At 38.9% G+C, this 140909-nt stretch overlaps 5 protein-coding genes and 1 non-coding gene across 7 annotated transcripts; 1 reads left to right on the forward strand and 5 right to left on the reverse strand.

Moving 5' to 3' along the window:
• Positions 1–602: 602 nt before the first annotated feature.
• On the reverse strand, positions 603–25536 carry LOC122670383 (biotin carboxyl carrier protein of acetyl-CoA carboxylase 2, chloroplastic). The gene is made up of 7 exons (XM_043867233.1): positions 25317–25536; positions 22942–22974; positions 22519–22673; positions 22037–22364; positions 21841–21912; positions 779–844; positions 603–665 (listed from the first exon to the last, which is right to left on the reverse strand). The coding sequence occupies exons 1-7, from the start codon at positions 25479–25481 to the stop codon at positions 642–644; spliced, it is 843 nt and encodes a 280-aa protein (XP_043723168.1). The 5' UTR covers positions 25482–25536; the 3' UTR covers positions 603–641.
• Positions 25537–33292: 7756 nt separating this feature from the next.
• On the reverse strand, positions 33293–71681 carry LOC122671284 (probable mitochondrial-processing peptidase subunit beta, mitochondrial). The gene is made up of 9 exons (XM_043868412.1): positions 70873–71681; positions 65489–65653; positions 65190–65327; positions 64840–64991; positions 64635–64743; positions 52766–52864; positions 48989–49054; positions 33707–33814; positions 33293–33596 (listed from the first exon to the last, which is right to left on the reverse strand). The coding sequence occupies exons 1-9, from the start codon at positions 71551–71553 to the stop codon at positions 33510–33512; spliced, it is 1605 nt and encodes a 534-aa protein (XP_043724347.1). The 5' UTR covers positions 71554–71681; the 3' UTR covers positions 33293–33509.
• A 3026-nt stretch (positions 71682–74707) lies between these two features.
• Positions 74708–78660, reverse strand: LOC122670652. 2 transcript variants are annotated; one of them, XM_043867607.1, is made up of 9 exons: positions 77680–78660; positions 77518–77581; positions 77326–77418; positions 76753–76872; positions 75748–75846; positions 75326–75385; positions 75133–75227; positions 74859–74956; positions 74781–74817 (listed from the first exon to the last, which is right to left on the reverse strand). In XM_043867607.1, the coding sequence occupies exons 1-9, from the start codon at positions 78582–78584 to the stop codon at positions 74807–74809; spliced, it is 1545 nt and encodes a 514-aa protein (XP_043723542.1). In that variant the 5' UTR covers positions 78585–78660; the 3' UTR covers positions 74781–74806. The 2 variants fall into 2 exon arrangements, with proteins under 2 accessions (XP_043723541.1, XP_043723542.1); XM_043867606.1 differs by having other exon boundaries at positions 74708–74956; positions 77680–78659.
• A 16574-nt stretch (positions 78661–95234) lies between these two features.
• Positions 95235–97954, forward strand: LOC122671414 (UDP-glucose 6-dehydrogenase 1). Its single transcript, XM_043868609.1, has 2 exons — positions 95235–95282; positions 96229–97954. The coding sequence occupies exon 2, from the start codon at positions 96253–96255 to the stop codon at positions 97693–97695; it is 1443 nt and encodes a 480-aa protein (XP_043724544.1). The 5' UTR covers positions 95235–95282; positions 96229–96252; the 3' UTR covers positions 97696–97954.
• Positions 97955–111898: 13944 nt separating this feature from the next.
• LOC122672093 (B3 domain-containing protein REM16-like) lies at positions 111899–113791 on the reverse strand. The gene is made up of 4 exons (XM_043869593.1): positions 113672–113791; positions 113014–113518; positions 112744–112925; positions 111899–112219 (listed from the first exon to the last, which is right to left on the reverse strand). Exons 1-4 carry the CDS (start codon positions 113789–113791, stop codon positions 111899–111901), a joined length of 1128 nt encoding a protein of 375 aa, XP_043725528.1.
• A 4961-nt stretch (positions 113792–118752) lies between these two features.
• TRNAC-GCA lies at positions 118753–118824 on the reverse strand. The gene has a single exon. It is a non-coding gene; the product is annotated as a tRNA-Cys (tRNA).
• Between the last annotated feature and the right edge of the window lie 22085 nt (positions 118825–140909).

Here is a 140909-nt window from a genome sequence, read left to right on the forward strand (position 1 = left end):
ATAAGAGAGAGAATAGAAGTATAATAGGATCCGGCTCCTCACCAGCAAGCACCCCACCCAGTGAGTGCCTAGTGAGCCATCCAACGGCAGAGCTGCTTCACACATGCCAAGATGCACACTGGGTTGGGGCCTGGCACACACAGAGCAACTCCGCACTGGGCACTCACCGGACGAGGTGCTCGCAGGAAAGGAGCCGAATACGATGTAATAGTATTAGAAAACTACTTTTATGTTCCCAATAAATTAAAAAGGGAAAGCTTGGACCACCAATCCATTCTCCTCTCACCTCCATATCTCTCCACTCACTCCCTTGTATGCAATTAGTTTTTTTCTTCCCTAGGTCACATTTTTCTCTCTTCTCTTGTGCAGGAATTTAAACCTTGGGAGTGAGAGAGTCAATGATCATGTCATTGTTCGTGCAACCATTGTCAATGTGTTCGTTCCACATGATATTTTAATAAATAATGCCTTGTTATATTGAGGAAAATATTTTGTAATCATACTTGATCATTATTAACTGACCAAGTCAGATAAAAAATATAATTCTATCATGCAACCAGGAAAAATGAAAAAGAAAAAAAATTCAGGCAGAAATTACAAACTTAAACATAAACTCTAAACTCAACGAGGCTTCACCTAATTCAAGGAGCAATGACGAATAGAGGCTGCAAGGAGAAAAATAGGAAATATAAGGAATAGGAATTAAGTGAGTAGCTCAAAAAAAGTAATGCCCAGAAAACATTAGCAAATCACAAACACAGAAGTGAGAATAATTTACCGTATCCATACTAACTGGTTTTCCATCCTGGCCGAGTATCTCAACTATGGTTCCTGATTGATCAGCCTGGTGCAAGAAAAAGCAAAAGGAGAATAAAACTACAGATTGTGTGCATCCTGTAGCACCATTTTTGAGGCCCTTGCAGTCATTGGAAGGAATAACAAGGGCATTTCTACTTTACTAGACACAAATTAATAAAATTGAATAGCAGAACCCTAGTTGAAGCTTTTAATGGCTCAACCCATTCTTTGAAAATCTCTACAAATGATTTGAATAGATCAAGTTAGACATATGACTCATATCAGCACTCAACGCAGATGCAGGATTTGTCTTGACTGGAACCTGATCCTTTAGTGTTTCGGCCACACTACTGTGTCTGGTGAATGGTAAAATGTGTAAAATAAAATATTTAAGAAAAAGTGTAGCATAATAGACACAAGTAAAATTTTAGGTAGTAGTTGTTAAGTACGATTCCAAGTAATTTAGTTGAAATTTTGGTTACCAAATTTAGTATGTGTTTTAGCACAATCATTGTTGGTTTTAGCTGAAGAAAAAAAAGATTCCATTTTTTTTTTTTTTGTTAGAACACTTTAAATCCAACCAGACAATTTTACAAACATGATTTAGTTGGGCTGAACATGCTGGAAAGACAGGTTTGGGCTGGTTTATGGCAGGCCTCATAGAGAAGAATCAATCCTCAAGTCCCAAACTAAACAAGAAAACAGATCACGTCAAGAATTGGGCTCCTAGTTCACTTGCAGACTAGTGAAATGCATATATCCGATTGAGGTTTCATTCAGTCATTCTCCAGAAGAAAGTTACACTGTCAAATCACTCAATGATTTTTACACACGAACTGATTCACCAGCCCAAAAGTCTCAACACGCTCTTCATGTTAAACCTTCCACACGGCCCTAGTCTAACAAAGAGAGCCATTTTCAAGCCTTAGTCATCTAGGGGGGTAATTTCCCTTGTGAAGAAAAGTTACATTTTCCTTTCCATGTCCCATTAGTTAAGATTACAACATCCAGGGGGGAAAAAATTAGGTTTAGTACAGGTTGACTTAATCCACTAGGCGGGTGGAAATCTGTCAAGTGGAGACTTGGTTGGCAGCCAGAGAAGTCCACATCATGCAAACCACTATCTACTAATGCATTTTTTTTCAACCAAAAACACACTATGCGTACACAGATAAAAGAAGTCATACCCTAAAAAAAGAAAAATCAAAGTTTTGGTGGCTAAAAAACAAATAGGAAGTAAAAGACATGACAAGGTAAACAGTTGAATAGGGTCAAAAACTTGACAGCTAAAAAAAGGGTGTACCAGTGCACGAGGCTCCTGCCACTGCAGGATCTGGGGAGGGTCATAATGTACACAGCCTTACCCCCACTCACGGAGAGGCTGTTTCCTAACTCGAACTCATGACCATTAGGTCACAATAGAGCAACCTTACCATTGCGCTGAGGCCCGCATTGGTTCACCCAGAATGACCCCTTAATTTGAACCACCTGGAGAACAGTTGGGCCAATAAGGAAGCCTCTGGAAAGTGGGAACATTAAAGTTTGGGACCAACCATGTGTTACAGCATATATCTAACTTCTTCAGCCATCAAAATATTGACTTTCAAGGTCAACAGACCTAAGAGAGAGAAATCATGGCTGGACCGCTATGAGCCAATATGAAAACCCAGATCGAGAAAAACTGGGTCCAAACCCGGTTTTTGGTTCCATAGGGATACTAAGGAAATTTCATTCTTGTTTGGGTTATTCTAGTAGTTTTTTATTTTATTTTATGGAGTTAGAGAACATAGGAGATGAGTCCAAGCTAATTTACAATTGGTTTTCAGTTTCAGAATATGGTTAGGATTGCTTGAAGTCTTTTTATATGCAATCGTATTCATCAATTAATCAGATACTGAATATGGAATGAAACTTGATATTTTCCCTCCCGGTTGTGAGTGGTGCGTGATGCTGTTTTCTCTCCTCTCTCTCATTCTCCCTGGCTCAATTTAGAACCTTCCCCCCCCCCCCCCAACCGGTAAGTTCTATCTAAACTCTTTTTCTTCTTCCTGTTTCTCCTTCTGTCCTTTCTTTACTTTCTAATTTCTTCTCCATTACTTCTTGTTAACCTTCTTCCTATTGGCGTACCCTGTTCTAGGCGGTAGTTGCATCTGGTTACAAGGAAAATGTTTGGTACAAGATCATACCTATGACATTGACCAATGTGTTGCTTGGAAGACCATGGATGTATGACAACAATGTGCTAGTAGCCAGTAGGAGGCATGAAGAATCAGTGCTTCTTGACTTCAACGGCAAACCCATGATTTAAATCCCATCAATGTAACAGCTGAGAAAGCAAAACTGCATGCTGTCTGGCAAAGAGAAAACAGATTCTACAGTCCTTGAACAAGGACCAGCAAGCAAAGAAGAGTGCCACCGGCAAAGGACCGCAAGAAAGCAAGAAGTTTAGCAAAGGACAGCATACAGACAAGAAGCTGTTGGCCCTACCACAACAGGAATTCCTCAAAACTATCAAGGAGGTTGCGTTGATATTGGCTTTGGTGACTAAGTTGATCCTATAACTGAACCTAAGTTTCTTAAGCCTATTCTGGATTTAATTTCTGATTTTGCAGACCTAGTACCGAAAGACTTTCTGGATGAGCTCCCACCTATGACAGACATTCAACACGCTATCGACCTAGTGCCAGGGTCGGTGTTGCCAAATCTACCCACTTATCATCTCAGACCTACTGAGCATGCTGAAATCAAGAGACAAGGGATGAGTTGCTGAAGAAAGGATTTATCCAAGAGAGCATGAGTTTGTGTGTTGTACCAGCCCTACTCACACCTAAGGAAGGTAGATCATGGCGCATGAGTATCAATAGTCAGGCAATTAACAAGATTGTTGTCAAGTACAGATTTCCTATTCCTCGACTTAAATGACATGCTTGACATGTTGACAGGAGCCAGAAATTTATCTAAGATAGATCTCAAGAGTGGCTACCACTAGATTCGCATTCGTCCCAGTGACGAATGGAAAACAACATTCAAGACAAAGGATGGACTGTATGAATGGAAAGTCATGCCCTTTGGCGTAACCTATGCCCCTAGCAACTTCATGAGGGTTATGACGCAAGTACTTTGCCCCTTCATTGACAATTTTCTTGTTAGCAAGGCAAAAGAGGATCACCTTAACCACTTGAGGCATGTGATGAGAATCCTACGAGTTGAAAAACTCTACATCAACCTAAAGAAGTGCTCATTTTTGTTGTTATCTTCATTGGTTTCATTAAGCTGATCCGGAGAAGATCCAAAGCATCGTCAATTGGCCACTACCTAAAACTCTCACCAAGGTTCGGAGTTTTCATGGCCTACCATCTTTCTACGATGGTTCATTAGAGGATTCAGCGCTATCATGCCACCCATCACCGAGTGCATGAAGCAATGCAAATGCAAGTTCAAATGGACCCAAGTTGTTACAAAAGCCTTAGACTCATCAAGAGGAAGATGACGGAGCCCCAATGTTGCAGCTACCAAATTTTGATCATATGTTCGAAGTGGCTACGGATGCTTCTCATGTTGGCATTAGTGGTGTCCTTATGCAAGGAAGCCGCCTTATCTCTTTCTATAGTGAAAGTAGAACAATGTAAAGAAGAATTACTCATACCTATGATCTTGAGGTACATGCTACAATACAAGTACTCAAACATTGAAGATACTACTTAATTGGCAAGGAGTTCATACTCTTTTCCGACCATGAAGCACTCAAGCAATTACACTCTCAAAGAACGGGGAGTCATAGGCACGCCAAGTGGGTATCATACCTCCAAGAATTCACCTTGACCTTGAGATTAAGGCTAAAACTAAGCGGCTGATGTATTGAGCAGAAAACTGTTTACCTTAAACACCTTTACAGCCCAAGGCATGAGAATCGATTATTTCAAAGATGAGTACCCTTCCGATGCTGATTTTGCCATTGTTTATTACTTTATTAGACCTTACAACAACGGGGTATTGATGCAAAATATTCATTATAAGATGGCTTTCTTTCTTTGGGAATTCGCTTATGCATTCCCCACACTTGAGAAAGTACCTCATTCAGGAGCTACATGGAGGACACTTTGGCAAGGATAAAACCTATTCTCAAGTGGCTGATCTTTACTACTAGCCACATCTTCAAAGGGACGTCCAGAATGTGATAAAGAAGTGCCGTACGTGCCATTTAGCTAAAGGAGCGAAGCAAAATACAGGACTATACTCCCGTTGCCTACCTCATGCACCATGGCTGCAAATCTGCATAGACTTCGTGCTTGGACTGCCCACTACTAGGGAAAAGCACAACTCTATCTACGTGGTGGTGGACATGTTCTCAAAAATGGCTCCCTTCGTACCTTGTCCAAAGACTTATAATGCCAGCCATATTTTTTAAAGAAGTGGTGCAACTACATGGACTGCCGGAATTGATTGTTTTGAATTAATTTTGAAAGACTTTATGGTTAAGGACAAACTCAAAGTTGTAACTTTCTACTGCTTTTCACCCACAAACGGATGGCTAAATGGAAGTAGTGAATCGAAGTTTAGGCAACTTTCTACGGTGTCTTGTACGAGATTACGAAAAGACTTGATTGTCAATTCTCGACATTGCTGAATTTGCCCATAATAGTTCCGTCAACCGCACCACAGGACACACACTTTTTGAGATAGTACTTGGCCTTCAGCCCAAAAGGCCCATCGATTTGGTACCTCTACCTCCTCATGTACAAGTTAGTGTCAAGGCCGATGAGTTCATATGACATCACTGATGTTCAGACCGATGTACACCGACACATTGCAACCAACAATGATGCGCACAACAAGGCTGTAGCCAATTGTTATCGCCATTTCGTGAAGTTTCAGTTGGGCGACATAGTCATGGTGGATTGCTCCGGGGAGAGGTTTACACCTAGTACCAACACAAAGCTGCACCCTCAAAAGATGAGTTACCACCAAATATGTCCATTACCAAATTTTAATGTTGTTGACATTACTCTATATGAGAGACATTACATTGATGAGGATGATAGCGAGCATACCCTTCGGTTGCTACAATTGCTTCAACAGATCAAGACAAGATTGAAGATATCGTCGGCAACAAGTTCACCATGATGCAAAAAGGAGACACTTATCACTATTTCCGTGTCAAGTGGATAAGTCAACCAACGCATGACTGTACATGGATTCATGGAGATGATTTTAAGTGCATCAACCCGAAACTTTATGAGCATTATATGTCCTTTTAACATTCATAGGAGTCAAATGCTTTTAAGTGGGGATGATGCAGCCTCACCTAGGCTACTTGAACAAAGGATCGGTAGAGTGAGCACAACTCAACTACAAAGAGGCTAAACAGGACAGATTCGAACCCCGTCAGTGAAATGGTGATAGCTCTCAACTCACAACTTGTTTTGAGGTGATTCAAATTGGAGATTCGAGATAAGAAAAAGGGCTAAAAATTTTATCAAGAAAGTTTCTTCAGATTTTTAGTGTAGGTTATCCGAAATTGTGTTACAAGTGAAGACAATTGCAAGGATAAAAGAAAAGGTAATTTGGATGGAGTGAAGGGTAGAGTGACTTATTTCTCTTCTAGGATGCAAATCAACTCTAATGGTGGCATACAACTCTTCTAGGATGTAGGTGAAGAATAAAACTCCTACTCTTCTAGAAAGGAGAGAAATTTCTTCAAAGTTTCTTGGTTGAACTCTTCAAGGTTCACAAGGGAGAACTCATCATGGTTATAACACATGCTCAAAGCAATTTCCATTCAAAACTCAAGCTGTTACAAATGACAATAGTGAAGCCTTTTATAGGCAAATACAAGAAATCCTAAAAGTTACTGCAACTTCTCAACCATTGATTCTAATTGAGATCCTAGTGATGCAGGACAAACCCAGTCGATCCGTTGATCCATGGGTTGGGACCCGAACCAGACCCGGACCCATTTTAATTTAGGCAATTACTTAACCGGGCCAATTTCTGTTGCACTTTTGTTCAGTTTTTGGTTCAGTTTTCATGAGTCTTATGTAATTTTAGTCCAAGCCCAGGCCCAAGCCCACTTGGACCAGTTCTTTAAGTTCTTTGAGTCAAAGACTATTGGGCTTTGTAATTTTGGTCCAGGCCCAGGCCCACTTGGACCAGCCCTTTAAGTTGTTTGAGTCAAAGACTAGTGGACTTCTTGGAACTTGTGCTCCATTAGTTTTAGGAAACAGCTCAGTTATTGGGTGAGTTTCCCTATGTGTTGGTCTCCTAAGGGGAGATCAATAATTTTCTATTGTTTGTTTCTTTATTCAAACTGTGTACAGGCCATTCGGCCATGTTAGGTGGAATGAAAATGAAAACTTTTTTGGGACTCTTGAAAGCTCCTCTTCCTTCTTGCATGAAGCAGTCTTCCCCCCACCCCTCCTTTTCTTCTTCTTTCTTCCCCATGGTTTCTTTCTTCTTTCTCCCTGCTATTCTGAAATTCTGATTTCTTTCTAATCCCCCCCTTCTTCTATTTCTTCTCAAGGTTTATTCTCTGCACCCCCTACAATACTGATTTCTTTCTATCATCTCCTCTCTCCTGATTCTGTCCTCCATTATGCCATCTATTTTCATTGTTCAACTCTTTGACAACATAACATGAAAAAACCAAAAGCTCTGTCCTCCCTCTCTATCTATCCAAGGGATGGAAGGGCAGAGGCCTTTGGTGTCCCCTCAAGTCAAGAATTGGGGCCTCACAATCACTAGCCAATATGCTTTTCTCTCATGCCTTTCTTCGTTCATGGTTCGATATTCTAGTGTCCTAGGCGTAGAGGAACCACACCAATCCATCCCGAACTTGGTGGTTAAACTCTACTGCGGTCTCTATAATGGAGGACAGAATCAGCAGAGAGGAGATGATAGAAAGAAATCAGTACTGCAGGGGGTGCAGAGAATAAACCTTGAGAAGAAATAGAAGAAGGGGGGGATTAGAAAGAAATCAGAATTTCAGAATAGCAGGGGGGAAAGAAGAAAGAAACCATGGGGAAGAAAGAAGAAGAAAAGGAGGGGGGGCGGAAGACTGCTTCACGCAAGAAGGAAGAGGAGCTTTCAAGAGTCCCAAAAAAATTTTCATTTTCATTCCACCTAACATGGTCGAATAGCCTGTACACAACTTAAATAAAGAAACAAACAATAGAAAATTATTGACCTACCCTTGGGAAGACCAACACATAGGGAAACACACCCAACAGCTGAGCTGTTTCCTAAAACTAATGGAGCACAAGTTCCAAGAAGTCCACTAGTCTTTGACTCAAACAACTTAAAGGGCTGGTCCAAGTGGGCCTGGGCCTGGACCAAAATTACAAAGCCCAATAGTCTTTGACTCAAAGAACTTAAAGAACTAGTCCAAGTGGGCCTGGGCCTGGGCCTGGGCTTGGACTAAAATTACATAAGACTCATGAAAACTGAACCGAAAACTGAACAAAAGTGCAACAGAAATTGGCCCGGCTAAGTAATTGCCTAAATTAAAATGGGTCCGGGTCTGGTTCGGGTCCCAACTCGTGGATCGACGGATCGAACCGGGTTTGTCTTGCATCAACTCTCCCGTGGTTAAGAAAAACTCGACCACAAGTTTTAAAGAAGGAAAGGATCAGCACCATTTGGTCAGCGTCCATGAACAACAACTTTGATGGAGCAATGATCCAGGGCAAGTCACGAACATCAACAATCAGTATAGGGAGAAAAGGATCGGCCGCTATGATCTGCTGAAGATCATCCATCAACTGTATTTCGTCGATTGGAATCTCGTCATGAGGGTTTAAACTGTCATTCGGACCGTCTATCTGTTCTTCGGGTTTGACCTCGATCTGACCATTGAGTTTATTCTTGATCGCGAAGTCATCCTCGGGCTCTTCGACAACCTGTGGGGGAATTGGTTCTTCATGCGACTGCGGTGTGGTTACCTTTGGCTTTAATCCTCTCAAATATGACCCTTGGTCAAATGTAATGGCCTTAGAATACAAGCGTTGTTGAGAAGGTCAACGTTGCCACAACGCTCATTCACCCAATCACGGCCCACATTGATGATGCGCCTTGAAGATGGAAATATCTGACACCAAGCCCCATCAAAGTATGTGGTATGAGCAAATTCGACGAAGTATTGATCAACAAGCTCGTCATAACATATCTCGCCGGTCTTCGACAACATCTCTACTACGGGTTGCAAGACGAAATTGCTACTTTGCTCATTATCAACAAGGAATATGACACCTTTTCCATTGGGCAATCCCAATCGAGTTCGAAAAATATGGGTTTCTATTGGGCAATCTCACGTATAAGGTGAAGGGCAAACTAGGAAAGGTACTGTCAAAACAAGTGAAAACAGTAGGCTATAACAGTGTTCCAGCAATAGAAAATAGGTAACAGTCCCAATATTAAGTTACTGGACTAGTGCTATTAGGACTGATGTAACCTCAGGTTTTAGACAAAGATACAACCACTGGAATACCTTACTACAGATGACAAATAGAAAGTGAAAACACTGCTCTCGGAAACTGATAAGCCTTCTTTAGATGAGGCTGAGTTCTGAAGAGGGCTTGAATAATAGAAACTAGTCTTCAAAATAGAAGGTCAGTGAGGAACTCAATCTGGCCAGCAGCTGGGGAAGCCAAGCAGGGTCGATTGAAGGACGGGATGTACTCCAAAAATGCTTCAAATCTAGCCTCAATAGGCTCAGTGGTTGATGAGTTCTGGAACCCTAAAGTTGCAGCAGAATCTGGGCAGAGAAACTGAGCCGCAGGTGTGCAGCAGCTCTCCAATTGGTGGTGTGAACAGCAGCAGGTCTATGTGAGGATTAGGAGCCGAATCAGGTCTTCAAAAAGTACTATTGTAGAGGATTGTTACAGTCTCACAGTAGCAGCAACAGCAGCAGCAATCAACTGGAGGGAGATGAAAAAGATAGAGAGATAAACAGAGTGAGGAAGAGAGATCACAAGGGAAGGAAGATGGGATCCTTCGGTCAGGCTTCGGCTCTGATACCAGATAATGGAGGACAAAATCAGGAGAGAGGAGATGATAGAAAGAAATCAATATTGCAGGGGGTGCAGAGAATAAACCTTGAGAAGAAATAGAAGAAGGGGGGTGGGGATTAGAAAGAAATCAGAATTTCAGAATAGCAAGGAGGAAAGAAGAAAGAAACCATGGGGAAGAAAGAAGAAGAAAAGGAGGGGGGGGGGGGAAGACTGCTTCACGCAAAAAGGAAGAGGAGCTTTCAAGAGTCCCAAAAAAGTTTTCATTTTCATTCCACCTAACATGGCCAAATGGCCTGTACACAGCTTAAATAAAGAAACAAACAATAGAAAATTATTGACCTCCCCTTGGGAAGACCAACACATAGGGAAACACACCCAATAGCTGAGCTGTTTCCTAAAACTAATGGAGCACAAGTTCCAAGAAGTCCACTAGTCTTTGACTCAAACAACTTAAAGGGCTGGTCCAAGTGGGCCTGGGCCTGGACCAAAATTACAAAGCCCAATAGTCTTTGACTCAAAGAACTTAAAGAACTAGTCCAAGTGGGCCTGGGCCTGGGCTTGGACTAAAATTACATAAGACTCATGAAAACTGAACCGAAAACTGAACAAAAGTGCAACAGAAATTGGCCCGGTTAAGTAATTGCCTAAATAAAAATGGGTCCAGGTCTGGTTCGGGTCCCAACCCGTGGATCGACGGATCGAACCAGGTTTGTCCTGCATCACCTAAGGTTGAGATTAATTCTTGAAAGAAGAAAAGAGAAAAAATTAAATGCCTACTACATTGGTCTACTTAAAGTATTAAAATTCCTATGCATGTATCCTTCCTTCAAAGTAATATCATAAATTCCCTAAAGATATGAGTTCAGTATCTTCAATTCCCATGTGTTGGGGTCTTCAAGAGAAGAAGATTAATTGCTTTGGTGAGACCTTCCAAATCTCTACTTTGAAAGGACAAGAGCAAGAAGCAAATTCGGATTCCCCACTCAGCTTTGACACACTTTACCAAGACGGCCATGACTTCTTGTAGAAAATAGTAAATCATGCACCGTTTTTTTTTGTTGGAAAGTAGACTTCCAGATCTTTCCATAAATATAAGGCTCATGGTCTGATTCCTTCACAATTGGTACAAGTGTCATCGTAAAGTTAACCCAAAATTGTTGACTAGAATTGTTGTTGATTAATAGCATGGGCTCCAGTTGCATGTGCTCCACTTGCATGAGACTTAAGATGGACTTGGACCAGTTTTGGTTTAAAGTATTTTGTATCTTATAAGAGTATGGCTATGGTCCATTTGAGTAGAGAGAGCTGGTTAGGGTCGACCACATGGGTGCGGGTGTGGCTTGCATCATTCTCCCCTTATTCAAAAGAATTCATCATCGAATTCTAGTTCCACCCAAAAGTACTCGAACTCCACCAAGATCAAATGGAAATTTAAGATCTCCATTTATGGCTTGTATTAGAATCAAAAGATGTTTCAGTATAGCTTTTGATTTGTTAATGAAAATATAATCAAAAGTTGTAATCAAATCTGATTTCTTGATGAGGTCCATAGCTTGCACGCGTATATGATGAGATGAGTGAAAAACATCTCCAAATACGGATCGTCAAACACCTTCTTCAAACTCTTGTATCCTGCAAAAGCAATATAAAAATTCCAAAAGAAATTGGAATCAAATATGTTGTAAGAGCTGATTCAAGCATGTTGAAGTCACCATGTTCATGGGGTTCTTCCGAATATTCATTGAACACCAATGGTTTACTCAAATCCAGAACTGATTCAAGTTCCTCAATACAACCACGTGTATCGATGGACATCTAGTTATTCATCAAAAATAGGATGTGGATTCAACTCAAGTTTCTTGGTGACAACATAAACGGTCGACTCATCTTTCATTGAAGAAGATAAAGCACATACCTCCTTTACCATCTCTAGTGGTCGTGGATGGCAAAAGGCTATTCGCAATCTCTTGATCTTGCAAGCTAACTTGGGAATTTTTAATGATGCAGGCCACGCCCGCACCCATGTGGTCGACCCTAACCAGCTCTCTCTACTCAAATGGATCATATCCATACTTTTATAAGATACAAAAGTGTTGGCAGAATCGTGGGTTAGAAAGAGAGAATGAGAGAAAATAATGTGTTGTATTCGTTGATAGGTAAGCCCCTCTATTTATAATAGAGGGGAAATTACAAAGAGATTAAACTAGGCGGTGGGACTAAAACCCACATAGTCCACTTACACTTAGTAACATAAGAAGAATAAAACTACCCCAAAAAGACCAGAATACCCCTACGGTATTTTGGATTATATATTCCAGCACTCCCCCTCAAGCTGGATTATACAAATAAGCAAAGAAAGAAGATCCAGCTTTAACTAAAGAAAAAATAACTCCTAATAATGCTAACACTCCCCCTCAAGTTTGCGCATACAAGGTACTAATGTCCAACTTGAATAAAAAAAGGGAAAAAACTAAGTTGTAGCAGAATCCAGCTTGACAGATGAATGCAGCTCCCAAATAAACCTTCAAGAACTTGAAAAAATAGGTCTTCAAAACCTAGGCAGACTTGAGCAGCAAACTTTCACCAATCTTTAACAGCTGTCCAGTGATGAATCTCTGACTGATAATCTTGAAGATAAGCAACTAGAGCAGCAAGCAGAGGAATCAAGCAGCAGAAAAGATCAAGCAGTGGAAAAAATCAACCCGACTATAGAAACTCATATAGGCAGGCAGTAACCAAACATCTTCAATACTTTAATACTTCAATCTCCCCCTTACGGCAAACTCAACCCAATAACAAAGGAGATACCCAATGGCAATGGTGGAAACTCCGATCTTCTATGTTTTGCACCAAGTGTTCCTGCAAGTTTTGCTTCTACAATGTCTGTAGATGTACTGTACATAATCTCCCCCTCACGTGTAGTACACATGGACATAGCAGAGATGATATAAGAGAAAGGCAAAAACATAATATTCCAGAATTTTCCAAGAGGTGCGAAGGGTAATGGAAAAGGAAGAAATGGCAAATTAGAGAATATCATTATCGTCCAAAATGGTTACGGGTATATGCCAAAGGTATGTTTTGGGAGGTGATGAAGTGAAAAGAGCAGCGGGATAATGAACCATGGACAAAAACAATGCAACAAAGTAATCTTCAATCTTATTCAATCGATCAAACTAATTCCAAAACACCAATCTCCAATGATCAGATCTGAATTATAAAAAAATAGGTCTGATTTTTAGAAGGAGAAGGCATTATTCTTCAAAAACTTGATCGATCTTTACACAAGGAAGAACAAGTGTGCAAAACTCCAATTTATAAACTCCCACATGCTAAATAGAATTGACGAAGATATTTGGACAGCAATGGATGCAAGAAGCTTAAACAAAAAACTTGGATCAGATCTGAATTTGCGAACAATGCTAGGATCAAACTCTCAAAGTAAGCCGGATATGAACCAGAAAAGATTCACATAACTGAATAGGTTCGTAGTTGCAACCAATAACCTTGGAACACACTGTTGCAATCCCAAATAAGCTGATCTCCAGGGTAGTAGATTTAAGTCTTCAATAATGAAAGAAATTCGATCTCCAATAGTAGGATACTCAGTCTCAATAATAGGGCAGCAGTAGTCCACATAAAGGCAGCAGTAACATGTCAACCAGTCATGCTTACAGAAGCCAATCAATAGAACCAGCAAGGTAGGTAGTAAAGCTCAATAGAACCAACAAATATAAGATAATCACTCAGTAGATCCAATAGGTAGTTGAAGCAGCCAGCCACATAAGAACAAGGAAAATAGGTTGATAATTGGAAAAATCGAGCCATAAGAATGAACCTGAATTTTTTCCAAAAATAACTGATGAATGATGCTGAAATATGGGTTGAATACTCCTCTGATATGTATAAGACTCTCCTCAAAATATGAGCTTGATAGGAAAACCCTAACCCTAAAATCGATTGTTGTCAGGGTTTTAGAAAACCCTGAAATTGAGATCGATTTAGGGAAAGGGGGTTGTAATTACTGATGTAGACATGTAATAGATGCTGACCAAGGCTGCTAGAATGGAACCTCCAAGGTGAACAATCAATCTCCAATAAGAGTGAGACCTGATCTTCAAAGGGGAGAGACTCCAAAAAATCGCAGAAGTAGAGCAGGGCAGAATTACAGCACTACACCAGCATAAAGGACCTTCTTCAAGCCTTGAACTGATGAAGGAGAGTTCTCTTTTAATGTTAGAACCACCTCCAAAGCACTCGAACAGCAGCAAACATCCCTAGCCCAAATCAATTTTTATCAGGGTTTTGGAAAACCCTGAAAAGAAGAGATCGATTGGGGTAGGGGTCTTCAAAAAACTTGGATAGGTGCAATATTGAGGTCGATTGGTCCTTGAAGTGGGAGTAATTAGCCCTCCAAAAATTAGCAAAAACTGAAACCTGAAAGTTAGGGTTTTTGGCAGGCAACCAAATTAGCAGGTTAAGGTGCTGTAGAAACAAATCCAGCCATCAGAAAGGGTCTAAACTTAGGTCGAGTAGGGCTTGTAGTAATAGGGAATCACCCCCAAAAGATCAGCTGCATCTGAAAAAGGAAACACCAAAATCGATTGGAGTCAGGGTTTTGAAAAACCTTGACAAGTTGAAATCGATTAAGGTATGGTGGCTGGAATTAATTAAAGCTCGGAGAAAAAGGAAATAGGGGATGAGGATAATGGAATAGGGTAGAAAAGGGCTGGAGAAGGGTGCATAGGGAGCTCCAATGGTGGAAGGTCAGCCTTCAATAGTAATAGGAAGTTGATCTCTAAAAAATTCTGAAAAATCCCAAATCGCAAAGATGATTCCAGTAGTATTTTACTATAAAAAAGTAGATAGAATGGAGGAGGGCAGCAACTAAATCATTGGTCAGGGATTTTACCTCATTAGTGCTGCCCCCTTACAAGGAGAAGAAGAAGAAAACCAGAAAAAGAGAAGCCGAGAGAGAGAGAGAGAAGAAGGAGAGGTCGATTGGAGAGATGGAGTAGGGTTTTTTCTCTTTTTCTAACCAAGATCAGACCAGCTTTGATACCATGTTGGCAGAATCGTGGGTTAGAAAGAGAGAATGAGAGAAAATAATGTGTTGTATTCATTGATAGGTAATCCCCTCTATTTATAATAGAGGGGAAATTACAATGAGACTAAACTAGGCGATGTGGGACTAAAACCCATATAGCCCACTTACACTTAGTAACATAAGAAGAATAAAACTACCCCAAAAAGACCAGAATACCCCCACGGTATTCTGGATTACATATTCCAACAAAATGACTTTAAGCAAAACTGGTCCAAGTCCATCTTAGTCTCATGCAAGTCGAGCCCATGCAATCAACAACAATTGCAATCAATAGTTTTGGACTAACTTCACGATGACACCTGTACCAACTGTGAAAGAATTAGACCATGAACCTTATATTTATGGAAAGATCTGTGAAAGAATTAGACCATGAGCCTTATATTTATGGAAAGATCTAGAAGTCTACTTTCCAACCAAAAAAAAAAACTGTGCATGATTAGCTATTTTCTACAAGAAGTTATGGCCTTTTTGGTAAAGTGTGTCAAAGCTGAGTGGGAAATCTGAATTTGCTTCTTGTTCTTGTCCTTTCAACGTGGAGATATGGAAAGTCTCATCAAAGCAATGAATCTTCTTCTCTTGAAGACCCCAACACATGGGAATTGAAGATACATGAACTCATATCTCTAGGGAATTTATGATATTACTTTGAAGGAAGGATACATGCATAGGAACTTTAATACTTTAAGTAGACCAATGTAGTAGGTATTTAATTGTTTCTCTTTTTTTCTTTCAAGGATCAATCTCAGTCCTAGGATCTCAATTAGAATCAAGAAAATGCCTCACTATTGTCATTTGTAACAGCTTGAGTTTTAAATGGAAATTGCTTTGAGCATGTGTTAGAACCATGATGTTCTCCCTTGTGAACCTTGAAGAATTCAACCAACAAACCTTGAAGAAATTTTTCTCCTTCCTAGAAGAGTAGGAGTTTTATTCTTCACCTACATCCTAGAAGAGTTGTAGGCCATCATTAGAGTTGATTTGCAGGAGTTTTATTCTTCTCTCCTTTAATTGTCTCTCTTTTTTTCTTTCAAGAATCAATCTCAGTCCTAGGATCTCAATTAGAATCAAGAAAAGGCCTCACTATTGTCATTTGTAACGGCTTGAGTTTTGAATGGAAACTGCTTTGAGCATGTGTTAGAACCATGATGTTCTCCCTTGTGAACCTTGAAGAGTTCAACCAAGAAACCTTGAAGAAATTTCTCTCCTTCCTAGAAGAGTAGGAGTTTTATTCTTCACCTATATCCTAGAAGAGTTGTAGGTCACCATTAGAGTTGATTGGCATTCTAGAAGAGAAGTCGCTCACTCTACCATTCACTCCATCCAAATTACCTTTTCTTTTATCCTTGCAATTGTCTTCACTTGGAACACAACTTCGGATAACCTAAACTAAGAATCTGAAGAAACTTTCTTGATAAAATTTGTAGCCCTTTCTCTTATCTCGAATCTCCAATTTGAATCACCTCAAAATGAGTTGTAAGTTGAGAGTTATCACCATTTTACTGACAGGGTGCGAATTTGTCCTGTTTAGCTTCTTTATAATTAAGTTGTGCTCACTCTCCTGATCCGTTGTTCAAGTAGCCTAGGTGAGGCTACATCAAGGGAGGTATTACGTAGATCTACAGAGGTTCTAGCACAAGTATTCATGCCAAAATAAACCCAAATCCAAGTCTAAGGGATTAAATAAGTAGCTTAGTAGGCTATATGGGTCATTGATGCAGCTCCAAGTAGGAAGAAGAAGAAGAAGTCCTGAACTCAGGGCTTAATTAGGGAGCCATAGATTAGGTTTATTTGCTAGTATTCTCCATACTTAGTTTAATTTTCTGTTTTTAGATTGAACCGGTTTAGAATTGGTTGTATCCAATTGGTTCAAGTGGTCCAATTTAAGTTATTTACCTAGTTAGTTCTTAACTTAAGTTAGTATGGGTATCTTGGTCATTTTCTGTTTTAATTAATTAGTTTAGATTTAAACCTCTCCTTTCCACGATTTTGTGAAGGAGAAGTCATTAAGTTGTATTAGGATTTGGCATAAAGCCATATTATAAATAAAGTAAATTGCGGAGGCTCCCCCACATTTGAATATTTGACAAAAACAAAGAAATTGTTGGCTAGCTGATTGCTGCTGCTGCTCCTCCTTTGGAGTGTTGCCTTGTGGTTCTATCAAGGAAGAAGGACAGGTGGATCTCCTATGACTCCTTACGCCGTGACGGCTGGGAGGTTCTCTCTCTCTAAAGATGGTTCTATCCTTCAACCCTTGTTCAGACTCGCTGCCAGTGGAGTTCTACCATAAGTTTGAATTTTAATTTCTGTTTCCATTCATTCTCCTTCCCCAATCAATTCCCCCTTTATTTTCTGTTTTAATTTCATAAACCCTAGAACATCTAAGTTCTGTCCAGCCCTACCCTTTCACCCAAATCCCCTCAAATTTCAGGCATAATATCCTTGCCATAACCCTCACACTTGATCCAGCTTTGAGCCCAATCTGATTAGTCAATCCCTAATTCCCCTCATCTCCCACAAAACCCAAAAAACCCTAAGATAGTCTAAATTCTGTCCAGACTATTCTAACCATCAGAATTGGCCAATATTTTGATCGAACCTTCCCCCCACTGCCAGTAAAACTCGACCAGAAACCCAGCCCAAAAATCCCATCCTAAACCCTAGTTTTCAACCTAGATTCTAAAACCTAAAACCCAAACCTTAACCCTAAAATTCTGGAATTCGAATTTTGATTCAAAGCTGATTCAAACCTGTTTTAGTAGCTTCCCCTAGGCCTGCCTATTAAAACCAGATATAAATTACCCCATTCCCCCATACCTAACCCTAGGAATTGACCAAAATTCAATTCTGTCCATTCGGACCAGCAGCCCCCCTTTTAGTTGATCATGTTGCTTGGCTCCTAGTAGGTTTCCTACCTATCTAGGACTACATTAGTCATGGGCTGGGAATTGTTATGTTTAATATTGTAATGAGCCTATTTTGAAAGCCCATTTATGAAGGATGAGTAGCCCATACAAATTTAACTAGTTAATTGTATCTAGTCCACTAAAGTTGTGAAGTCTTGGGATATCAATAGGTTCTTGGGGATGTCAATAGGTTGGTTTCATTATTGGTTGTGAAAGACCTTGAAATGTAAGGTTCATTAAATATCTTGAAAAAAGTCCCAATGTAAGTCCTTAGAAATGTACATGCCATCAACTCTAGGATGAAGTTCCAACAAAGGACTAGAACCCTCCCAACCTCTCTATAAAAAGAGTTGCTTGTAAGCATTTGAAATCAAAATTTTAATGGAATTGAGTTTATACAATTCTTCTGTGAGAAACAGAGTTACAATGAGACTTTTTTTCCTGGTGAGAGGCTGGGGTGATTGGTAAGATATTAGCCTAGGCTTGGGGTGAGAATCTTCAAGTTATATCCTTCTTCTTCTATCTTATTTCCTCTATTTTGTCCATGTGATATTGTAGAAAACCTAGGACCTGTAACCAGTAACTTGAGAGAGAAGAAAAGATGAGGAAGAGGAGAGAACTGTTAAACTTATCAGTCTCCCTCATAATGCTTGTATTTATAATCTCAAATTACAATAGAAATGGAACTCCTAATCAGATTAGGAATTCCTAATCATGATAGGATTCCAAGTTACAATAGGAAAAGAATTAGAACTAACAACTCAAACTGAAACTAAGACTAACAACTCACAGTAGAATTAGGACTCGACATAATTAGAAACTAGGACTCCAACTAGGACTAGGAAAATAGAAGATACACATATCAACCAAATCACTGTTCACGTGAACAGTATCACATGAACAGTACTTCAACACTCCCCCTCAAGCTGGATTATACAAATAAGTAAAAAAAGAAGATCCAACTTGAACTAAAAGGAAAAAAAAGAACTCCATAATAATGCAAGCACTCCCCCTCAAGTTGGCGCATACAAAATATTAATGCCCAACTTGAACAAAATGAGAAGAAACTAAGTTGCAGCAGAATCCAACTTGACAAATGAATGTAGCTCCCAAATAAACCTTTAAGAACTTGAAATAATTGATCTTCAAAACCTAGACAGACATGATCAGCAAACCGGGACTAGAATTTCTTCCAAAAAAAGGCAGTTTTTAACGATCTTCAATAGCTAACCAGTGATAAATCTCAGATTGTCATAATGACATAAAATCTTGAAGTCAATAACTAGAGCAGCAAGTAACGGAAACGAGCTGAATTAGGCAGCGGAAAAACATTGTATCAACCCAACTGAAAGTCCTCAAATAGGCAACAACCAAATATCTTCAATACTCTTCAATACTTCAATCTCCCCCTTACGCCAATAACAAGGATACCCAATAGCAATGGTGGAAAACACTGATCTTCTATGTTTTGCACCAATGTTCCAACAAGTTCTGCGTTCTGCAATGTCTGCAGGTGTACTGTACATAATCCCCCCCCTCACGTGTAGTACACGTGGACATAACAGAGATGATGTAAGAGATAGGGCAAAAACATAATATTCCAGATTTTTCCAAGAGGTGCTACGGGTAATGGAAAAGGAAGAAATGGCAAATTAGAAAATACCATGAACTTCCAAAGGGGTTATGGGTATATGCCAAAGGTATGTTTTGGGATATGAATTAGAATTATTGAAAGGGAACGGTGTTGGAAAAAAGGATGGCATGACTATAATTTGGTGGAAATCCACTTTTAAATACAATCCAAGCCAAAGGGTAAACTGGTAATAAACCAGAATTTTCAAGGGTCAATTGGGTAGTCAAATAGGAGAATGTATTAAAAAGGTAATGGCAGTTCCGTAAATAACTAGAATTTTGCAAGGGTAATGGCAAAATTCCAAATAACACAGTTGAAAAAGGGATGGCATAGCTGTAATTAACCAACCAGAGGAGGGTCTCTTGATAGATTAAAGAAAAGGATACAAAAGGAATTACCAATTAATAACTAGGGATAGACTTGAAAGGGGAAATAAAATAAGGACCAAAGTGAATGAAAGAAGCAGCAGAACTGGAGATAAGGAATTAACCAACAGTACCGTCTTCAACCTCATGACTCAATTGCATCAGAGAAAGTAGCGAAGAAATCGATCACATTAGAGGAAGCAATGAAGAATTCTTTTACTATTCCAACAGAAATACCATGATTCCAAGAAGACACCTTCAAGTCCATCAATTGAGCCAATCGAACCACACAGCAGAAGCGACAATGACGAGTTCGATCAGCATATAATCCCAAGATAAAAAAAAAAAATAACAAAGAAGGTTGCGTCTTCAACCTTGCAACCGAGAAATCTGGGAAAGAACGGCTTCAACCTTGCAACCGAGAAACCAGGGAAAGGAGGCATCAGAGACCAGATTCGAGACCGGCGGAGATCAGAAACCTCTAACAACCAGCGAACGAGAACAGTGAAGAAGATTTCGTCTTCCTCACGACAAGCAAAGAGAAACCGAGCAAAAATTGGGCAGGTCGTGAACTTCAGCCCCTCGATCACCGTCAAATCGAGAGAAAAAACAAAAGGGTTTGTAACTTCAACGAATGCAGGTTCTTCAAAAGCAACTACAGCCCAGAACCAGGTTCCTCATTAATCGATCAACAAATCAGTATGTAGTCTGCAACGCATTTCAGCAGAAGAGCAGAAATCAGATTCTAAATCTGATGTAGAGTTTTCATAATCGAATAAATCTTCAACAGAGATATTCAAACATCAACGATGGAACCAGCAGTAGCAAATCAATGATGGAACCAGCAGTAGCAAACCAAAGTAAAATCAAATAATTCAGCACCAGCAGTATACGAAAGTCATACGAACTCAGTACATGAAACCCTAGTTCTTCTTCTTCTTTGAACTAGGGGTTTCTTCTTCAAACCAGAAACCCAAACCGACTCTCAAAGCGGCAATCTTGGAGAGAATCAGTCACTGGTTGCCTAGCTCTGATACCATGTAGAAAACCTAGGACCTGTAACCAGTAACTTGAGAGAGAAGAAAAGATGAGGAAGAGGAGAGAACTGTTAAACTTATCAGTCTCCCTCATAATGCTTGTATTTATAATCTCAAATTACAATAGAAAGGGGAACTCCTAATCAGATTAGGAATTCCTAATCATGATAGGATTCCAAGTTACAATAGGAAAAGAACTAAAACTAACAACTCAAACTGAAACTAAGACTAACAACTCACAGTAGAATTAGGACTTGACATAATTAGAAACTAGGACTCCAACTAGGACTAGGAAAATAGAAGATACACATATCAACCAAATCACTGTTCACGTGAACAGTGTCACATGAACAGGACTTCAACAGATGTCAAATAAGTTTGAGGTTGTTCAGTTGTTCTATTATTTATCTAAAGTTTGTTGAAGATATTCCCTGTTGTGCATCATCTCTTAAACTAGTTCTGAAACTTATTGTAAGGCTAGACCAGTCTCCATTAGTCCTTGAATCTATTTTTTCTTCACTCATTGGTCTTGAACTTCAAAAAAATTGCAGAATTGCGACTACTCTATTGTATTTACATTTTTTAGCAGTTGAGTGGGCCTATAGCGACTCAAAAGCAGGGTTTTGTAACCAGAGGTTGCATAAGAAAGCTTAAGTTTCTTTAACCAAACAAGAATGTCATGTTCTTTATATTTACCTTCAAATTTGTCTACAAACTGTACATAGTGCAGCTAGTATCACCTTATTACTTTCATCTACTGGCACACACATGCATGCATGTTTTTGTGCACATATACATGATTAATATGCATTTCTATGACACAATATTATGAAGAGATCCCTAGAAAGCTATTAGTTAGTAGTTGTAGAATAGCAGTTATATACCATAAAACTGAATTGTCTCTTTAAAATATCATTAGATGAAATTTTTTTATAAGAGCAGATCCAGTAGAATTTACTTGAGAGAGAGATGGTTAGAGAAGAGAGACTTACTTCAATCTCATTCATCAGTTTCATGGCCTCAATAATGCAGACAACCTGGCCTTTCTTGACCTTATCTCCAACCTGAAGAACAGAGTGAAAGATATATGGACAAATTATCTAAAGACAAAAAGCTCATCCATGAATGTGCAAATGTACATAACAAAGTTAATTGAAGTAAATAGACACAAGAAATAAACCAATTTACCTTCACAAATGATGGTTCACCAGGTGCAGGAGACCGATAGAAGGTTCCAGCCATGGGGCATTTCATAGGTGGGTGCAACGGCTTGCTCAGCTTTGCAGGAGAAGGTAGGGCTGGGGCTGCCAAAGCTGGAGCTACTGGAGCAGGAGAGGTGGGGACAGAAGACTGAGCTGCTGGAAGTTGAGATGGCATATATTGAGGTGAAGCTGGTTGTGTCATGACAACAGCAGGTGCAGCTGGAGGCTGTGGAAAAGCTTCTTTTTTCCTTATTATGAGCTCGCAATCCTGTTGCTTCAGATGAAGCTCCATAATATCTCGTGAATCAACAAGCCTGCCCAAAAGGAAATGATATCAGTTTGGAATAAAAAATAAAAAACACTGCTGCATGTCACCTATGAAGTGAGCGTACTAAAAGAGTAACTGTAGCAGTTAACTAATAAACAGCAACAATTATTATGTTGACAAAGAAGTTATTTTCCACTCACTTCACAAGGTCAGAAACTTGAGTCATGAATGCTGAAATGAATGATGCATCTGGGACTGCGTTTTGGGTAGCAGATTCTCCTGGTTCATCTGTTGCCCCAGATGATGGAACTTCCAACTTGGTCTCGAGTACTGGAGCTGAATTTGATATGGCAACCTTGGATGCAGAAGTAGATTTAGCAGAGAGAAGAGATAGCACTTCATAAAGCAATAAAGGAAAAAGGAAGTGATTTGAGCACACCCTCCTTGATTTGAAAAAACAAAAAAAAGACACCCCTAGGGAAAATTCAAAAGAACCCATCTTCAAAGTGATTGAAATTATTCCATAGACAGCAAATTGTCATTTAATTAGGGGGAGTTCCTATTAATCAAAAACAGGGTAGACTCAGATCACTACCAAATTCCTCATTGAGCTGGAACTGTACCTTGCAAACAGCTGATCGTCTCCGCCAAGGCCCCTGTGGAAGACATAACCATATCATTAAAAATTTTAATTTTAAAATCCAAATTCAAAATGGGGAGGGGGGAAGCTGCGAGCTTATCTTTCTACACATTCCACAAACATATGGAGCAGAACATTGGACAATCAAGAAACTACTTGTCCGTAGAAGGAGCAAAGCTGATGGGGTTTTTGAGATGGATGAGTGGCAAGTCAAACAGCTAATCATATATGAGTCTATCTACATTTTTTAGAACATTTTTTTAACTGAAATATAAAAGTTGAAAAGTTTAATGGAAGAGCACTTTGGACTGACCGCCACCTGGTTCATCAATGTTTTAGCTGTACAACACAAGGATAGTTTACCAAGATGGCAAGTTTCACAACTCCAAACTTCTTGATATTTTGGTCACCTCAAAAAATAATAAACTATGACGATTATAATAGTTGCCATAATCTATGGATATTTGGCTGGGCAAATAGGCTAGCAATAAGTTCTTCTATACAAAGTCTTTGCTTTTGTATTTTTCCACATTGTTAAGGGAGGGTTATCAACTAAAAAAAGAACATTTTGAACTCTTATAACCATTTTCCTATATGTGTGAAATGCAAGTAGGAGATACATTGTGTAAAAGAATTATAGGACGGTTCTAAAAATGAAATTATGCAGGTGCAAAGCTCCACTTTTAGGCTCCAATTGGTTGCACTCCTCAGGAGTGATTCCTCTGATCTTCTCTGTGGGAGCAGATTGGGAGTAGAATTTTGTTCAGAAAATCTGATTTGATCTTATGTTCCCGCAGATCGGACCCGATGTAAAAAACCTTTGGGAGCAAATCCTTAGAAATTTAAAACAAAAAAAAAAAACATTCAAGACGGAAACCCTTCTTCTTCCCCGTTCCTTCTTCTCAAGACCAAAACCCTTTTTCATCCTCTGTCTCTCTGTAACCCTCCCTTTCACACTCTCTAACCTTCTCTCCCTCTCAGAAAACTAATATGATATTTATTTTAACATGCAAAAATATTATATCTAACAAACGACAATACAAAATGAACTCATAAGACAGATAGTCTTAGTTTTTCTTTTTCTTCTGGAAATACTAGAGACCTGCTTGACAAGATTACTAATCAAAATTGATTCACAATTTTGATTCAACCCAGTGCAAGCCCTACATAAAATAAGGAGGGAGAGGAACTAATACCACGTAAACCTAAAAACATGAATCACAAGTTTTGGCCCATTGTAAATTGTCATGAACTACCTCAAGTTAACATGGTCAACTAAAGCAGCGAAAATTCACAATACCCATAGACATAGACAATCGTAATATAACAGCAACAGATGCAAGCATCATCTACTGTCATGCAAAATTTACAACTTTTCAACGTTCACATAAAAGCTATCGCGTTTGATATTCCAATTAGAACTGAAGCTTTAGTAACCCACCCCACTCCCCCCAAAAGAAACTTTTACAATGTAGATGCTCCGCTTTTGCTAATAAAATGAAGAGTAAAGACAAATGGTCTCTTGTGCCTAGAGAGCACAACGGCACTATCATAACAAAACCCTGTTTATTGGTATTTGGCAACCAATAACCGCTGCCGTTACATCCTCACATAAGAGAGGTCTGTAGTGCATGCACTGTCATCCCTGGCATTTTTATGTCATCCAAAAACAGGAAGCATGCTGTTTGGTCTGGTTACAATTAAAGGGAAATGAAGGCAAGTAAAATTAATTGTTTTTAAAAAAATAGAAAATTTTGTAATCATTATTATGTAGCAAGCTTAATCTTACCAATATGGTAAAATTACACTTACAAAATGATTCATTACCCTATCATGTTATCCTAATTCAAATTCAAAAAATTTAATTTAAAGTTGAAGTAGATTTACTTACTATCTTTAGTAGGTTTCTGAGTTAGTTATGAAATCAATAGAAAAGTAAACCCCCCCCCCTCCTTTTTTTTAAGCTTCATTTCATTCCCTTTACTTAACTTACAACAGACGAGCCTAGGGGATTTCTTAAGTTCAAACTTGTTAAAGGAAGTCATCATATGGCGTCCAAACACTTTGACGAAGTTAAGTTGTCTAAGTCCACTAAATTTTCCATCAATCAAGAAGAACTACTTACAGAGCTTAAAATGTTACTTGTCATATCGATTAGAAAATGGTTAGTATGGTCCAACGAAGCATAATATCCTCCAACGAAAATTGGAGTTTGAAAGAAGACAAGTTCTGAAGCATAATCCAATACTTTAGGCGATCAAGACAGTATTCGACGATTAAAAGTGTAAAACATCATCAGCTGCACCACTGCAACTTAGTTAAGACTAGTAGCTCACAGAGAATGCTAGATAAACCAACCTGACGTCTCAGAGTCACCGAAGATCCAGCTAGCAATGACGACGATGGTGGACTTGATGTTGAAGCAGGAAGGAACGAGATCTTTGACTGCTGTGTTTTCTGCAGTTGCGATCCGCATACAGCAAATGCAGAAGACTTGGGGCAAGATACAGAGAAGGATGCCATTCTCGAACACACCAGAACCGCAATGAATGAGCAACAGCAATTTATAAATACAAGCTTCGATCAAGATGATCTCTGTATCTACTCTCAGGTCAAAGCACAAAGCATTCAGGAAAATGGCTGAGGGAGAGAGAGGGCGATGTTATCGAGAAGAGAAGATCTGACGAATCTGAATCTGAACAAATGAAGATCTCTTTAAAATTCCTATATGTCGTTTCGATACCTACAACGAACCTAATTGACTCCTACAACTAAAACCGAAACAAATCATCTCAGGTGTTCCTAACTGTAGTACCCTTCGGATACGATCTCTCTCTCTCTCTCTCTCGGAGTAAATACGGAATTCGTCTCTCACTTGAGAGTTCCTCTTTTTTTGAGTTTACTTATAGTTATATCCTCGGACTTCCTAAATGTGTAATTAAAACTTGAAATCGTTAAGTTAGAAATAGAAAGAGTTCAATAATTGTAAATAATTTAAACTTAGTTTATCATTATATTATGTACCGAGTTTTCCTCCACCCATGCTGAATGGGATCCCATTCACGGGAGGGTATTTTGAAACATACCAAAACCCTATGAGGGCTTTGTGAACCCTAGGAATGTGGTTGAACTGTCTTCCATGGGTGGAAGAAAACTTTGTCCTTATATTAAAAGTTGAAATTATTTTATAGGAGAAAAAGCATTATCTGGTGTTGTGCCTCGGCATGTACCTGCGCCCAAATACAGTCCAATGTGAAAAGACCGGTGCACCCCTAGTCCTTTCTGCCTTTCCAAGGGGTGCACCGATCTTTTTACATTGAGTTCTGTCTTGGCGCAAGTACACACCACACCGAGCAACTAGTTACCGTTCCTTTTCCCTTATTTAATTCTTTTTTTTTTTTTGCAAGAGATTGCTACCTAGTCATGTAGCCCTTGCACAAGCACAGGGCCAATGAGAGCAGGTGTAGGAACATCAATATGGATGGGTTTTTTTTATTTCATAGAGGGCGGGATGGTAAATTTGCACACTCATGTATCTAGACGTAGGAACCACACGAACAGGTAGTGTTCTTTCCCCTTTTTATAGTAACAAGTTAAATGATACTATTTGCCCTCATTTAAAAAAAAAAAAAAAAAAAAAAAAAGGATTTTGTTTTCTATAAGAGAGAATAGGGTACACTAATGCTTCTTGTCTCTCTATCTCTCTCCCTTCTCCCACAACAAAGGGTAAATATGTCATTTCATAGGAGGACAGAGAGAGGAGGGATGCACTAATGTATACTAATGCATGCCAAGAAAACATTATCCCAAAATAAGATTACAAATTATTTGACACATTATTAGGACATGCCCATCATGCTCCAGAGGTTAACTAAAGTTGCCGTCAGTTGAATCTTAAAATTATTCCTCAGCTTTATGTCCATATGAGAGAATCATATTGTTTTTTTTTTTATTTTTATAGATGATAAAGAATCATATTGTATTGAAGTTTGTTAAACTAGATTTTTTTTTTTTTTTTTTTTTTTTTGAAAATAAAAACAAGTTTAAATTAAAACTTATATAATATCCAACACCTCCTCAATATAAAATACCCTAATTCTATTAGATCTAGACTTCTCAGCAAGAGCTTTCACAAAATTTATGCGTAAGAGAAAGCAACACACAAGTGTTCCTTAAGAGCTTTTGTTTTATCAATTCCCTTTGGCAAAAGTTTTCATGTACGATCGTGTATGTACACGACCTGCATTAAATGCAGTTAGATTGGCATTTATGCCAATCTGAAATATCATAAAAACCTTTACACCCCCTATTTGATGGACTTGATGGGAGAATCTCTCGTGTATGAATACCTTCCCTATTCCCTTTTAAAGTTTATTTCAAGTCAAGACAACGAGAATCTCTTCGATCACTCCCCCTCTCTATGCCTCATCAGAATATTAGCTTTCCTTTCCTTGTCCTTGTATGGTAATTTCTCTATTTGGCTATTGTCTCACTCCATCTCCTCTCTTCACCTTTTTCCTTTCTCTTGGGTTCTTATGTCAGAAATCTATCCTCACTTCTATGTATTTACTCCCCAATACTATTACTTCTTTGAAGCCTTGGAGCAGTCTCCTTGCCTTTGTCTCCACCCTATCTCCTCCACCACCAAAGTTCATGCCCAAAAAAGCAAACTGGTAATGAAACAAAATGAGAGAGGCCCACCCAGCTTCACAAGCAATTTGATCATCCCTTCAAGCATTAACACAACATGATCCTCAACTGGGTTATTGGTAAGATTCACAGATGATTCTAATAACTTTGGGTTAAGAACTAGATTAGGACCAGAATCAAGAGCTACAGACAAGCCATTCAAGAAACCACTACATCATTTAATATATTACTTGAAGGGATGTACCTAGCTCTTAACACCAAAGCCCAAACATAACAAGGATTAGTGAACAACTGCCAAGCTAACTTGGTCAATAGAAGAGAGTTGTGGCAACTAACTGATCTTAATCCTAGGCCCCAAACTTTTTTGGACAATACAATTTTTCCCAAGCAATCAGGTGAGCCTTTTTCAACGAGATGATCTACACCAAAACTTAAAAGAAATTGAGTAACTTATGACAGACACTCAAAAGATTTAGAACAAAATTGATGTTGATGAGGACAACATGTCTAAAATTTTTGAACCCCAACAAAATTGTCATGTCCCAATTGCCGAACTGCGTAGACACAGCAAGTCGTGAAATGACCGTCTTACCCCTACTCAGGCAAGGCATCGGATAAGGGTAAGGTGGTCATTGTGCGCCTTATTGTGTCTGCACAGTATGGCGCAGGACGGACAGCTCGGCAGTGGAGGATCCAAATTGTTCAAGAAACCACGAGATACTAAATCAACAAAAGTTCGTGTACCTTCTAATATGCTTCTAATATGTAATACCATAGGTAATTGCTATCATTTTTCCTTTTCTTGTTTTATTTTTAATAATCAAGTGGCAACTTTGGATGGACTTTTACATCGGTGATGGTTCCTTTAATTAGGATGTTAAGAGGGCCAAACCAAAAGTATCTCACTTGAGTATTTAATCATCTTATCTTTTGGAGGTAGAACTTTTAATCATATAAATTGTACATGCATGTCCTCTTGATTTGCACCGTGAGATTCTGAATTGTAATTTCTTTTAATTGGACAAAGGGAAATCCCTCAAATTTTATTAGGGGTGTCAAATAATTGCTTTTGTCCTGTTTTTTTTTTTTTTTTCCTTTTTTTGTAGAAATAAAAAATCCAAAAACTGCAAAGAAAGAAAAGTCTACATCATCTACTACATTGCACTTGAAGCTAGATTATGGACTAAGGATGTAATACTATGGTTGTGTTTTACGATAGACACAATCGAGAATTCATTCATAACATTCTTAATATCAACGAGAAAAGTAAAATCTCCCAAGGCCAACATCCCAAGTTTTGTTGTAATAGATCCACCAAACTCTGACAATCAATCCAAACGCTTATGGAAGTGGCTCCCAATTGTCTTGCTTGTTGCATTCCCCATGGCTTCGATCTCCAATGCACTTCTTGTATAGCCAAAATTCATAGAAACACCAACAACTTTTTTGGCAAAAGCCACCGCAGATGCACATCCTCCTTCAGAACCATCAACAGAGAAACTCCCATCACAAATAAATATGAAAGATTCAAGTAAGAGTAGCTCATAGTAATCGGGTAGGGCCATCAATTGATTGAGCCGGAGATGGATCAAGAATAAGTGAGAATTGAAGCAAACCTAAATCCATTATCCTCCTATCAATATTTTTCGTAATGTTCATGGGTTTAGGTCGGTATTTTGTGTTTCTAGCCATCTATAGGAAATAAAAAGTAATAGAAAAGACTCAAATTACAAAAAACAAGTTTTTTCTAGAAAAAATGAAAGACAATAGATTTTCAAACAAAAGGGATAACTGAAGGGGATCTTTCTCCCTAGCAATTCCCTACCTGATCCAGTTCCCCTAGTGCCCCTAACAAGGGGGGCGCAATGACCGCTCCACCCCTGCCCAAACACTCTGTCCTGGTGGGGTCCATCCCCCCCCCCCTCCTTCCCCTCTTATTACAGGCACTAGGGAATTGGATCGGACAGAAAATTGCAAGAGATAATTTTCCTAACTGAAGGTTCTTGAAGATACTCTAATTTCAACCTCAAAATTCTTGCTACCCAAATCCTTTTTGAAAAATTACAGTACAAAAAAAGATGCCAGTCAGATTCTTTCACAAGTACAAGAAGTACATCTATCATCACTAGTCAGAAAATGACTCAAAGAGGCTTTTGTAATGACTCCCTTGTGAAGTATCTTTCATATAAAGAGTATAAACTTCGGATGGACCTTAGATTTCTAAAGAAGAGTCCAAATGACTTTATTATTCCTTTGTCAATTTGGAAGACCGAAGGTGTTGCCCTCAGCATATGTGCAGATAAAACTTGTTGCTGCTTTAATTGTCAAAATCCCATGTTTTTGTGAAAGGTGAAAAAAAAAATCTTCATGAACTGCAGTCAATGCAACATGAAGAAGGAAAAAGGAATTTATAACAGGAAAATTCCAACTCCTTCCAATTATTAAATCAGAATCTTGGGTCCAATTTTAGTTGATTTAGTTTGATTTTATGCATGCATTGGGTCACCAAACAGTTAAGGTATTGTTCGATTTTGATTAGTTGTACTTTCGATCCGATCGGTTTTGGGTTCTTATCGATTTTTCTTTACAGATTCTTATCAGTCTACTATGAGTTTGTTTATCGGTTCAGTTTCGATTTTTTAAATATATAGAAGAAATAGTGTAATAGGAAGATCTTAATGGTTGGTCTCTTTGTTTTGCCATGTTTAAAATGATGTTTTGTTTTTTAAAACACATTTATTTCCCAAAGTATTTCCATCTTATACGCAATTAAAACACGTTTCCTTTTTTTAGAGTTTTTAAGACCTTGAACGTATTGAACAAATGCATTTACATGTTATCCTTTTTTTGGCGTTTTTTAAGACCTTGGACTTGTTGAACACAATAGCTTACTAAGGGAACTCGTCACCTTAGATGCGTCAATGGCTCCACAAGTCTAAACTCGTGCGGATGTCTCCTTCATACGATGTGATGGTTGGAGACTAGTTTTGACTTTTCTCTGTTGTCTCGAGACAGGTCTATAATATTTCTTCTCCCCGGTTGGATCTGCAACAAAGCAAAGCTTGTGTTGTGCCGTCATTTTGGGTTCTCAGAGCAAAAACAGAAGTCGTCCATATGAAGTGATATGTGAATTGCTCAATAGTGCTTTGCCACTACCGAAGCTGGCGGAAGTAGCTTAATGGAAGTTGTGTATTCCTGAATAATCTAATTTTTAAATTATTCAACCATTTCATTTTTCAACTTCGCCAGATTAGTCAACATTTATATGTTTTAATGCTTAACTGACCATATCTTTCTCTCCTGAACTCTGATCAACCTGATTCTTTTGCCGATGTTATGCTGACTCGAAAGGCTACATTTCTTAAGATATCACTTTCAACTCAAGTTCAATGCACAAACCCCAAAATTGAGCTACAAACTGATGCATTTGTTGAAAAGTTTTTCTAAAGCGATGACTCCCAATACTAACTGAACATGCATCACTTTGGGAGTGCATTGACTATGTTGACAACAATGAACACCACTATAGCCACGCCACATTGCTCAAGGACATGTTTTTTTTATTATGGTGTATGAATTTGGAATGGATGTTGGATGATACGTCTTGAAACTTATAATGGGTTGTTGAATATATGTGCATTAATGTTAGTTGTTATAGTTGTAGGTATTTAGATAATAATTCCTTGATTTATATGAGTTTTGCCTAGCGTTTTTGGCTTTTTTTACGGTTCTCTTTTTTCTTCTTTTTCTTTTTCTTTTTTGACATTTTTTTATGGGCTCATGTTCTCTGTGCCGCAAAGCAGGCTGCGCCCAGATACATGGGCCTACCATTCAGAGGGCAAGGTGGTCATTGCACCCACCCTCATGTGTCTAGGCGCAGCCGACGCTCCCGGCGCAGAGAACATTCTCCCTTTTTTATTGTACCATACTCAAAACTTTACTCCATTTAAAACCCACATCGTCCGTTCCCTTTTTTTGCCAATTATGATCAGTTTCGATTTTCTGTCAGTTTCTGCCCCCAAACTGGAACGGATCCAGATCTCCTACGGCCTAGCTGCCCGTAGCAGCCTGTGCAACGTGACAGGGCTGCGTGCGCAATGACCGCCTTACCCCCGCTCGGGCAAGGCACTGGGTAGGGGGTAAGGCTGTCATTGCGCACGTGGCTCAATCTATGCCACACAGGCTGCTACGGGCAGCTGAGCCATAGACGATCTGTATTGCAAACTGAACACGACCAATAAAGAATTTGATCTGGTTCATTGAATTTTATTTTTTTTCAGACAGTTTCAATCGGTCCAACCATTTCGGTCTGATTTCTACCACCCGCTAGAATTGATGGTGAATACCTAGTGATCACCCTCTCTTTTATGGTTTTCCATTTCATATCTGTTTAGGATCAATGCAGTGCAACTACATTGCGTAGGATTAATTCCTGCTGCACCAATGAGAAAAAAGGCCAGAGCATCCTACCAGGTTCATGGTTTGATTTGGAGTTCAATTCATTTATATTAATTTGTATTTTCATCGTTTAATGCTTAGACTTCTTGGATTTATTTAGTTGAATATCATCTCATAAAAATTAATTCATAAGTTTGGAGAACAATCAACTCATTACGTATATGACCTTGACTCTGTAAGTTTACATTAGATTAGTTCTCTATGTATAATGATTACTGATTTCTATTAAAACGAGAACATATTAATCAGTTCCGCATAAACTAAACAATTGTGAAATTGATATTTCAGTTTAGTTTAATTAATTTGCAGTTCATCAAAAAGTATGATGAGTCCATTCTGCCCATTTAAGGGAGAGTATCCTGCGTCGATGAATACTTCTTTGGAATAGGGTACTACATCTTGTAGATGCTTTCCTTTTCTACCAGTTTTTCTTTCTTGTTTTTTGGGTACAAAGTTCCAAATCACATATTAGACCCCCGAAAAATAAATGAAAGAAGCCTCGATCCAAAACCAAATTCTATTTGAGATATATGAGAGATGACAGGGATACCGAAAACCACCAGACCACATACCATACACTACGCAAATTCTATTTTTTTTTTTTTTTTCCCTTTGGGATCACTACCATAGACTACATTTGGTTGCAAGGGAAATTAAAGAAAAGGAAAAGAAAAATTTTTAAACCTAAAAAAGAAAAAAAAATTATAATTATTACCGCATGAGATTGTTTAAACTACTTAAATGTCTTACTATATTTAATAATAATACATTTTATATATAACTTTTGTTTTATATTTTAAACCAAAAGGAATTGGATGCAAAGTAAAATGGAATTTAACAACCAAATATGTTATGATATGGAGTCAGTGATATCGTCATATAGAGAAATGATTATAAGTATGAAATTTTCATTTCCCAACCAAACGAAACCAATAAGAACTTCCTTTGTTGGGATATTCCATATTTTAACCAATGGAGCACTACCATAGTCCAAAATCGATATAAGATCCCAAACAGCCGTAGGCGGTGAATCGGGTTGAAACTGAAAGTCGCCATAGGAATACAGTTGAACTACCTGTCCATTTCAGCTCTTGCATTAAATTATGTTAGAAACTCAGAACTTCAGTGTCGGCACAGGTTCCTCCTCCCAAAGTTCAAATTACAGTGAGAGAGAGAAGGGAGGGGGGGGAGGGGGGGCTTTAAAGTGAGCAGTGAAACTTTAACCGTTTGTGTCCGGCAATGCAATACTGTTATTGGAAGACTACACAATTATTTTCTTCTCTTCCATCGAATTTAGAGATGTTACAAAAAGCAATATCTCAAAATACATAGAACCCAACAAGGGAGAAAGAACAAAAACCAGGCCCTGGAAGCTTGGGTTTATCAGACATTTGACAATGGCAGAAAAATGGATAACTTCATCACCGAAAACCAATAAAGTACCTAATACCGCAGCCAGTAAGTCCTGCGCCTGAACCAGTTGTAGTCAGGTAAACTTTGGATGGGTCCCATTGCCGCAATGGCGACGTCCTGTGCAGAACCAAAAGATATCAATTAAAGCAAATGGTGATAACTGAGAAAAAAACATATAGTCATATGCTCCAGTCCCTCCACCTACTGGCATGCAACAGAGTACTTACCCTGTCGAAGATAAATCTGTTTGCAACACGTTTGACTGTGCTTGCATCCACAGCATCAATCCTTGCAAACAACTCAGCATTTGGGATTCTCCGGCCATATGTTAGTAACTGCATACATGCAGACCAAGTGTGAAAGTTAAAGAGAGCATTCATGTAAGTGTCAGAACTCATTGTTGATGATGCTTGCAAATTTAAACATATGTTGGTCAATTTACGCTGACATAATTCCATATAAGAGTCAGGAATAGATTCAACGGTAATATAACAGCACTACATGCACACAATTATAACTGTTAATTCCATATATAGACTCAACCTCTTATCTGATTCAGATATCCAGACCAAACAGCCAATTGAGCTATTTTAACCCGAAAAGGCCACCTTTCCTATATGTTTGGACGCTTGTGAAAACAGGACATTTAAAGCACCAACCAGAACCAGAATGGTTTCCTTCTCAATATCTGGTATGAGTTTAAATTATGGTATGATGCATTGGACCAATAGAAGAACCCATCAGTAACCCCCCCCCCTGCAATAAAAAATCCAGACCATGTTGATGCCCCTGTGCGCGCTCTCATTGGCCTCTGCGCTGGTGCAGGGACCAAGCAGCGATCTCTTGAACTGTATCCACCCCCCTCCACCCATTTTACAAAGGAAATAGTAATGGCCAGACAAAGGAGGGCTGTTTGCTCGTATGTTGCCATGATATCAACTAAGGATGAGAGATGCATTCAACAAGCGTCTTTTAGAGAAAGTCTAAAACCCCTCAAGCAAGCCAGTCGGACCGAATGGCTAGAATGATCCAGTCAAATATTGATACTCAGGCTATAATATACTTGTTAGCATATATATTACACAGCCTGAATGACTTCACCATTGAGAACAAACAGGCAAAAGGCCCCTCACTGCTAATGGCCCATATTGTGCATGGCAAATGCTCGCCTTCTTTTTCTTAATGAGCACTGCTAGGAGGACTGAGTTGCAACTTAAAAGTAGTTGAAGACGACAAGAGAAGGGGGGAGAAGATGAGGATGAGAGATAGAAGGAGAAGAAGAAGAAGAGAAGGTTGGTGGTAATGACTGGGGGAGAGAAAATGACCGATCTCCCCTATATTCATTCACTTGCTGATATTATATGAGAAATTACATATACCCCCATGCTAAAATAAGGTAGCCTAGAGAGGTCAAAGGGACAAAGGAAAATACAAGAAAATAAAGAAATACCTAAAGTACCCTTATTACATAAACTCTGCCACTCACCCTCAAGCTAGAGAATAAATATACATTCCCAGCTGGCAAGGGTACTGAACTGGTAAGAGATGAGCCCTTTGGTGATATCAGCCAAATGGTCGCCTGTCTTCACAAAAGGAGTTGCATATGTGGCCAAAGTCAATTTTCTCCTTAATGAAATGACGATCCACCCCAATATGCTTTGTCTGGTCATGTTGCGCAGGATTATGGGCTATACTGATAGCAGCCTTGTTATCACAATAGAGCCACATATGCCCCTCGGTGTCAACCGCAACTTTTGGACCAACCTTTTCAACCATAAAGTTCACATACCCCATAAAATTTTGCCTCTGTACTTGATCTAGCCACAAAAGGCTGTTTTTTGCTTCTCCATGTAACCAAGTTACCACCCACAAATGTGCAATATCCTGATGTAGACAGCATCGGTGTGGCCTTCAATCTTCAAATGGTTGTCTAGTCAACAATAGTCCTTTCTCTGGGGTAGACATCAAATACCTTAGCATGCAATACACAGCATCCAAGTGCCCACTCTTGGGAGCATGAATAAACTGACTCACTACCCCAACCGCACAGGTGACATCTGGGCGAGTCAAGGAGAGGTAGATCAGCTTCCCCACTAGCCTCTGATACTTCCATACATCAACAAGGGACGGTCCACGGTCTTTTCCTAACTTGTAATTTTACCCAATGGGAGAGTTTGCTGGTTTACAGCCCAACATCACTTTTTATTTCAACAAATTCAGCACAATCTTCCTTCGACAAATATTTATTCCCTTCTGAGACCTTGACACTTCAATACCCAAGAAATATTTCAAGGGTCCAAGGTCCTTGATCTCAAATTGTTGAGCTAATTACAATTCGGTCTTTTTATATCCTCCATGTCATTTCTTGTCACCACAATATCCACATAGACAATTAGAGCTATGTACCCTGACCTCATAGGGTAAACAGAGTATGGTCAACATAACTCTGGGTTTATCCATTCTTTATAATAGCTTGTATAAACCTCTCGAACCAAGCCTATGGAGACTATTTGAGGCCATATAGAGCTTTCTTAAGAAGACACTTTCCCTTCAGTTGAGGGAAACTCACAGCCAGATGGAGTTTGCATATACATTTCCTCTTCCAAATCACCATGGAGGAATGCATTCTTCACATCTAGCTGATACAATGGCAAGTCTCTATTGGCCGCCAATGATAAGAGAACTCTTATCAAATTGTATTTAGCCAAAAGAGCAAAGGTCTCTTGATAGTCAATTCCATACATCTGACTGTATCCTTTGGAAACCAATCCGGCATTGTACTTCTCAATAATGCCATCTGATCGGTACTTGATTAAGTAGACACATCTACATCCAACCGAAACTCTCCCCTTGGGAAGATCAACCAGCTTCCAAGTACAATTCTTCTCAAGAGCCATCATTTCCTTACACATAGCTTCCTTCCACTTTAGGTCAGACATGACCTCAATGACATTCTTAGGAATGGGAGTAGAGGAAAGAGAAACAAAGAAAGTAACAGTTGTAGGAGAGAAAGCATCATAGGAAACAAACTTGAGGTACAAGCTCAACAAACTATAGAATTAGTACAAGCTCTCATTCCCTTTCGAATAGCAATCAGAAGATCTAACTCAGAAAGAGGGGAATGAGTATTATCAGATACAAGAAGGTGGAGCTCAAGATGTGGATCCAAAGAGGACTCTTGGCAGGTTCCCTTTCTTTTGTAAACAAATAACTCCTTCTCATTACCAGTTCCCCCTGAATGATCTAGAACATCAACAACATCCACCTTCTTGTGTTTCCCACAAAAAGCAAAAATGGGGGAAGAAAGGGGGTAACAACAGCAACCTCTTCACTTCCACTATTCTCCCCCTGAAGAGGGTGCAGATGGGAAGTAAAGAAAGGCATAGATTCAAAAAAATGACATCCTTGGAGAGAAGCCACTTTCAGGAACAGGGGTGATAGCACCACTTATAGTCCTTGGCAAAAGGGACATACCCCAAGGAAAAGACATTTGAGGGCCTTAAGATCAAATTTAGTTCGAGCAGAATTATTAACATAAACATAATACACACACCCAAACACCTTGGGATGAGGAGAGAAAGCAAAAACTTGAGGGGACAGAATTTCTAAAGGGGATTTGGATCACTTCTATCAAGTTTAGTTCAAGCAGACTTATTAACATGAACATAGTATGATTATGAGACATAGAGAGTGAGCTTCTTCTCCAGCAATGAGCCCTCTTGGCCTTCGGCCCTTCTAATTATTCTGCTTGCATTTCTTTCTCTCGCTTGTCTAGGGGTATGCTGCCATCCCCTAGAACCTCCCACTCCCCTCCATCATCGTCACCTCCCTCACCTCACCTCCTCCTCCTCCTCCTCCCCCTGCTTCATTATCAACCATCCCTAACCCGCCACCTCCTCCTCCTCCCAAATGGAGTGCTCTGTTCAATCCTGTTGCTAACTCGTATGATGGACTCCCCCTTCACTTTGTCGCCCCATCCACTATTGGTTCCTCCAAAGTTGCGCTTTGCCCTCCTGGCTTTCTTCAAAACAAAACCAAACTCTGGGAAAATTGTTTGGTAGGAAACTTGCTTCGTTCCAGGCCTCCCTTCCACACTGTCAAACTCTCGCTCTCTAAGCAATGGCGTCCTCGGGGGAATCTCGAGATTTCTCTACTGGATAATGGGTTTTTCATCTTCAAATTTTCTGTGGAGCTTGACAAGATTCATGCCCTTAAGGGCGGCCCCTGGTAAGTGGGAAAAAAGCCCATCTTCCTTCGGCAATGGCATCGTCAGCTCTAGCTACGACGAGTCGATCTTTCTTTGATTCCTCTTTGGGTCTCTCTCCCGGGTCTTCCTCTCCACTACTGGTGCACCGATAGTCTAAGCAATGTGGGCTCTATTTTGGGTACCCCTCTCTTTTCTAATCTCAGAACCTCCAGGAAAGATCGTTTAGCGTTTGCAAGAATCCATTTTGAAGTCCCAGCTGCTGATCCTCTTCCTTCCTTCATCTTGTTGCATGAAGGCGATGACTATTCCTTCGATTAAGAGGTTCATTACGACTAAAAACCCCCTCACTGCCATAGTACTAAAACTCGTTTCGTTGCGGTGTTTCGGTCAGATCGAAATTTTTGAGCTACCGAAATTTCGTTGTCGAAATATGGTATTTTTTCTGTGGGTGTAAAATACCAAAAATGACCGAGATTTCCGAAATTTCCAAAACGAGATGACCGAAATTACTGAGATTTCCGAAATTTCCGAAACGAGATGACCGAAATTTCTGAAATATTGCATTTTAATTCGATGTTGCATTTCGTTTCGACTCGACCGAGATACTTGAAATTCTCGAAATCTCGACCGAGATACTTGAAATTCTCGAAATCTCGACCGAGACGAAACGAATATTAGTACTATGCTCACTGCCTTGTATGCAAATCTTTCGGCCATGACTCAAGCCTCTGTACCCCAAAGAACTTAAACTCTAGTCCCAACTCCTCTGTTGATAACCATGAGAACCAGCCTCCTCTGTCTTTAGCTCTTCTCGATGAGGACCTCTCCCCTTCCCATGGTAAGTTAAGAACCAGGATTAAACGTTGGATCCATCACCGGAAAACTTCTCTTGCCGCTGCTTCTCCAAAGGACGCTGCTCACAAACAAAGGTCTTTACTCCCTGGAAACAACATATTTTCTGTCCTTTCCTCTACTGAAGATTCAGATGCTTTTGCCTGCCCCGAGGTGCTCCAGTTCCAAATCTCTCATCGCAGTCGATCGCACATGTCGACAAATCCTCCTTGTGAATCTTCCCTTACCAGCTTCTCTGGCGAAGGATCTCCTACTCCCAGACCTGTTCCGCTACTCTTGTCGCTAAACCAGCAGAGTTCCTTCTCTTGCACTGACGGCCATCTCCTCGAAATGCCCCCTCTCTAGGACCTTCTCTCTCGTTTGTGACTCCTAAAGGTTATATGTCTTTTTCTCTTTTGGAGTCTGATTCTCTTAACCTCATATCCTAGCCTAACTCTTCTCTCACCTCCACCTGTCCCCCTGTGGCCCCCACAATTATGCAAACCACTTCGCTTCTTGGTCCCATACCATGCGATACTTGGCATCAGAGCCCCTCTCAAACCACCTCTTTTGTTTTACCAGGTTTTTGGGTCGTATTTGCTGGCTGTCAGATTACCCGTGGCACTCTTAACCCTCCTAACCCAAAAACCAATCTCTCCTCTCTTCACCCATCTCCGCAATCTCCACTAATTCCAGCCAACTCTCCTTCTGACCCTGTGATCTCTTTCCCTGCCCCTCTATCTAGCCCTTCCCTTGCTTGCTTTTACCATCGCCGGCACCGAAGCTCCTCTCAGCCCAGGTCATTTATTTCTCGGCTCCATGGGGCTTTGCTGTCTCTCCACCCCGCTGTCCAAATGAATCAAGGTATCTTCTAGAACACAAGGGGCCTCAATTCCCCTTCTAAGCAAGCTGTTGTTAGATCCCGGATTAAGCTATTTCATGCAAGCTTTTGTTGTCTATTAGAAACTCACATTAAAGAGTAACTCCTCCCGTATCTTGTCTTCCATTGCCCCTGGTCGGTCCCTTCTCTCCAATTACTCCCACCACCCAAATGGCCGAATCTGGGTCTTATGGGACCCATGTAAATAAAATATCTCTCTCATTTCCTCTTCCCCCCAGTTCATGCACCTTAACTTCTTTGACAGCCTTACTCAATCTAATTTTCTATTCACTGTGGTTTATGCCTTAAATTGTCCTACTCAAAGGCTCTCTCTTTGGACTGATTTACGTTCCATTGCAATTCAGATCGGAACTGCCCCTTGGGGGCTTCGTGGGGACTTTAATGTCATAAGATACAGCCATGAGAAGCCAGGGGGGGGGGAGATCATTTAGACATGGATGCTATGAACTCTTTCAATGATTGTATTGAGGATATTGGTAATGTAGCTCTAGATAGGAGAAAAATCCCACTAGAGGCCAAGCAATAGGATCTAAAAAAAGGCTACTGGTTTGATCGGGCAGAATTAGGGTTTTTAGATTAAATTCTAGGGTTAGGTATGGGGGAATGGGGTAATGTATATTTGATTTTAATATGCAGGCTTTGGGGAAGCTATTAAAACAGATTTTAACAAGTTTTGAAACAAAATTCAATTTCCAGAATTTTTAGGGTTAGGGTTTGGGTTTAGAATCTAGGCTGAAACTAGGGTTTGGACTGATCAGAATGGGCTGCAGGTCTGGTTGAGTAGAGGGATTGGTATGGGGAGGCTGTGATTTGATTTTGGTGAAAAACAGATGTAGAATGAAGGCTGGACAGGTTCTAGGGTTTCACAGAGACAATGTCAGATTAGGGTTTATGGGGAAAATCAAATAAAAATAAAGGGGGATCGATTGGGGGGAAGGAAAAGGAATGAAAACAGAATTTAAAAATTCAAACTTACAGCAGGAATCCACCGGCAGCAGCTTGAACAAAGAAGGATGGAACCACCTTTAGTGAGAGATCCTCCCAGCCGTCACGGCGTAAGGAGTCAACCGATCCCTTTCCACCTTGAGATCCACAAGGATGCACACTCACAAGGAGCAACAGCAGCAACAAAGGCAGCAAGCATAAAGCTGAGCTTTTATTAATCAAAATTCGTATTCAATGCTGGCCTCCTTTACAAACTTACATAGAAGACTCAAAAATAGACTTAGACACTAAAAAAGAAAGGCCTAACCCTATCCCTAACCTATTAGGTAACTTAAACTGACTAGGAAACTAGAATACTAAAGGAAATAGACTCAAAACATGGCTGGACTTATAGAGTCTTAATCCAGCCCAACTTACATCACATGACTACTTAACCAAGTCACATGATCACTTAAATTGAACCAATTGGATGCAACCAATTTGAACCGGTTCAATTAAAAAACATAAAAATAAACTAAGTATTGGGCTAATCCTGTATGCAACCTATATACCCCTAGTTTAGGCTCATTAAAGTGGCCTATTACATAAAAAAACCCTTGGGAACAAAGGCCCAACATGTATATAACCCAACCCTAGGCCTATTTCTAAAGAAATAAGCCAATTGCTATGATGAACCTGGATCAATTGGGGTAAATGACCTTAGATGGACTGGCCCATCCTACACTTGGAACAACAAAAGAGCTGGCAGCGCTCGCATTACTTGCAAGTTGGACAGAATATTGGTAAATGAAGTCTGGCTTTCTTCTTTCCCATCCTCTCATGCCACCTTTGACATGCCAGGAATTTTGATCATTGTCCTATCACTCTAGCCATCCAACCCTACATTTCTTTTGGCCCAAAGCCCTTCAAATACATTGACATGTGGTCATCCCATCCTACCTTTTTACCCACTGTCCGGGAAGATTGGGAAAAGCCTGTCCATGTTTTCTCCTCGCCTCTTGTTGCTTTTTCCATGAAGCTCCGCAATGTAAGGATGCCGTCAAATATTGGAACTCCAACTCTTTTGGTAATATCACTCAGCAGGTTTTGAATTGTAAGGACAAGCTTTCTGTTATTCAGTTGCAGCTTCAATCTGATATCCTTAATGCCCCCTTGGCTGAAGAAGAAAAAGTGGTTTCCCTTGAGCTCTCTTCCCTGCTCTCCCAAGAAGAAAGCTTTCTCAAGCAGAAGTCTAGGATCAAGTGGCTGGAATTAGGTGACTCTAATACAGCCTATTTTCATCGCTCCATGAAAGCTAGGACAAATGTAAATTTCATTCTCCTGCTAAGGGCTCTTGATGGCTCTACTGTTACTAGAGTCAAAGACATTAAAGACATGGCTGTAAATCACTTCAAGGATATTTTCAATGGCTCTCTAGATGATCCTGGCCCTTTCCCTAGCAACTTTCTCAACAAGTTCATCCCCGCTGAGCTGCCCCCCCCCCCTCTTAGGGCTATTCTTGATGAAGCTGAAATTGAGGTTGTTAAGTGAATGGCGCTCCTGGCCCAGATGGCTTCAGCATGGGTTTCTTTTTAGCTGCCTGGGATATAATAAAGAATGACCTTATTAAAGCCATTCAGAGCTTCTTCTTCAACCCCCGTCAAATAAAAAGGGTAAACCACACTTTCCTTTGCCTTATCCCTAAAAAGGAAGGTGCTTCTATGATGTCAAACTTCAGGCACATTGCTCTTTGCAATCTGATTTTTACAAGTTCATTGCCAAAACCCTTGCCATCAGGCTCAAGGGTGTTGTCGAGCTCCTCGTCAGTGAAAAGTCAGCCTTCATCCCTAGGAGAAGTATCTCAGACAAAATTCTTCTTTGCAACAATATTGTCTGAGGTTTTGCTCGAACAAGCCATTCCCCCACTGCTCTTATAAAGATTGATATTCACAAGGCTTTTGATTCTCTGAGATGGGATTTTATTATAAATGTGATAACTAAAATGGGATTCACTCCTGTTTTTGTCTATTGGATCCACGATTGCATCTCTACCATAGTTGTCATGGCGTCTAGGTGACCCAAAGCGCCAGAGAGGGTCCAAAATCAAAGCGATACCAATTAGGCGATCAAGACGTCCAAGGCGCCCGCCTAGGCGACGACTAGGCGACGCCTTGACAACTATGATCTCCACTCCAAGATTCTCTGTTCTAGTAAATGGCAGCCCAGCAAGATACTTCTCTTCGGCCCACGGGAATCATACAAGGATGTCCCCTTTCTCCATATATCTTTATTTTGGCTTTGGAAGTTCTATCTAGGGATATCCAAATTTGCACGAATTAGAAGCTTAATTCCCCTATCCCCAAGTGTAAAACGCTCAAGCTTTCCCACTTGGCTTTTGCAGATGACCACATCATCTTCTCCAAGGCGTCCATCAGCTCCTTCGAGACTATTATATCTTGTTTACAGTGCTTCCAAAAGATTTCGGGTGTCTGTATCAATCCAACAAAGCTTCTCCTCTTTCTTGTTGGAGTTTCAGATGTGGATTAAGCTGCTCTTATTGCGATATTGGGTTTTTCCGTTGGCCAGTTCCTGGTCAAATATTTAGGTCTGCCGCTGATTCCAGCTAGGCTCTCTGCGCACCACTGCACACCAATGCTGGGTAAAGGCTGTACCCAGTGCACAAGCCTATGTACCTAGTGCATAGGCTGCACACCTATGCTGGATCTCATCAGGAAAAGGCTTCAACTCTAGAAAGGCAAGCTTCTTTCTTATGCAAGGCGCTTGGTTCTTATCAAATCAGTGTTGGAATCCTCCTACATTTACTGGTCGGGAATTTATGGGCTGCCCCAATCTACTATCAAGGCTCTGGAATCCATAATGGCCTCTTTTCTCTAGAAAGGCAGTGACTCTTCTAGATTCCTCCACCCCGCTAGCTTGGCTTCAGTCTATCTTCCAAAAACGGAAGGTGGTTTGGGTATTCGAAGAATCAAAGAGGTTAACTTGGCAAGAATCATCAAGTTGATCTGGAAGATTGTCTCCAGAAAGAGAAGTATCTGGGTTGATTGGATCTACTCAAGGCACCTTCAGCATGATTCATTCGGACAGTATCTTCGACTCCTAATGCTTCTTGGGTCTGGCGCCAGATTTTAGCTACTTGCTCTCTAGTTCAGGGAGCAATATGCTCTCGCATTGGGGACGGCAGTTCTACTTCCCTCTGGCTGGATCATTGGCACCCTATGGGCATCCTCCTCCACCTAGTCAGCCCCAGAATCATCTATAGATTGGGCCTTCTCAGGAATTCCCAGGTTGTTGATATCTTATATTCCCTTGGTTGGTTTCCGCCGCCTTCCCTCCACCAGACTCTTATCAACATTTGGGCTGCTCTTCCTTCCATCTCTAGAAGTCCCGCTGGGAGAGGTGATTGCGTTATTCGGTCGTCGTGCTCATCAGGTTCCTTTAGTACAAAAGTTGTCTAGGATCATATTCGCTTCAAGAGCCCTTTGGCCCCCTGAAGGAATCTTCTTTGGTTCAGGCATCATATCCCCCTTATTGCTTCACAGCCTAAAGAGCTCTCTCCAACTGTCTTCCAACGCAGTCCTTTCTTTGCCACTGCCAAATTGTTGTTCCTCCTTCATGTTGCCTTTGTTGGAACAATGCAGAAGATACTGAGCACCTATTCTTTGCTTGCCCTTTCTCCTCGACCATTTGGAAAGGTGTCTTAGCAAAATGTTGGCCTAGAAGTCGAAGAATTCTTCCCTTCAGTAGAGATTGGCTTTGGATTGATATGACTTTTGCTAGTTCTACTATATGCAACATAGTTGGCAAATTGGCTTTTTGTGCAGTTATCAATCATATCTGGATGGAGTGTAACATTAGGAAATGGACCTCCAAATCTCGGTCTCATCAGCAGATTTGGGACTCCATTCCCTTTGAAATCGAAGATAGGCTCTCTTCGGATGCTCCCTCTTTTTGTAATGACACCCTAAGAAATAGATTTATTGTTGCTTCCTGGGGCCTCTCTTCCATCTCCTTCCAAGCCTCTCCCGTTTGAGGCTTAGGTAGTTCCTTTTCTTTTTCCTCTTTCGTCCCTTAAGGGGGCTGTTGTAGTTCTCTCTCTTTGGTAATGATTTTTTTCATTCACCCAAAAAAAAAATGAACATAGTACATACCCAAACACCTTGGGACGAAGAAGGAAGTAATGAGAAGGGCATCAGATCAAAAGGTTTTAGGAACATGCATACCAAACAGTAGAATTCTAGTGACTTTCATTAAATGACGATTCTTCCGTTCAGCTACATCATTCTATTGGGGGGTGTCAACACAAGCAAACCGATGAACAATGCCATTATCGGTAGAAAAGATTAGGAGTACAAATTGAGTACAAATCATTTGATAGAAATTTTTGAAAACATTATAGACGTCACTTTTGTTTTATCAAAAACATCCAGGTGGTGGGGGAGCAATCATCAACAAATGAGACAAAATAGCGATAACCAAATAAAAAAGTGGTGGGAGTAGGTCCCCAAAAATTAAAATGCACAATATGAAAAGGAACAGTATATCTATTACCATGGTAAGGATAAGAGGAACATTAATGTTAAGCAAACAAACATGATTCACACTGACATACATGGGAAGTAGAAATAGAAAAAAACAAGTGTGGCAACTATTTTTCCATAACACCAAAAGAGGGGTGGCCTAAGCGTTGATGCCAAAGCATCACAGAATCAACAATGTTGTTGTCCCTACGCCCACACACATACGACTGAGAGGTAGTCAAAAAGGATGTTCTAGGTTCAAGGAGGAAAAGCACTTTCCCCACATTCACTACCAATAATCCTCTTCATCACCAAATCCTAAAAAAGAAAATGAGAAAGAAAGAAAGTGACACAACAATTCAAGGATTTGGCTAGGTGACTCACAAATAAGAGGTCAGTAGCTATTTAGAACACAAAGATCGGAATCAATGGAAATAGAAGAGGTAACATAAACGTTACCCCTACCAGAAATAGAGGAAAGAGAACCATCAGCAAATCTAACTTTATTCCCACTAGAGCAGACAGAAATACCAGTCATGTGATCGATAGCGCCAGAGTCAACAACCCAAGAAGAAACAATGGAAGCGGCAGATATAGAGACCTACAAGGCAGGGGCCGAAGAATCTGGCACTATGGTCGTACAAAAAGAGCTACCCAACTGTGACATACCCATCGAAAGGCTGCAAGATCTTCTGAAGTGAGGGAGCTGTGATCTGCATTTAGTCCAAAATGCCACACGGGTTCAGTTTCACCCGTCATGGAGTAAGTCTGGAAGGGTAGGTGTGCTCTAAGTCCCCCTCTCCTACCACCACGCATACTAGCAGGTGCAAGTCTAGAGGGACGCCTACTAAGCACCCAACACCTCTAAATAGTTTGCCCAGGTTTCCCACAATGATCACATTTGAGTCTTTATCTTTGTCATCCCCGTGGTATGGCACTGTGGCCCTTAGTGTCTTCCTCCATTGTGCCAATCTCCATGGGACTTGGAGGAAAGAGTAGATCTCTCAAGTGATGGTACACTTTCTATAGCCACTCTTCGGTTCTCCTCACTTTGCATGTAGCTACATACTTCATCTAAAGATGGAAGAGGTGACTGGCCCAAAATTTGCATCCGAATATTGATTCATATTCCGAGTGTAACCCGCCAAGGAGAATCAAAACACATTCCTTCTCAAGTGTTCTATATACCTTTGCTTCATCCTCAGGGTTGGATAGTTGGAGGTCCTTTAGTGATTATACTCCTCCCAGAGACCAATAATAATTGTGTTATAATACTCAAAGATAGTCCTATCTCCATACTTTATTATGGATAACCTTCTGGAAGAGTTGGTAGACCTTAGCCTAATCACCCACTCGCTCAAAGTCTTAGAGACACTATCCAAAATATTATTGGCAGTCTCCTTTCTCATTAACCTCCGATCGATCTCGAGATTCATAGAGAAAATCAACCAAGTCATAACCGAGGAACAAAAACTCGGAACTGGACCCTGGGAAAAACCAAGTTGTCTCGAGATATGTCGAGATCTCAGTCGAGTTGGTGCATTTTTTTTTCAACTCGAAACCTGGTTTCGGTGGGTTTTAGACCTAGTTTGGATCTGAAACTTGATACTCAGCCTATTTTAGGCCATTTAAACACAATGGCACTATCAGATTTTGCAAAAACAAAGTCCAAATAGGAGTTTCACTTTGGAACCTAGGTTGGTAGGAGACGATGTACTAAAATACCCTACTCTACACATAATTAGTAATAGAAAGCAATCAAAGCATTCAATTAATGTAAAACAACTTAGGGTTGTCATCAACATATGTCAAGTCCCCTATCTTAGGGTATACAAGAACCGGACCAGCCGGTTACCATGAGGCATGAGATCCACTGCTACTGGCATACTGAGGCATGTATGTTGTGGCTGGTTTGGGACTGGGAATATGTCCACAAAACCTGACCCAGTGCTTTGATTGTCGAACTCAAGTGTTGGCTGCCCAAACTCACCATAGCCACTATATTCGAAACCGGTGTTCTCCTGGCCATAATCATAGTCATGATGAGGGTGAGATGAATGCCACGACTGACACTCACTAGTAGTTTCTATACTCAAAAGTTCTTCAAAATTGATGAAAAGAACCGCAAATCATGCACTAATCTTGCTTTGGAGTAGCTGAATGTTACCGAAAAAATCCAGCCCAAAAAATGGTGAAAACCAGATGCAGCAGGAGTAGAGCAACCTCTCGGTCGAGATAACTCGAGATATCTCGAGTTATGGCACTTTTATAACCAAAGTTGGGTCGAGATCTGGGTCGACCCAAGATCTCAACCAGATATTGTAATTTTACAACTCGTATCCCATCTCGTCTCGAGGTCCAAAATTACCGAGATCTCGCAAGATTTAGTTCCTAGGTCATAACGATTGAGTTCTCAGTTCCCATTACAGATACGTTGGATCACCTAAATTAGGAGCATCAATTGTACCAATAATGTACCCTAACTTCCCCCCAACTTCACAGGAACAGCTTCACTGAGTCAGCATAGTCCAAATAGTTGGTGTTGTCCAACTTCACAATGGACATCTGGGTGTTGGGGTTCTCAAAGGCAATCAGACTGGGGTTGTTACTATTCGAACCACCAACCAAAGCTCTCATAGGTCCACTGACCTCCGACATAATGTATGAACACACTTAGAAAGTTGGTTGGCTATCCAAACCAAATGAGCAGTACACATTCTACATAGAAACTCCTTCCTAATACTCGGGAAAAAAATTCTAGCAAGAAGACAAACCATAAAACTTGGAGAAACCGAAATTAAATACATCTTTCAAAGTGTAGCTTCATCCCATGGCAACTCATTAGACCCACATAATGTAACTCACCAACACACATTATGTTAGAGTCTATGTAATAAGGGTAGTTTGGGCAGTAGTTTAGTATCTTGTTGTCTTATGCTGTAATTTTCCTTTTTTACCTTTTACCTCCCTAGGGAGGTGTTTGTAATACTTCATGTTAATAAATCAAATAGGGGAGAGGAATCTTTAGTCTCTCACATTCGGTTGCGGTTGCAAATCTCTTTCTCTCTTCGTCTCCTCTCTTCTCTTGCCCTCATCTTCTCTTCTTTTCTCAACTCCTACTTTCTCCTCTCCTCTCTTGAATCGATCCTTACATCATTTCCAACTCACCAACCGGAAGCATCTCAAATAGCATTTCAGATCAAAGAAAGGGCAAAAACATCAAGCTGTCAGTCCATGGAAAAATGAGTTGTGCTCCAACTACTCCTACTACATTCAGTAACCAAGGCCACCGGGGGTTGAAAAGAGACCCTTGGGTGATTTTAACAAGCCCAGTCCCACCTCCAACAGATGCCGGATGAGAGAAAGAATGGAACTGAAGCTCAGAGCTGGAGGTAACTTCCGCTACTCTGTCCCTCTTTCATTTGAACTCCCAACAGCCAAATCTTCATATGAGACCTCTCTTGATGTTTCTACAGTCTTCATCAAGGTTCATATCATGGTTATCTTCAAAGTTTGCAGACGGCAGCCTCTTCCTTGGAATCCCTTCGTAACCTAGGATTCCAAAGAGAGGAGAAAGGAAGCGGAGTAGTGTGACTCTCAAACCAGAACCGGAGGCTCTGATATCAAGTTGAAACTTAAAAGTAGTTGAAGATGACGAGAGAAGAAGGGAGAAGATGAGAATGAGAGGTAGAAAGAGAAGAAAAAGAGGATAAGGTAGGCGGTAATGACTTGGGGAGGGAAAATGATCCTTCTCCCCTTCATTCACTCGCTAATATTATATAAGAAAGTACATATATACCCCCATGCTAACATAAGGTAGCCTAGGGAGGTAAAAGGGACAAAGCACAATACAAGAAAAATAAGGAAATAACAAATACCTAAAGTACTCGTATTACATAAACTCTAACAGAATGGCAGGTCAAGTAGGGATTGGTCCACTTCATTATTTGGACAAGGCTAACTATTTAGCATAATCTTTTACTAGAAAATAAAAATAAAAGAAAAAGTACCAAGTGTCACTATTCAATTCAGAAGCCAGATACCATCCTCTAGAAGTTTCCCTTTATTAATTTATATTACTAGTAGTTTGAAAAGAAACAAATTATACCTGACGACCAATATCTTCTGCTGCTGGGCTGGTCCCATCCATGTGGAGTAGAAGAGAAGATTTTAACTGTAAAATAGCACCTTTGTCAGTGCTGATGTCTATAATTTACTGCAAATGATTGCACAACTAAATCAAAAGGAAAGACATTGATTTGTCAGCAACGGAAGTTATTACTATGCTCATTACAACATTAATTGGGAACAACAAAATACCCACAGGTACATAAGAAGCAACATAAAGTACACACTAGGAGATACTTGAATGGTTAAGATACTGAAATTTATAGACCAAACCAGCTAGTTCACCATATGTATATTAAGCATTTGTATGACACAAACAGACTGATGCAATTTCATCTCTCATCCATTAATCAGTGTCATAAATTTTACAGTAGCCAGTGACCATTCATTTGATCCTTGAATGATACAAAAAGCATTAATCTCTCTCATAATTTTCCTGATATTAAAATAATATAATGGTTCTGCAGTTAAATTTCAACGCATATTTAGCCATTTCAGCAAGCCAAGTTTTATCAAATTACCTTTAATTGATGATATCATAACCATATGTGATGAGACCTACTGAGTAATGCAAAAGTCGACCTCGAACCAGGGAAACCAGCGGGAGATCAATTGCAGCAGGATTGATACAATTAAAAGAACAAAAATAAAAACTGCAACTCTTTTTTTTTATTGCTACTTTTCTGTTACATATGAAGAAGAACATAAAAAGGATACGAAGAAAGGGATATAGAAGAGAAGGGGGGTAGGGGAATGGGCTTCTCACCCTGGGTCTTTCACCACAGCTATCCCAGCTGTTGAAACATGGAATTTCTCCCATAACTGATGGCAAGCTTGGCCACAAATTCTGTTCTCCAATTCTGTTTTTTCATTATAATGCGATGCCTATTAATAGCTTAGGCAAGCTTACAATGAAATAGAAATTTTCCAAAATAGAAACTAAACTAAAATAGAAACTTAAGAAAATAGAAACTACTAAATCCTAACTAAAATTAGAAACTACTAGGCTTTATAGTTCAGCCTTCTAAACAAGCAAGGAAACAAAAATAGAAACTACCTAATATACTTCTAATACTGAAAAAAGAAACTAAACTATGGCAGCTTTAGGATAGAATCTTTCTCCGCTTGATGGGCCCACAAAATCTTCAAAAAAACATCTCCACACACAGAAAATATGGGCTGTGACACTGTTCACGTGAACAGTGCCATGAATAGTGTTTTGATCTTTTATTTTCTTCATGCTTCACTCTGGGCTGGGGCCGCCTTAAGTGATGCTCCATCGAACCAACGAAAACTTGCCACATCATCAGACCAGGCTGCTTCTCACAGCAGTCAAATCCACAACCTTGCTGTGCTGGTTTTGGGGCTTGTTTCTTGCAGGTACATATGGACTTGTGATCTACATCACCGAGGCTACCTTTATTTGGAAGGTTCAATCTAAAATCTACTACTCATGAATCATGATAACAAATAACAAAATAAGAAGAGTACAAAATTATTTGTGTTTGCATAAAAGAAATAACTTAAGTCCTGCGTTTCGGTATGAGTTCCAACTTCTAACAAAAATCAAGACCAAGTCTCAAGGCCTTTTGTTAAGACCCAGAAACACAAAACTAGAAATGAGATCCAACGGAGCCAATAAGCAACTAGAGTAATTATACAAGGACAATCAACTGAGATTATGCAAGACAACTACTCGCAGCAGTGGCGTGAGGATTGTTGCACAAGTTAATGGATCTAAAAAGGTCGGGAAGAAGACCAAACAGATGGAATTATCTGCTGATCAAAGAAATAGGAAACATATATTTCTGTAGAAAATAGGGCCACAAAGTTAAGAGGGGATGTGTGGAGCAGCTAAACCACATATTGTAGAATTTAAGGCTTCAATGTTGCAGGATCAAAACTTCGAAACAGCCTCTCCGCCAAGCGGGGGTAATGTTGCGTACATTTGCCCCTCCCAGACCCTACATCCGCGGGAGCCTCGGGCACTGGGACGTTCTTTTTTTTAAGGCTTCAATGTTGATGGGATGATGAAAACTAGCTAAATCCAAATAATACCAAATCAAGCTCCACTTGCAGTAAAAAGCTTATCAATCTTCAAATCTTTCCAGCAAATATCACAATAAGAACCAGGAATGCAATAAGAAGTAGACGTAACAAAGAAGTCAAACTGTCAAAGTTGCTGAGGGAGACGAAAATGTTCAAGAGAGTGAGGAAGCTAGGTGATGAGTAAGCTAGGCTGAAACAAAGCAAACACTAGCAAACCTACAAGATGATGGCTAAACTCTCAGAAATTGCAGATATCACCTGAAAAGAATCCATGACAAAGAGGAATAGGTGCTGGAAACCTGCTGGGCAGAGATGAGAGAAAGAGGGAAAACAAGGAAAAGAAGAAGAGAGGAAGAAGTGAATATGACCAATAGGCTTCACCAGTCACCATCTATGGACTGCGGGAAAGGCTTCACCACCAGTCCAAAACCAAGGAGGATTCACCCCAATTAATAATGGGGGTAAACTAGGTCCCAAAGTTCCATGTCCAAGTAACACTTTATGTTTCATTCCTTGTTCACATTTTTATTTGTCCTTAAGTCCTCTTAACAGTCCATATAATGTTAAATCAGCACCTTGAACATCACATTTTCCTTTGGTATTTGTCCACTTTCATGTTGACAGGTCCTGCATCTCCTACCTTGCAATTGACCGACCCAGCATCTCTTTTTTTCAATAATGCCAGAGCTGATACACTACTGGTTGAAAAAGACACTACACTTGGGAGTAAACGAGTGCTGCGGTAAGGAGCCGTAAGAAAGAAGGGCATTCCTTCCGCCGTCATTGATTTGGTGAGATACATAGACGTCCAATCCTGCAGCAGCGTCTTGCTCGGTATGTCTGATCTCACACTTCACTCAAACGTCCCCTCTTGAACCGGCCAGTGGCAGCCACACCAACCCTTCTAATCAATCACCACCTTGGCTTGCCACTTGCTTCACCATGAGGGCTGCGACTGATTCACCACAATACACACACTCACATAGAGCATAATTTTATCTAACATCAAAATCCTAGTGTGCCCTTTGCTCTTAATTTATAATAACCACAGTTGATTACAAGAATAGAAACTCTCCTTGCTACTTGGCTTCCAAGCAAACACTATAAAAGAATCCTTCTAGAAAGGATCCTTATCAATTACAAGGAAAATAGAAAGCAAATAAAATAGAAACTAGGATGGAATCCTTCTAGAGGATCCATTGCTATTACAAAAATAGATAGTAACAAAATTAGAAACTTCTATTTAATATCTATCTCAACCACTAAGTAACTCAATACACAGAATTAGAAACGACCTACTTAATCTCATATAGGCCTTAAATACCTAATATTTGGGCTTACAGAATGGGCTCATAACAATAGAAAACTCAAAATTACTTAGCTCATGACCCATATAACCCATTGGGGAATTTGGACCTAACATATTGAATTGCAGGTTTAATTTGACCCAAAAAACTGAGCCAAACCCTGGACTGAAAATTCTTCTACACGGGATATGATATGTGTTACGAGGAAGTTAAGCATATCCCTGCTTTCTAACAAATTTATGTACACAAAAAACTTATTTCACACACCTACAGAACATAGCAATCATATAGAGCAACACTGACTTGTTCCTCAAGGACATGTATGACAAGCTTCATTTTGAATGAGTAGTTCAATCAAGGCCCAAATATAAGCAATCAAATAACAATGGAAGTATAACTACCTGATTACGAGCACGTGTAACATCAGCTTCTGAAACTCGATAAGATAGCTTGCTTATCTCGTACATAATTGCATATGCCAAATCATCCAAGCAATCAGGCTGAAAGCAAATGCAGGAGTCAATTTATTATTTAAAGAAGAGGTAAAATGAGGATAAACATTGCATAAATAGCAGACTATACTATTGAGGAGACCGCAGCAGAGCAAAAACAATCATTGCCTGAATTTTTTTTTCCCTTTTTTTTTTTTATTTGAGATAACGTCCCCTGAATAGTTGAATTTCACACAACAACAAAAAAAAACATATTAACAATACAGACATACTGTTAAGGGGTCAGTGGCAAACCAACCATGTAAATTAAAAAAAAAAAACCCATTTGGACAAGCTAGGTATGAAGCTAGAAGTGATCTAAAATAGTGTGAGAGGATGCAAGTAAATGACATGTAATGGACATCACAGGCATGTTTTGCACCCCGTTTCATATCACAGTATATGATATACAACAACATTTTTCATGTTTGTGTACAAGCAATTTGTTTAGTCAAAACTCAGTTTGAATATTTATTTCATAATATATTATTATTCATTATGATGCAACCCGCCGATCCTAATCCCAGATTAAGAACCAATGATTTGATTGGCTGGCACACAGGCCCAGGTTTAGGCTATTGTCATGACAAACCAGGGTCGGCGAAGCTTGCTGGTTTGAACATTCCAGCAGCCTGTGATGGAAGAAAAGGGGAATATGGTAGAAATTAAGGGAGAGAGAAGGGAAGAGAAACTGTCTAGGGGGGCAAAGAACAGTAACCTGAAGACAGAGAAAGACAGAGAAAAGAAGAAGCCTTCATGGCTACACAATTCAAATCCCAATTTCTTTGTTCCTTTTTATTATATATAAATATAAATACATTGCTCACGGTAGGGCTAGACTACCTAATAATGTAGTCCTAGGTAGGAGAAGTCCCACTAGGAGCCAGGGGAATAGGGTTACCTAACAAGGCTGGCCGATTAGGACAGATTAGGCTAATTAGGGCAGAAAATAGGGTTAGGGTTAAATAATGGTATTGGGGTTTATAGGGTTTTAATATGCAGGTTTAGGAGGCCTTAATCGCATAAGAATATTAGGGTTTGGAAGAGTTCTAAAATTCTGCAGTTGGGCAGAATCGAGTTGCAGGTTTTTTAGGTTTAACGGAGTGGGGGAGTGGAGGGGTTACAGTGGAGACTAAGGGCTAGGGTTAAGATCGAGTATGGGGAATGATGTGGGGAACGTAGGCTGGAAGTAGGGTTTGAAAGTGAAGGCTAAATCTGGAGTTATGGGGGAATCCTAGTGGAGGTAGGAATGCAGGTTTAATGGAGAATTAGGGTTTGATGGATGGAGGGGACTGTGGATTAGGTCTAAGGGAAGATAAAGGGTGATAGAAGAAGGTTTAAAATAAGAAAACAGGTTCAAACTCATGTATTGCAGGACAATGGCAGCAGCTTGATGATTTGAAAGAGCCTCCCGATCTTCACAATGCAAGGAGTCGCAGGAGTCCACCTACCCTTTACCACCTTGAGATCCACAAGGATATACACTCACAAAGAGCAGCAGCAATGGCAGCAAGCATAAAGCTAATTTTTATTAATCAAATTCGTATTCCCTACTTGGCCCCCTTACAACCTTATATAAAAGACTCAAAATTAGACTTAGACACTAAAAAGGAATGGCCTAACCCAATCCTTAACCTATTAGCTAACTTAAACTGACTAGGAAACTGAAATAGACTCAAAATAGAGTCCTAATCCAGCCCAACTAAACAATTAAAAGAAAAACTAATAAAATCACTTAAATTGAACCATTGGTTGAACCGGTTCAATTTAAAACCCCAAATAAAAAGCTAAGTATGGGAGCTAATCCCATATGCAACCTATTTACCCATATTTTAGGCCCATAAAAGTGGTCTATTACATTAGAAACCCATGGGATCAAAGGCCCAACATGTATGTAACCCAACCCTAGACTTAATCCTAATAAAAGAAGCCCAATTTGGTGATAAATCTGCATCACCTAACCGTGAGCTCTCTCTCTCTCTCTCTCCCTCCCTCCCTCTCCTTCTTCTTCTTCTTCCTCTTCCTTGCACAGGTGCTGGTTCTAGTGTTTTTGGAATTGCAACATGGTATCAGAGCACTAAGATCCAGTGTCTGTGATATTGTTTCTGCTCTAAGAGTCCATTTAGAGTTTCAGTTTGTGATTCACAGCAACCTATGTTGTATTTGTTTGTTCTGAAACCCTCGCTGACGAACTATGAAAAATTAAGATTCCCTACAGTGTTGAATAATATTTCTTTGGATGCATTGCTGCTGATGTCGTATGGTTATTGGTGCCCTATTGGTGGATGTTGACTATCTGCGTCTACTTACTGACGACTGGCTGGCTCTCTTCTTCCATATCTGCATATGGTGTTGCGATGATTATGTGAAGATGTTTTGGTGCCCCTTTGGTGATCAGATCATCTTTATACTCATCTTCCTGCAAAGTTCTTGGTAAATTAGGGTTTTTCAAGAAAACCACTTTTGCTAGACTGATCATCTTGCAATGTTACAGTAGTGTTCTCTACATACACATCAGTTCACAAACAAAATTTTCAGGATATTCTGAGGCTCCCTTCTCTATGCGGTTTCAATTCTCTGTTTTCTCAAACCGCAGGCTGTTGCTTTCTCCTGTTGAAAGACTGGTTGTCTGGTATTGGTGCAATAGTTGATACTGTTTGTGCAGTTTATTGGTATTTGTTGATTTTCTGATGTGATATCCTCCTGCGGTTCAGCCCTGTCATCTATAACTGACTCTGCTACTGCCTTGTGGCCTTCTGAGTTGCTCTTGGTTTGACATATTGTTGTTGCATCTAGTTTTCACCTGCTGGTTATTTTATCTTCATCAGTATGGCTCATCCTAAGCCCTCTGTAGACAATGTTAATGACTAATGTCCAAACCAATTCTATCAAACCAAGTGGTGCTTCAAATTATCTTCTTTGGGCACAGGCAGTTAAGGTATACATCAATGCAAAAAAAAAAAGACTGTTTATTTGATTTCTCCTCCACCATCTGCAGACTCGAAGGACTATATAGAACCAATGAATGAGAATGATACATTGCTAGTCTGGCTCTGGAATAGTATGGAACCTTTTGTGATTGTCAATGTCATGTTTCACAATACTGCCAAGGATGTTTAAGATGATCTGAAGGAGAGTTATTCTTAAGATACGAATATGTGCAGAATGTACGATCTCTATCAAAGATTATTCTCCTTAAAGCAGAATGGCAAATCTATTGATGATTACTATAGTGCACTCAAGGGCATGTGGGAGCCTAGGAGGAACTTATGTGTTTACCAGCCCTTTTATACTGATATTAAAGTTACTTAAATCACAGTATGCTGATTGCGTAATTTTAATCTAGATTACACTCTGATCTGCAGCCTGTCAAGAGTAAAATTCCTTTTAGCAAGAAAAATCCCTATATGAAAGATGCATGTTGTCAGATTCAACAGACTGCATCTCCCTCCCTTTCTAAACCTGAATCCATTTCTTCCAATGACAAATCTGCCTTCGTTGTGAGCAGTGGCAGACGTGGTCGCGGCTCTGGTTTTCTAGGCAGAAGTAGTGGTTCAGGGGAGGACGAGGACGTGGTATGGGTGGTCGTGGCAGACAGCAAACCGATCAGTCCATCTGATAGTGCACACATTGTGGCCGCACTAATCACACAGTGAGAAGTGTTGGGTGAAGCATCAGTGGGCACAACAGTTTGTTCATACATCAGTGACTGACGGGAGTGCTGAAGTAGCATCGGCTCTTCATATGAAAGTGGCACATCTTCTTATGTGTCTCGTGATGAGTTGGTTAATCAACTACTAAAACGTGCCCAGCAGCTTGAGACATTCCCTTCCACATCTATGGCTACATTGGCTCACTCAAGTATACACGCATGTTTAACTTCCTCATCTCCCACTCCCTTGGTCATTGATTCTAGTACTTCCTCTCACATGACTGGTAAGTCGAATGTATTTTCTTCCTTTCAAAAGTCTAATTGTCCATCTCAAGTTATTCTTATAGATGGATCTTCTACTCATGTTTCTGGTCATGGTGTCATTCCTCTTTCTTCCTCCCTTTTATTATCTCATGCGCTTCATGTTCCTCAATTACCAGTTAACCTTTTTAAGTCAATTTACACAGCATTTTAATTGTTCTATCACTTTTTAATCCTTCCTATTGTGTATTTCAGAATCTCAAGACAAAGACAGTGATTGGTAGAGGGCATGAGAGGGATGCCATGTATTACTTTGACGTTGCTCCTTCATCTACGGCCGTGTCTGTTACTTCTAATGGTGCTTCTCCACTCCATTAGCATTACAGGCTAAGGCATTTATCTCTTTCCAAGCTGCAGCATATAGTCCCTTGTTGCAAGTCTATCTCTCAAAGTACAGTTTGGTGTTTGTTTTTGCGTTCTGATAATGCTCTTGATATTATTCAACGTGAAATTTCATCTTTCTGTTATGAGAATGGGATTATCCATCATTCTAGTTGTTCATATACACCTCAACAGAATGGTGTGGCATAAAGGAAAAACCGACATTTGTTAGAAATTGCAATACTTAATGTTTCAGATCCTATTTAGACTGCTTGGTATTTGATTATCTTATGCCCATAGTTATTAAGGCGTCGCCAAGGCGATTGGACGCCTTATGGTATGTTAGTAAAGCAAGCGCTTTGGTCTCTAAGGCATCACCTAGGCGTAGCCTTAGGCGCCTTAGGACTCCTAATTCTCTGAGCGGTCGCCCTAGTGTCTTTTTTTTTAGAACTCTGTTTTTTACTTTTTTTTATGTTGTTTAAGTTATTCTAATTGCCATACTGTTATTGGTTGTATGGTTTGGCTCCATGCTCTGAGAAGCATGGAATCATATGTTAAAAAAAACCAAAAGAAAACAAAACCTAAATCGATTTCAACTCACCGTCTCACTCTCACTCACCCATAACCCATTTGACCGAAAAGAGAAAAAAAAAGAGAACAAGAGAAAGAAGCAGCGGCGACTCACGAGTCACAACTCACGACCTCACTCCTCGATCCCTCTCAGTCCCAGAAGGTATCACCGACATCCGACGACTCTGGCGAGGCAGCAACATCTCCAGCCTTGTAAGCATTGTGCTTTTTTTTCCTTTTTTCCTTCTAAACCAAAATCCCTTCTAACCTCTCCAGTCTCCATCCTCCATCGACGTCTCCATCTCCAGCCGTCCAGCCTTAACCGACAACTTCAACCTCCACCGACGTCCGGCGAGGCGGCGACATCTCCAGCCTTGTAACTTGTAAGTATTGTGCTTTTTTTTCTTTTTTTCCTTCTAATTTCTAAACCTAAACCCCTTCTAACCTCTCCACTCTCCAATCTCCATCGACGTCTCCATCTCCAGCGGTCCAGCCTCAACCTCTACCGACGACATCTTCAACGTCCATTGGCGACATCTCCAGCCTCAACCTCTACCGGCGACATCTCCAGCCTTGTAAGTACTGTGTTTTTTTTTTCTTTTTTCCTTCTAACCTCTCCACAGTCCACAGTCCACAGTCCACAGTCCACTCTCCACCGACATCTCCAGCCTTATATGTTCTTTTGTTTGTTTCTGAAGAGGATTGTGGAGTTTGTTACCACTTACCAGTTCCTTTAACTTCATTGAGTTCATTCGATCTTGTCTTTCTTTCTTTTCCTCCTTTTTTTCACAGAATTGAATGATTTCTTTATTGGACTAAAATTAAGTGATCACAAGACCAGAACTTGTAAATATTTCATATTTATGAGGTTTTGTAGTTTTGTTGCATGATTGGAAATTGGAATACTATTCTAGTATTCTTTACTTCTATTAGTTTCTATTTTTAATATATTCTTTACCAGCCCTTTATTCTTTATATTTAATAATTTATAATGTTGTTTCATATTTATATGCTATATTGCTATGATAATATGATGAACTTAGTTTGTTAATTTGTTTTGTTGATGAATATCTTGCATTGATTTGACTCTTTAATATTTATTTGGCAAAGAAGTAGAAATATATAATTTTTAATATGCTATTTGTGCTAAATAAAATGGTTATATAAAAAATTAGAACACTTGAACGCCTTGCGGTCGCCCTATCGCCAAGACGCTTAGGAAGGCCCTCAAACGCCGCGGTCGCCTTGCCGCCTTGATAACTATGCTTATACCCTCTTCTGTCCTTCACAATCAATCCCTCTTTTTTGTTGTTTATTCAAACAGCTCTTTATTTTCTCTACCACCACGTATTTTTAGGTGCCGCGTTTTGTTCATAATCTTTGCATTCGCATTGACAAAATTGTCTCCACATGGTGTTTTCCTTGTGTATTCTCACACCCAAAAAGGATATCGATGTTATGACTATGTCACTTGTCAACATTTTGTCAATGTTGATGTTAGATTTTTTTTTAAATACTCCATACTTGGGACTGCAATTACTGACATAAGACCTGCCTCTCCTATTCCAAAGTTAATTCCTCTTGGGAATCCGACTCCTATATCCAAAGGAGTGCCATTACAATTAGACAAGCTCCGTCCCAAGCCCTCACCACCAATTGCAGCCACTCCTTCATTGCCTTCCTTACAGTCAAACTCTTTGCCTGGAGGAAAGGTATTCGTTCATGTACTCAAAAATCTTTGGTTACCTATTCTATTGTTTAATATATTTCTATTTCCCATCTTCCCACTTTTCTTCACAATTTTGTTTTATCATTGACTTCTCACTCTATTCCTAATAAGTATCAAGATGTTTTATCTAATCCTGGGTGAAAATCAGCTATGATGTGGAGATAATGTAGTCCTAGATAGGTAGGAGACCTATTAGGAGCCAAACAACAGGATCAAATAACAAAAGGGGCTGCTGGTTCAAATGGACAGCACTAGGATTTAGGTCAATTCTTAGGGTTAGGGTAGGATAATGGGAATATAGTTTATACGATTAAACTAGGCAGGTTTTGGGGATTTTAGAAAGCTAGATTTGGTTAGGTTTAGATGAGAATTCAAAATTCCAGAAATTAGGGTCAGGGTTTCAGGTTTTGGGTTTTAGAAATTAGGTCAAATTTAGGGTTTTGAAAGACAACTAGGGGCAGCAGCTTGGGTCAAGTGTAGGGGGTGTTAAGGAGAGGCTGTGGTTTGAATTTGAAATAATTCTAATGGTTAGATATGGCTGGGCAGCAAGATCTATGGTTTAATGGAGTTAGGGTTTATGGAATTCAAGCAAAAATAAAGGGGGATCAATTGGGGAAGGGAGTAGAGGATTAGAAGAAGAAATTAATAAACAAGTTGCAGCAGAAATCCACTAGCAGCAGCTTGGACAAAAGTGAAGGGTAGAACCACCTTCGAATTGGGATCCTCCCGGCCGTCACGGCGCAAGGAGTCGATCGGATTCCACCAATCCCTTTCCACCTTGATAAAACCACAAGGATGCACACTCACAAGGAGCACAGGAGCAACAACAATGGCAGCCAACAAGCAAAAGCTTTTTTCATTAATCAAATTCGTATTCAAGGCTTTGCCCCCTTACAACCTTATATAAAAGACTCAAAAATAAACTTCTACTCTAAAAAGGAAAGGCCTAACCCAATCCTTAACCTATTAGGTAATTTAAACTGACTAGGAAACTAAAATACTAAAGGAAATAGACTCAAAACATGGCTGGACTTATAGAGTCCTAATCCAGCCCAACTTACATCACATGACCACTTAACCAAGTCACATGATCACTTAAATTAAACCAATTGGATGCAACCAATTTGAACCGGTTCAATTAAAAAACATAAAAATAAACTAAGTTTGGGCTAATCCCGTATGCAACCTATATACCCCTAGTTTAGGCTCATTAAAGTGGCCCATTACATAGAAAACCCTTGGGATCAAAGGCCCAACATATATATATCCCAACCCTAGACTTATTCCTAATAAAAGAAGCCCAGTTTGGTGATAATTCTGCATCAGGAGATGGATGCCTTGCTTTCTCCCAAGACTTGGACTTTGGTTGACCTACCTCTCAGTAAGGGCATTGTGCGATGTCGTTGGGTGAACACCATCAACTATAATAACCCTGATGGATCTGTTGGGCACCTAAAGGCTCACTTGGTTGCTAAAGGATATACTCAAACCTATAGTATCGATTATTTTGAGACCTACCTCCTGTTGCTCGTCTGAATTCTGTGAGAGTTTTGATTTCCTTGGTTGTTAATCTGATTGGCCTCTATTTCAGCTAGATATCAAGAATGCTTTTCGGTATGGCGATTTGCATAAGGAGGTACACATGGAGCAACCTCCTGGGTATGTTGCTCAGGGAGGAATGCACAGAAAGCTTCTAAGCTAAAAAAAAGCCTATTTATTGGTTGATAAGTCCCCCAAAGCCTGGTTCGGTAAATTTAGCAAGTTGTCAATAGATATGGCTTCTCCCAACATTATTCTTAACATTCAATTCTTGCTCGTCATCAAGGCTCTAAGGTAGTGATGTTTTTTGTGTATGTTGATGATATTATTGTTTTCGGTAATGACTTGTCTGGAATTGAACATGTTATCTTGTTTACAGCAACACTTCCAAATGAAAGATTTGGTAGTTCTCAGGTATTTTTGGGAATTGAAGTTAATTGCAGCAGTAAAGGTGTTAGTTTGTCTCAGAGGAAGTATGTTCATGATCTTTCTACTAAGACTGGAATGAGAAGCTATAAACCTGTAGATACTCATATGGATCCTCATGTAAAGCTTGGAGTTTCTGATGATAGAGTTTACAGACAAATATTAGTATAGGATGTTAGTCGGCAAGCTCATTTACCTTACTGTTACTAGGCCTGACATTTCTTTTTTTGCTGACGTGATTAGTCAATTTAGGGCAACACCCAAGCAACCTCATTGGGAGGGAGCATGTCGTATCTTAAAGTACCGCAAGGGTTCTCCCAGAGAAGGACTTATTTATCGTCGTCATGGACTCATGGTCACAATGATAACAAACAAACAAACAAACAACTCAGCCTTATCCCAACTAAATGGGGTCAGCTACATGGATCCTTGCGAAGACAAAATATTAATAATACAAGTAAAAGAAAAGGAACACAACAACTCCAAATCAGTCTAACACAAACTAACTGGGGTCGGCTAATCGGCTATACGAATCGTTGCCCTCCAATCAGCTCTATTCGACGCCATACTTGAAACAAGACCTAAACTATGCATGTCCTTCCTCACTACTTCTCCTACGGTCATTTTAGGCCTGCCCCTAGCTCTATTATTACCTTCAATCTGAATCCACTGCTCCGAACTGCAGCATCTGAAGCCCTTCGTTGAACATGGCCATGCCACTTCAGATAACTTTCTCGTAGCTTATCTTGAATTGGGGCTACTCCCAAACCACCTCCCATCATTCCTTATTTTATCCATCCTAGTTTTGCCACTCATCCATCTCAACATCCTCATCTCCGCAACACTCAGCTTATCTATATACCGCTTCTTAACTGCCCAATACTCCGTGCCATACATCATATCCAGTCTTATGACTATCCTGTAAAATTTTCCTTTTTAAGTTTTAAAGGAATCCGTCAATCAAAAAACACTCCTGATGGTTAGCAGAGATCTATTACTAGCTACTGTACGTTTGATGGTGGTGGAAATCTTATTACATGGCGAAGTAAGAAACAGACTATGATCTAATGCTGAAGTTGAGTATAGAATCATGGCTAATAATGCAATTGAGTTGATGTGGCCGAAGTCTTTCGTTCAAGAACTTGATTTTTCAGTTGATATCAGTTGATAAACTCAAGAATATGTATTGGGATAACAAGGCGGCTCTCTACATTGCAAGTAATCTTGTATTCGATGAGCAAACTAAACAAATTGAGGTTGACTGTCATTTAGTGCATGATGTTGTCATGAAGAAAGTGATTTCTACTCTATTTGTTAGCTCTGGGAATCAATTTGGTGACATGTTCACCAAAGCTGTTTAGACCTGCCTTTCTTGGTGGTTGTTCCAAGCCGGGCATGGGTAATATATATGCTCCAGCTTTAGGGGGAATGTTAAGAATATCATGTCTATAAACTACCGATAAACTACCGGTAGAGGTAGTTTGGGAATTCTTTCTTTCATGTATTGTATGTGTAGGGGTATATCTGTAATGGTTCCTTATAACCAGGCGGCGTATATTTGTCTCTTTGTTCATTTTTATTATATATATATATACACATTGCTCACAGTAGGGCTAGAGTACCTATCCATGAGCTCTCCTCTCTTCCTCTCTTCTTTCTCTCTCTCTCCTTGTTCTTCTTCTTCTTCCTTGCACAGGTGCTGCTTCTAGTGTTTTTGATATTGCAACGACTACGATTAGATAAATCCTAAAGTAATCTCTAATGGGCCACTTGATGCAGGAGAGCTTGCTTGGACTGGCACAAACACATTTAGAAGTCCAGACGGAGATGAGATGAACCAGGGTCCAAATTGGGCTTTGGGTCTAGTACGATATTTAGGGATTTGTTTGCTAATTTGAGATAATCTTGTAATATTTATTTTATGGAAAGTAGGATAACATAGGAGATTGGTCTTGGTTTGAGGTAGTTACTTAGTTTACTACAGTTTCTATTTTAGAATACGTGTAGGAGTCTTTTTGTTCTTATTTGTATAAATGTAATAGATAGAGGTTATAAGAGAAGTTGAATGGCATGAAATATTGAGCTTTTTGGTACGAGTGTGCCTGCATGGCCGAGGCAGCTTGGCTGTCATCCCTTCCTCCTCATCCCTTCTTAATTCTCCATCCTTTTTCCCACTAGTACGATTCCTTCCCTTCTCTAGTTTCGTTCTGTTTCTTCCTGTAGTCTCTTGTTCCTTATTTCATCTTCTATTATTCCTCCCCACCCTGTTTCTGATGACTGGATGGTCACTCTCGGTTGGTAGCTGTTCTCCTTCACATCTTCTTTTCCCCTCCTGTTCTGAGGGTAAGATCATCACCCTAGGGCGAGCTGAACCTTAAGTTTCCTGCCCTAAAGTTTCATCCCTGTTGTAAGATATCCATCTGGATCCATACCTGAACCTGCCACTCCCACTGGTTCCTGTTTCAGCAAAGCTCTATATTAGTCTTCAAGTTCTTGAATCAATTTACTGCCTGATGGAAATCATAGTGCTGTGTCTCAGAAGCCTTGTCCTGAAGTTTCGAATCCATAGGTTCTGAATCGAGTGAGTTCTTCACTCAATATCAAATCTGGTTTCCGCCTTAGTATTCTGGTTTCTCTTCCTATCGTAAGGTTGAAGGAGACTTGTGAAGTGAATTTAAACACCATAACCCTAGTCTTCCCATATTATCCCTCCTTTCTTCCTTTAATCTATTTAGTCCTTATTTTTATCTTCATTCCAAGTCTATTGTTATCCAATAAATCAACTTCCCTTGGATCCCTACCTACATATATCTTCCCAAGTAACCCTTCAAGATTCTGCTTATTTACGGTTCTGCCACTCCCCCTTGTACACTTGAGGTAAATTACAGAAATGCCATTATTATTACACAGTGATCTCTTTAGCACTTGGAGGCTCATAAGTGATTTGAACCACATTTTTTGGATCCCCGGATTGCAATACCACCACTAATTAAAATATTTATTTTCGTAACCCCTTTAGACCCCCCCCCCAAACTTTTGGGCCTAATAACTCAGCCCATTACAAATAAAATCCAAAGAACTAAAAGCCTGTAGTCAATGGATATTAAAATAGGACCAATTTTTTTACCAGTTCTGCATTAAAGTAAAGAAGAAAATGGGAAGGCATTGAAAGCAGCCTGTGTTAAAAAATAACCAATAGGCAAGATCTGAGTGACCCTCACCTTGGCGATAGCATAAACACCAAACAGTCCTGTGTCCTTATAGTTGGTGTTGAAAGCCATCACGCTCTCCGCTATTTCATTAATACCAACCCTCTGAGCAAGCTCTGAACTGTTCACAGATTGACAAAACCAGTGAGCAGCTTCCCCTTTGGGAAGTGAAGGGGTTACACAAGAACACACAATAATATTAACCATAGACACATACCCCATATGCTTTCCCCCGCCTGCACTTTTATTCCATGAACCCAGCATAGATTGCATGACCATCAATGCAATTGAATCTGGGTCCGTCCAAGATGCACCATTAAATGCAACAGCAATTTGTGCAAGAGGAACATCATCATCAATTATACGGACCTGTTCAACGATGGAACACAAATACACAATTACCACAAGGACAAAATTGGCTCCAGATGAAAACACCTCTTATAAACAAAAGAAATAGAAAAAATGCATCCAGTTGACTTTCTTTCATTCTTTTTTTCTTTTTTTTTTTTTTTTTTTGGGGGGGGGGGACAAATACATTAGATTGAACATAAAACTGTTTTAGCATACCTCAGAACCAGTAAAAATTGCTGGCTCTTTTGCAACCAACTGAGTAGCAGTGGTTGGATCTGAAGATAGCTTTGTAAAAAGTTTCTTCACTTGATCAACAATATCCTCATGCTTGACAGCTCCAGAAGCAGAAATAACCTGACATAGAGCTCCCATAGAATAACAGTGGAAATAAATTTAAACACTCCAATTCATCCAGCTCAGCATATGAAGAGATAGCATCATAAGGTTTTTTTTTTTTTTTTTTTTGGGGGGGGGTTGGGTTGAGGGATGTTCCCTCACTGAATATAGGCAATTACCATTCTTGGAGCAGTGTAATGAGTTGAAATGTAATTCTGAAGATGATCTTTTGTGATTGTCTTAATATTCTGAGCAGGTCCCAGAATGGTTCTACCCAAAGGGGTGTATTGGAATGCAGTAGCATGCAAATGGTCAAAAATAACCTCCTCGGCTTGCCCCTCCACCTACAAAGTAGAACAAGAAGAAGAAATTTTCTGATTTAATTATGACATGGTAACCAACTACAATAGTTATTTGTTATTTAAAAGAAGTGAAAAGGTAACAACTTCCTTGATTTGAAATATAAAGAAGTAAAATGCCATTTTTCCTTACAAAAACAATTACAAGCAACTGATGCTGTAACCTTCCTCAAAAAAAGGGAAGAGAGAGAAAATTACAAATGTCATTGCCTGCCAGTAACCACTACATTTAGACATTCATAACACAAATTAATGCAAACTAGGAAACTCAAATATGAGTTCCTTGCTGGAGCATAGGATCCACTTGGGACTCTGAGCAGCAAAAACAATGAGGGAGCTAGGTCAAATTGTTTTTTTTTTTTAACTTTGACTATTTTTTATTTCTCGTGTTTTGGGATAACAAACGTGTTTTCGTAATCTGGGCTTTGTAGGTTGGGTGAATATAGTTAATTTTTAGAGATGTCACCCTAAGCGCAATCGTAGCTTTTAATCGTTTTATTTTTCAGAAGTTGAAATTAAGTCTTTGTACCATAGTTGTCATGGCATCGCCATATCAACGCCATGGCGCCGCCATGGCATCATATCGCTGGAGAAGTGGGCATATCGACCACCAATATGGATGATGTAAGAATATCGACCAATATGGCCTCCATGTCATCGCCATGGCGCCGTCATGGACGCCATACCACGACATATGGCCATATCGGGCGACATGGTTCTTTCAAATTATAAAATTTACTTTTTTAACAATAATTTCTTTTAACCATTTTTTATTTTAATGCTTTTTCCTTAACATAAAAAAAATTAAAAAAACATCAAACAGAAAACACTAATACTCTATTGACTAATACACAATCACATATTCACATCAGCAAAAAAAATTTTATTTAGATGGGTTGTTTATTAGCTTTATTCACTCAATCTAAATTACGTTCTTGTAATTGTTTTTTTGTTTTGTTACTTTTGTAGTCACTTTCACATGAATCATATCTCAACTCTCATGATTTTTCAACTTTATTATCAGCAAGACTATTGCTATCAATTATTTGATAATCCATGATTTCATATACACTAATGGATATTACACTTTCATGAATTAAACCATAATAGATTAGTAGTACACTTTCATGTTAATTTTTATGTTATAAGGTATATATTATAGCATACTAAATGACATTAAAAATAGAGAAAATAAAACATAAAACATGGTTGATATGATCGCCATGGCAGGCGACATGTCAATATGTCGACATGACACCCCTCCACCGACTTGGATCGCTGTGATGACATGACAACTATGCTTTGTACTATTACTATCACTTTTGTTTAGGGTAATCTTGGCCAAAACTTTGTTTAATTTGTATGATCCAAGCCTCTTTTTAAAGGGGTTCCATCACCTTTCCAACATCTTGCAAATTAAATTCCATGCTCCTCTTTTTTTCTGGGTGGGGGGGGGAGATTTCAGCATATCTCCAAATTTCCACATGGAGTTCTCCTCATGGTGAAGAGATTCCTTCCTCTCTTTCTCTTCTTCTAGTTAATGATTTTATCTTACTTCTGTATCCATGATTCTGGATCTGGAACAACAGATCTCAATCTGTTCAGAATTAATCTGAAATTTGAAACATGATTCTTCTTAGAAATGGACAATCAGATCGTCTTCTAGGGCCCATCACCTGCAGGTTTTGAAACCCTCCAGCATCAGGGTTTCTTGAGAATTCTTGGTGGATTCCATGAGCTCAAAATATTGATTTCTGCAGGGACCTACTCTTTCTCCTTTCTCATATCCTAATAATTTTCTATTTAATTGTTTCAGAAGATTTGGATATCTTTGCCCAATTTGATGTTGTCATGTTGTTTTACTTGAAATCCTAAACTCTTATTCCATCACGAGGCTCTGGCATCAACATGGATCTAATTCATCCCATCATTTCCACAGGAAAATTGAAAGCAAAAAAGATAAAATAAGAAAGTAACACAATAAAAGTGATTTAGGAGTGGCCATGATAGGTGAAAAGCTGAAGAAGAACCATTTGAGGTGGTTAGGGCTTGTACAAAGGAGGCCACCGAATGTACCGATAAGGAGTGACAGTTTGCAGATTAGCAATGCTAAAAGAACAAGAGGTAGGCTGAAGTTTACTACAGAGAAGAGGTGAATATAGTCATAAGGATGTAAATGGATCGAATTCAGTCGGATAGTGGCATTATCATATTTGAATCTGATTATTTTCTGATGGATTCGGATAATATCCTATTAGTTTTCGGACGGATTCAGATAATCCTATCCGTTGACATCTTTACCGTTTTGTTGATAAGGGTTAGAGTTGAGACTTCAGCAAATACCCTTTCTTCTACTCTTCTTAGTCTTTGATTTTCTTACGTTTTCAACTTTTGATTATATCTTGTATTTATGTTAATAGATATGTGATTCCATGTATCCCAATGCATAAAACAATATATAAAAACCAATAGAAAATCTAGAAAAAGAATCACATTATCTTAACTTATAAAATTATAAAAATAAAAAAACTTAATCAGATAGACAGACACAAAGATATATTTCAGAGATTTTATTACCGTCGGATTGTTAAATGAATCGGATAATAATAGGTCGGATAGGAGGATTATCATATTCGTATCCGATTAGTTTTCGGAAGGATTCGGATTCTCCTAAACGGATACGAACACGGATCGAATACGGATTTCCAAATATCCGTTGACATCCTTAAAAATAGATAAGCATGCCTTAGGTTTAACAATAAAAAGGTCTTTAAAGTTTAAACTAGGTCGAACAGTGACAAGTATTCATGTATCCCACCCCCATTTAATTGAGAAAAGCTTAGTTGAGTTGACATGCAAAGTGGCTAAAAATAAGATACCTATCAGATTTATGTTTTTGGAGGCCAAAATTAAAAAAATAATTACAGGGACAGGAGAGATATTTTTCTGAATCTGTGAGGGAATTCAGGAATGTAGCATTTTTTCTCTTTTGTATTTGATTCAAACTGGTAGTTTACATGTTATTATTGACCAGTTTTAAATTTTGGTTTGTTATACTCAAGCTTCAAGTGGTCTATACCTTATTTTGAGAAAACTAAATCCAACCCCAAATCTAATTCACACTTCTCCTTACATCACTTTTTTCGGGTTTTATTGGGGGGAGGAGAATGGGTAGGGATTGCCCATTTTGCAATATTTTTTGGTTCTCAGAAGCTATCGAGCAAACCCAAAATAGCACAAATCTGATACAGCTTGTGAGACTAATGGAAAAAAAAAATGGTGGCAGTGTATTCATCTATGATGGAATTTACACATTTTGAAGTTCAAGAAAAAGAAGGTCCCATGAAGTCAATGTAAATTACTGCTTCATTATTCCATCAAAATCCCTACATGGTATGATGGTTAGAGATCTATTCTATCGGTGTAACTCCAATATAACCAGCCACTCCTCACCCTAAAACACCATAAACCCCCACTAGTAAATTCAAACATTTGCCTACATACTGGTAGTGATCAACCAAGCTTTAGACATTGATTTCCTCAACCCATCTCTTCAATCAACAGCCATAGATCCTCCACCGATACAATGTCCCCTCTAACCCTACCATTTACCTAATTGGTTCATCATATTTCTCACTAACAAAGACACGGCATCAGAGAATTTAGTACAATTGGTAGACTTGAGATTGGTCTTTTAAGACCCCGATTTGATCCATCTGAGTTGCTCAATCACTAGGTCAGTAGGTTGGACAATATAAGGATAAACTTGACCAATCAAAAGGACGAGGTGAGTCAATCAGAACCTTAACCAATTTAACCAACCTAATTTATCATTGTGGTTGCATCAAACTAGGAGTACAAATAATTTTCTAATCCTCCGACAGAGCCATAAGCCTACCGTCCCCCAAAACCCAATAACAGAGCCCACACTCCAACCTACAAGTATTACTCATATTGCACTCAGATTATCTACCAAATAACCACTTAGATTCTTCCTGATCGTAATTCTTTTTTTTTTTTGGTGTGTTGTGTGTGTGTTTTGTAGGATAAGTCATAAATATAATTCACTTGTCAATATAATCATATAAACATAACCAATCCTGGCTCATTGCTTTCTGGGGCTGAATAATGGGTTTGTATTGAAAATAGACGAAACAAGAACAAGATGTGGATGAGACAACATCATTGGGATCCAATATTATAGAGGGGGGGAAAATAAAAATACATAATTCCACTGCCAATAAACTCAACCCTTCACAGCAACCTAAACAATATAGACAATCGAAACACCATTATCACAATGAAAAACACACACACAATTAGCACCCAAAAAAATCAGTATGTTGTCTATATAGACAATCGAAACACCATTATCACAATGAAAAACACACACACAATTAGCACCCAAAAAAATCAGTATGTTGTCTAAACAAATTGGAAGGTACTACACTGACAAGTGTAAGGGCACATAATTCATTGGGATCAAATATGCTGATAAATCAATCCCATGCCAAATCAAAAGGCATCTTCACAATGCTCGTAACACTCAAAGCGATGTTTCTATTCACCCAAAAAAAAAAACACTCAAAGCGATGGCATTTTTTAGCATTCTACTATTTTTAGAGCCCCTATTGTCCTCGTCTATTGGATATCCATCTTCAGCCACTCAATTTTGTGCTTTTGCCTACCAGTTTCGGGAGTAAGTTCAACTCATCTCCAATCATGTCTTTCCTCGTTTTTCCACATCCATATAAACTTCCTCACCATGCAATTCATTCTGTGCTTCATTAAACCTATTTTCAATAGGCGAAATTAAGAGAAACATCTCAAAAATGCAACAAATGTTATATCAAAAGCAAGCTCAATGCAAATCATGATTGAAATGCCAAGAAACAACCTTCAGGAAACAACGCTTCAACTTTTTTGCTCTCTATTCCCCCTCCCCTCTTTTCTTTTCTTTTTTTTTTCTTTTTTTTTTTTTTTTTTTTTTTGGCAAACAGCCAAAACACCAAATTGATCACGAAAAAAATCATCCAATATATGAGGAAAAAAAAAAGTAACAATCACAATAAAATTCCCGCACCTATTCACACCCCCCCCCCCCTTTAATTGGCAAACAGCCAAAACACCAAATTGATCACGAAAAGCATCATCCAATGTATGGGGAGACAAAAAAAAGTAACAAGCACAGTATAATTTCGCACCTCTTCCATCTCACGGAGAATGACGTTACGCTCGCGGTTGATCCGATCCTCACTAAAGCACGAATTTTGTAATATATCCGCGAGAATGTCAAGTGCCTTGGGCACATCGTTCTCCATGGCCTTAGCGTAATACGTGGTCTGTTCTCTCGAGGTATATGCATTTAAGTGTCCTCCCATGTTCTCGATCTCCTCCTCCAAAACTCTGACAGACCTTTTCTCCGTACCTTTGAAGATCATATGTTCAAGGAAATGCGCAGTACCGTTCGTCTCATCGGTCTCAAACCTACTCCCCGCATCGATCCAGACACCAACCGTGGCCGTCTGACACGCTAGGTTCGACTCCGTTGCAACACGGAGACCATTGGGTAGAGTCGTCACGCGAGTTTCAGGGGCCGATAGGATCTTCGTGTGATCTACGAGCACGGGGTGAGGCGAAGCGTACTTGAGAAATCGAGGATCTGAGTTCTCTAATCGCTTGAGCTTCGATTTAACAGCTTCTGCAAGTCTATCGTAGATCATGACATTGGGAGGTGGAGGTGATGGAGGATATGTTGGAGATGGTGAAGTCTCAACCGCCGGAGAATTGGAGGAAGATCGAACGGATTGCAGGAAAGAGCGACTAGATAAGGATGATGGTTTATGAGACCTGCGAGCTAGGGTAAGAAGCTGCTTAATCGCCATGGCTAAAGCTTCTGACGATTCTAGGTTTAGGGTCAGATATCCCCTTTCGGGCTCCGGTGAAGCAGGTGGTGGAGAATAGTCGATGGGAGGTAGAGAGGAAGCCCTGATAGGAGTCGAACTGTACAAAGAGAACGCGATGAGAAAATTAAGGGCGATGAATCTCGAGTTAGTAAAGTCTAGAGATTACTTGAGTGTGCCAGGTGTGACGTACGCACTCTACCTCTACCTTGTACGTGCTACAATTGGGAAATTTACTTTTTTTGTTAGCTACAATTGGGAAATTTACATGATTACACAATGTAAGGTTTGCTCTTACAAAACTACCCAAAACAATGTTCCTCCCTCAACTAAAGACCTTTTTTGACAGTTTTACCCCCACCTCTGCTTCTCTGTAAAATCACGGTTCTTCCGATGATGTAAGACCATTTATGTGGCTTTTGAGTTGCTTATTTATTAATTGGTTTATTATTTACACTCATTGTAAGACCATGTTTACGAGTATATTCTGTTTGGAAAGTAATTTTCTATCCGGGAGTGTGGCCTACACCAATACTCTCATATGTCTATCTCTCTCCTCCTTAAAACAAAGGGCAAAAATTATCTTTTCATCTAAAGAGGAGAGAGATAGACTCATGGGAGTGCTGGTATAAGCCACACTCCTGGACAGAGTTCTCTTTCCCATTCTATTTTTAATGGTATATTTTCTCTTGTTCCATACTTTTGTCGATGACAAAGGGGGAGACAAATCTATGAGCTAAAAAAAGCTACAATGAGCAATGTGTGAGCTGAAAAGCTATATTTGTGTAAGAATATTTGTGGATAAAATGGCATTATTTGGTATAAATTTGTGGCTATTAAAAGAGCCAAGTTTGTGTAAGCTAATGAAACTATTTTAGTAATATTCAACCATCTCAACTCCCAAGCAATCACACCAAAGACTTGAGTTCCTTCTGGATTTACTTCTTGATCAATGACAATTGTTGCATTGTCATTATATCGTATTATCATACCTTTGTCACATTTGAATTCTTTCTAAATATGATGGCAAATCATGTGTACATATTCTTAGGGGGATTAGGGGGAATGTTTATTTATAAATATGTCTCATGTGTGAATGTTATGTTTGCCCTTAAGAAAAACAAAGTGGGAGAAGCTCTTAAATGGAATATGTATAGGTAGAAAGAACGCTACATGGTCGTGTGAAATTCCTGTTGTACCCCATGGAAAGGCGGACATTCTTGAGGGTGCGACGGTCATTTCATGCGGTCCTGTGTTTAGACATAGAGGCCATATGCCGCATGCAACGAAGCAACGTTCTCTTTCCCATATTTATTTCTGCAGTATCTATTAGCATACACATTTTTTCCCATACTTGGGCACTTGTACATTGTCTGAGTGAGAGTTATATGATTGAATGATATATTGTGGTGTTTTTTCAATAATAGCTTATCATCACCAAAAAGGGGGAGATTGTTGAGGTAAAGGATGTCATGAGTAAAATTTGTGCTTTTTAATAGCTTTTACGTTTTGGTGATTACATTATGTTTGTGTATGAAAAAAATCTTGCTCTTCCAAGTGCTTTGACAAGTATATAGGTTCTAAGCATTGTGAATTGTGTCCTTGAATCTAAGTATAAAACTAGAAGATATCACGTTGCTCAAAAGATTTTATCATGAAATAGTAGAGACAAATGTGAAGATTAAGTCAAGCCATCCATAAGGATTCAAGCAACTCGAGCCAAGATTGAAAGAATTATTTTTGTTTGCTTAAATGTAATCATATGCTATGGTTTTCATCTTATATTTATCTAGATTATCCTAAGATGTATGATCCCATGTGCTTAGGCTCAGCTTATCACCTATGACCGTAAACTGAAAAACCTAAGTTAGCTAGTCATAGTATAGACTGACTAAGCCAAACTGGACCTAAATGGTTGACATTAATCATAAACCTTGACTTACCCCTTTTGGTAACCTAAATGAACCTTATATTGGTTCATTTAGCGTGGCATAAGAACCAACCAGAAAATATGTCTAAGTGATATGATTTAAAATTGATGAAGGTCATTGACAATATTGGCTGTCTATTGAGTAGCCAACCGGTTTTGAGTGGAGTCGTCCATCGATGAGTATCATAGCGGTCAACGACTACATGATCTGTTGGTTACCAGGAGCATCTATAAGCAAACTGACATTGAAATGATCGACCGGTTCATCCACCAGTGGAATTCGAAGAGGTGCTTCTTTGTAATCTACAAGGTGGCAACTGACCGACTTTGTATAGCGGTCGACCGAAGTTTAAAAGTTAGATTTGTTGGAAAACATAACGGCTAGTACTTTGACCATTGGAATTTGCTCTATAAATAGAAGAATAGTCCGAGTTTCAAAATGTTGACGAGGGACAAAATTGTGTGAAAAGTCGGTTGGGCTAAAACTTGAAAATCCCATTACCGACCTATGTGCTTAAACTTGTAAATCAAGCAGCCATTAGTATATGAGCTTTCAGCGTGCTTATTTGTCTGTAAAAGATGTAACTTGTGTTTTGGCCTTTGAGCCATTGTGTATCACTTTCATAGTGATTGTGTGGTGAAGGGTATTGAGGCCCTGATCCTTGTGTGTGAGTTGTTTCTCTACCTTGCAAGGATACTGTGTTTGATCTTGGGGAGATCATTGTGCGCATGTGTTGTTTCTCCTACCCTTCAAGGAGATTGTGTTAGTGGAATTCCAAGGGGCTTTGGAATGGACGTAGAACAGTATTGAGGTCATGCTGAACCACTATAAATTATGTGTGCCCTCTTCTCTTCTTTCTTATCTCCTCCATTTACTTTATTGAGTATTTGTTTAACTAACGAATCATTGGAGTTTTGAGAAAGCGCAAAAATAAATCAAATTGAATTAAGATTCCGCATTACCCAATTCACCCCCTCTTAGGTTGCCTACATGATCAATAAGAAAAAATAAGATGATTGAGAATGAAAAATACTATATAGGTGACACATGCATGCATGTTGTCTTAGATTTTTTGCAGCTTGTAAGTCTTTACTTGAACTAATTTCCCACTCCCCCCTTATGCCATTTTTTATAACTCGTACCATTTTATAGGTGAACATGTTTCAATTTCTTGTCTCATGTTGCAATACATCTAACTGTTTCAACAAATGCAATTACATTCATTGCTTACGAATGGTCAAGGATAGAAAAGAATCAATATTCTTTTTGAAGGGGAGGGGGAAGCTGAACATCTACGGCCTTTTCTAATGTTTGGTGTTCACCTTTTTCTCACTTGTAGCTCTCAGTGTTGGTGGGCATAGATGCTAATGTCATTCCATGACATACATTTGATTTTCTTGTGCTGAGGAATGTGGAACTTCGGCTCTCTAGGAACAGTTGGATGTTTCAGAGACCTTCAAAACAAAACCACCAAAAAAGCAACAAAAACATAAGAATGAGAACTTTTTTCTTCGAAGTTTGTGAGTAGGCAGAGCAATAGCCCTCCTGGTTTGAAACATGAAAACAACCACGTAACATCTTAAATGGTATGGAACATCACCCCATATAACATTTGTGGTTAACTACTTACCTTTTCGGGATGAAAGGCCTATCAAAGTAGGGCATGGGTTGAGCTTTTGGAACAAGCTCTCTTCTCAGCCTCCTGATCTCTTCTTCTTCTGCCAACTACAGGTCACAAAAACAATGTTGGATGATTATACATAAAATGAAACCAAATGATGCTGTTATCATGATTCAGTTTTATCTTTATTATTTCCACTTACCTTCTGCTGTCTTTCTCTTTCTAGTCTATACTGCTCAATAAAGTTCAGTTTCTCGGAAACCTGAAGATTGAACATTTTCTGTGAGTGTTAGGGGAAAGTCATATATTCAAGTACAACAAAATAGAGGAATAAGCTAAAAAGTTTAAGACTGAGAGTTAGAGGAAATTCATATATTCAAGTATAAAGTTTTGGTGCAGATCCAGTCATTTCCTTATCATTGGGAGTTTGATAGAACCATAAATGGATAACAGAGAGTTTCAAACATAAGAAATAAAGGATAAGTCTCCAAAACTTCCTTTGTCATAAGAGCAGAAGAAACTTATTGTTGCGATCATGTCTACCTATTTGTCTACTGTACTGGACTCATCTTGCAGCACTACTTAAAAAAAATTACAATTCCATGTTTATCATCAGAAACTTACATGATGATCAAATCCAGCACGTTCCACTGCCCTCAGATCACTATGAAGCTTCAAGTCCATTGGATTCGTGCTTTCTTTTACTGGAGGCTTCACTAAGCACTGTGATTTCAATAAATCAGAAAATGGAGATATCAGTAAACACAAATATTAGGACATAGAACTTACATTCAGTAAACATCAAAATTTTATATTTCCCACTCTTTTTGATAAGTAAGAGTTATTTTTGAGCACCAAAGAAATCCCAAACTTGATTACTTAAAATTCTTTGATATCCATACCAGGATTGACCTTAGCGGTACACAAAAATTCCTCCCCCCCCCCCCCCTCTTTGATAAGCAACAATCATTCAGTGGACAAGACATCCCCAACCTTGATTACATAAAACTACATGACTAAGGTCATTTCCATACCAAGATTGACCTTAGTGGTAAATACAAATAGTTCCCTGTCCAAATGATTCTGGACTAATCACTAAATTTACAAAAGTTTTAAGACTTTTTTTCTAAAGAAAAAAAAAGGAGAAAACTCTAAAATATAAACAAAAAACATATAAGTATAGGACTGCGTGTGGTATATGAGATAAGATGCTGGATACATGATCTCTGCCAAAAAAAAAAAAAAAAAAAAAGGGAAACAGCAGAAAGCAAATCTGAAATATCATCGTCAAGAGACTTGAAAAGAATGATGATTTTTAATCATTTTGACGGAACTGTGAACACAGATTTTTGACTTTCCTCATCATATCTATGACCTGTTTTTCAATTTCTGGAAGAAGATCCCACTAAAACAGATTTTACCTCTAGAGGAAAATTTTAGTAAAAGGAATATAGCAGCAGTTTTCCTATCTAAAGAATTCTGTCAATTAGAATGTGTCTTGCCATCATAAAAACCAGAGAGTATAAGAAACTGAAGATGCCAAAGCATTCCATAATGTTTTGTTGATAGTCTATCGCAGAAATAGATTGAGGAAATATTTTGGGGGTGCATCTGAACAGAAAACCTCACCTCTGGTTCATCTGTTGTCCAAGGGAGGCCTTGTGCGATTGGAATCCGCTGTCTTTCCTCCTCCATAATCATATCTTGCACCTTCTTGAGAAACTCTTCTTCTTTAGACCTCCCTCTTTGCTGAAATGTGATACCCACATTTATATAATTTCATGTTAGATGGAGCCATGATCGAACCAATTGTAATATGTCCTACTCAACAGAACTAAGATGCCATTCACACCTTTGAGAATACAATAATAATATTAATTTCAAGGTCACCGAATTTTTCAATGTCAGACTACCAAGTCTAGAGTAATTATTTTTCTTTTTCAGCAACAAAAATGAAATCATCAAATAAATTTTAAAGATGAAAAGTTGGGGGAAATAGAAAATCAGACTAATTGAACAGGTGGTTGTATATTTCAGAAATGATGAGATTGCTATTTACAGTTAGGGCAGTTATTATCTATGAAGCTTTCATTACATATCAGTGCAATTTGAAGTCCCATTTCTTGGAAATCACAGAAATCAAATTTGATCAATTTAAAACCAACTTTCTTTGGCTTTTGGGTCATTCATGACGATGGGTACCTCTGTTTTTAGTTGAAATGGTTGTAGACTGGTCACTTTGAGCTGCTGCTTCTTCCACTTTCTTCCACCAAGTGATGTTAACGACTCAGAGCTCTGAAAATGCATAAATGTTTAGCTCTCGAAAGATAAAAAGCTGATAAGATTAACGATTACAGACTGAAATTGTTAATTCAGGGGCAGTGAATTTCTTACATTCCGCCTGCTCCTACTCCTTCGGCCTTCCCCTTCCCCAGATGTCCTGCTTGTGAAAGTAAAGCTTAACAACAGAAGGGAAACGCATAAGAGTCAGTAATAATCAAATAAAAGTGGACCAAAAGATATCGCTTTTATGCCTAGGATTAGGTCCTAACTAACCTTCCTTGGCTACTGTCCAATGAAGAAGAAACCCTAGAATCCAAACGGGAATTCTCTGCAGTGAATAACAGCTCTGATAGATGGAAAGAAGATGAAGAAGCTTCTGTTTCAGGGGCCTTAGGTTGCAATCCTGGTAATGCCCACTTCGATGGTTTCTTAGCACTTTCATTCCCTGCGTCTTCATTCTCCTTCGAATCCTTGGAACTCGGAATTGACAGAATCCTCTCAAATGCTTGTACCAAATGCAAAACTCTTCCAGAACCCGCTTCGGGAATACTGTTCCTGGCTTCCTCGAGCAATCTGTTCCTCCTCCTCTTGATCTTTAAACTAACCTTTTCATTTGACAATTCCTCCTGATCGTAGTTAATTGACTCATTCGGTGAAGACCCATTACCTTCCATAGATTTTTCATCTGAAACTCCAGGAGTTTCGAAGTTCTGAATAATCGGGTTCTTATGCTCATGTTCGGTATCAGCTATCTTGCAGTTCTGCAACTCATCCAAATCAGGATCCCGTTCGACGCTGCCCCTATTCTTGAAGAAGTCTTCTTGAGACGCTCGGAGATTCTCGTAAGCAACACAGGGGCATTTCTTGAGATTGCCACCCACCTTGTCTTTGCATTTGCAGGTGACGGTTGAAGCAGTCGTCTTCGATTTCTTCTTGGCCACTACAAATTTCCTTTCTTGAATCTTGGTACGGGGAGAAACGATCTGAAAAGAATGTTTCGGGCCAGATTTCTTCGATTTCTCTGATTTGACAACCGGAGACTCTGCTTGTTTCTGCAGAGGACTTCTGCTTGAGCGATTGGGATTCGAATTTTCAATCTCTGAAGCTTTGACCCGAGATCTGTGTTTATCTTTTGCAGGAGTCGTCATGGTCGCGCAGTTCTTTCCGCCCAAATCCATCAGAAGTGATGGTCGGAAATCGCTGAATCAGATTCTTTAATGGTACGAAGAGGGTTTAGAGTGAGCTTTTGGATTCCTGATCGAGTTTTTGTGTTTTCGTTGAAGGTGTGAGGAAGATGACGAGGCCGCTGGCTGAAAGTATACGTTAGGTCCGACACTCTTGTAACGGCTAGTTTTGTGGGGAGTTGTTTGCCAGCGTTGGATGTTTATTTAAAATTTTGTTTCATTAGGAACCGTTGGATTCGAGTGATAATAAGGCTTAGAGTGGTGATTTATATAATTGTTAACCGTTATGGTTCCTTAATTTGTCTGGGGAGATTATGGAATAATGGAAATACTCACGTTTTGATTGGATGAATTATGAAATAAAACAACTCATCGACAATTGTCTGGTGTCTCGTTACCTATGATTCTCTGTTTATAAATCTTTGATATTAGCCGTTGATTACTAATGAGGGACAGATCCACACCCTCGGCTGTGGGTCCTATAGCCCAGATGTGGGTTTCGATCTCTCCCACTCGTCCCAATGTGGGGACAGGATCCAAACTCAAACAAAAGAAAAAGGGTGCATACCCATGCGGCCATGCTCACTAGAAGGTACCTTACCCCTTCCCTCTTCCATCCCAAATTTTTATCGTATGCGGTTCCCGATTGGTGCGGTTTTCTAGTGCCTCTCACAAGAGGAGGGTGGACCCCACCCGGGCGGAGTGTTCGGTCAGGTTCCCCGGGTGGTTCCCACCCCCTCTTGTGAGAGGCACTAGGGAACCGCACCGGTCAGAGAACCGTAGACGATAACGATTCATTCCCCCCCCCCCCCAAAAAAAGTAAAAAATATATGGGCTCATGTTCTCTGTCCCGCAGCGCAAGCTATGCCCAGACACATGGACCGGCCACTCAGGGGGCAGGGTGGTCATTGCACCCACCCCCATGTGTTGGGTGCAACCTGCGCCCCCGGCACAAAGAACATTCTCCTAAAATATATATAAAAGTTCCCAATTCCTAAAAAAGAAAAAGGGTGCATGTTTACATGGTTGTACCCCCTCTCACAATAGCGGGTATCATTTTGAAACAAAAACCGAAAATCGATCTCATAGAACCATACCAAATCGTACCATTACAAATTCGGTACAATATGATATGAAAAAATGGTATCGACCACGGTATGGTATCGGTTTCTAAACTGGAACCGTTTGATATGTACCAATACCGTACCGTATTACTGTATGGAAAATGATCACCCCCAGTACTGGGGACGCTGCTGTGCGCATCGTACGGTGCAGCAGCACCCATGTGTGCACAGTGGGCCACACCGTGCACACATGGGCGCTGCTGCGCCACACAATGCGCAGAGCAACGCCCCCACTACTGGAGGAGATAAAGATCCATTACCGTATATGAAAAAGAGTTGGAAAACAACACCTTCTGCTTCGCAATCTTTCTCTGGCGTTTTCATGGTTTTGTCACAGAGTTCAGTGAACTCCGATTCTTTTGGTGGCGGTGGCATCAGCGTAAGAAATGATTATGGTAGGGTAGAATCACTTATTAACCCAATGGAAAATTTTACCGTCATTTGGAAATTCTTGACTATGCATTAAACCTTGCACCATGGACATCTTCTCTTCCTCCTCCACCTCTTCTTAACCTCCTCTGCCGTCAATTTAAGGTAATTACGGAGCTCTTCAAATAAGTTGTTTGCTATTCTTCATGGCCTCCTTCCTCAATATGGATCCTCTACTGTCGAGCTGCTCGGCACGACCGTGCTGCCTAGACACAGTGAGGTGTGCAATGACCGCCTTACCCCTGCTCGAGTGGGGGTAAGGTGGTCATTGCGCGCCTCACTGTATCTAGGTAGCTTGGCAGCAGAGGATCTGGATCCCTCCTTCCTCCGTACGAAATGCTTTTTTCTCCTGGCCACCCCATTTGCTAAATCTGTGGCGAGCTCAGCATCACTGATGCCTTTGGCGCGAGAAATCACGATCTTCCCTCGTGTAACAGTCATTGAGAAGCATTATTGAAGGAAAGAGGAAGAACATGATTGGTAATTTGTGAGGTTGGGGGAAGATTTGGGGCGAAAAGAAAGGAGCTTAAAGTCTATCGGAGGTGGTGTTGATCGATTTGGATTTGATTTTGATGAGCTTTGAGTGAGGGAATCAATCAGGTCTTATTTGCTCTGAAGAGGTGTTTCGACCTTCCAGCCAAGCAAGAAGACTAGTGAGATCAAAGATGAATGAGATCTTTCTGCAATGACATTGAGCATACTTTTTTGAATACTGGTTTCAATATCGAATTTATATTGTTTTATGGGAAAAAGATCTCTGTTCGGGAGTGTGGCCTACGCCAGCACTCCCATGAGTCTATCTCTTTCCTCCCCATGTGAAAAGACACCTCTGCCCCCTTGTTTTAAGGAGGAGAGAGATAGACACATGGGAGTGCTGGCGTAGGCCACACTCCTGGACAGAAAACTGCTTCTCTTGTTTTATATACCATATATATATCGTACCGTAACCGTACTGAATTGATACGGTATTTTTCTGCAACGACAATAAGCATATTTTTCTGAATACCGTTTTCAATATCGAATTTATATTGTTTCATATACCGTATATATATCGTACCGAAACCGTACTGAATTGATATAGTGCTAGTATTAGATATGTAGACATTATGCGATACAATATGATATTGGTATCTAATACATGTTTTCTGTACCGTACCAAAAGCGTACCGATTGACATCTTTTTTTGGGGGTAAATTACACGTCACCCCTGGTTTTCAAACGAAACTCAAATCACCCCCTGGTTTTTGAAAAAACTCAAATCACCCCTTTACAGTAACGGTGTTAGTCTGTTGTTAGTTATTGGTGTGAAAGGACTATTTTACCCTTGTACTAAACCATTAGAATTAAATTTACAATACTACCCTTCCTTCATCTTCAACATTGGTCAAGGATAGTTTAGGGATTTAAATTTATTTAACTGGCTGACATCATCACTTAACAGCATAAAACTAACAGTGGGGACTAATTGTCATATTGGGGTCAAAATCAGGGGGTGATTTGAGTTTTTTCAAAAACCAGGGGGTGATCTGAGTTTCGTTTAAAAACTAGGGTTGATGTGTAATTTACCCTTTTTTTTGTGGTAGGAACCGATTGACACCCTAGCCGCCCTTTTGGGCTGTCACCCCTATTGGCCTATGCGCCCTCAGTAAGATGTTATCAAAAAACAAACAAAAAAAATCAACGGCATAGAGCATCCATAACATCAAAGTTACTCCTACAAAAAAAAAATTTGGGGGGTAAAAACTCCTCCAAATTTTTTTTGGTAAAAGACAGACTTATTTATTAAAGCGTGTCTAGCGCCAGGAATCCGAATTACAGAGATCCGAAATTCAAGGAGTGGAGATAAGCCAAATTGTCTCACACGCTAAAGACAGAGCCTTCCAAGCAAGAGAATCAGCCACACTGTTAATCTCTCTTGGGATATGATGAAAAGAGCAAACATTAACATACCCTACAAGAGCCTTAATATCTTGGACATTAATGCTGAAAACCTCAATAGGGGGGGGGGGGGCTTGGAATCATTGAGAGCGGTGATGATGGTCAAGCAGTTCGACCCCACTTCCACCCCCTCGATGCACTCCGATATACAGTATAGCAAGCCATCATGAATGCCCAAAGCTTCCCCTTGCAGAATGGAAGAGAAGGTCACTGGCTTAGAGACAGCTGTGACGAGCTCCAATGAGTGGGAGCAAATCACCAAACCAAGACCCCCTTTAGTCGCATCACCCGCTGCGTCCGTGTTAAGCTTGAAAGCAGGGAGGGAGGGAGGTGACCATACAATACTAGCAGGAGAGGGAGAAGGCGAGCGAGAGACAACTCCTTTGAGACCTCCAATCGAAGAGATGAACTCAAAAGAAAGGTTCTCGGCATGCCTGATGACTTCTTCAGGGGATCTATTAATACCATTAAATCAGATCATTCCTAGAGCACCAAATGCCCCAATAGAGAAAAGAGCTAATGTAGGAAGTCTCCCTGATTGCTTGCTTGCCAGTGATACCCCATTCTACCCAATGATTTATAAACCCAGACAGACTAAGATCTCGTCTTGGAGGAGAAAAGGACAGTGAGGAGCCAAACCAGATTGCTCTGGCATAGGGGCAGTCCAAGAGGATATGATTGAGTGATTCCAAGAGGGCTCCACATCTGTGGCAAGCAGGATCAGTAGGAGAGTGACGACGCACAAGAGTCTCACCAATAGCAAGGGCATCATTTGTAGTTCTCCAGAGGAAGTTCCTGATCTTTGGCAAGGTGTGGCATGACCAAATTTTTTTCCTCCTACAAATTAAAGTACAGAAAGACATGAAATCCCTATCCCAATCATACCATTATTACTACTAAATGTTACATTCAGTGTATGCACGCATCTTGTAAGAGACCCGAAACCATTAAATAGAACTCCAAACATACTAACTATTCTAGCCGGTTCATAGAGACTGTTGTTCTGTTTGTTTTTTTTCTATGTCATAATGATGATGTGTCCAGCGAATAATTATCACCTCCAATTCACGGGTACCTCCAATTCCTCTAATAGGGGGAGTGGACCCCACCTTGGGTAGTGTTTTCAGGCAAGGGCTAGGATGGTCATTTCTACCCCCATGTTAGGAATTGGAGGAATTGGAGGGGGTAGCGAATTGGAAGGGACAACGATTCAAGTCCAACTGTCGTCTGAGATCTTTATTATTGGGGAAAATTACGTTTACCACCTCTGTATTTTGAATCTATTACGTTTATCACCCCTATAAATTAATCTATTTCAAAAATCTCCCTGTATTTTGAAAAAACCTTACAACTGTACCCTTACCGTTAGATTAGAATAGTCAAGTGATGATGTCATTACCCAATTTTAATCTAATTGCCCATACCACCCTTAATAAATTCTCATTCCTTATTTACCCCCACTTGGAATAAGTAATATCATTTTTTTACCCCTAAAACATCATCTTCTCTAAATGAAACAAAAAAAAAAAGAAACCGAGAGAGGACCTTCATCGCCTTTGAACCTTCATCCCATCTTCGATCAACCGACGCCACCATCGCCAACCGTTCCCAACAACGACGTCGCCATCACCATCGTTGAGGACCGCCACCGTTTTTCCCCTTACACTGCGCCATGGCTACTCTTCCTCTGCTGATTTGAAGTGCTCACTTACCTAAGTCGCCATAGCTCAACTTCCTCAACTCTCCTGAAACTGTAAACAATTGTTTTAATATTTGGGAAAAAGATCCTCTTTTCATTATGCAAATTTCCATTCTCCATGTAATCATAGATTGCGATTCTCTGATCTCCAGCTAAACAATATCCTGTCAAGGGAACAAGATTTGGATGTCTTATCCGACCAAGGTATTCGAACTCCCTTGCAGTTTCTTGGTCAGTCATGGTGGATCCATATACCAAAATCTTTACAGCTACATGGATACCTCCAAGTAGGAATCCTCTATAAACAGGCCCAAATCTCCCTTCTACCAACAGAGTTCCCCTATCCAAATTTGAAGTTGCAAATAAGAAGTCTGCAAAGGTGAAGTTCAGCAAAGGTTTCTCAAAAATTACTACGGGGGCTGATGTCGCAACCTTTACATCAGCAACCCAAATAGTTGAATCAGTCTGAGTTCTGAAATGAGAATGGATCGGAGATGTTCTGATCTTCTTTGTATGATTGTTGCTTAACTACCCACATTCTAGATTTCCTTCTACACCCAAAGGCTAGGCAGAGCAACCCTACCAGCAAACAAACAAGGGCAAAGGATATAGCTAGACCAAGCTTAAGTCCATTATGTGTGGTGGTTTTCCTCTGAAGAGGTTTGGGTTTGCAGCAATGGGGCAGCTGAGTGATCCAATGAATGCAGACTCAAGGGTCTCAGGAGAAAACTGTGAAGTGCAGAGAGTAAAGTTTTTGTAAGAGAAGTTGAATTTCTGCATCTTGGGTAGTTTCAGCAGTATAGAATATGGGATTTCCCCAGTTAAATTGTTTTGTGAGACATCAAGAACTTGTAGAGGAGCACGGAAGCGATGAAAGCATGTCCACTCTCTTCGGCTAACACAATGGATCAATGCAGGGGAGAAACACCGAGAAGCCTAAGCTAGCTATCAGCTGCCGTACCCCAGCGGAGTGACGTCTTCTTATCGAGATGAACATGAGTAGTCAAGCCCTCCAATGAGATCATGCGCCCTAAGCCTGGCTACTGTTGTGTGTTCCGATCCTTCCAGTGAGAGCTTGTGACCATTGCAATGACCGCAATATGCTTAATCGACTGTCTCTCTTGCCTATTGGATCAAAGGGTGGTCGTCGTCGAAGCAGCAGGTGGTCGCCTCGCCTGAGCAACAAGTTCTTTGAAATCCTTCTCGCTCCAGGTAGTAGGTATGCAACGGTAACGAAGGGTGGGGTTAGTTTATTAATAGAGAATAGGGAAGGGCAAAACTGAATTTTCAAATTAATAGGGAATATGGAAGGGCAAAACTGTGTTTTCAATTTAAAATTAATGGAGTTAGCATTCAAGGGTATGGATGTAATTAATTAATTTATAGGGGTGATATATATAATAGATTCAAACTATAAGAGTGGTAAACGTAATTTTCCCTTATTATTGTATTGTTTTGGATGTTTGGCTCTTTTGAGGTTGGACTTGTTTTGAGACTTGCTTCTTTGTTCATTTTAATAAGACATGATTTGGTATAATTTCTATTTCAATTTTATTGGGTGATTTCTGTTTAAAAAATGAGAAAGCATTCTATGTGGGGGAGAGAGTAGAGATCACGCGTTTGCAATAGCCAATAAGAGCGCACGCATTGGCATCTTGAGGGCAAAATTTCTGCTTTTCATGGCGTGCAGGGTGGTCATTTCGCCCATTGTGTCTCGGCGTGGTGAGTAGACCCCCCAAAGAACATTTTTCCTTTAAAAAATGTTTGACTTGATTCTTAAACTTTGTTTTGGAGACATGGAATTCAAATGAAATAGTGTTTCAATTTTGAAATTGAAATTGATTTCACTTTTGCTTTTTAACAAGCACATAGTTAATTTGATGGGTAAAACAATAATTTTATGTTAAAAATAAAACAGCACCCTTCTTCTTCTCCCTATGGTCTTCCACCACCACCTTCCCAGCTCTACCCCCTCCCCTGCCACCCTCTCCCAAAGAAATATAAAGAAATTGAATTACCAAATGAATTTCTTATTCTTGAAATATTTCTGATTAATGCAATCAAAACAATTACAATTTTTTGACCAAAAATCTATTTATTTCCCCAACTCTACCTTTCTGCAAGCTAAGTGTCCAGCGAATGCTTCATGAGGTTGGAAATCGGTTTGTTCCACCCGAGATCTTCTGCGGCTTGGTATCTTTCATCAAGTGGGTAATGGCAGAGACATCAATCCATGGACAAATTTTTGGATTCCTTCTATCCCCCCTCATTCCCCATGCACCTTCATATGTTGACTTCTTCATTGATCCTCATTCCCGAAATTGGATCAAAGAGAGGTTATTCCACTGGTGGCCCCCTGACGTGGCTTGTAGGACTCTATCCATCCCAATTCCTATTTTCCAATCTGAGGATCACATAGTATGGCAAAGTACCTCATCAGGAATTTTTTCAGTAGCCTCAGCCTATTCATTGGCGCTCGATAAGGATTCGCAGCCAATTGACAAGATGTGGCTAAAAGTTTGGCACCTCCCAACGGCTCCTAAGATCCAGCACCTGATATGGAAAACACTCCACCAGAAACTCCCTCTTCCAGATCTCTTAAATCTTAGAGGATTCAATCAAAACCCTCTATACCATATTTGCCAGCAACAGAAGCAAAACTCCTCTCATTTGTTCCTCATGTGCGACAGAGTATGGAATATATGGAGACAAGTTGGCCTGCTTCATCTCTTCAATAACGTCGACATTCGCTCTGGAATTATCTCGGCTCTACACAGTCCATACAAGACTAATAGAGACAACTGGAGTCAAGTATCTCTCTTTTGTAGCATCATATGACATTTATGGACTGTATATTGGGACTTAGTCTTTCGCCAGGTCCCTTTCAATCCTGCAGCCATTACACTCAGAGCAATAACGACTGCTAGGGATCAGGAACAGAACTACAGCGAGCCCCGGAGGCAAGAGGTAAGATTGGTTCAATGGCTCCCCCCGACAACACCTTTTATGAAGTTCAATGTCGATGGAGCAAGTCAAGGCATGGGTGGGGTTTGTCGATCATCCACTTCCTCTTTCATTTGCAGTTTCTCTCAAGGAATAGGATGGAGCTTTGCCTTGGTTGCAGAAGCATTAGCAATACACAAAGCCATGCGAATAGCTCTTCAAATGGGTATCTCCTCCCTCATCGTGGGAAGTGATAATCTCCTAGTGGTTAATATTCTACAGAACAATACTCCAGAGACACCTTGGAAGATCTCTTCTCATTCACGACTGCAGAGTACTAGCCTCTTATTTTAATCAAATCTACTTTGTCCATACTCTTTGTGAAGCTAATTCGGTTGCGGACATGTTAGCTACCGTTGGAGCCTCCTCTCATAATAGTCATGTTTGGCTTGATTCCCCTCCCCCCGAATGTATTCTCCCTTTGTACTCTGACTCTTCTGGAACGTTGTTCCAACGTTAATAAAGTCTTTTTATAAAAAAAAAACCAAAAATCTATTTATTGATTATTTCATAAAATCAATCCGAGATTGAAATAGAAATCATACCAAATTTGGCCTAAGTTCCGAAATGTTGTTGTCCATTCTATTTCCAATTGGGCGGTCTATTGGCCTCATAAGGGGTATTTGGAAGTCTTTCTTTCCTAGGGATCTTCTAAATCTTGTGCATCCGTTTTTGACAATTGAGACTTAATAATTTCCCTCACGTCATGGGGTGTTCACATAAAAAATTACATAAATAAAAAATAGGAAAAAAGAACGCTACATGGTCGCATGGCCCCTGCGCTCAGACACAACCCCCTGAAACGACCACCCCACCCCCTACAAAATGAAAAATCCTCCCGATCGATCCCCCTATGTGTCCCCTCTTTGACCCTCACGCTATTATTGCAAGGGCCACGTGACCGAGCAACATTCTTCTTACCTAAAAAGTATATGTCCATTTTATTATAATGAAATTAACAACCCACAACAAAGTTGGTGGGTTGGCACATTATTTTGTCATGTGAAAGAGTGATGTGATATTTCTAATGCCTAACGGTATCATAATTAAGAAATAATTTAAATAGGCCACTTGTCAAAATTCAGCCTCACATTCTATTATTTACCTTCCATCTACTTCCATGTGTTTTTATCAAAAATAAAATAAAATGTACTCCCTTTGTTTCCACGTGTCCCTTATAACCCTAGATTTTTTCTCCATGATTTGTTTTGGTATGACCAATTTTGATTGAACTGAAACTTGACATGTATGCAAAAGTTCTTGAGATCCACCTGTCTACAAAGTTTCTAAAAGTTTCTACCCTAAACAATCTAAGTAGATCTAAAGCTTACTTGGACAATCCACCAAAATAGTTCTTTTTTTATTAGGGAAAATTACACTGTCACCTCTTGAGGTTTGTATTAAATACAAAGTGAACCCCTATGTTTCTAAATTATACACCCCCCCCTAAATTTCCACTTTGTTAATTAAGTGTTACGGAATTGGTTAAGTTTTCCCTCAAATGATTAATATACCCTTAAGAATGTGAGTTTATCATTTTGCCCATAGGGCATGCCTAATACCTTAACGAAGGTGTTTGACCCACCCCATCACGGTTTCTCCTCCCTCCCCTAACACTTAACTAACGGAGTGGCTGTATAATTTAGAAACATAGGGGGTCGCTCTGTATTTAATACAAACCTCAGAGGGTGGCAGTGTAATTTTTCCTTTTTATTATTATTATTTATTACATTCTCTTTTTCTCATATTTCAATTTTGTTAGTCACGTGTTGTCCTCAAATTTAAAAGGTAAAATTAAACTAACAATAAGAGTTTTTTTTTAGGCACAAATAATAAGAGATTAATGGGGACATTTTGAGGATTTTATAATGAAATTAATGATGCTAAGTCTACTATTGTTATTGTATTAGGGAGAGGGTTCTCTGAGGAAGGGCATAAGAGAGCGCACCAATGAGGTATGATAAAACAATACACTACATTTACCCCCCAAAAAAAAAAAAAAATCAACACAATACATAGGAAAACAGAGGTATCACTTTATGTGTACGGGAAATAGATAAAGACAAAGAAGACTAGTATACCTTCCCCCAACGGCTCAAACAACCTTTTCACATTTTGATTATTAATTGAACAATACAGGTTTATTTCCATTATTTCAAAGCCAGAAGGGTCCATCGTTCCTCAGTTGTTATTAGCAAATAATTGGGTCACCTGTAAGCCACATTTCAAATTTGGAATCGTATTGTTGATTTGGATTGGGCTCAGTTCATCCTTAAAATTTTTTTTTCTGGCTTGGTTATCTCACTTAGCTGAGCCATTCTCTTGATGATACCGGCAAGCAATACCAATAGAGAAAGAAATCTGTTTAGAGAGCAAAAGGAGAGAGAGGGATTCAAACCCTCGATAGTTTTGAAAAAAGAATTACACCGATTGTCAAGACTGGAGCTATCAACCACTCAACCTCGATTCTAAGGTTTTTGGGATCAGATCGCTAGGTTTCGGATCTGAGAAGCCGATTCTAGGGGTTTTGACACTGATTCCAGATCAATATGGACCAATCCGGAGTTTAAAATCCTTTCCTAATCAATTTAACGAGGAGAAATAGAACCCAAGAGCATTTTCATAATAATGCTTACCCATCAACCCTGAGTCCGGATCCTCTACTTCCGCCTGCCCCTACTTCCATGTGCGCCTCACACAGAATAGGATGCACAAAGACCGCCTTACCCCTGCCTGAGCGCCTTGCCCGAGCGGGGGTAAGACAATCTTTACGCACCTCGTTGTGTGTAGGGTACACATGGAAGTAGGGACAGGCGGAAATAGAGGATGTCGATTGCACCAACCCTCGTATTGTTGACTCTATCTCAGGATTAGTACTAGACCCCTAGCATTTGCCTTGGCAATTTTGCCCTTCTTGAGAACTTCTCTTGACGGGTTTGACTCTGGACCATTGAAGTGATAAAAAACCGGACAATGGGCCAAGTGGCAACCCGCCGAACCACACACCGCCATTATTGACTCCAAAAGACTTTTGCATAAATATCAAGGTATGTTCTTTATTCGTTTTTTCTGGGCCCCAGTTTCTATTTTTTTGTTTACTATAGGCAACTTTAATACCCAAAAACCCCTCCAGCTCACCACTATACAGTGGCATGACGAATGAAGGGTATGATCTACCCTCCATTTTGATGCTAATCCTACGGGTAATATCACCGACCTTCGTTGAAATCAATACCCAATTCTCAATGGGAAAGAATAAGAAAAGGACTGCAACTTTTTCTACTAACCTAACGATAATATTACCTTTTTGAAGTCTTCCTATGAAGGGGTGTTTGGATTGAGGGAAAAATCCTTGTCATGTGTATGACTATGAAATGACCGTCCTATCCCTTGAAATGAAAAATCTCATCCCATTAGTTAATCTAAGTTGCCGTTTCATAGGCCAAAGTTTCCTTCCCCTGTTGAAATGAAAAAATGGGTCAAGAATTGGAATTGGTCTCGGCCGATTCCTATCTGAATTGACCGGTGCAATCTCAATTTTAAAAAACCTTTGGTACAACTGATTTGTTGGTTTCTATGGGTTTCAAAAACAAAAGTCGTATCTTGCTTATTCTTGCCTTTTAAAATTAATTTCCAATATTAAAACCTAAATGAATTATTAAGTGGTGATATTATATTTTTAAGACAAAATTATCTTTACAGCTGGCAAAACTAGTGGTATTTTTATAAGTCTTGGTCACATTGTCATGTATCACCCATGTTTGTCATATGGCAAGGAACCATCGTTTGGTAATACATAAATTTGGGTGATTATTAAAAAATTTGAATTATTATTAATATTATTTAAAGTTAAAAATAATTTCATTTCATTCAAATATTAAACTACGTTCAAAAAAGAAACGTTTGTATTCATTACTCAACATGATTGTATAAACTACTTAAATTTCTTATCATATTTAATAATGATGTTTTTTAGATATAAATTTTATTGGGTGTAAGGCCACTGCGCACACAAGGGTGCCAATGAGAATGCGCACAGAAGTATCATGGAGACGGGACTTCTGCCTTTCATAGAAGCAGGCTGGGTCATTTCACCACCCACACGTGGGCAATATAAACCCCCCTCCCCCAAAGAGTTTTTCTTCAAATTTTATTTAACTTTTCAAACCTAAGGGATTTGAATGCAAAGTAAAGTGAATTTAATAACCAAATCTAAAATGATTTGTTGTTAGTGATATAATAATATGAGATAATTATTATAAAAATTTATTTATTTATTTTTTAAGTTTAAAAATTTCTCTTCCCCTCCTTTTAATGTCTCTTTGAACCAAACACAACCTAAATTAGTGACAAGATGCACGTTTCAAGAATAGTTTCACTCAAAAAAACATTTAATTGAAAAAATGGTAATTTCAGTAACAATAGCTATAAAAGAAATTTTTTTTTTTAATGAAAGTGTAATCACACAAGCCAGACACCAATCCCAAAGGTTAATCGACTTTTTGAACCTCATGATGGATGGGGGTGAGGGTAGAAGTGTGTGCGTGTTTTTTTGGCACAACAATAGTTTTTTCAATACATTATTTTTCTCTACTATCCAATGATTGAAGCCACAATAATGTATTTACAAAGTTGTGCATAGAACTTTTGTCAAAAGTATGGAAAGCAGTTTTTTGTACTGGAGTGTGGCCTACGCCAGTACTCCCATGAGTCTATCTCTCTCCTCCCCATGTGAAAAGACACCTTTATCCCCTTGTTTTAAGGAGGAGAGAGATAGACCCATGGGAGTGCTGGGGTAGGCCACACTCCCGGACAAAAAACTTTTTCCCCAAAAGTATTTACATTCTACCAAAGATAAAAAGTAGGGGAACTGCCAGAGTGCCCAACATGTGTTATCTTCTTTCCTCTCCGTTTGGAAAAGAAACCCTTACGTTCGCTTGTCCTACCCAATGATTGATGTATGTCCTTAGCTTATCGAAAGCTGGCGGCATGCCAAACCCACTCACATAAATTAATGATTTAGAAAGTTTACCGAAAAAAAGAGAGCAACAACACCAAATGGGTTGTATATTTGATTTCATGGAGGGTGGGTTGGTAAATTAACCCACTCCTGTGTCAAGGCGTAAGGGTCACGGATCAGGAAGCATTCCCAAAAAAAAACAAGTGATGGAATTCAGTTGACCTAATATATAATTAACCGAGGGGAAAGAGAATGCTACCTAGGCACGTGCAGTACGCTATCCCTACTCCTAAACATAGGGTTGGGCAAAATGACCACCGTGCCCCTTGGCAAATTCCGCCTTTCCATGGGGTGCGTGCAGTACGTTACCCTTGCTTCCATACATAGGGGTGGGTAAAATGATCGTCGTGTTCCTGAGAAATTCCGCCTTTCCATTGGGGTGCGATGGTCATTTGCCTGCCCCTGTGTTTGGGCGCAGGGGTAGCACATCGCACATGCCCAGGTAGCATTCTTTCTCCCTTAATAGGATGAGTAGGGAGAAATTGAGATTATGATTCTTACGTAGGGCTGCAATAGGGTTGGGTTGGGCCAGACTTTTTAAACCCCTAGCCCAACCTTGAGTCCCCTTAGCTGGGCCTAGGCCTAGCCCGACTTTGACTCATGGCTTAAAAAATCCAACCCTGACCCACCCTGAGGTCATGTCATGTTACGCTGATTGGCCATGATCATGGGAAGGGGGAGAGGGAGGGGGAGATGAATGGGTTGGGTAGGGTCAGAGAGAAAATGATGGATTTTACATAAAGTAATACTATAATAAAAATGGGGAAAAGAACCTCCATCCGAGAGTGTGGCCTACGCCAGCACTCCCATGAGTCTATATCTCTCCTTTCTATGTGAAAATACACCTTTGCCCCCTTGTTTTAAGGAGGAGAGAGATAGACACATGAGAATGTTGTAGGATACAATCCTGGACAGAAAACTACCTCCCAATAAAAATATGGGGAAAGAAAATGCTACGCAGTCGCGCAACGCATCCCACCCCTGCACCTTGACACAAGGGCACGCAAAATGATCGCCACACCCCTTGGAATTTCGAAAATGACCAGGGGTGTGGAGATCATTTTGCACACCCTTGTGTCAGGGCGCAAGGACAACATATCTAGCACTCGATATGGCACGATCGGGTGATGTTCTTTCTCCTTATAATATATTATATCATTTATTATCTTCATATATGTATATATATATATATATATATTATAACTTAAAATCGAGTCAAACTCACCCCAAGGCTTCAACCTTGACTCGACCCGACCCTAACTTAAGATCAGAAATTTCTAGCCCTGACCCGCACTCAGGGTCAGGGTATCTCAATCCAAAGTTCCAGACCCTTATCGAGCTTAGGGTGGGTTCGGACAGACAGGGGACGGGGCCAAACTTGCACTCCTTTATTTATTATTTATGAGTCGTGGTTCCTTGTGGTGGCTATTGCTAAGGGTGTCAAATGGGATGGTTTTTGATATTCGGGACTGATCTGTATCGATACTGGTATCAAAAGTGTCAATCCCAGTACCATCTCATTTAGTTAACGGGACCAAATCTAGGTCCCGATCCTGATTATCAATGGGACAAGATAGGACGGTACCCGTTCCTATATTATTCTAACCCTGATAGGAAAAAAGATAAAGAACTTTAATGGTTTGTAATGAGATGATTTAATTAGTAGTGTTGTCGAACTTTTCACTATTAACCCTTAAAAATCTTAGAAAAACTGAAAAAGTTTTACCACAAACCTTAAAAAAATCTCTGAAGACAAATGGGATCCACTAACCAAATAAGGAAAAAAACAAAAACGTAATTTATTCGCTCTTCCTTTGTGTCTTCTTCACGATTGCTTCATTTACTTTGTTTTTTTATTTTGGGGGGGGGGGGGGGGGAAACAGGTCGTTCTTTCTTTATTTTCTTAGAATTAGGGTTTCTAACTGTCGCTTTTTGTCTTTTTCAAATCGTTGCCTTCGACTTTACTCAATCCCACTAGAGCCCATCCATCAATCACGTTCTTTCTGAATCCTTAAGTTTTCTTCTAAATTCTTTTTACCAGAACAGGTAAAATACTCGTGCTTGGTTAAAACCCTAATAATGTACTTCAGTTGAACTTATCATATACGTTTTATAATTTTATATTTTTTCTCTTGGAATTTTGTTTGTTTGCATATTCTGATAAATGGGTATTAATTGAAGTGCACAATTCTAGAATCTGATCTTCAATTTATCTTAAATTGATTCTTTTATTGTCGAAATGCAATTTTTTTTTCACAGTTAACTGAAGAGGGTTTAAGATAAGGGTGTCAATTGGGACGGTTCTCGGTACTTGGGACGGGACTGTATCGGTACCGGTACCAAAAGTACCGTTCCATTTACTTAAAGGGACCAAACCTAGATCCCAGTCCCGATTACTAGCAGGATGGGATGGTACCGGTTCCTAAATGGTTCTAGTCACTGTAGAAAAAGGAAGAAGTTTAATTGTTCCTAATGAAAAAATCCGATTGTGTTTTCCTCTTTGATTTCCCCAACAAAACCTTATTATCACACATGTTACTGTCACATGGTACTACTGAGTGGAAAAAAGAAAAACCTGGTACATGAAGTTGCTTGCAGGAAGAGAGAGAAGCACTGAACCAGGATTTTGAGAGGTAAGATTTCAAGAGCTGCAGTTGTCCCGTCTCTTATGCATCATAAATATAATTCTTATATCCTATTTTTTCTCCCAAAAAAAAAAAGATCTTATATATATATATTTTTTTAAATGGTACTAGTATGTTCGGTACCATTCCGGTACCTTATTGGTATTTCGGTACTGGTACCGTTGGAAATCCCGTCCCAAAACTGTTCCGTCCCATTTATCATTCGATACCAAAATCAGATACCAGTACCGTCCCATTTATTAATGGAACGATATGGTACCGGGTTTTAGTTGGACGGTATTGGGACGATTCCGGTTCCTATCCCAAATTGCCACCCTTAGTTTAAGAGTCTAAAATTTGGGATCCCATAATCTATTTTAATTTTAAAATTTTTTTCCCCCTTTCTTTTGGTTGTAAGAATCTGAACTTCTTCTGAAAACGCGTCAAAATATTCCAATCTCATTACACTGCCTTAATCCTGCCATCTTTTTCTGTGAACTGGAATTTTGCTGGAACATGGGTTTGACTTCATTCTTCACTTTCTTGTAAAATTAGTTTTTATGGATTTTTTTCTGAAATGAATTAATAATTCAGTTTACTGTTAAAGAAAGAAAAGGAATAACAGTTGTGTTGAAAACGTGTTGAACATTCCAGTTCAGCTGTTAAATCTGACTTTGCTTGGTTTGCTAAAATCTGAGGTGGGTAGGATAGATGGTTTTTTGGGTATTTAAGGGGGGTTCTTGCTCTCTTTTTCCTGTAGGAGAAACTCAGGTTTTCCGTCTCTCTCTCTTTCTCTCCTAAATACCTTTTTACGGTTCTCCAAGAAAGGAAAGAAAAGGAAAGTTTATTCAGGAGGTATGCTGATCTGAACTTCAGAATTTGAATTAATATCACAATTCTTGTGTAGTTCTTCTGCATTTGTACTGTTAAAGTTTCAATTTGAGGAGAATTTGGTTTTTCCCTTTGCTTTGGTGGCTTCTTTCAGTGTCAATTGGTGTTTGAGAATTTCCAAATATACTGGTTTTATATGCTTCTCTTGTGATCTGAAATGGGTTCCTCTTGGAACGCACAGATCGGTTGGTAGTTGTACATTTTACAGTAGATCTGAAACCTGCGACCATTTCCGGGAATGCTAGTTTTTCATAAGTGATCTCGTCGGTTTCAATAAGTAGGAAGATAACCGTTTTTGCCAGGATTTGGTGGAAACCCATGGAAGTACTTCGAATACTTTAGCAATTTCGGGAGCTTCTCTTTTGAACTCTGGATCTGTTAAGTCAGATTATTCTTTGTAGCTAACTGTCCTGTTTGAATTCAACCTTCAGATCCGTGCGTTACATGTAGTTCTGTAAACAAGTACTGTTTGAAATAACAAGATTTTTCTCCGGTTTCTTCATTTCTGTGAATAAAAATCAATTTTTTTGCTTGCATGTTCTTCTAGGCCACATGCTTTAACATGGGTTCTGCAATTTTGTTCAACCCTCCCCCATTTCTTTTCTCTATACTTTGAAATCAAATTCATTTTTCTGTTCTGCTTGAAGGATTTTTCGCAAATAATTTGTTGAATCAAACCAATTTTTTTTTTCTTTTTTTGGGGGTGGGGTGGGATTTTGTAATTATTTGCTAGATGGACTGTATTCCTGTTTTTAGATCTATTACTGTTATGATCAGAGACTATTTATCAATCCAAATTGCTCAACTCTATTTCATTTTCCTTTTTCTCTCAACTGTTACACGGAGATCTGTATAGGTAATTGTTTCCAATGCTTTCTTCATCATAAAGTTTAGGTTTTTGTTATTGCAGGTTATCCATCCATAACAAAGAAAAATGGTGAAGATCTGTTGCATTGGAGCCGGGTATGTCGGTGGACCTACCATGGCTGTGATTGCTCTCAAGTGTCCATCAATTGAGGTGGCTGTTGTGGACATCTCTGTAACTCGCATCAATGCCTGGAACAGCGACCAGCTCCCCATCTATGAGCCAGGTCTTGATGGAGTTGTTAAGCAGTGCAGAGGAAAGAACCTCTTCTTCAGTACCGACGTAGAGAAACATGTTTCAGAGGCTGATATAGTCTTTGTTTCAGTCAACACCCCAACTAAAACTCGGGGTCTTGGAGCAGGCAAAGCTGCAGACTTGACTTACTGGGAAAGTGCAGCTCGAATGATAGCAGATGTATCAAAATCAGACAAGATTGTTGTTGAGAAATCAACTGTTCCGGTGAAAACAGCTGAGGCAATTGAGAAGATTCTGACCCACAACAGCAAGGGTATCAACTTCCAAATTCTCTCAAACCCAGAGTTCCTTGCCGAGGGAACTGCAATCCAAGATCTCTTCAACCCTGACAGGGTTCTTATTGGTGGCCGGGAAACTCCAGGAGGCCAGAAGGCGATCCAAGCTTTGAAGAGTGTGTATGCTCATTGGGTGCCTGAAGACCGAATTATCGCCACCAACCTCTGGTCTGCTGAGCTTTCAAAGCTTGCTGCCAATGCTTTCTTGGCCCAGAGGATTTCATCAGTCAATGCTATGTCAGCTCTCTGTGAGGCCACTGGAGCTGATGTTTATGAGGTGGCTCATGCTGTTGGTAAGGATACAAGAATTGGGCCCAAGTTCCTCAATGCCAGTGTTGGTTTTGGTGGTTCTTGCTTCCAGAAGGACATCCTCAACCTGGTGTACATCTGTGAGTGCAATGGTCTCCCTGAAGTAGCAAATTATTGGAAACAGGTCATCAGCATGAATGACTACCAGAAGAACCGTTTTGTGAACAGGGTTGTCTCCTCCATGTTCAATACAGTTTCAGGCAAGAAGATTGCAGTGCTTGGGTTTGCATTCAAGAAGGACACGGGGGACACAAGGGAGACACCTGCCATTGATGTGTGCAAGGGACTGGTGGGAGACAAGGCCCAATTGAGCATCTATGATCCTCAAGTGAATGGAGATCAGATCCAGAGGGATCTATCAATGAATAAATTTGACTGGGATCACCCTCTTCACCTGCAGCCAATGAGCCCAACCTCTGTGAAGCAAGTGAGTGTGAGTTGGGATGCCTATGAAGCAACAAAGGATGCCCATGGTATCTGTATTTTGACAGAATGGGATGAGTTCAAAACACTTGATTACCAGAAGATCTATGATAACATGCAGAAGCCAGCCTATGTGTTTGATGGGAGAAACATTGTGAATGTGGAGAAGCTGAGGGAGATTGGTTTCATTGTCTACTCCATTGGTAAGCCCCTGGATCCATGGCTCAAGGACATGCCTGCTGTGGCATAAAAGGGTAGGGAAGGGAAGAAGCCTATGTGGGTTATTAGAAGTTGAAAATGTTGATTCTTTAAATTCTTTCTCCCCTTTATATTGCTTTAGTTATGGATGTGTTCAGATGTTTCTTTTGCTTAGTTAGCCTGAGTTGAGTTACCTTATACCTCCATCCTTTGGGATTTTTAATGTTTTACTCTGTAGTGAATGCCTGAATCGCTGTGTTTATCCTATTTCACTTAATATTGTACTAATATAAATTGGATTCGGGTAATTTATGAACCATTAGTTTGCTCAAAATTTTAATTGCTTTGAGACAGAGAGAGTAGCTGTATTTGCCATATGGATGATACATGAGGTCTTTTTACTCAAATAAATAGAAATAAATGAAAAAATAAATGGGGAAAAAGATCTCTATCCGGGAGTGTGGCCTACGCCAGCACTCCGATGAGTCTATCTCTCTCTTCCCCATATGAAAAGACACTTTTGCCCCTTTATTTTGAGGAGGAGAGAGATAGACACATTGGAGTGTTGGCGTAGGTCACACTCCCGTACAGAAAACTGCTTCCCAAATAAATAATAAAACAAAGGGATGCACTTTCTCTGTCCGAGAGCATATCTAGGCACAGGCTGCCCCAGACATATGGCGCAGGTTTGAGACATGGGTTCATTTCGTCCACCTCATGTATCTGGGCGTACCCTGCGCCCCAGTGAAGAGAACTTTATCCCCATAAAAGAATGAGAATGGGTATTCCATGAGATGAATGGTGAATTTTTGGGGCTTGTTGCTGCCGGTGGCTTTGTTTTGTTTGGTCCGCCGACAATTAGGGGGAGAGGAGGAGAGGGTGTGACCGGGTGACCGAGAGATTGGAGTGCCGTGTAGTTTAGCTGAAGACTACGTCGTTTGTTTGAATCTGAAGAGTCATGACCGTTTGGTTGAATCTCACAATCACAAAGGCAGTCCAGCGAGCAGTCCTGTTGAAGTGACTGGTGACAACCGAGTCAATATTTTCTATTTTGGCAGTTTCTGTACCAACACATTAATAAGACAAGGAAAACGAAAATTGGGAGAGGAAAAGAATTTACCACCCACTAGTAGGGATGTAAATCAATGGTCGAAATCCATTTTTATATTTGAGTTCGTATCTGTTTAGTATTATTCAAATCCATTCGAAAATTAAACGGATATGGATACGGATAGGTTATAGCTATTCAAAAAACTATATTTACATGTAAATGGATAAAATATTTGATCCATATCCGGGTCTGTATTCATTTAGCACTATTCGAATTCGTCCGAAAGCTTATCAAATGTGGATGCTGATATAACATTATCCGAGCTGATATAACATTATCCGAGCTGAATCCGATCCATTTACATCCCTACCCAGTAGTGAGTGCTGAGTCCTGTCATGAGTAGGCTTATGGTCCATCAAAGGTCCATGGTGACTTGGTTGGATCCGGTTCCTCTCTGGGGAGCTCAGCGCCAAAGGAGTGCCAGGAGACATCCAAGGGTTGGGTTGTGCCGGATACATCTTGGTGTATGCCTAGGAATGTGTGCGGCACACGCAATGGTTAGATGACCCTGATCGTGCTGGGCTCCCTAAAGAGGAGCTCATCTGCTTGGCCAAACTGCAAGTTAATTAATGGGTAAAACTAGTGATATCAATAAGTTGGTTTAGATTGATTTCGGTTTGAAAATGAGCAAGTTCAAAACATGATCCAATAAATTTAGGGTGCACTTTGGTTTCAGTTCGATTTCAATTTCAATTTCTTATTGGTTTACTATCGGTTTGGTTTTGGTTTGATAGGGATTGGTTTCGGTTTACAATGTAAATATATTTAAAAAGGGAAAGAATACTATTGGTCGCATGGCACATGTGGCTCTTGCGCCTAGACATAGAAACGTACGAAAGTACCACACTGCCCCTATGGAAATACAGAAATCCTATCTAGGGCCATTGCACGCATGGAGGCTCTAGAGGCCCAAACAACGATATCTTGCCCTATTTAAAATTATGAAATAAATGTGTTTTTTCTTTTATAAATTTCAAATCGTTATCGATTTGGGTTCAGTTTTAGTTCTGTTTTTAAGTTTGGTTAGATGTCTTATCGGTTTCGATGCAGTCCAGTTTCGTTTCGATATAACAAAACCCCAGCCCAAAACATGATAAACTTATATCATTTTCAGTTCAATTTGGTTCAGTTTCAGCCACCTCGGATTAGATTTTGACACCCCTAGAACTGGGTGTAGAACCATAGAAGTACCACTTCCACACTAGAGGTTTTGGGCTTAAATATTATGCCGGTTTAAGCTTGGATTGGGTTAGATTGGCCCTTTCCTGAAATCCCAAGCAAGCTTTGAACTTTGGTTGAGGCTTGCAAATGATGGTGATGGTCATCTGACTGAATCACATATTGAGAAGCCTCCATGATTTTTTTTTTGATGAGGAAAGAAAAAAATATATATTAAAGTAAAAAGTCAAAATGTAAAGATGTCCTAAAATGAACAAAAATTTGCTTGTGCCGAATAGCTAGGAGAGTTAGCTTCCTAGTTAAAGCAACAATGTTAGTATAATCAGAAAGTTGAAGTAGGGATGAGAGGAGGTTCCATGGCCATGTATTGGCTAATGGGATGGTAAGAGGAGACATATATCCTTGTTGTTAAACCAAATTTCTTTAATATTGAGATGTATTGTATGCGCATGCTTCAAGCCCTGCAAAATTCCAAATAATTCGACCTCCAAACTATCTGTTGAATGTAAACACCTTGCAGCTAGCTATCAAAACAAAATATCCATCTAATAAAATACACATAGCCAATCCAGAAGATTTTAGGCTTGGGTTAGATGCTCCTGCGCAGATTAAAACAGAAAAATTTAGCATGGTGTTAGGAGAATTCAACATAATAGGAGAAGTAATAACTGGATAAATGTTACAAAGATCATCTTGCAAAAGTTGGGACGAAAGGAGACAAATATTTAGATCTGAGACCCATCTTAGTACAGGCTGAAGAACTAACTTAGGATCAGTCTTGGCTAATCCTTTGACAACCTTGTTTCTGATATGACATATAAAATAACAAGTAATAATAAAGATAGAGAAAAACCAAGTATGGGATTGTTTATCAAGAGCAGCCCAAAAAACAGAGAAACACATAGATGAGCCAGTGAAAAGTTGAAGAGAAACTCAGTTCTTAATCCCAAAGGGCTTGCAGTCCAGATACGCTTAGTCCATTCACATTATAGAACGAGCTGCCAAGTGGAATCAGCTCTAGAACCAATAAAAAAAGTAGGATCGATCGAGATCCATTTGGAGAGAGTTGCATTGACTGGAATTCCTGCATGTAATACACTCCAAAAGAACAATTTAACTTAGGATGTAATTTGAATTTCCAAAGAAAACGCTAGCACTTAGAGAAATTGAGATCATGACATGGCGGAATTGAAGTCCTAAGGTATTTGGCAGCCGATCGAGTGGAGAAATTGCCATCTCGAGACAAGGAACACCAACATCTATCCTCACATCTTGAAATAGATATCTTAACAATTTCTTCAACAAAAGCAGGTGAAAGTAGAGAGTATGTAAAGTAAAGCTACATTCCAGCTGAAATTAGATATCACATCACATACAAGAAATATTAGTATTTGGCTTGGGCTCCAAGGGGATGGAAAAGCTAGGGATAGAGGAAATCCAAAGACCCCCCCTCCCATAAGAGAACATTTTTTCGATTCCCAAGTTTTAAGTACACAAACTATTTGAGTAATGAGAGTATATGGTCAATACTATTCCATGTCCAAGATCCATGTTTGCGCATAACTTTTGGATCAAAGATGGACTTGTTATGAAAATACTGGGCTTTCAGGGTTTGGGTCCAAAGGGCGGAATCATCATTTAAAAGTCTCCATCCAAGTTTTAATAATAAGGCTTTATTACGGGTAGAAGAAGTCTTACAAAGACCAAGCTCTCCATAATTGATGGGGAGACGAACCTGGTCCCACCCGATAAGATGCAATTTTCGAGGACCCTCATGGTCACCATTCCAAAAACGAAGACAAATAGAATCAAGATTACGACAAATCTGCAAGGGAAAAAAAAACCAAGACACTATATAGGTGGAAGCCAAAACGATTGTATAAGGACTCTGCATCCTCCATAAGAGAGAAGGTTCGACTTCAAAGATGAAAGTCTATTATTAAGTCTTACAATCATAATAGGAATTAATGGAAGCCTCCGTGATTTTGACTATAACCCTACAACCATCCAAATAAATTTAAATTTTATATGTTGTCATGATGCACAGGGTGACCAAGAAACCTTGCTAAGTTCCGGTGAAGCCGTATATTAGTCGTAGTCAATTCCAGTTCTGGCTGACCCAAACCCAAATTTAACATGAATACAAAAATTAACAAGCATCAAAACCTTCACATGAAAGGAGGGGAATTTCGTGTGGGATAACAAATCGAAATAAGTCGACAAATGTGTGTTTCAGCTTACCCAACCACCTCTAGGAAATGAGGTATATATGGAGTTGGACTGAGTGGATGATAGATGAATTTCGTGTGGGATAATAACTTGGAAGAAGACAACGTAAGTGTGTTTCAGCTAACATAGCAGAACATGTCGACGTATGACTCGACATAGCAGAAATAGATGGCCCACTTAAAAAACCCTCTGAGCAGACCCGCCTAAATTTTTTTTCAATCATATCTTTTTTGATAACCTAAGTTCATGTTAAGGAAAGTTATGTTCGGTAGATTCATTTTTCTTGTTTAATTGTAAGGGTTAAGTTTATTGTAATTTGACATGATAAATCATAGCTTCCTCTTGATTTTCATGTGTATGTAGACAATTCCTCAGATATTTATGAGAAAGCATATTTCAAAAAGGTCAAAAGAAGTCGTCGTCCGTGTTGTTCCTCCAGGTGTGAAGACATGAGTGGTTACATATGATGGATACAGGAGTTATATATAGAGTTGGATTGAGTGGATAATGGATGAATTTTGTGTGGGATAAGAACTTGGAAGAAGGTAACGTATGTGTGTTTCAGCTCACCCAACCACCTCTTACAAATGAAAAAGTTGATTTCTTCGCCATGGATGTTAAAATATTTAGAGTCGCCAAAAAAAGACCAAGTTGAAAAAGGTCACTCGAAACCTCCTCATGAAAGACGGGGAATGCAGCACAAGAACATGATCTCTACTTGCTTCAGGACATGACTATATTGTTGAAACTAAACCAGTTCAATTTCAACATATATAGTCATATCCTGAAGAAAGTAGCGATCATGTTCTTATGTTGCATTCCCCTCCTTTCATGAAGAGGTTTCATGTCACGTTCAACTTGGTGATTTTTTTATGACTCTTAATATTTTATCATCTGTGGCGATGGTCTTGAGTTTTTCATTTCCTAGAGGTGGTTGGGTAAGCCGAAACACACATTTATCGCCTTATTCCGAGTTGTTATCCCACATGAAATTCCTATAGGAACAACACGGAGGACACATTTTTTCTTGCTTTTTGGAATATGTTTTCTCACAAATGTCTGAGGAATTGCCTACACACATGGAAATCAAGAGGAAGCTATGATTTATCATGTCAAATTACAATAAACTTAACCCTTACAACAAAACCTGAAAAATGATTTTTTTTTGTGTGCTAAAGAACAGCAATGTATTGATTATATGAAATGTAAAAGAATCAAATTACAAGAATTGGTAAAAGTAAAAATCAAATCTGAAGCCTAGGTGAGAGCTAAGGAGCTCTCGACCTAGCCAACAAGAGGGAGCCGTCCCTACTATTAGAAATAGTGTAGGAAATTCTGAGAGAATCTATAATAAGGATGGCCGGATGCTTCCCCGGAGATAGCATGGGCAAGGAACCTCGGAGGAGAGCTCCAGAAGTTGGTTGTTTGTTCTTTTGCTGCTTAGTTTGCTAGCTTATCCGCAGTCACATTTGCCTCCCTGAAGCAGTGAGTCATGCGCCAATGGATAGATCCAACAAAGGGTGAAAAATGAATTTACCTAACATAACTTTCCTTAACATGAATTTAGGTTATCAAAATAGATATGATTCAAAAAAATCTTAGGCGAGTCTGTTCAGAGAGGTTTTTAAGTGGGCCACCTATTTCAGCATTGTCGAGTCATATGTCGACATGTTTTGCTATGTGAGTTGAAACACACACACGTACATTGCCTTCTTCCAAGTTGTTATCCCACACAAAATTCATCCATCATCCACTCAGTCCAACTCCATATATAGCTCATTTCATATCTAACCACCCATGTCTTCACACCTGGAGGAACAACACGGAGGACGACTTCTTTCGTATTTTTTCAAATATGCTTTCTCACGAATGTATGAGGAATTGTCTACACACACATGAAAATAAGAAGGAAGCCATGATTTATCATGTTAAATTACCATAAATTAAACCCTTGCAATAAAACCTGAAAAAATGAATCTACCAAACATAACTTTCCTTAACATGAATTTAAGATATCAAAATAGATATGATTGAAAAAAGTTTATGCGGGTCTGCTCAGAGAGGTTTTTTTAGTGGGCCACCTATTTCTGCAATGTCAAATCATACGTCGACATGTTCTACTATACGAGCTGAAACATACATACGTCGCCTTCTTCCAAGTTATTATCCCACACGAAATTCATCTATCCTCCACTTAGTCTAGCTAACTCCATATATAGCTCCCGGCCTCCTGTATATATCATATGTAACCATCCATGTTTTTGTAATGAAATGTATCTCAACTTTATTAATGAAGTGTATCCATATATATATACACAGTGTGTAACTTAATAACAAAATACAGTTGTTACACGTGTCTATTCCTTATCAGTTTTCACACCTAGAGGAACAACATAGAGGGTGACTTCTCTCTTGCTTTTTAGAATATGCTTTCTCACAAATGTCTTAGAAATTGTCTACACATTTATGGAAATCAAGAGAAAACTATGATTTATCATGTCAAATTACAATAAACTTAACTCTTACAATAAATCTGAAAAAATGCATCTACCAAATATAACTTTTCTTAACATAAACTTAGTTTATCAAAATAGATATGGTTGGAAAAAAGTTAGGCGAGTCTGCTCAGAGAGGTTTTTTAAGTGGACCACCTATTTCTACCAGCTCAAGTCATTATCTAAAAATTCCAACAGTTGGATATTGAGTGAGTGGTTTGGATTTGTCGTATGTCAATTTTCATACTAAAATTCAATCAAATATTCTCCCGTGTATTGTCACGCATCCTTGTATATGTCCATGCACGTCTATTAGTATTATTACCACAACTAGATCTCTCTTATTTTTCAATCATTGGTTTTGATACTTTGTGAACTCCATTTGGGCTAAAACTTAACATGTGAGCAAGATCCATGAGATCTAGTTATCCACAAAATTTGAGTATTCTTTGACCTACCACATGGGGGAACCAAGGCCAGCCTAGATAATCCTCTCCAAACCGGCATACCTAAAAAAACCGCGTCATTTACTATAAGTCAAAGATGAAGAGTTAAAGATTACTAAAATGTCATTTCATATATTTATATTCAACCCTCTCCTATGGCAAATTTGAAATTATAGAACTTTAAATTACATTGTAAACCATTTTCTTCATCATTTAGGTTGAAGCCTAGCTTTATCAGTGAAATGGTTGAGTGATCCATATGGAATGTCCCACTACTTTACAGGTTGTGAAACGTTAAACAATATTCTGCAAATTGATGATTAGAAACTCCGAAAAGAAAGACAATAGTAGCAAATAATACACTATTTTTCCTATTTCCAATCACACAAACCCATATCATCTAATGATAAAGATCAAACTAAATATACGAAGTAGGAACTAATTTATCCAAAATATGAAGAAATTTAACTAGGAATTATGCATGTAGGTTAAGTTAGTTGTTCAGGTTAATTACCAAGAAGATTATTTTGCAAACATGGGATGGTAGCATGGAAACAGTGAAACTTGAATTGGCTTGCTGTTGATGGAAATGCACAAACCAGTGGAATGGTTGAGTGGTTCCCATAGAATGTCCCACTACTTGACAGGTCGTGATATGTTAAACATCATTTTGCAAATTGAAACTCCGAAAAGAAAGACAATAATAGCAAATAATACACTATTTTCCCTATTTCCAACCACAAAACTCATATCATCTAATGATAAAGATCAAAATAATTGTAAGAAATAAGAACTAATTTATCCTAAATAAGAAGAAAATTAACTAAGAATTATACATGTAGGTTAGTTGTTCAAGTTAATTACCAAGAAGATTCTTTTGCAAACATGGGATGGTAGCATGGAAACAATGAAATTTTGCATGCTGTTGATGGAAATGCATAAGCCAGTTGATGGGTTTTCTCGTTCTCTGATCTAGATACTGGTCTTCTTCCTATCACAGAATACATGGGATAAGTCTTCTCTAGATTGATGACCCTTCTATCAGTATCTAATTATGCTTGTTTCGATGAGATATAAGTAATTCAGAAAAATTCGAACAACTTGAGAAAAAAAATATTGAAATGTGTTTACACCCTATTTCGATCAATAGACCGAACCTATTTCAGTCCCTATTGGATAATGACCGATGAACAGTTAGTCAGTGATCGATGAACGATCAACATGGTAGTTATAACCAAACCTCAAGAAGTGGGTAGTTGCGTAACTATTAGAAACCCCCAGAACTACCAAAAATGCTTATAAAAGAGTAATTTAACAAAAAAGGAAGGATCTCGGATCAACACAACATTCTAGACATTGCCTTTTATCTTTTATCTTTTACTTTATAGTTGTAGACTTTTAGATGTAGAGTAGTTGGCCTTGTACTTCAAATACACACATCAACATTCCAGAACTGGCATCATGTTATTAACATCAGTAGGCATTGATACTATTTTATTAACATCAGCAGGACATTGGTAACCATGTGATCTACTAACATCAATAGGCCATTAATTGGCACCATGTTATCAACATCAGCAAACTAGAAACAAAGACATCATGTTATCAACATCAGAACCATTGGCATCCATGTGATCTACCAACATCAGTAGGCCATTGGCACCATGTTATCGACTACATTCATGACTCCTCAGATTCTATCAAAAGAGCCCCCTCTCTATCCGACCAATTGTTTCAGATATATCCTTCTTATTTTTTTTCTTCCTTAAATGTAAGTTTTGTCATGTTCCTAGAGAATCCAATTGCCTTGCAGATACCCTAGTAAGGAAGGTTCTGTTTATTACTTGTACGATAGTATGGCCAAACTCCACTACGTGGCTTAATGAGTCATGTACTTCATTTACCACATGTTCAACATTTAATGAATAAATCTCTTTATAAACCCCCCCCCCAAAAAAAAAAAAAAAAAAAAGAAGGTCTCACCACCACCACCACTCCCTTCCCATCTCCGCCCTGCCCTGTCCCCGTCACCACCATCCTTTCCAAAGAAATATAGAGAATCTATTCTCAAAAATTGAACTACCAAATGGATTTTTTTTATTCATGAAATATTTTATATTGATACAACCAAAACAATTTCAACTTTTTGATAAAAATCTATGTATTGACTATTTCATGAGATCAATCCAAAATTAAAATAAAAATCATACCAAATTTGGCCTTGGTAACAAAGGACATATCCTTAAAAGGAGCTGCAAATCATATCCTTAAAAGGAGCTTGGGTCGCTCGTCTTATCCTTATTCCATACCATATATGGCGGGAACATAATCGACGCCAGTTTGATGAACAAGGAAGACATGTGCAACATATCTTTGGATCAGTTTTGAGAAATATGAAGGAGTTATTCAAAGGTTGGGACGGTTCTATTAAGAGTGTACGTTGAAGAGTGATGACAACATGTCGCCTAGGAATTACTGTTCGGCCAATGCCACCAAGGAGAATTATTGAGGTTTTTTGATGTAAATCAAACTTAGGGTGGTAAAATTGAACATTGATAAGAGCTCCGTTGGAAAACTAGCTAGGTTTGGGTGGTGCAGGTTGGATTTTTCGTGACCATAAAGGTGCTGTCCATAATTCGTTTTCAAAATTTTTGTGGCACTATACTAATTATGAGGCAAAGTTTTTAGCTTTCGTCCATGGCCTCAACAAAGCCAGGAGATGAGAATACCAAAAATTTGGATTGAATCTGATTCTACTGCGGTGGTGACTTTAGTTAATTATAAATCTATTCCATAGTTTGTGAAGCAACGATGGATTGGACTTCAACAATATCTTTCTTCAGTGGAAAAGAAATTATCTCATTGTTATCGTGAAGCAAATCCAGTGGTTGATTACCTAGCAAAAGGAAGCAATGAAGCATAGGTTCTCTTCTGAGTTGATAGATTTCCCAAGTTATATTAAAGAAGATCTAAAAATAGATGCTTTAAGTAGATCATGATTTCCTTTTAGTTAGTTGAAGAATTTTGAATCCAGCAAATGGCTTTGCCAAAGGTAGGAATTAATGTTCCATTTTGTGTATGCCTAGATGTTAATTTGTACATTCTTCTTTTTCTTCTTAATATATTATTTTTGGATCTTCTAGCAAAAAACAAAGGACATGCATTGTCGTCCACCTGAAAAGTTAAAACACTATTCCATCTTTACCCATGAAGAACTCTCTCGAAACACTGATACATTGTTGATATCACAGCTATATACATATTTCAAATTCAATGTTACGAAGTCTTCCTAGTCTCTCTCTCCGTGTGTTTGTGTGTGTGTGTGTGTCTAAAAGTGGTGTTTCCTCTATAACATAAATAAAATTTTTCTTCAAGCAAATTTATATGTGTCAGTTTTAAATAAAATTTAAAAATAATGAAGATTCAAAACACTCAATCATCAAGCCCTCTTGAGCGTGCAATGTATTGTTACTCATACTTCTCTTGATTTTTTGTTGAGTTTTTCATGTCCATACTTGTGAGTGTTTCTTTTTAGTTTTATAGTATTCAAAGGGGTCTAGTATTAGTTGAGTGCACGATTACTAGGGAGTGAGTGAGCTATTTTAGTTTGGAGGCTGATTCACAATACACTTGGTTGCACCATAGGGGGCTTCTACGGTCTTAACAACAGTGTCAAGTGATATGACTCAATTCGTCAGTTTTTTCTAACATAATTTTGATTACAGCTTGCTTTCTGAAAGAGACAACGCAAATGATAGTTTGAAAGCTCTTACCATAAAAGCAACTTTCTACTCATTTAAGTTTGATCTCTCAATAATCTGACATATAATTCTTACAATATCTCATACTTCATCTCTTGTCCATAACCATGAATTGAAGGAGCCAAGGAGAGATGGTGAACGTGGCTGGAGGGGATTGATTGCAAGGGGCAGGGAAGGGGCGGGTGGGGTATTGCAGTAGGGGTGGGGGCGAGAGGGTGGCAAAGGTGGGAGCTGGATAGTGGGGGAGGACTGGAAGTTTTAGGGGGTGGCAAGAGGGGTGTGGATGGGGATCGGAGCTTGGAGGGGAGTGGGGGGGGCGCTGGGAGAGGAGCTTTAGGGGCCGTCTGCTGATGAGTTAGGCTCATGTTCACGTACGTAAATGTACGAGAACGGTTCACAGCCGTCAAGATGGAATCTACTCCTGTGGGACCCACATGAGGTGGATTCCATCTTCACGGCTGTGAGCCGTTCTTGTACGCTCCCGTACGTGAACGTGAACAGGACTCGTCTGTTGATGAGTTGGGGACGACACGGTGGTGGCCAGTGGTGGTGACAGGTTGGTAAAAGGGTGAGAGAGGGGCGTGTTGTTCCTGCAGGGAAGATTTTTTTTAAATAAAATTATTACGTTAAGCGGTGGTGGCCAGTGGTGGTGATGGGGTGGTAACATCTGTTGCTAATTAAGGTATTTAATAATAAAAATAAAATCATTGTAATTATGAAAATATTTTCTTTAATAACGGTAATTACCGCCACTAAAAATAAGTACTAAAGAGAATTTTAACTTGTACAACAAGGGTATTACGCCGCGGGAATTACCACCGCTTTACATTTTTCATTGCTAAATGTGACAAATCCAATCGGTTTCACAAACCGTTTACGTTAAATAACTGCGACACAATTCACAATGGATTCCCGATTGGTAAAAAAAATCAAAAAAATAATCTTCTCCATTTCCTTAAAAGTGTGCAGTATAGTAGTGCTAGGTGGAGATGTGGATACCTAATAGCTCGGACATTCAACGGTCTGAGCTCATTGACTTCTGTTGTGCTTGGACTGTTGGATGTCTGAACTGTCAGGTGTCGATATCTTCACCTAGCACTGCGACACTACACACTTTTAGGAATTAGAGAGTATTAAAAACCATCGTCAGTTCTATTACTAGTGGGTTTTCTGGTATTCGGCGGTAATTATCGCTACAAATAAGTATTTTTTCTTGTTATAATTTTAATTTTTATTTACCTGACCACCATGTCAAAGGATTAAAATCCTCTACAATTCCTGACATGTGTAAGGTGGTGCAGTTCGGGGGTGGGATGTCGCCACCTGGCAGGTGCAACATCCAACAGGCTGAGCTCAATTCAGCCAGTTTTTTTTTTTCTTTCTTCTCGAGCTCAAACCATTGAATGTCGCGCTTGCCAAGTGGCGACATCCCAACCCCTAACATTTGCTTGAGACGATCGGTTGAACCATTTATTAGGATCATAACATCCCATAAAAAAAAATTGACCCCTCACTTCAATCTCCCATTAGGAAGATATTAATGCCTTACCAAACGAAGCATTCTTTTTTATAGTTTGATAAATAAAATATATCTTTTTCTTTTTGGGTAAACATAAAAAATTTGTTGTTTGCTTCTATGGAAAGTGGGCATGAAAATAGAAATCTGATGCCCATCAATACATTCAGCCATGGCTTTCAAGTAAGGGTGTCAATTGGGACGGTTCCCGGTATTTGGGACGGGACGGGACCGGTATCGGTACCAAAAGTGCCAATCCCAATACTGTCCCATTTAGTTAACGGGACCAAACTTAGATCCCAGTCCCGATTACTAGCGGGACGAGATGGTACCGATTCTTAAACGGTTCTAGGCACTGTAGAAAAAGGAAGAAGAAGTTTAATTGTTTCTAACAAGGCGGGTTTATTAGTGTTGTGGAATTTTTTCACTATCATGAAATTCTACTGCTTTTTATAAAGCAACTTAAATTATGAAATCATAGTTTTACTTTTTCAAACTCCCTAAGATCACATGTAATAAGTTTTTCATTTTTTTAAATCTAGAGAAGTCCTACAAAATGGAAGAATCCCTTTGTGTTTTCTCTTTGATTTTCCAAAACAAAACTCTATTTATCACACATGTCACATGGTAGTATGGTACGAAGTACGAAGTGCAAAAAGGAAGAACCTGGTAGATGTAGTTGGTCGAGGGAGGAGGGGGGAGGGAGTGGCACTGTAGCAGGTTCTGTGAGGAGAGATTTCAAACTACGGCTGTTGACCTATTGTTCCTCTTCGTATTCAAAAGGCAATTAGTGAAACCCTAATGAGTCGTAATTCTTATACCTTTTAAAAAAAAAAAAAAAAAAAGAGATCTTATATACTCTTTCTTTTTAAACGGTACTAGTAGTTTCGGTACCATCCGGTACCTAATTGGTATTTCGGTACTGGTACCGTTGGGAATCCCATCCCAGAACCGTCCCGTTCCATTTATCATTCGGTACCAAAATCAGATACCAGTACCATCCCATTTACTAATGAGACGGTCCGGTATCGGGTTTTAGCGGGACGGTTCCCGGTTCCGGTACCAAATTAACACCCTTACTTTCAGGCTCCAACAAAGTCAATTAAAGGTCTTGCACTGAACAAAGCTTTTGACATATAGCACCTCTAACCATAAGTTATAGATTCATGAATAATTCGGCCAATATTCAATCAAAAACAATTTGGTTCTAACTTAAAATTAGTTTGAAAATTTCTGAAAAATTAGTGAATCTTTGAGTCCTATAAATAGACAAATAATATGGGAAATTCCTTCTGAAAATTTTAGACTTAAAATAAACCTATCCATATGAATAACTCAATATGAACAATTTGGAAACTGAATAATCCAACCTGACAATTTTTCAAATTTAATAAAGGGTTTTCTTCCCCATATGATTTTGATAATAAACTCACAACTATCCCAACAAATCAAATCAAAATTGTTCATATGACTGAATCACATATATAGTCATAGTCATGTTCCTGTGCTGCATTGCCCTTATTTCAAAAGGAAGTTTTGAGTCACCTTTTCCAACTTGGTAATTTTTTTGACAACTCTAAATATCTTGACATTCATGGCGAGGGTAGCAAGTTTTTCATTTCCTGCAGGTAGTTGAGTGAGTTGAAACACACATACATCACCTTCTTCCAAGTTATTGTCCCTCACAAAGTTCATCCATCCTCCACTCAGTCCAACTCCATAGCTTCTATAACCATTATATGTAGTCACCCATGTCTTCACACCAGGAGGAACAACTCGGAGGACGACTTCTTTCGTGCTTCTTGGAATATGCTCTCTCACAAATGCTTGAGGAATTGTCTACACACATATATGAAAATCAAGAGAAAGCTATGACTGATTCATCATGTTAAATTTACAATAAACTTAATCCTCACAATTAAAGCCGAAAAATGAATCTATCAGACATAACTTTCCTTAACATGAACTCAGGTTATCAAAATAGACATGAATGAAAAAAAAAAAAAAAGTTTTGGTGGGTCTCGTCACCATACAATAAATTTAATCCTCACAATTAATTAACCTGAAAATTTAATCTATCAGACATAACTTTCCTTAACATAAGTATTAAGAAAAGAAAAACTCTTACATGTCACTATACCCAGTGACTTTAAGCTTGTTGGCAGATAAAATTTCAGTCTAAAATGAATAGATGAAGTGTATAAAATTACCAAAATATCCACTTGAGAAATTATGGATATAACTACAGAAACCCATATCATCCAATGATAAAGATCAAATTAATTGAAAGAAGTAGGAACTAATTATTTATCCAAAAAAATTAACTAGGAATTATGCATGTATAAGTTAGGTTAATTAATTACCAAGAAGAATCTTTTGTAAACATGGCATGGCAGCATTGAAACAATGAAACTGGGTTTGCTTGTTGGAAATGCACAAGCCAGTTGATAGGTTTGCTCTATCTCCGATATAGATACTGGTCTTCTTCTTGATTTGAAATATGTGGAATAGCTCTTATCTAGATTGATGACCCTTTTACTAGTACCTGCAAATTATATATGTTTCAATTAAATGTTAAGTAAATCTAAGACAATATAAGCTTAAAAGGGTTCAAATAGAAGAAGATTGTTCACCTCTTGAGTTAGTCTCTCTACAAACAGATTTACCCTTACTAGTGGTGGAGGCACGGGTGACTCTAGCCATCTTCTTTGGTGGTGGAGTGTCATCATCTTCACTTTCTGTTTCAACCTTAATTGTTGTTTTGTCACCTTCTGATTGTTCACTCTCCAGACTAACTCTGTAGGATTCATCAGAAGAAGAAGAAGAAGAAGAAGAACCTTCTTCATTGGAGTTCATCCCCCTTGTTTGCAAGCTTGGTGGGAGAGCTTCTTTCTCATAACCACTCTCACCATCAAACATAGAAATGGTGAAAGTGGAATCCCCTCCATACTGAAATGTAAGTATATCTCCTTTCTTCAAAGAGTGATAATTGATAAAATCAACCCATCCATGTTTAAAAACTAAGTCTCCATCTCTCTCTTCTAGTCCTATTGTAAATTCTTGACCACTTAGATTCTTCAGAGTTGCAGTTGTTACAAATTGTTCTCTAAATTTAGAGACAATTTTTCTTGGAATAACCTGAAAATGGAATCACAGTGAACCCAAATGATTAATTTTTTTTAAAAAAAACAAAAAAAACCTAGAAGAATGTAGAACTGATCAAAGGGGGATAAAAAAAACAACGATGGAAATGAAACTAACTAGAGATTAAGTAGATAGGAAAAAAAGTACCATTAATCCTTGATGGAATCCATCAGTGAGAAGGCTGGAGAAACGAATTTTAGTTGGTTCAAGGTGGTTCCAGTACCAATACTCTTGCCACCTTTTGCAGTCCTTGCATGTATGTTCCATTTCTGCAGCCAAGAAACCAGTTAGCTAGTGAGGAACTCAAATAAATCATGAAGAGAGAGACAGAGAGAGATTGAAGTGGGCGGTTACCTTTGGTAGAGATGAAGTAGGGTTTGTAGGGGTAAGAAGCAAAGGGAGAGATGATAATATAGAGGAAATTAATTAAAATTTCTTGTGTTTCTGCTGCTTCACTTTGAATCCAAACAGCGAAAAAGGAAAGTTGAGATAACAGTCTTTGGTTGGTGAAGAGACGCTAGTACAACCCATGCCTGAACGAGCTAGAAATGGGTCAATAAATAAAGAGGAGACATTAAAGAAGAAACCGAAAAAAGGAAACCTTAGATGACAGAGAGGTGGAGTAAGTAAGTTTGTATCATAAAGAAAGATTAAAGGGTTTAATTGCAGAAATATCACCGGAGATCACATGTACCAATTAAGAGAGAATTCTATTTATTGAATTAATTTAAGCTCAAAACTAAACCCAAAATAAATAAATAAATAAAAGAAAGGGAAAGGGAGAAGGGTTTTTTAGGGATATAGATTTTATCACCTCTCTCTCTTGAGCATGCGAGCTCAGAATAAACCCCCCATGAAGATGTCCACACTCCACAACTGAAGCTAGCTTTTGAAATCGCAGTGAGAGAGAGAGAGAGAGAAGTTGTGGAAGAGATGGAAGGTGAAGTGGGGGAGATGGTGAGTGAGATAATTTAACAGTGGAAATTAAAACCTCTTCGATCTTCAAGAGCGGAATTAAGCCTAAAAAAGGAACTCTGAAATTTAAAACAATCAAGCAAGGGTCGACATTCAAACAACAAATAAGAAATATTGAAGTCGAAATGGAGAGAGAGAGAGAGAGAGAGAGAGAGAGAGAGAGAGAGAGAACACTCGATCGTAAGAGTCTGAACAGATCGAGCAGAAATGAAACCTCAGGCCTCGATCAGGGATGTTGAAGGAGGGAGGGAAGTGGGGGACTGATTTGAGCGATTAGTAGCCACTTAGTACTTGCGATAAATTAAAGCTGCTTGTTGATTCTCCAACTTCCAGAAATCGTCAGAAATGGAGGCTGATCCAGAATGATATGGTGGAGAAAGAAAGAGTTGTTGGCTGGGTTTGGATGTGAAGGACTGGAGGCCGGAGATCAGCAAGGAAGGGTTACAATACAAGACTATATATATATATATATATATATATATATATAAATGGCACAGGTTCAGGTTCAGGCCGGTTTTATTCTTCTTTTTTTCTTTCTTTGCCTTAAAACAGAAATCCAACAAACAAATTAATTTAATTAAGCTCTCTCCTTAGCTCCTCCCATAAGTGAGTGCCGTGCAGGTAACCTTTTCTTTCCCATTTAGGGCATCATCCCTCATCCCCATCTGAATATATACATGCAGTACTTAATTAATAAGTTGGTGGGTTTTAAAGAGTTGAAGACGATGGCTAGAGCTAGCTCTAATAATCATCATTATCGATCCCCAATTAATTAATGTTACTTTAAGATAATCTCTCAAACAAGAGAAAGCTCCTTAATTTGAGTTTAAAAACTCAACCCACCAAGATCGGCACCACTTCTCAATTGGCCGATTTGTTCACTAAGACCTTGGGCCGGATCTAGTTCCAGTTTCTGACATCCAAGTTGGGTGTTCGCAATCTCCACGTTCCAACTTGTGGGGGAGTATTATCTCACCTTATCCCTCCACGCATGCATAGCTGTACATTCCATCTTTACCATTATTCTTTCCTTTATATCCCTTCCTTGTATAGTCACCTCTATATATTGTACATTTCATGTTTAGTTGTAAGATTGTATTTAAATTGATATCAATAATATCAATGAAGATAAGAAAGTTTACCTTCAATTATCTTATTCTTGACACTTTCCTTTCCCATGAGGCCGTCAAAATGACAAACCCCTCCACTCATTCAAAAACAAAAAAAAAAAAACAGACAAACCCCTCCTATGTATGCATCATAATCCATTTCTTCTCTCCATCATTCGCCATGAATCAAAACCTTCCCCAATTAAAATTACATGGATCTCCCTATACTATACTCTATACTCATCCTAGCTCTCAGGTTCTTGCCCGGTACAGTTCGTACTGTTCCTCTCATAACTAAGGAGTGAAAATGACCACTTAATGTATTTCCTACTCGAACACACTGCTCGGGTGGGAATGAAGGAGGAGAGCAAGAAAAGCATCGTTCAACTTTTTTTGTGTTTTTTTTCTTTCTTAAAACAGAAATGAAACAAACAAAGCTGTCCATCCCATGTGAATACATGAAGTTAAGTTGGTGGGTTTTAAAGGATTGAAGACGATACCTGAAATGATCATCATTACCAAAGTTTTTTTGATAATAAAAAGAAAAAAAACAAATTAATTAAAGCTTATTAATTCGAACCCCAAATCCTAACCTTAGTGGTGACAAAGGTGGAAATGCATGCGTTCGTCCGCCTGAAAAGTTAAGATACTATATATATATATAATATATTCCATCTTTAGCCATGAAGAACTCCGACTTATTCTATGACATTGTGACATATTTAATAATGGATGAGGACATTATTGTCCATCCAGAACCAGAATCAGAACCAGAACCAGAACCGGGCTTCAAACTCTAAAAAGGCTAAAACCATCACGTACCCATGTGCTGAGCTGAACAGAGATATATGGACTGCAAAAGTACTACTACTTCATCAATTAATAGACGCAGTACTGATACATTCTTGATTTCACGCCTATATACACACATATTTAAAGTTTAACGTTGCTAACTGCTAATTTCTTCTTCCTAGCCTCACCACTCTCTCTCTCTCTTTCTCTCTCTCTCAATTCAGATCCTCTAGGGCATCCTGTCGTAACAGTCTGAGCGGCGCACAAACAAGGCTCATTGCAATGACCGCTTTGCCCGAGCAAGGGTAAGGCGGTCATTGCAGCACGCCCTATTTGTGCACCGCTCAGGCCACTACGGGCCGGGCACCATAGAGGATCTAGATTCCCTCTCTCTCTCTCTCATCTCTCCCTCCACGTGTGTGTGTGTATGTTGCACAACGTGCACCATAATATTAATAAAGTGACAGCCTCATCAGGGGAGACACTACGCAATAGCAATCTATTAATTAAATAGGCTGAGGTAAGGGGGTCCGCCATCGGCTGTTTTTCCTTACGATCAGGAATAAAATCATCGGGAGCAGGGAGAAGAGCCCTAGCTGCAAATTGGTCCGTGCATGGTCATGTCCCCTCTCTCTCATGAGACCGTCAAAATGACAAACTCCTCCTATGTATGCATCATAATCCGTTTCTTCTCTCATCGGCCATGAATGAAAATCTTTTCTGATTAAATTTTGGGTAAATTACATGGACCTCCCTGTACTATGCCTCATACTCACAACACTCCTTCGATTATCAAAAATCACTCGAATCACTACCCCTACTTAAATGGGTTTATTACAAAATGGTCCACTCCGTTAGTTGTTGTGGTTAAGTGATGATGTTATCAAGTTTTTTTTAAAAAAAATTCTTAAAACTACCCTCAAATAAGGGTGAACTTACTGTTTTACCTTTGTATCGAAAAACTCCCAAAACTCTATTAATGTTCTTGGTAAAGAAGTGCTCTTAAGACCGAGTTGTTGCTTCCATCTCCAACCGATCTGAAACTTCAATCTCCGACCGATTTGCTGCTTCAATCATTGGTGAAGAATCGTAGATCCTTGTCAACCCTTCTGCAATGAGTTGAACTATTGTGATTCAACCTGCGGCAAACCCTTGATTTCAACATTCAACACAGATGCAGTTTTGAATGCTACATTGTCAAACATCAGGCCATGCAAATTAAATGACCGTTGTGCCTCCTGGGATTTCTGCCTTTCCATGGAGTGTGATGGTCATTTTACACGACCCCGTGTCTAAGCGTAAGAACCGTGTGTCGTATGCAACTAAGTAGCGTTCTTTCTCTCTATACACAAATGCTAAAAAACATTGATCAGCTGAGACTTTTTCTTGATAAAAACATCTTTAAGAAAATAGCATAGTTTCAACATCCCTAGTAATTGAGGCCCGAGAACTTGTATAACCTCGCCCTTACTACCCATTAATCTATGACCAATAGTCACCTCTTCCCTATTTTTAACAAAATCTACAGATTCAAACTGTTGGTTACATCATTATAATAAATTAAACATTTTCCAAGATTGTACCCTCCCAAATTTCCTTGCTTTAATCATTCTATTACTTCTTGACAGCCCATCCAATCTACAACGTGCCCACCCCTAATTTTTTGTTCTTTGTAGTCCTTGTTAAACTCTTCATAGTTCTGACTCTTGCAAAGTCTCTGCAAATTAAAACCATTATTCATATATACTGCAATAAACAAAAAATGAGAAAACACTAATAGAGCAGCCTATCATGCTGCCCCTTTTGAAGTATCATAATTTCCATCACAAATGATAATACATGGTACCCCACGGCACAACCTATGATAATCATCAATGCCTCTACGGGTGTTAAACGATTCGGTTTCGGTGCAAGAATTTTTAAGTGAAACCATAACCAAACCATTTAATAAACGGTTTTAGTTATTGAAACCAAAACCATTTAGTAAATGGTTTCGATTTATCAGCCTTAATTAAATGGTTTCGGTCACAGTTTTAGATTCTTGGCCTGAACTTCAGAATTTAAAAAAGAAAGAAAGGGAGATTTTCAAACCTAAAAAAAAAAACTTTTATAATCACTATCACACATGTTGATATTATTAATTCCATATCATTCTATATTTGGTTATAAAATTCACTTTACTTTGCATCTATCTTACAACTACAATAAAATAATTAGGACATGTAGGAGGATGGGTAGGCGGGGCAGGCATGTGGGGCGAGTACTGGGTATGAGGGGGTGTTCATGTGCATGGGCGCGTGGGGTGGATAGTATTTTCTTTTTTTTCGAATGAATGAAAAACAAATTATATATAGGGCCCAACCGGGTTCGAACCGGTGACCTCTTGATCTGCAGTCAAATGCTCTACCACTGAGCTATGGACCCGTTGATGATACTGTGGATAGTATTATTACAATAATAGTTAATTTGAAATTTAAACTTCAAAGACTCAATTCTCAAAAATAAAGACATTTGAGTAAGAAACTGCAAATACAATAGCTCAGATGGTTGAAATATGCCATTAAATTTGAGATGTGGTCCACTATCTATGGCTGGAATGTTGAGATCATAATTTTTACCTAATAGAAACAGGTGAGAGAAATGGAAAGAGTTAGAAAAATGTTGAAACTGAAGGTGGTTCTCTTTTTCCTTCTTTATTTGCCATCTCTATGACTATCAAATAATGACCATTTCTAAATTTGGAGGGAGGGGCAAGTGGAGTTGGTGGTGTATCTGATTTGGTTTATTATAAGCAATTTATAGCATCAAGAATAAAAATGGGACATTAAAAGTCTTGACATTTCTAATAGTAGTTTCATGTCAATTTCACCTGATAGCTAGAAATAAATGTTATACTTTCTGTAATGATGTTAGAAAATTAAGGAACTTGTTTGCTTGGTCTCTACGGCTCTACCAATTCAAACGTGGACATGATATTTTTAAACTAGTTTATTGCAGAGTGATGAGTAGAAGGGGGAAAAAAGGAGTGCTGAGTTGCCTAACTGAATTGAGATATTTTGAATATTTGAGACATTTATCATTTAGGCTATGTTTGGTTGACAAGAAATGGATAGAAAAAAAGAAAGAAAAAAAATCATAGCCTTAATGGGAAAGTTTTCCTTCATATTACTGAAACGGAAGGAAAACTAGGTCCTACATTTATCGTTACAGAAAAATCTCCAAGGCTGGGTTTTTTTACAAGACTTTAGTGCCTCCCCCCACTCCTTTTTTCCCCTCGGATAATAATACATAATAAAAATATAAAGAGAAAATTACTTGGACACCCTATGTATTATGATTTAATTATTTATTCTTCCTAATTTTTCAAATAATTACTTGAACACCCCTTAAGAAGAAGGAGGAGAAGTGAAAGTTGATACAGAGAGCATTTGACACAGTTAGGGTTCCAATTCCCTTTTTCCTTATTTCAATGCCCATACAAAACTGGGAAACAAACAAATCCCCATTAAAATAAAGAAACAGAAACCCCCCACCCAACCCCCACGCCAGAGATTGAAACAGATTGACAGAATACAAAGAAATAAAAAATAAATCCTATTCTTCAACTGTTCCCAGTGACCAAATTGACACATCTTACTCTCACACCTCTAATTTAATTGAAATTTCTCTCCATTCTCCACCACTCCACATCTCTCTCTCCATCTCTTTCATGGCAACGTTTCTCTCTGAACGATACATATCCAGAAAGGAAAGAAATTTGGTGTTCGGTGATTTGGTTAGAAATCCTTTTGTTACGATGGTTGTTCAAGCGCAGTAGTATCCAGAGAATCTGGGTTTTACTTTGTGCGGTTTGCAGGAATGGATGGATTCTTGTGGTGGGTTTTATGAGTTATATATCAATCTTCAACAGCAATAAAAGATGCAGCAGTTACAGAATATCAATCAATCCAGAAATCACAATCTGGGTTTTGAAAATAGTCCCCTGGTTTCTTCTTCTTCATCATCTCCAAGTAACTCTCTGTCAATGGCGTTTTCTGAGTCTTTAGCTGCTCAGATTGATAAGCAGGCATTGCTTACAGGCAAGAGGACGGATTAATCTCAAATGGGTTTTTTTCCCTTTCTTTTTCCTTAATCTTGTGATTTATCCTCATTCTCTTTTTCCTTGTTCCTACGTTTTTATGGTTTACAGGATAAGGATGAGGGTAAAATGGACATTTCCATTTAAACACTAACAGCAGAATAACACCGTCAAGTTTCAGGGGGTGTCAAGTAATTGATTGAAACGTTAGTGATAATAAGCAAAATGGCCACAGTCTAAGGGGTGTCTAAGTAATTTTCTCAAATATAAGTGGTAAATACCTACCACAAAAATTAAAATACAAAAAATGTCATTTAGTCTACAAAAAAATGTATTCACATCCTTTGCCTCTTTGCAGCATCCTAAGATCCCCCTGTTCTCTTAAGATGTGTAGTTATCAACCCCTATCCGCGCATACTTGTCCACGAGGCATGATCTTTGATCCAGCTGCATAAATAATGTACTTAGTAATTCATTCAATTAAAATGGGCATTAAATAATTATTAGGAACATTGAAATGATTAAAAAACAATTAAAAAGTGTCACTTATAATCATTTTCTTCCACATTTGCTCAGAAAAACTAGCAGCCATGAGTAATATTTGATTTTCATAAAAAATAAAAAAGTGAAAAAAAAAAGTCTCATGCACTCCTTTGTTGCAAGTAGAAGCTCATGATAAATAACCAACCTAGGGAGCACCTAAGGAGTATAAGAGGAAGAAAAATTGGTCACCAATAATTGATATTCACATTAGGAACTTTGAGTTACTTTTTCTCATTAAAATCATCTGGAGATCATTAGATTTCAGCATTCTTATTTTAGAATATTGTCTCAGAAATAAAGGTGAAGAAATATGGGTTTGTCATTATATTTTTTGGTCTATCCTAATCAAAGGACAAGACAACCCAAGAGAAACCTACAACTATCAAGGGGGAGGGGGAAAGGGTGCATTTTAATGGCACAAATGTGACCAGGAGAGTCGAACTCATGACCTCCTGGGGACATGCACTTCAACTGGCAAGACTCCAACCAACTGAGCAAGCAGTTGTTCACGGTTTTGTAATTAGGGCTGGATACTTGCTAGGGAAATTAAGGACTCGAAAAGACTCCTATAAAAAACAGATTGTTAGGCTTTCTTTATAACTTAAAAATAACTTTTAATATACATATTTGTTTGATGGGCAGTTTAATTGGTTGAAAATTTTCATTCAGGATTATGGCAGTTTGGTTATTTCAAGAAGAATAATATATCATGTACAATCAGACATGCTTTCAATTGCAGCTTTCCACAAAAAAGTCATCCATTTACCTGAAATATTAAGTTTTCCTAGGATTCTACATCCAGGATTCAGATCCTCTACTGCCGAGCTGCCCGGCAGAACCGTGGTGCCCAGACATGGTGAGGTGCGCAATGACCGCCTTACCCCCACTTGGGCAAGGCGCTTGGGTAGGGGTAAGGCGATCATTGCATGCCTCGCTGTGTCTAGCCAATACAGTCCTGCCGAGCAGCTCGCAGTAGAGGATTCATGTTTTTAGGGCAATTTTTTACCAAATGGTGTAAGCAAACCACACAAAGTCCATGAAACATGCTCTTTGAACCAAAAAGCAATCCCAATGCACTGGTGACCATCTTCACTTTGTGTTGTCCATCCGTTTCAATTATTTATGTAATTCCATGTGTGTATGAGAGAGACAGAGAGAGAGAGAGAGAGAGAGAGAGAGAGATGTGTGGATAAAATGAAGCAAGCCTGCAAGATGGAAGAAATATCAGGCCATCTGAAGGCTTCAAATTCTGCTCATCTTCTTCCCTTCTATCTTGAGTCTCATAAAGACCAACACCAACAATGGAATTGCATTTTTGGGCTTCGTTGCATTCACATTTCGCATCCCCCAACTCTTTCATCCATGAACACCAACCTAACATTTTATATACCTTAGTTGCGGTTATAGATCCTCAATCTCTAGGACATCATCAAAGAAGCTTAGTATTGGATATCATCATGATTTTACCAGTCTTGAATTTGAAAAATGAACACTCATGATTGAACTATAATCCTGCTTCTCCATCAGATAAATATGGACATATCAACAGGTAAATTCCAATTCAAGACTCCAGATTTTAGAACATCGGATCTTTAACAGGCAAGAGTCTAGAATTGATAGATTTTATGAAGAGAAGAAGGATTAACATAGCTTGTATTCAAGAGACTAGATGGAAGGGTAAAAAAATCTAAAGAGTTGGACGACTTTAAACTTTGATATATGGGAATGAAAATAATAGAAGTGGAGTAAGTATAGTAATGAATAAAGATTTAAAGAATGATGAGGTGGATAGTTCGTTCCATTGAGTTCAGCATCAGCCAACCACTTATTTGCAGCAGTAATCTCAGTCAGTTTGGGAATGACACCAGTCAAATTTCCCAAAAGATTATTACCTCAGATAGTGAATATCTGTTTTTAAAAGGGGAACCAAACTACAAACACCCAGGAGGGAAACCGGGAAAACCAAATACAAACATTACAAGAAAGGCAACTTAGAGCAGCCTAATCTGAAACCCCCAAGAAGAAACTGTGTCGATTCCGTGTAGCGTTTGAATCCAAGGCATGAAAGAAATCGACCTTAATTTTTATGTCGACGTTACGAGAAGAGGATGTCCACCTTCGCAAATTTCTCTCCCACCAAATGTAATACATTGTAGCACAGAATTCCATCTTGACAGCCAAGTCACACACATTGAGTTTCCTTTAAAATTTCTTTTGATCCATTTCCATTCTTCTTCAAAGGAAGAAAAGGGAATACGGGAAATGGAACAAATTTTGCAGAACAAGAAGAAAGGACAACTGAAGATAAATGATCAATATCCTCTACTGCATTCCAACAGCGAAAACAGTTAGGGATACAAATATTCCTGTACAGTGAGTTGGCAAATGAAGAAACTATGTCTGGGAATATGGTGCTTGAACCAGACAACAAGCCACCAAGGAACAGAGGTTCCTTTGGACCCAACCAGCTACCAAGCAGAGGCAGAAGTAACCTCCTAGGAATCAAGTGCAGTTGGTCCTAGACCAATGCAAGATCAAAAGAAGTTGGAGGACCCGGACTCCAACAACCATTAAAAATAATTGAAGACACCAAAGTCATTCTTTGAGACCTTGCATCATATCTGATTCTTTCCCCACACACAAAGGAGGACTCCGCTGGGGTGCCAATTATCTAACCAAAGATTTGTAGAAGATCCATCATCAACGTTGCAATTAATTACACTTGAAGCGAGGGATCTAACTTCGAGCTCGAATCCTCCAAGTCCAACAAGCATCAGGAACACAAGAGACAGTCCAAATAGAGTCAACCTTGAGATACTCGGTGTAGATCCACTTCACCCACATACTATCCTTCTTAGCTGCAATATGCCAAAAACGCTTCAAGAGACCGGCTTTATTCACCTCTTTTACCCTTCTAAGACTAAGCCCCCCTCTTTCTTTGGCAAACAAACTGAATCCAACTAGAGGTATGTCAGAATCTATGTTGTCACTACCTTTCCATAGAAAGGCACTCATAATGGCTTCAATCTTCTTGATGATCAAACCAGGAATCCCAAAAACACAGGACCAATAAATATAGGAAGCCTGCAATAAGTGGTTTTTTTTTCTTCCTGAACTTGCATTAATCCGGGATATCTGTCTAATTCTTCAAATTTCTAAAGTTCGGATCCTGGTTTAAGTGTGGTTCCAGCCTTTATGCCCTCTAGATTCTATTCTAGAACTCTGAACCATGCCACTTATATTGCTTCTAAATAGAAGCCCTTTAAAATAATGAAGTCAAGTGAGCAATGGAAAAGGTAAAACCAATTATCATATATGAACCAGAAGATAAGCAGTAGAAAATGACAAGACCTTAAGAGTTTCAGGATCATTTTGCTCCAAAAGCTTTAAATCTCTGAATTGCCTCCTCTGCATATGCAACAGCTTACATCAGCAAAGAGCATATTGATCTGATAGAAACATTTGATTCAATATCAAAGTTTATACTTTCCACCTTCTGAGACAATTTTGGGTCTGCCAACTGTGAATACAAATTATGGAAAGTCATTTCCACAGAAGTTCTCAAATTAACAAAGACAGCTTTTAGAATCTTAAAGGTCAACAAATCAAAAACCACACACACATCACTGATCAAGATCGTACCATTTTAGTAACTATCCAGAGTATATTGTACTCTTATTTATTATTCATACGGTATGCATGTTTTTGTAAATTTTAAGGGTGGAAAAACTCCTCAAACCATCATCACTGATCAAGATCGTGCCATTTGGGACGCCATTCAGATTGTTTTGCCTGGCACAAAGCATGTTTTGTGTATGTGGCACTTAGGTAAGAAAATCCCAAGTTGGGTGGGTCCGAGGTTGGGTGCAAAGTTGAATGAGTTTCATGCTGTCTTCCACAAATTGAATAAGTTAGAAACTGTTGAGGAATTTGACATTCAATGGCCTTGCATGCTTGAGAACTACGGTTTGAGTTCGAATAAGAGAATGGAGAAGATGCATAAAATCCGTAAGCAGTGGGCCAAGCCATATTTGAAATCTTATGTTTTTGCTGGGATGAGGAGATCTAATAGATGTGAATCAATGAACGCAGCTATTAAGAAATATGTTAAATCCCAAACGTTATTACAAGACTTTATTGGCCAAGAACTTATCCGCCTAGAATACTTTTACAATTGATATTTATTATTACGTATGAGATATGGTTATTTAGTTTACTTAATGTATAACAACTAATGTTGGTATATATATATATATATTGGTAGAGCTGTTGAATTGTTGGACCAAGTAGGAGAACATAAAACAGTTCAACAGAAGGTTAACGACATCAAGTTCTTAACCAAAGCTCCAATTGAAAATCAGGCACGCAAAACCTTGACTCCGTATACTTTCGATCTATTCCAGAACCAACTATTAGAATCCTTCCAGTATTCATCTATCCTCACAGAGCCTGGTGTATGGCTGGTGAGCCGACATGGAACATTAGTGGGGGTTCGTCCTGTTATTCATTTGGAAGGATCTAACTTGATTTTTTTGTACTTGTCTGGAATTTGAGTTTTGTGGTATTATTTGTCGTCATGCTCTTAGTGTGTTCCTACGTAGCAATTGTTTCGAAATTCCAGATCAATATCTTCCACAGTGTGATTGTGATAACATACACACTGTAGTTTTTCAGCTTGTTTTGAAGCAGGGAATCGGGCTCTGTTCCCCTAGCTTGTTGATCTTGCTCTTCAATAGGAGTAGGGGAGATGTAGTTGATCCCACAGCCACAGGACTTGAGCCATTGTAGGGCAACGTGATGGGTGGCATGGTACCACTGGTGGATGAAGCCATGGAGCCGATTGAATGCCTTGGACTTGAATTGTTGCAGTTGCATGAGGCATGGAAAGCATGCGCTGCATCAACTGCTGGCTACACGATCTAAACGTAAGCTACTAAGCATTTGGTCTACTAGCTAAGAAGTTAAGCTTTCAAGCCCAGTTGAAATGCCAGTCAGGAAGGCTCTTGGAAGGTTAGGAAGGACAGTAAGTAAGCTCCTCCTACATACCTATAGTTGTAGCCGGATTGGCGGCATGAATCATGTGTAGCACTATCCCATGTTCGAATTTCAAATTGGACCGGAAGGCCGACGTGAGAGGATAGATGCATTACGGTTAGCCACAATACAACTAATTAAAGTGGCTTGTATGACCGAAGATCAATTCACTGTTGCCATTGAACATCAATAACAATATTACTAAGTTGAAGGGAATGGCGTGTACAACCAATGTAGAGCTATGGATGATTATGAATTCTATCCAACAGTGGGTGGACCAGATGGTGTGATTGACGAAGTTGGAATTGGCGACGAACATAAATATGTTGATAACCCACTTGATTGTCAAACTAAGAGAAGACTGAAAGAGAAAAGGGGCAGGTCATGGTTTGATAATATTCTATAATATTCTGCACATCAGATTGCTCCATTGTGACCTAGTGGTTTGACTCAGGAAACAACCTCTCCATGAAGCGGGGGTAAGGCTGCCTACATTATGGCTGATTGTGACCTCTCACTCCCCAATATCCACATGTCTTCTATTTTTTTCACTAAATTCGTGTTGGGCTTCATTTGTGACTTTTCAAACCATGACCTGTCCCTTTTCTCTTTCGGTCTTCTCTTAGTTTGACAATCAAGTAGGTTATCAACATATTTATGTTCGTCGCCAATTTCAACTTCTTCAATCACACCATCTGGTCCACCCACTGTTGGATGGAATTCATAATCATCCACAGGCTCTAAATTGGTTGCACATGCCATTCCCTTCAACATAGTAATATTGTTATTGATGTATTCAATGGCAACAGTGAATCTATCTTCGGTCATACAAGCTACTTTAATTAGTTGTATTATGGCTAACTATAATGCATCTATCCTCTCACGTCGGCCTTCCGGTCCAATTCGGAGTTCGAACAGGGGGTAGTGCTACACATGATTCATGCCGCCAATCCGGCTACAACTATAGGTATGCAGGAGGAGCTTACTTACTGTCCTTCCTAACCTTCCAAGAGCCTTCCTAACTGGCATTTCAATTGGACTTGAAAGCTTGACTTCTTAGCTAGTTGACCAAACGCTTAATAGCTTACTTTCAGATCGTATATGCAGCGCATGCTTTCCATGTCTCATGCAACTGCAGCAATTCAAGTCCAAGGCGTTCAACCGGCCGCATGGCTTCATCCACCAGTGGTACCATCCCACCCAGCACGTTGCCCCACAATGGCCCAAGTTCTGCAACTGTGGGATCAACTACATCTCCCCTACTCCTACTGAAGGAGCAAGATCAACAAGCTAGGGCAACAGAGCCCGATTCCTTACTTCAAAATGAGCTGAAAAACTACAGTGTGTACATTAGCACAATCACACTGTGGAAGATATTGATCTGGAATTTCAAAACAATTGCTACGTAGGAACACAATAAGAGCATGGCAACAAATAATACCACAAAACTCAAATTCCAGACAAGTACAAAAAATCAAGTTAGATCCTTCCAAATGAATAACAGTACAAACCCCAACTAATGTTCCATGTCGTCTCACCAGCCATACACCAGGCCCTGTGAGGATAGATGAATACTAGAAGGATTCTAATCGTTGGTTCTGGAATAGATCAAAAGTATACGGATTCAAGGTTTTGCTTGCCTGATTTTCAATTGGAGCTTTGGTTAAGAACCTGATGTCGTTAACCTTCTGTTGAACTGTTTTATGTTCTCCTACTTGGTCTAACAATTCAACAGCTCTACCAACATTAGTTGTTATACATTAAGTAAACTAAATAACCATATCTCATATGTAATAATAAAAATCAATTGTAAAAATAATCTAGGCTGATAAGTACTTGTCCAATAAAGTCTTGTAAAAACGTTTGGGATTTAACATATTTCTTAATAGCAGCGTTCATTGATTCACATCTATTAGATCTCCTCATCCCAACAAAAAAAAAAAATAGGATTTCAAATATGGCTTAGCCCACTGTTTACGGATTTTATACACGTTCTCCATTCTCTTATTCGAACTCAAACCGTAGTTCTCAAGCATGCAAGGCCATTGAATTTCAAATTCCTCAACAGTTTCTAACTTATTAAATTTGTGGAAGACAGCATGAAACTCATTCAACTTTGCACCCAACCTCGGACCCACCCAACTTGGGATTTTCATACCTAAGTGCCACATACACAAAACATGCTTTGTGCCAAGCAAAATAATCTGAATGGCATCCCATATGGCACGATCTTGATCAGTGATGATGGTTTGAGGAGTTTTTCCACCCATAAAATTTACAAAGACATGTATACCGTAAGAATAATAAATAAGAGTACAATATACTTCGGACAGTAACTACAATCCAAAAATTAGTATTTGACAGGATAAAATTTGATCATTTACCTTAAGTGTCCAATGGAAGGACTCGATTGTCTCATTTTCCAGCATACAACAACCAAGAACACAACTTGAACCATGATTTGTTACACAGATCTAAATACCTACTGGCATTTTGTATATGTTTAACTTGTACGTCGTGTCAAACACTACGACATCTCCATAATGTTGATATACATATAGAGACGCCGAATGTGACCAAGCAATATGCTTCTATCGATTATCATCATCGATCACATATTCATACCGAAAGTCATTGTCTTTTTCCTTTAAAACTCTTGCAAATAAGCACAAGTCTATCTGCATAATTCTTCTTCTTGATAGTTTTGACAACCCGCAAGAAATTATAAGCATCCCTTGAGTTAAAAGGAATTCCACCAACATTGAGTTCCTTTTCTAAAATCAATATCATTGCCTAACAAGAAACCGTGCTTCACTAAGGGTGAACAAACAATCTCTCATTTGTTCTGATATATGACAATACGAAGCTAAATGACGCACTTCGTTCTGGGTCAAAAGCTCATGATTGTGCTCATTGTTGAATCGATACACCCTCCAAACCCGTAAATCACCATCCTTTACCTCTCTCACACTCATGTTGGCAGGATAATTGCTTCTCTTAGATGTCTGTTTGCTATTCTTCTGCTTCTGCAGGTAATTTTGGGGATTTTCAAAACCATTATTTTCATTGACCAGATTCCCCAAAGCATCATTGTCATTACTACCCCCATATTATCATCATCTTTATGTGTTATTTCATTAGTTGGATGAACACTATCTCCATTAGAATTTACCTTCTTCTGTCTACTACAAGCTCTAAAACATACAAAGTCCTTACTATATACACCTCTATCACCCCAGTCCCGATTAAAAGTGTATTATTTCCTAACAGCAAACCCATGAACTTTTGCATACCGCACATAATGCTCAAATGCATCTTCAGAATTGGGGAAATCTTGACCTTCAGTTATATTGTACTCTACCGCATCCAACCCAGTGACAATGTCATCCAATTCTTGATCACTGTCTGATCCAAATCTAGAAACATCAACATCTTGTTTCCCACATTCTAAAGCCTCCCCTTCTTCATAAATTGGTCGTTCAATAAAAAGTTGTTCCATCTACAAATATAAAGCATCAATAAAATACCAGATTAGTTTAGAATTTCCAACAAATCATCATATACATATGAACAGTATGTAGTTACAATGTTTTCTTGGAAACACCTATCAATCATACAAACAGTAAGTGACAAAAATGTAATTTTAAATGTCAATTAATGAGATTTTAATAAAAAAAATGTCATTTCCTAACACTCGGGAGAGTTGTGAATCAGATTGACAAATTATGTAGACGTAACTCAAACTTTTACTTTATATTCAAACAAAAAAAAAAAAAATATGGTGGAACTACATAAACATACAAATTACAAGGGAGTAGATTTGGTTAACCATGATATGAACTCTCATACATAGGGAAACTCCACATGAAAAATTAGAACATCTAAAGTATTAATTAATGTACTATTATCATTCTCTAATAAGAATTGTCAATTCCCTTTAGATACAATAAATGGATAAAGGTAATTATAACCTAGGCTTACCTCAAAGAGGCATTGGACAGCAAACGAGAGTGAGAACTAGAACTCCCTCCTCTCTAAGCTACAACAAAGGCTTGCATTTTTATTTTATTTTTTTTGTGATAAAAGAGGCTTGCATTAATAATACTGGAAATTATGATCCATTCATAATCTCCTCCTACTGAACATCTCACAAAGGAGGTTCAACATTGGATCCAAGTCCGTTAAATGACATGGATTTTTACTCACAGATTCTATGATAGTTTTGGTAAGCATTTTTACATAAAAATCATCAGATATGCAGACCCAAAATCTGGTCTCAAAATGATTCTTCAATCTTTCCTTGTTATAAACTAGTTGAGTAAGTGTGGTCTTCCCAAGACCACCAATTCCGATTATTGGATAACCCAGGAAATTTGGGTTGTTACCGTTGTCTAGCAATAGTTTAATTATCTCTTCTTTGTCCTCTCCTCTGCAGACTGAGTTATCAATAGTTAGAATGGAGTTAGTCCCTCGTTCGCTGGTTTCAACATTCCACTTTGTCCTCTTTTCTAGTTTTGATTCTTACATTCCATATAAGAATTAAAATATTAAAATTAGATTTGAGTTACCTTGTTTATTGTTCGAGAGATTCAAAGAGCTAGAATCCGAGAGGGAAACAATCTCTTCTATTTGCGGATTCCAAAAGAGAATCTAAAAAAAATAGACAGATTTGGGATTTTCTTGCTGTCCAATTGCAGAACCATGTAAGAGGAGATTGACAGCTCTGTTAAAAAAAAAAATCTATAGCGGAAGTGTGTGCTCACCTCCTGGGTAGCCGATTGAGAAAGGGGAATAGTAGTTCAAGAGAACTGAAATAAGAGAGTTACTGCTGCTGAATCGTTTGTTCCATGGAGTTCTTCAATGTGCTTTTTGAATAGATTGAAGACAGAAGAAGATACTCTCGGCTGATGTTACTGCTGCTTCACTCATGTTAACGGAGATGCTGTTACAAGGGATTATTTTCTGAAAATATTGGTGCATATCGAGTTCAGCATAGTTCAAAGATTGACCAACGTAAATCTGAACGAGTTCATCACTGTGTGAGTTTTTATATTTCTGCAAAATGAATTTCAGTTTTCGGATTTGATCATCAGTTGTTTTGGTTGGTTAGCTTGATCGTGAAAGAGGAGGTGTATCAGATTCGGTGTCTTCAATTATTTAGCTTATTATAACTCAAGAATCTATCTTAGTAAATCTTGTCAACAAACCTATTCATCAGTGTGCAATGACTGATTTTAGAATATCTGAGATATGATGGAATTCTTCTTTGCACAAGAGTCCATTTGAAAGAAGAGCAGCAATATACTTGGAAGGAAGGTACAACATGTGCTATTTTAATAAGGTGATAATTTGAGATTCTAAGTGCTCTGTTTGCTACAATGTTGATCTGCACGTAAGAAGACCGCTGCAATGATGATCTACCATATCTGAGTTATTGGCTATGTTGATGATTTTGGTAGTGTATGTTACTACCATGGTGTGCTAGTTAATTGCTGCAAATGTTGGAAACAAAGGCTGCTGCCCTATTTCTTGTGGTTTATATGTTGCTGTTGAAATCAACTGTTCAATCAATATTTGAGGAGCTATATCAGTTGTGTTGATTCCTATGATTTGGGGGAATACTATTCTAGGCCTTCTCATCTCTCGATCAACTCCCCATACAAAAACAAAACTCCTTCTGCAGTAGGGACTTAATGTTATGAAGAACTCCAAGAACTGCATCAACCATCTTTTTGGCAGCCTTCGTGTCTAATTAATCTAAGTTGTTTAGTCTTTGAATTGGAAGGAAAATCTGAATCTCGGAATGGTGGAATTATGATTGAAGTTTAAACTAGACTTCGATGAAATGCTTTTAAAGAGAAGTGCACTCTAAGTATTTCCTCTTTTCCTTTGTTCATACTACGTTAAAGTGCACTCTAAATATTTCCTCTTTTCCTTTGTTCACACTACGGTAAAATGCACTCTAAGTATTTCCTCTTTTCCTTTGTGTGTCTAACACATTTTCAATTATTGAGAGAAAATCACTCGCCAACTTCCTCCCTTCCAAAAAGAAACCTGATGTCCCTTTCCTCTTGGACTATTAAGTCTAATCCAAAGAAAACTTTTTGGTTTAAAAAAATAAAGGGTATTACCCATTGCACGAGGCTCCCGCTACTGTGGGGTCTGGGGAGGGTCATATGTACGCAGCCTTATCCCTGCTTTCGCAAAGAGGTTGTTTTTAGACTCGAACCCGTGACCACTTGGTCACAATGGAGCAACCTTTACTATTGCACCAAGGCCCACCCTCACAAAGCTTTCCGGTTTACAAGTTATGTTAATAGAGGGTGGGTAACCTTAGTATGTGAGATGTGACCAATCTGAACAGCTCTCTCAGATGCGCCTCCATGATCAATACTATTAAACAGTTTATAGAAGAAACAAGCCTCGCTCATTAGGATGAAATGACGTACTTGTAAATTATCAAAGACACTTAAAAAAACCACACGTTCAACTCCAATTTTCAATAAAGAGGCTTGTTTTCAGCTAAACTTATAAAGGATTAAAAAATAAACTAGCAAATTATACAAACGTGTATTTAAAAGAGAGCTGCAAACAAATGTTTTCTCAAATAAATTTGGCACTCAATCTCAAGTCTTTCTTGATTCAAAGCATAGGGAATACTTAATGAAGCCAGTGAAAATCAAAACTAAACCCCCAAGCTAAGAAACAACTCATCTAATGAGAATGGATGCGATCTAACAAGCTGTTTGTTGATATAAACAACCAAAACTTCAAAGGAAGAACATCAACGTTCAACTGCCAAACTGTAATGAAAATCAGGGTACATCAATGCAGATAAATCGTAAAAAGAACAATAAAGTAGTAACCATGAGTAGTGAATTCTTGTCTGTAACAGATACAAAGCTATCAAAAACCCTAGATAAAGCTTAATTCTTATCTCTGAGTTCCATATTCACCAGAGAAAAAATGGACATAAAAATATTGGGAGCACGAGGTAAATATGGTAGTTGCAGAGACAGAGGGAGTAAAACCCAAATTTGTACTCCCGAGAAAACCCCCAAACTGACTAAGCACTCTAAAACCAGAGGTAATACAGAGGAACTCTAAGAAATTTCTTACTGAAACATTAAATTTAACAATGGCAATGGAGGATTACCTAAATCAGAACCTTGGGAATGCGGCTCGCATCCTCTGATTCTTCGATATGAGCAGGTCAGAGAGTGATTGAGAGTGTTATCGTAGCACCAGAGAGAGAGGAAAGAAAGGCGGCAGAGCGAAGACCATGGGCGCTTCTTCTGATTTTTTTATTTGAGCAGATAAAAAACTTGGCCACTTTTTCTGATTCATCGATGTAAGAATCAGAAGAGCAGAGAGGAGAGAGCCAAGACCTTGGGATTTATCGTATGATCCTTTGATTCTTCGACCTGCTAAGGACAGCTCACACTAGAAAGAGGAAAGAGAAGAGAGAGAGCGCGAAGAATTTGGGATACGATCATCTTGTTTGAAACGACAGACGGGTAAGGCATGTGTCTTGTTAAATGGCCAAAATATCCTTTTAAAATGTCATTTTACATTTTTTTTTTTGGTAAAATGTCATTTTACAATATAAATTGGAGATTCTAATTAAAAAAATGAAATGTCCTACCTAATTGATAGGTATTTGTTTTATTTCATATTATGTAATGGTCTTTTCACTAATTTGTTACTTTTCCAAATATAACCCACATTCTTACGTTAAAAACAACCCATTATTTTAATATAGTAATAAAATAAAACACTTGTTGTAAAATTCTCTACAAAACAATTATCAGCCCTTGGATTTCAACCAGTCACAGTTAGACAACTCTCACTTTTAGATGTTTTCCCTAAACAGGCAGTGGAAACCTTATTAAGTGTCATCCTCATCATCATTTATATCATGTACGCCAAGCTATCGGTGTATAGTCATTCCTATCGGCAGATATCAACCATTAGCACACCACAGATGCACACAACACAAATGTAACGATAAGTGCCTCTTAGGTATGACAAAAAGGTAATTACCAGAAATTCTTGTTGCCAAACACAATTGGCGATGAACCATTCGAAAATTTTTATGGATAGTGTTCAACATGTTAAAGTGGATGTACCTTATAGTCACAGTTTTTTTTTTTTTTGGTAGTAGAAATGTACGTCTATAGTTGAAAACAAATAATGATATAATTGGGCTATTGCACAAAAACATAACAATTATAACAAGCACATAATGAAAAAATAAAAAAGTAATTTAATCCAATTAAATTTGTTTGATAGACACAATCAAATGTCAAAATATCCATCAAATAGAGATAAATAAATTTACACGATTGACGGGTGGAATGGATGGGAGTCAAACAAATTGCATTAGCAATGTAAATGGGGGAACGATAATGCACAAGATCCACATTCCAACTGTTATCAAACATTAATTCGTTAACACAAGAGAAGTTAATGGCAAATCTATAAATGAATAGAGCATGAAAACCCGATAACGTGGGAATCCATAGTTCAATCCAAATAGAAAAGGTAAATGAATAGATAACCACACCACAAACCAATTGCTTGACAATAGGAATAACATTACACAGACCAATCCAAATAAGTGAATTTTTCTGTTTGGAAACATCAATATCCAACAAAGAGGAAGTAGGGAAATATTTAGCTTTAATAAGTTGAACCCATGGCTCGTGAGGATTATTTAAAATCCTCCAAGCAAGTTTGACTAAAAGAGCTTTATTATGGAGATAACAACTTCGAAAACCAAACCCCCACACTTTTAGGAAGGTACAATACATTCCAAGAAATAGGATTCCAACATTTATACATATCCACCATACCCTTCCAAAATATAGCAATTAAGGAGTCCAGCTAAGAATAAACAGAAGTAGGGAAAGGGAAAACAAACATCCAGTGAATGGGGATTGAACTAACAACAGATTTTACCAAGACAAAATTCCCAACATGGGAGAGTAATGAAGATTTTCAAAGACCAATATTATTCCGAACCATAAAAAGAACAATATTCTAGATCACATTATTCATTTTTTTGGGACTGGTGGGGTTCCAAGGCAAGGAGAGTCGTCAGCCATACGGGAAACACCAAAAATTCTAATAATATTGCTCCTAACATTATTTGGACTACCTTTACTGAAATGTATGCTACTCTTTGAAAAATTAATTTGTTACCCAAATAAATGTTGGAATATATTTAAAATTAAATGAAGAGACTGGGTATTACTCTCAGAAGCGCGACATACGATAATAAGTGCATCACCAACAAACAAAAAGTCAGTTCTTTTAAGAGTAGAGCGGCCTACTTTAATACCCTTAAACATGTTAAGTTCAAGATGGACTTGGAGAAGTCTAGAGAGGCCTTTTCACAACCATAATAAATAAGAAGAGAGTTTAATGGAAATCCCTAGAGTATATCTCTGGATGACTCTAAGATTACAAAACTACTAATTCGCAATTTAATAGAGTAAGAACAAGTGAAAAGTAGATAACTCACCATATCACACCACTGATGATTGAACGTAAGAAACTCAAAATATCTCCAAGGTAACCCCACTCTATCATGTTAACGACTTTAGATATGTCAAGTTTCAAAGTCATCCAACCCGGCTTACACTGACATATCATATGTATATATATACTAGCAAATATGCACGTGTGACCATATGATCATATGCTCGGGGAGAAAGAAATATGAGGGAGGAAAATTGTGGAGAAAGGGAATTAAGAAGCTTTTTCAAACATAGAAAGATTTTCTAATTATAAAAAACAAATAGAAGAGAGAGACACATAGGAGGGAATCTCGATCAGAATAATGAAATATTCTAATCCACATTGGCCTTCCTGCTATGTGCTCGAAATACTTCAACACTGATAATTTAGAAATCTCATAAACCAAACTCAAAATCATCCATCATAACCATTTGTATGTACTTCTAGGCTGCCTTCTTTATATTTTTCACTTTGGTGCACCGTCTTTATCTTCTTTAGTGGAATCAAAACCTGCCGAGAAATTGCCCCAATGTTACTATTATCGAAGGGAAAGTTTTCTTTCCCCAAAAAAAAGAAAAAAAAAATTATAAGGGAATGTTTTGTGTAATCCTTTTGAAATAACTAATTGAGGGAATGTTTTGTGTAGTCCTTTTGAAGTATCTAATTGAAAATGAAGAAAATTTTATTTTTTGTTGCCATCAGTTAAACCATAGCCAAACAAAAAGAAAAGAGTGTGTGAATTACCTTATAAGGTGTTTCAATCAACTTCCAGTTGAAGAAGAAAATGTAAGAGACCTCTCAATGCAAAAGGCAACTTTCTCAGTGGAGATAGAGAGGAGCCCTGCAATAGGATCAAATGTTGTTGATAAATAGCATTGTGAGGCCTTCAATAGCTTCTATCCTTCTGTAGCACTGAAAAACTGTTTGAATACCTTCTCCATCCCACCTCCTTGAAGAATTCTGGCCCCACGCTCAATTTTCCCTTCACAGTTTCAGACATATTGAATCCCAATCTTACTGTATTGTCCAACTAATAAAAAAAAAAAACATTGAGATACTTTTCTTAGTAATGTTCATGTAGATGAAAAAATGAAAAAAATAATAGGAATCCAAATGCTAAGCTCAGATCCTTCGAAGACAAGGACTTAGTTTCCTATGAAAATCTATACATTAATAATGAAAGGAATTCTATTCATACATTTTCAATTAAACACTTGAGAAGCAAATTCCTTTGATTTGAACCCTCTCATCCTGTAGCATTTACCTTTTAAAAATGAATGGTGAAGTAACATATTATTCTATGAACAGCTACTTCAAAGAAACGCTACATTGTACATATTACATATAAAAGAAGTAATCCTAAGAAAAACATTAATGAGTACTAATGTATTTAATGAGTGCTTTTGGGGAATTAAACAATAGGGTACTAATGTAATTGATGAGTGCTTGTGGGAATGATTTTGAATAATGATACATAACGAAATTCTAAGACACTACGCATGTAGATTGTATTCACATTTAGGTGTAGCTAAGAAAGTAAAGAAGCTTAGCATTTGGAAAATGCTCACAAAAAATTAAAACACATACCTTATTGTTGGAGTAATACAATGCCGGAGAAGTGACGGTTGGTGGTAGTGGGTCCTTGTTGCTCGCCTCTCTCTGTTCTGGTTCAAGCTTCACACAACAAGGATAGTGAAATTTAAGAGAGCCGTCTAGGAAAGGTCAACCGAGTCACTGAAGTAGTAGGTGTAGGTAAAATATTTATACAGCAACCACCGAAAAAGAAGAAGCATGACTAACGAGAGAGAAGAAAAATCCCAAATCAAAAGGCCATAAAAATAAAAGATGAAAAGAAAACCCAAATCACAGGTCAACATTGAAGAAGTAGAGAAAGAGAGTGAGAAAGATGGTACATGAGATTTGAGATGGAGAAGAGAAGTAGACAACCTGCAGTCAGATGGAAAAGGGGAAACCATCGGTTGTTGAAGGTTTGGACCGAAGCTCGCGACGAGAATCGATAGGTAGAGGAAGAAACCGGCCACGCGGGGACGCCATTGGTTGATTAGCCAAAGCTCCATAATAAGGCTTGAGTGAGGCCTTATTCGAGTGATTTAAACACAATCAAATAAAGAGAAAGGATAGGTCGTTAGCTTGAAGCATCTTTGCCATAACTTTGGTAATAGTATCTGTTCCAAATAAAGACAACAGTATATGACGTTGTTCTGCAATCTCCACTGATGTCTAATGGCATGTTCTAATCCATAGTGCTGAAAGGGCAGGGAGTGAAATTAAAGGCTAACCCCAAGTCCCAACCTGCAGAGGTTAAAGGGTAGTGGAGCCGGGGTGGTGGTGATAATTTTCTATAGGGGATGTCACCGAAGATGGTTGCAATCAAGATCCTGGAGATGGTGGGGAAGAGATAGAGAGAGAGTACCATTTTACAGAGATTGGGGAGAGAGCAATGGAGACACGGCGGTGGTGATGGCGATCTACGGAAGGAAAGAGTCACGGGAGGGAATTTAGAGAGTGAGTGAGAGAAGAAGAGAGAATCAAGGAAGAATATGATACTCGACCCAAGAAAAAGAGAGAAACTTTTGGTAACCAAATAAGAGAAAATCTCGTGTGAGATGGTATTTAAACAAAGAAGAGGGAAAAATATTTCATGAAATAAATAAATAAAAGGTACCAAAGATTTAAGAATAATTGAAAAAAAAAAAGAAAAAAAGAGAGAGAAAGATAATGATGAGATAAGATGGTATGAAGGAGAGAGAGCAGTGAGAATGTGAAAGAGAGGGAGAGACTCTAAGGTAAGTTTAGAGTTTTCCTTAATTGAAAGGAAAATTTTATTTATTATAAAAATTAAGATTAAGGGTACTATGAATCTCTAAAAAATAGAAAAAAATGAGAAAAAGTACAATAAGAAAGAAAGGGTATTTAAATAAACAAGAAGGGTAAAGTAATTAAGGAAAAGTTTTGCCACTGGTAGTGTGGGAAGGAATCGACACACTGCCACTAATTAGTGGTCTGAAAAAGTATCATCCAAGTGGACCCCATATTTTTAAAACATATAAATAAAATAAAATAAAAATACATGTGTGGGACCATCATTTTTTGTGAATGACCATGGGAAAGAATCCGCAAATAGACAATGTGTGTGTGTGTGTGCGTGCGTGTGCTTGACTGAAGGAAGGTGTTTGGTAAAATGCCTCAATCATTTTTGTGCTTTCATTGGGGACATTTTGTATGCCATATTGATTGTACTCTTATAAGCTATCAAGTGAGTGCTTGATGGAGGGGTTGGTGCTCCTTTGCAGTGGGTACCAAGGTTCTAAAACTCGGGTTTCGACCAGCCAAAAATTGAGTTCGTCTCAGTTTCGACCATATCTCAGTCGAAACCTGAAACTTTCTCCAGGTTAACTCGAACCTTGGTTTCGAGGCCCAAAAGTTATTTTTTTGCCCTGATTATTGTTGTGCTGCCTATTTTTTACGTTTTAAATCCAATCCATGCATTAGTTTCACATAAAGAACACTAAAAATAATACTTGTAGTTGTGATCCAAATTTGATACTGTATATTGTTCTTGGACATGGTATCGAATAAGGTTTGACCGAAACATAACACCTTCAATATAACTCGGATTTAAGCAATCTTTGATTTGTTAGAAACCTTTGTTTTGATAGCTTTCCTACAAGTCCAAGAGTGCTTAAATCTGATTTATATAGAAGGAGTTATGTACCAGTCAAGCTTATTTTGGTGTGCGCAAATATTGTCAAAATCCTCTGAATGAAAAATATTTTTTTGGACATCAAAACAAATGAATATTTTACCGCACTTTTGGGTTTTAGCAATGTTTTACCACATTAAGTTTATGGAATTTTTAGATTTGACAAATTGAAAATTGCACCTACAGTCGAAAATTCAATTGTTGTTCTTGAACTAGGGGGTTGATTTTTTTTACTTTTAGAATTTGATTTTTTAACTATTTTTATTGGATTCAAATAAGGGAGTATTTGCTTATTTATGAATAATATCTTAAGTAAATGAAAACATTTACTTAAATGATATTAAGCATAAATAAGTGTTTGTCCTGGGTTCTGGCTTGGTTACTGGCATACTTAAGTATCTATACTGGTTTCGAGCCAGGTTTTCCCACGTTTCGATGGGCATAAGTGTCAAAACTTGCGTAATTACCAACATCTCGGTCGAAATTGGTCGCAACCATCAAATTTTGATCGAAACCCTGGATTTTTTAAAATCACCCCTCAACTCGTATCAGAAACCTGCGAAACCGAGTTAACTCGGTGGTTTCGACAGGTTTCGGTCGAATTCTTCTTCCATGGTGGGTACTACATAAACTTGGGGATTGGTTCTTCCTTGTAGTGGGTGCTACATAAGCTTAGGGGGTCGGTGCTCCTAGTAGTAGGTGCTACTAAACTTGTATTGTGCATTATACTTTGGCTAGATTTGGATCCAAGTAGCCATTTGCTCCGTGGACATAGTTTAATTGGTGAACCACGTATATCTTGTCTTGTGGTTGCTTCTTGTGGATTGTTGCTAAGTTATAATTATGATTAGTAGTGATTGGCATGTGTCGGAGTTACTCCTAAATTAGCTCTAATTTGTTTTTGAAGGTGTTTGCTTGGCCTATAAGTAGGAGACTGAGATATATTTCTAAAAGACTCTGTCACACAACTTGCACATCATTTAGTCTTGGTTTAAAGCTTTATGAGAATCACATTTGTGCTTTAACTTCCATTCTATATTTTTGAGATTTTAGTTTTGTATATTTTGCTTAGGAGAAAGTTTTCCTCCACCCCATAGAGGAAAGTTCACCCACCATCCTAGGGTTCACAAACCCCTGTAGGGTTTTAGTATTTTCCCAAAATACCTTCTTGATGCCCTCTCTCATGCCACGATGGAGGAACTAGGGTCGAGGAAAACTCGGTCCTTTTGCTTATAAGAGGCTTTGCATCTTGAGTGAAAACAACTAAACATTCTTTAAAGAGAGTTGTAGTTGGAGATAGAATATCTCCATTGTTGTAAGGTTTGGGTGTGAGCCGATACACTTGGGTTTAATGTTTTACAGTGAGCTATGAGGAAAACTGCATATAACTATATACGAGTATTTATATAACATTTGGAAAACAATTATCAGAAGGTTTGATCAATATTATTTGGAAATTGATCATTAGTGGAAAGTTAAATGTATGAATATCACTTGATAGTGGATGTAGACAAAATACTAAATTACTCTAACTCTTAGTGCTCTTCATTATATCTTTCCCCTTTCTCTTAATTTTGAATCAATAGTTTCCTTACAACAATTGCATTC

The sequence above is a fragment of the Telopea speciosissima genome, chromosome 8 (assembly GCF_018873765.1).
Source record: "Telopea speciosissima isolate NSW1024214 ecotype Mountain lineage chromosome 8, Tspe_v1, whole genome shotgun sequence".
Taxonomy (NCBI): Eukaryota; Viridiplantae; Streptophyta; class Magnoliopsida; order Proteales; family Proteaceae; genus Telopea; species Telopea speciosissima.

Bases quoted from the DNA above. Each gene is read 5' to 3' on its own strand.
- LOC122670652 (XM_043867606.1), bottom strand. From the start codon at position 78,584: ATGGATTTGGGCGGAAAGAACTGCGCGACCATGACGACTCCTGCAAAA. The intron at 75,228-75,325 runs GTAAGTGGAAAT...TGTGACCTGTAG, and splicing joins AAAGAGAAAGACAGCAGAAG to TTGGCAGAAGAAGAAGAGAT. The intron at 74,957-75,132 runs GTAAGTAGTTAA...TTTGTTTTGAAG, and splicing joins AGGCCTTTCATCCCGAAAAG to GTCTCTGAAACATCCAACTG.
- LOC122670383 (XM_043867233.1), bottom strand. From the start codon at position 25,481: ATGGCATCCTTCTCTGTATCTTGCCCCAAGTCTTCTGCATTTGCTGTA. The intron at 22,674-22,941 runs GTACAGTTCCAG...TCTGCATCCAAG, and splicing joins GACGATCAGCTGTTTGCAAG to GTTGCCATATCAAATTCAGC. The intron at 666-778 runs GTAAATTATTCT...TTCTCCTTGCAG, and splicing joins AACCAGTTAGTATGGATACG to CCTCTATTCGTCATTGCTCC.
- LOC122671414 (XM_043868609.1), top strand. From the start codon at position 96,253: ATGGTGAAGATCTGTTGCATTGGAGCCGGGTATGTCGGTGGACCTACC.
- LOC122672093 (XM_043869593.1), bottom strand. From the start codon at position 113,791: ATGGAACATACATGCAAGGACTGCAAAAGGTGGCAAGAGTATTGGTAC. The intron at 113,519-113,671 runs GTACTTTTTTTC...TTCCATTTTCAG, and splicing joins GATTCCATCAAGGATTAATG to GTTATTCCAAGAAAAATTGT. The intron at 112,220-112,743 runs GTAATTAATTAA...ATATGTGTGTAG, and splicing joins TTTACAAAAGATTCTTCTTG to ACAATTCCTCAAGCATTTGT.
- LOC122671284 (XM_043868412.1), bottom strand. From the start codon at position 71,553: ATGGCGATTAAGCAGCTTCTTACCCTAGCTCGCAGGTCTCATAAACCA. The intron at 33,815-48,988 runs GTATAATTTGTT...GCATGTATGCAG, and splicing joins CAGAAGATATTGGTCGTCAG to TTACTAACATATGGCCGGAG. The intron at 33,597-33,706 runs GTAAGTACTCTG...GGTTCTGCACAG, and splicing joins ACAGATTTATCTTCGACAGG to GACGTCGCCATTGCGGCAAT.